This window comes from Calonectris borealis, unplaced genomic scaffold (assembly GCF_964195595.1).
Source record: "Calonectris borealis unplaced genomic scaffold, bCalBor7.hap1.2 HAP1_SCAFFOLD_65, whole genome shotgun sequence".
In the NCBI taxonomy this organism is placed as follows: domain Eukaryota; kingdom Metazoa; phylum Chordata; class Aves; order Procellariiformes; family Procellariidae; genus Calonectris; species Calonectris borealis.
In genome coordinates, this window is record NW_027441470.1 from 318,664 (window position 1) to 450,007 (window position 131,344).

The following is a 131,344-nucleotide window of genomic DNA, read 5'->3' on the forward strand; positions in this document are numbered from 1 at the left end:
TCTGGTTTTCTTCCTCGGCCTCTGCTTTTCTTCCTCTGCCGCTGCTTTTGTTTCTCGGGCTCTGGTTTTCTTCCTCGAGCTCTGGTTTTGTTCCTCGGCCTCTGCTTTCGTTCCTATACCCCTGCTTTTTTTTCTCGGGCTCTGGTTTTGTTCCTCGGCCTCTGGTTTAGTTCCACGGGCTCTGGTTTTGTTCCTCGGGCTCTGGTTTAGTTCTTCGGGATCTGATTCTGTTCCTCGGGCTATGGTTTAATTCCTCGGGCTCTGGTTTTCTTCGTCCAGCTCTGTTTTTTTTCCTCGGGCTCTGGTACTGTTCCACGGGCTCTGGTTTTGTTCCTCGGGCTCTGACTTTCTTCCTCGGGCTCTGGTTTTGTTCCTCGGGCTCTGGTTTTATTCCTTGAGCTCTGGTTTTGTTCCTCGGCCTCTGCTTTTGTTCCTCTGCCCCTGCTTATTTTTCTCGGGATCTGGTTTTATTCCTCGGGCTCTGGTTTATTTCCACGGGCTCTGGTTTTGTTCCTCGTGCTCTGGTTTAGTTCCACGGGCTCTGGTTTTGTTCCTCTGACTCTGGTTTAATTCCTCGGGCTCTGCTTTTGTTCCGCGGGCTCTGGTTTTGTTCCTCGGGCTCTAGTTTTATTCCTTGGGCTCTGGTTTTGTTCCTCGGGCTCTGGTTTTGTTCCTCGGCCTCTGCTTTTCTTCCTCTACCCCTGCTTTTTTTTCTCGGGCTCTCGTTTTCTTCCTCGAGCTCTGGTTTTCTTCCTCGGCCTCTGCTTTTCTTTCTCTGCCCCTGCTTTTGTTTCTCGGGCTCTGGTTTTCTTCCTCGAGCTCTGGTTTTGTTCCTCGGCCACTGGTTTAGTTCCACGGGCTCTGGTTCTGTTCCACGGGCGCTGGTTTTCTTCATCGGGCTCTGGGTTAGTTCCACGGGCTCTGGTTTTCTTCCTCGGGCTCTGGTTTTCTTTCTCGCGCTCTGGTTTTCTTCCTCGGGCTCTGGTTTTGTTCCTCGGGCTCTAGTTCAATTCCTTGGGCTCTGGTTTTGTTCCTTGGGTTCTGGTGTTGTTCCTCGGGCTCTGATTTTCTTCTTCCAGCTCTGTTTTTTTTCCTCGGGCTCTGGTACTGTTCCATGGGCTCTGGTTTTGTTCCTCATGCTCCAGCTTTCTTCCTCAGGCTCTACTTTTGTTCCTCAGGCTCTGGTTTTATTCCTCGGGCTCTGGTTTTGTTCCTCGGCCTCTGCTTTTCTTCCTCTGCCCCTGCTTTTGTTTCTGGGGTTCTGGTTTTCTTCCTCGAGCTCTGGTTTTGTTCCTCGGCCTCTGCTTTTGTTCCTCTGCCCCTGCTTATTTTTCTCGGGCTCTGGTTTTATTCCTCGGGCTCTGGTTTATTTCCACGCCTCTGGTTTTATTCCGCGGGCTCTGGCTTTTTTCCTCGGGCTCTGGTTTTGTTCCTCGGGCTCTGTTTATATTCCTTGGGCTCTGGTTTTGTTCCTCGGCCTCTGCTTTTCTTCCTCTGCCCCTGCTTTTGTTTCTCGGGCTCTGGTTTTCTTCCTCGAGCTCTGGTTTTGTTCTTCGGCCTCTGCTTTCATTCCTATACCCATGCTTTTTTTTCTCGGGCTCTGGTTTTATTCCTTGGGCTCTGGTTTAGTTCCACGGGCTCTGGTTCTGTTCCTCGGGCTCTGCTTTTCTTCCTCGGGCTCTGGTTTAGTTCCACGGGCTCTGGTTTTGTTCCTCCAGCTCTGGTTTTTCTACTCGGGCTCTGGTACTGTTCCACGGGCTCTGGCTTTCTTCCTCGGTCTCTCGTTTTTTTCCTCGGACTGTGGTTTTCTTTCTCGGCCTCTGGTTTTCTTCCTTGGGCTCTGGTTTTGTTCCTCGGGCTCTGGTTTAATTCCTTGGGCTCTGGTTTTCTTCCTCGGCTCTGGTGTTGTTCCTCGGGCTCTGGTGTTTTTCCTAGGGCTCTGGTGTTCTTCCTCCAGCTCTGTTTTTTTTCCTCGGGCTCTGGTTTAGTTCCACTGGCTCTGCTTCTGTTCCTCGAGCTCTGTTTAGTTCCACGGGCTCTGGTTTTGTTCCTCGGGCTCTGGTTTAGTTCTTCGGGATCTGATTCTGTTCCTCGGGCTCTGGTTTAATTCCTCGGGCTCTAGTTTTCTTCCTCCAGCTCTGTTTTTTTTCCTCGGGCTCTGATACTGTTCCACGGGCTCTGGTTTTGTTCCTATGGCTCTGGTTTTATTCCTTGAGCTCTGGTTTTGTTCCTCGGCCTCTGCTTTTGTTCCTCTGCCCCTGCTTATTTTTCTCGGGATCTGGTTTTGTTCCTCGGGCTCTAGTTTAATTCCTTGGGCTCTGGTTTTGTTCCTCGGGCTCTGGTTTTGTTCCTCGGCCTCTGCTTTTCTTCCTCTACCCCTGCTTTTTTTTCTCGGGCTCTCGTTTTCTTCCTCGAGCTCTGGTTTTCTTCCTCGGCCTCTGCTTTTCTTCCTCTGCCGCTGCTTTTGTTTCTCGGGCTCTGGTTTTCTTCCTCGAGCTCTGGTTTTGTTCCTCGGCCTCTGCTTTCGTTCCTATACCCCTGCTTTTTTTTCTCGGGCTCTGGTTTTGTTCCTCGGCCTCTGGTTTAGTTCCACGGGCTCTGGTTTTGTTCCTCGGGCTCTGGTTTAGTTCTTCGGGATCTGATTCTGTTCCTCGGGCTATGGTTTAATTCCTCGGGCTCTGGTTTTCTTCGTCCAGCTCTGTTTTTTTTCCTCGGGCTCTGGTACTGTTCCACGGGCTCTGGTTTTGTTCCTCGGGCTCTGACTTTCTTCCTCGGGCTCTGGTTTTGTTCCTCGGGCTCTGGTTTTATTCCTTGAGCTCTGGTTTTGTTCCTCGGCCTCTGCTTTTGTTCCTCTGCCCCTGCTTATTTTTCTCGGGATCTGGTTTTATTCCTCGGGCTCTGGTTTATTTCCACGGGCTCTGGTTTTGTTCCTCGGGCTCTGGTTTAGTTCCACGGGCTCTGGTTTTGTTCCTCTGACTCTGGTTTAATTCCTCGGGCTCTGCTTTTGTTCCGCGGGCTCTGGTTTTGTTCCTCGGGCTCTAGTTTTATTCCTTGGGCTCTGGTTTTGTTCCTCGGGCTCTGGTTTTGTTCCTCGGCCTCTGCTTTTCTTCCTCTACCCCTGCTTTTTTTTCTCGGGCTCTCGTTTTCTTCCTCGAGCTCTGGTTTTCTTCCTCGGCCTCTGCTTTTCTTTCTCTGCCCCTGCTTTTGTTTCTCGGGCTCTGGTTTTCTTCCTCGAGCTCTGGTTTTGTTCCTCGGCCTCTGCTTTCGTTCCTATACCCCTGCTTTTTTTTCTCGGGCTCTGGTTTTGTTCCTCGGCCTCTGGTTTAGTTCCACGGGCTCTGGTTCTGTTCCTCGGGCTCTGCTTTTCTTCCTCGGGCTCTGGTTTAGTTCCACGGGCTCTGGTTTTGTTCCTCCAGCTCTGGTTTTTCTACTTGGGCTCTGGTTTTGTTCCATGGGCTCTGCTTTTTTTCCTCGTACACTCCTATTTTTCCTCGGTCTCTGGTTTTGTTCCTCGGCCTCTGCTTTTGTTCCTCTGCCGCTGCTTTTTTTTCTCGAGCTCTGGTTTTGTTCCTCGGCCACTGGTATTGTTCCGCGGGCTCTGCTTCTCTTCCTCGGGCTCTGGTTTTGTTCCTCGGACTCTAGTTTAGTTCCTTGGGCTCTGTTTTTGTTCCTCGGGCTCTGGCTTTGTTCCTCGGGCTCTGGTTTTGTTCCTCGGCCTCTGCTTTTCTTCCTCTGCCCCTGCTTTTGTTTCTCGGGCTCTGGTTTTCTTCCTCGAGCTCTGGTTTTCTTCCTCGGGCTCTGCTTTTCTTCCTCGAGGGCTGGTTTTGTTCCCCGGGCTCTGTTTTTGTTCTTCCAGCTCTGCTTTAGCTCCTCGGGCTCTGGTTTGGGTCCACGGGTCTCATTTTGTTCCTCGGGCCCACCGTTTCTTCCTCGGGTTCTGGTTTTCTTCCTCGGGCTCTGGTTTAATTTCTCGGGCTCTGGTATTGTTCCTCGACCTCTTTTTTTGTTCCTCTGCCCGTGTTTTTTTTTCTCATCCTCTGGTTTTGTTCCCCGGGCTCTGGTTTAGTTTCACGGGCTCTGCTTTTGTTCCTCAGGCTCTGGTTTTTTTCCTCGGGCTCTGGTTTTTTTCCTCGGACTCTAGTATAATTCCACGGGCTCTGGTTTTTTTCCTCGGGCTCTCTTTTTGTTCTTCGGGATCTGGTTTTGTTCCTCGGGATCTGGTTTCGTTCCTCAGGCTCTGGTTTCTTTCCTCGGGCTCTGTTTTAGTTCCATTGGCTCTGGTTTTCTTCCTCAGGCTCTGGTTTTTTTCCTCGGGCTCTGGTTTTCTTCCTCGAGGGCTGGTTTTGTTCCCCGGGCTCTGGTTTTGTTCTTCCAGCTCTGCTTTAGCTCCTCGGGCTCTGGTTTGGGTCCAACGGTCTCGTTTTATTCCTCAGGCCCACCATTTCTTCCTCCGTCTCTGGTTTTGTTCCTCGGGTTCTGGTTTTCTTCCTCGGGCTCTGGTTTAATTTCTCGGGTTCTGGTTTTGTTCCTCGGGTTCTGGTTTTGTTCCTCGAGCACTGGTTTAGTTCCATTGGCTCTGGTTTTGTTCCTCAGGCTCTGGTTTTTTTCCTCGGGCTCTGGTTTTGTTCCTCGGACTCTAGTATAATTCCACGGGCTCTGGTTTTGTTCCTTGGGGCCTCCTTTTGTTCTTCGCGATCTGATTTTGTTCCTCGGGCTCTTTTTTCTTTCCTCGGTCTCTGGTTTTGTTCCTCGAGCTGTGGTTTTGCTCCTCTAGCTCTGGTTGTCGTCCTTGGGCTCTGGTTTTCTTCCTCGGGCTCTGCTTTTTTCTTCCTCGACGGCTGGTTTTGTTCCCCGGGCTCTGGTTTTGTACTTCCAGCTCTGCGTTAGCTCCTCGGGCTCTGGTTTGGGTCCACGGGTCTCGTTTTGTTCCTCGGGCCCACCATTTCTTCCTCGGTCTCTGTTTTTGTTCCTCGGGCTCTGGTTTTCTTCCTCGGGCTCTGGTATTGTTCCTCGTCCTCTTTTTTTGTTCCTCTGCCCCTGCTTTTTTTTCTCGGCCTCTGGTTTTGTTCCCCAGGCTCTGGTTTAGTTCCACGGTCTCTGCTTTTGTTCCTCAGGCTTTGGTTTTTTTCCTCGGGCTCTGGTTTTGTTCCTCGGACTCTAGTATAATTCCGCGGGCTCTGGTTTTGTTCCTTGGGGCCTCCTTTTGTTCTTCGCGATCTGGTTTTGCTCCTCGGGATCTGGTTTTGTTCCTCGGGCTCTGGTTTCTTTCCTCGGGAGCTCGTTTTGTTCCTCGAGCTGTGGTTTTGTTCCTCTAGCTCTCCTTGTCTTCCTCGGGCTCTGGTTTTCTTCCTCGGGCTCTGCTTTTCTTCCTCGAGGGCTCGTTTTGTTCCTCGGGGTCTTGTTTTATTCCTCGGGCCCTCCTTTTCTTCTTCGGGATCTGGTTTTGTTCCTCGGGATCTGGTTTTGTTCCTCGGGCTCTGGTTTCTTTCCTCGGGAGCTCGTTTTATTCCTCGAGTTGTGGTTTTGCTCCTCTAGCTCTGGTTGTCTTCCTCGGGCTCTGCTTTTCTTCCTCGGGCTCTGCTTTTCTTCCTCGAGGGCTAGTTTTGTTCCTCGGGGTCTCCTTTTATTCCTCGGGCCCTCCTTTTGTTCTTCGGGATCTGGTTTTGCTCCTCGGGCTCTGGTTTTGTTCCTCGGGCTCTGGTTTCTTTCCTCGGGCCCTCCTTTTGTTCTTCAGGATCTGGTTTTGTTCCTCGGGCTCTGGTTTTGTTCCTCGAGCTGTGGTTTTGCTCCTCTAGCTCTGGTTGTCTTCCTCAGGCTCTGGTATTATTCCTCGAGGGCTAGTTTTGTTCCTCGGGGTCTCGTTTTATTCCTTGGACCCTCCTTTTGTTCTTCGGGACCTGTTTTTATTCCTTGGGCTCCGGTTTCTTTCCTTGGGCTCTGGTTTTGTTCCTCGAGCTGTGGTTTTGCTCCTCTAGCTCTCGTTGTCTTCCTCGGGCTCTGGTTTTCTTTCTCGAGGGCTGGTTTTGTTGCCCAGGATCTGGTTTTGTTCTTCCAGCTCTGCTTTAGCTCCTCGGGCTCTGGTTTGGGTCCATGGGTCTCATTTTGTTCCTCGGCCCCACCATTTGTTCCTCCGTCTCTGGTTTTGTTCCTCGGGTTCTGGTGTTCTTCCTCGGGCTCTGGTTTAATTTCTCGGGTTCTGGTTTTGTTCCTCGAGCTCTGCTTTAGTTCCATTGGCTCTGGTTTTGTTCCTCAGGCTCTGTTTTTTTTCCTCGAACTCTGGTTTTGTTCCTCGGACTCTAGTATAATTCCACGGGCTCTGGTTTTGTTCCTTGGGGCCTCCTTTTGTTCTTCGCGATCTGGTTTTGCTCCGCGGGATCGGGTTTTCTTCCCCGGGCTCTGGTTTCTTTCCTCGGGCTCTGGTTTTGTTCCTCGAGCTGTGGTTTTGCTCCTCTAGCTCTGGTTGTCTTCCTCGGGCTCTGGTTTTTTTCCTCGGGCTCTGGTTTTGTTCCTCGGACTCTAGTATAATTCCACGGGCTCTGGTTTTGTTCCTTGGGTCCTCCTTTTGTTCTTCGCGATCTGGTTTTGTTCCTCGGGCTCTGGTTTTGTTCCTCGGGCTCTGGTTTCTTTCCTCGGGAGCTCGTTTTGTTCCTCGAGCTGTGGTTTTGCTCCTCTAGCTCTGGTTGTCTTCCTCGGGCTCTGCTTTTCTTCCTCGGGCTCTGCTTTTCTTCCTCGAGGGCTAGTTTTGTTCCTTGGGGTCTGGTTTTATTCCTCGGGCCCTCCTTTTGTTCTTCGGGATCTGGTTTTGTTCCTCGGGCTCTGTTTTTTTTCCTCGGTCTCTGGTTTTGTTCCTCGGACTCTAGTATAATTCCACGGGCTCTGGTTTTGTTCCTCGGGGCCTCCTTTTATTCTTCGCGATCTGGTTTTGTTCCTCGGGCTCTGGTTTCTTTCCTCGGGAGCTCGTTTTGTTCCGCGAGCTGTGGTTTTGCTCCTCTAGCTCTCGTTGTCTTCCTCGGGCTCTGGTTTTCTTCCTCGGGCTCTGCTTTTCTTCCTCGAGGGCTAGTTTTGTTCCTCGTGGTCCTGTTTTATTCCTTGGGCCCTCCTTTTCTTCTTCGGGATCTGGTTTTGTTCCTCGGGATCTGGTTTTTTCCCTCGGGCTCTGGTTTCTTTCCTCGGGAGCTCGTTTTGTTCCTCGAGCTGTGGTTTTGCTCCTCTAGCTCTTGTTGTCTTCCTCGGGCTCTGGTTCTCTTCCTCGGGCTCTGCTTTTTTTCCTCGAGGGCTAGTTTTGTTCCTCGGGGTCTCCTTTTATTCCTCGGGCCCTCCTTTTGTTCTTCAGTATCTGGTTTTGTTCCTCGGGCTCTGGTTTTCTTCCTCGGGCTCTGGTTTCTTTCCTCGGGCTCTGGTTTTGTTCCTCGAGCTGTGGTTTTGCTCCTCTAGCTCTGGTTGTCTTCCTCGGGCTCTGCTTTTCTTCCTCGAGGGCTAGTTTTGTTCCTCGGGGTCTCGTTTTCTTCCTCGGACCCTCCTTTTGTTCTTCGGGACCTGTTTTTGTTCCTTGGGCTCTGGTTTCTTTCCTCGGGCTCTGGTTTTCTTCCTCGAGCTGTGGTTTTGCTTCTCTAGCTCTGGTTGTCTTCCTCGGGCTCTGGTTTTCTTCCTCAGGCTCTGGTTTTCTTCCTCGAGGGCTGGTTTTGTTCCCCGGGCTCTGGTTTTGTTCTTCCAGCTCTGCTTTAGCTCCTCGGGCTCTGGTTTGGGTCCACGGGTCTCGTTTTGTTCCTCGGGCCCACTATTTCTTCCTCACTCTCTGGTTTTCTTCCTCGGGTTCTGGTTTTCTTCCTAGGGCTCTGGTTTAATTTCTCGGGTTCTGGTTTTGTTCCTCGAGCTCTGGTTTAGTTCCATTGGCTCTGGTTTTGTTCCTCAGGCTCTGGTTTTTTTCCTCGGGCTCTAGTTTTCTTCCTCGGACTCTAGTATAATTCCACGGGCTCTGGTTTTGTTCCTTGGGGCCTCCTTTTGTTCTTCGCGATCTGGTTTTGTTCCTCGGGATCTGGTTTTGTTCCTAGGGCTCTGGTTTCTTTCCTCGGGAGCTCGCTTTGTTCCTCGAGCTGTGGTTTTGCTCCTCTAGCTCTGGTTGTCTTCCTCGGGCTCTGGTATTATTCCTCGAGGGATAGTTTTGTTCCTCGGGGTCTCGTTTTATTCCTCGGACCCTCCTTTTGTTCTTCGGGACCTGTTTTTGTTCCTTGGGCTCCGGTTTCTTTCCTCGGGCTCTGGTTTTGTTCCTCGAGCTGTGGTTTTGCTCCTCTAGCTCTGGTTGTCTTCCTCGGGCTCTGGTTTTCTTCCTCGAGGGCTAGTTTTGTTCCTCGGGGTCTCGTTTTTTTCCTCGGGCCCTCTTTTTGTTCTTCGGGATCTGGTTTTGTTCCTCGGGATCTGGTTTCGTTCCTCAGGCTCTGGTTTCTTTCCTCGGGCTCTGGTTTTGTTCCTCGAGCTGTGGTTTTGCTCCTCTAGCTCTGGTTGTCGTCCTCGGGCTCTGGTTTTCTTCCTCGGGCTCTGCTTTTCTGCCTCGAGAGCTGGTTTTGTTGCCCGAGCTCTGGTTTTGTTCTTCCAGCTCTGCTTTAGCTCCTCGGGCTCTGGTTTGGGTCCAATGGTCTCGTTTTGTTCCTCGGGCCCACCATTTCTTCCTCCGTCTCTGGTTTTGTTCCTCGGGTTCTGGTTTTCTTCCTCGGACTCTGGTTTAATTTCTCGGGTTCTGGTTTTGTTCCTCGAGCTCTGTTTTAGTTCCATTGGCTCTGGTTTCGTTCCTCAGGCTCTGGTTTCTTTCCTTGGGCTCTGGTTTTGTTCCTCGAGCTGTGGTTTTGCTTCTCTAGCTCTGATTGTCTTCCGCGGCCTCTGGTTTTCTTCCTCGGGCTCTGCTTTTCTTCCTCGAGGGCTGGTTTTGTTCCCCGGGCTCTGGTTTTGTTCTTCCAGCTCTGCTTTAGCTCCTCGGGCTCTGGTTTGGGTCCACGGGTCTCGTTTTGTTCCTCGGGCCCACCATTTGTTCCTCGGTCTCTGGTTTTGTTCCTCGGGTTCTGGTTTTATTCCTCGGGCTCTGGTTTAATTTCTCGGTTTCTGGTTTTGTTCCTCGAGCTCTGGTTTAGTTCCATTGGCTCTGGTTTTGTTCCTCAGGCTCTGGTTTTTTTCCTCGGGCTCTGGTTTTGTTCCTTGGACTCTAGTATAATTCCACGGGCTCTGGTTTTGTTCCTTGGGGCCTCCTTTTGTTTTTCGCAATCTGGTTTTGTTCCTCGGATTCTGGTTTTGTTCCTCGGGCTCTGGTTTCGTTCCTTGGGCTCTGGTTTCTTTCCTCGGGCTCTGGTTTTGTTCCTCGAGCTGTGGTTTTGCTCCTCTAGCTCTGGTTGTCTTCCTCGGGCTCTGGTTTCCTTCCTCGGGCTCTGGTTTTCTTCCTCGAGCTCTGTTTTAGTTCCATTGGCTCTTGTTTTGTTCCTTAGGCTCTGATATTTTTCCTCGGGCTCTGGTTTTGTTCCTCGGACTCTAGTATAATTCCACGGGCTCTGGTTTTGTTCCTCGGGGCCTCCTGTTTTTCTTCGCGATCTGGTTTTGTTTGTTGGTATCTGGTTTTGTTCCTCAGGCTCTGTTTTCTTTCCTCGGGCTCTGGTTTTGTTCCTCGAGCTGTGGTTTTGCTCCTCTAGATCTAGTTGTCTTCCTCGGGCTCTGGTTGTCTTCCTCGGGCTCTGGTTTAATTTCTCGGGTTCTAGTTTTGTTCCTCGAGCTCTGGTTTAGTTCCATTGGCTCTGGTTTTGTTCCTCAGGCTCTGTTTTTTTTCCTCGGGCTCTGGTTTTGTTCCTCGGATTCTAGTATAATTCCACGGGCTCTGGTTTTGCTCCTCTGGTTGCCTCCTTTTCTACTTCGCGATCTGGTTTTATTCCTTGGGATCTGGTTTTGTTCCTCGGGCTCTGGTTTCTTTCCTCGGGAGCTCTTTTTGTTCCTCGAGCTGTGGTTTTGCTCCTCTAGCTCTCGTTGTCTTCCTCGGGCTCTGGTTTTGTTCCTCGGGCTCTGGTTTTCTTCCTCGAGGGCTAGTTTTGTTCCTCGGGGTCTGGTTTTATTCCTCGGGCCCTCCTTTTGTTCTTCGGGATCTGGTTTTGTTCCTCGGGATCTGGTTTTCTTCCTCGGGCTCTGGTTTCTTTCCCTGGGAGCTCGTTTTGTTCCTCGAGCTGTGGTTTTGCTCCTCTAGCTCTCGTTGTCTTCCTCGGGCTCTGGTTTTCTTCCTCGAGGGCTGGTTTTGTTCCCCGGGCTCTGGTTTTGTTCTTCCAGCTCTGCTTTATCTCCTCGGGCTCTGGTTTGGGTCCACGGGTCTCGTTTTGTTCCTCAGGCCCACCATTTGTTCCTCCGTCTCTGTTTTGTTCCTCAGGCTCTGGTTTTTTTCCTTGGGCTCTGGTTTTGTTCCTCGGACTCTAGTATAATTCCACGGGCTCTGGTTTTGTTCCTCGGGGCCTCCTTTTGTTCTTCGCGATCTGGTTTTGTTCATCGGGCTCTGGTTTCGGTCCTCGGGCTCTGGTTTCTTTCCTCGGGCTCTGGTTTTGTTCCTCGAGCTGTGGTTTTGCTCCTCTAGCTCTGGTTGTCTTCCTCGGGCTCTGGTTTTCTTCCTCGGGCTCTGGTTTTCTTCCTCGAGGGCTGGTTTTGTTCCCCGGGCTCTGCTTTTGTTCTTCCAGCTCTGCTTTAGCTCCTCGGGCTCTAGTTTGGGTCCACGGGTCTCGTTTTGTTCCTCGGGCCCACCATTTCTTCCTCGGTCTCTGGTTTTGTTCCTCGGGTTCTGGTTTTCTTCCTCGGGCTCTGGTTTAATTTCTCGGGTTCTGGTTTTGTTCCTCGAGCTCTGGTTTAGTTCCATTGGCTCTGGCTTTGTTCCTCGGACTCTAGTATAATTCCATGGGCCCTGGTTTTGTTCCTCGGGGCCTCCTTTTGTTCTTCGCGATCTGGTTTTTTTCCTCAGGCTCTGGTTTCGTTCCTCGGGCTGTGGTTTTGCTCCTCTAGCCCTGGTTGTCTTCCTCGAGCTGTGGTTTTGCTCCTCTAGCTCTGGTTGTCTTCCTCGCGCTCTGGTTTTCTTCCTCGAGGGCTGGTTTTGTTCCCCGGGCTCTGGTTTTGTTCTTCCAGCTCTGCTTTAGCTCCTCGGGCTCTGGTTTGGGTCCAAAGGTCTCGTTTTGTTCCTCGGGCCCACCATTTCTTCCTCCGTCTCTGGTTTTGTTCCTCGGGTTCTAGTTTTCTTCCTCGGACTCTGGTTTAATTTCTCGGGTTCTGGTTTTGTTCCTCGAGCTCTGTTTTAGTTCCATTGGCTCTCGTTGTCTTCCTCGGGCTCTGTTTTTTTTCCTCGGGCTCTGGTTTTGTTCCTCGGACTCTAGTATAATTCCACGGTCTCTGGTTTTGTTCCCTGGGGTCTCCTTTTGTTCTTCGGGTTCTGGTTTTGTTCCTCGAGCTGTGGTTTTGCTCCTCTAGCTCTGGTTGTCTTCCTCGGGCTCCGGTTTTCTTCCTCGGGCTCTGGTTTTCTTCCTCGAGGGCTGGTTTTGTTCCCCGGGCTCTGGTTTTGTTCTTCCAGCTCTGCGTTAGCTCCTCGGGCTCTGGTTTGGGTCCACGGGTCTCGTTTTGTTCCTCGGGCCCACCATTTCTTCCTCGGTCTCTGGTTTTGTTCCTCGGTCTCTGGTTTTGTTCCTCGGGCTCTGGTTTTCTTCCTCGGGCTCTGGTATTGTTACTCGGCCTCTTTTTTTGTTCCTCTGCCCCTGCTTTTTTTTCTTGGCCTCTGGTTTTGTTCCCCGGGCTCTGGCTTAGTTCCACGGGCTCTGCTTTTGTTCCTCAGGCTCTGGTTTTTTTCCTCGGGCTCTGGTTTTGTTCCTCGGAGTCTAGTATAATTCCACGGGCTCTGGTTTTGTTCCTTGGGGCCTCCTTTTGTTCTTCGCGATCTGGTTTTGCTCCTCGGGATCTGGTTTTGTTCCTCGGGCTCTGGTTTCTTTCCTCGGGAGCTCGTTTTGTTCCTCGAGCTGTGGTTTTGCTCCTCTAGCTCTGGTTGTCTTCCTCAGGCTCTGTTATTATTCCTCAAGGGATAGTTGTATTCCTCGGGGTCTCGTTTTATTCCTCGGACCCTCCTTTTGTTCTTCGGGACCTGTTTTTGTTCCTTGGGCTCCGGTTTCTTTCCTCGGGCTCTGGTTTTGTTCCTCGAGCTGTGGTTTTGCTCCTCTAGCTCTGGTTGTCTTCCTCGGGCTCTGGTTTTCTTCCTCGAGGGCTAGTTTTGTTTCTCGGGCTCTGGTTTTATTCCTCGGGCCCTCCTTTTGTTCTTCGCGATCTGGTTTTGTTCCTCGGGATCTGGTTTCGTTCCTCAGGCTCTGGTTTCTTTCCTCGGGCTCTGGTTTTGTTCCTCTAGCTGTGGTTTTGCTCCTCTAGCTCTCGTTGTCTTCCTCGGGCTCTGGTTTCCTTCCCCGGGCTCTGGTTTTCATCCTCGAAGGCTCGTTTTGTTGCCCAGGATCTGGTTTTGTTCTTCCAGCTCTGCTTTAGCTCCTCGGGCTCTGGTTTGGGTCCATGGGTCTCGTTTTGTTCCTCAGGCCCACCATTTCTTCCTCCGTCTCTGGTTTTGTTCCTCGGGTTCTGGTTTTATTCCTCGGGCTCTGGTTTAATTTCTCGGGTTCTGGTTTTGTTCCTCGAGCTCTGTTTTAGTTCCATTGGCTCTGGTTTTGTTCCTCAGGCTCTGGTTTTTTTCCTTCGGCTCTGGTTTTGTTCCTCGGACTCTAGTATAATTCCGCGGGCTCTGGTTTTGTTCCTCGGGGCCTCCATTTATTCTTCGCGATCTGGTTTTGTTTCTCGGGCTCTGGTTTCTTTCCTCGGGAGCTCGTTTTGTTCCGCGAGCTGTGGTTTTGCTCCTCTAGCTCTCGTTGTCTTCCTCGGGCTCTGGTTTTCTTCCTCGGGCTCTGCTTTTCTTCCTCGAGGGCTAGTTTTGTTCCTCGTGGTCCTGTTTTATTCCTCGGGCCCTCCTTTTCTTCTTCGGGATCTGGTTTTGTTCCTCGGGATCTGGTTTTTTTCGTCGGGCTCTGGTTTCTTTCCTCTGGAGCTCGTTTTGTTCCTCGAGCTGTGGTTTTGCTCCTCTAGCTCTTGTTGTCTTCCTTGGGCTCTGGTTCTCTTCCTCGGGCTCTGCTTTTTTTCCTCGAGGGCTAGTTTTGTTCCTCGGGGTCTCCTTTTATTCCTCGGGTCCTCCTTTTGTTCTTCAGTATCTGGTTTTGTTCCTCGGGCTCTGGTTTTCTTCCTCGGGCTCTGGTTTCTTTCCTCGGGCTCTGGTTTTGTTCCTCGAGCTGTGGTTTTGCTCCCCTAGCTCTGGTTGTCTTCCTCGGGCTCTGCTTTTCTTCCTCGAGGGCTAGTTTTGTTCTTCGGGGTCTCGTTTTCTTCCTCGGACCCTCCTTTTGTTCTTCGGGACCTGTTTTTGTTCCTTGGGCTCTGGTTTCTTTCCTCGGGCTCTGGTTTTCTTCCTCGAGCTGTGGTTTTGCTCCTCTAGCGCTGGTTGTCTTCCTCGGGCTCTGGTTTTCTTCCTCGGGCTCTGGTTTTCTTCCTCGAGGGCTGGTTTTGTTCCCCGGGCTCTGGTTTTGTTCTTCCAGCTCTGCTTTAGCTCCTCGGGCTCTGGTTTGGGTCCACGGGTCTCGTTTTGTTCCTCGGGCCCACTATTTCTTCCTCAGTCTCTGGTTTTGTTCCTCGGGTTCTGGTTTTCTTCCTCGGGCTCTGGTTTAATTTCTCGGGTTCTGGTTTTGTTCCTCGAGCTCTGGTTTAGTTCCATTGGCTCTGGTTTTGTTCCTCAGGCTCTGGTTTTTTTCCACGGGCTCTGGTTTTGTTCCTTGGGGCCTCCTTTTGTTCTTCGCGATATGGTTTTGCTCCTCGGGATCTGGTTTTGTTCCTCGGGCTCTGGTTTCTTTCCTCGGGAGCTCGTTTTGTTCCTCGAGCTGTGGTTTTGCTCCTCTAGCTCTGGTTGTCTTCCTCGGGCTCTGGTATTATTCCTCGAGGGATAGTTTTTTTCCTCGGGGTCTCGTTTTATTCCTCGGACCCTCCTTTTGTTCTTCGGGACCTGTTTTTGCTCCTTGGGCTCTGGTTTCTTTCCTCGGGCTCTGATTTTGTTCCTCGAGCTGTGGTTTTGCTCCTCTAGCTCTGGTTGTCTTCCTCGGGCTCTGGTTTTCTTCCTCGAGGGCTAGTTTTGTTCCTCGGGGTCTCGTTTTTTTCCTCGGGCCCTCTTTTTGTTCTTCGGGATCTGGTTTTGTTCCTCGGGATCTGGTTTCGTTCCTCAGGCTCTGGTTTCTTTCCTCGGGCTCTGGTTTTGTTCCTCGAGCTGTGGTTTTGCTCCTCTAGCTCTGGTTGTCGTCCTCGGGCTCTGGTTTTCTTCCTCGGGCTCTGCTTTTCTTCCTCGAGAGCTGGTTTTGTTGCCCGGGCTCTGGTTTTGTTCTTCCAGCTCTGCTTTAGCTCCTCGGGCTCTGGTTTGGGTCCAATGGTCTCGTTTTGTTCCTCGGGCCCACCATTTCTTCCTCCGTCTCTGGTTTTGTTCCTCGGGTTCTGGTTTTCTTTCTCGGGCTCTGGTTTATTTTCTCGGGTTCTGGTTTTGTTCCTCGAGCTCTGTTTTAGTTCCATTGGCTCTGGTTTTGTTCCTCAGGCTCTGTTTTTTTTCCTCGGGCTCTGGTTTTGTTCCTCGGACTCTAGTATAATTCCACGGGCTCTGGTTTTGTTCCTCTGGGCCTCCTTTTGTTGTTCGCGATGTGATTTTGTTCCTCGGGCTCTGGTTTCTTTCCTCGGGCTCTGGTTTTGTTCCTCGAACTGGGGTTTTGCTCCTCTAGCTCTCGTTGTCTTCCTCGGGCTCTGGTTTTCTTCCTCGGGCTCTGCTTTTCTTCCTCGAGGGCTAGTTTTGTTCCTCAGGGTCTCGTTTTATTCCTCAGACCCTCCTTTTGTTCTTCGGGACCTGTTTTTGTTCCTTGGGCTGTGGTTTCTTTCCTCGGGCTCTGGTTTTGTTCCTCGAGCTGTGGTTTTGCTCCTCTAGCTCTGGTTGTCTTCCTCGGGCTCTGGTTTTCTTCCTCGGGCTCTGGTTTTCTTCCTCGAGGGCTGGTTTTGTTGCCCGGGCTCTGGTTTTGTTCTTCCAGCTCTGCTTTAGCTCCTCGGGCTCTAGTTTGGGTCCACGGGTCTCGTTTTGTTCCTCGGGCCCACCATTTCTTCCTCGGTCTCTGGTTTTGTTCCTCGGGTTCTGTTTTTCTTCCTCGGGCTCTGGTTTAATTTCTCGGGTTCTGGTTTTGTTCCTCGAGCTCTGGTTTAGTTCCATTGGCTCTGGCTTTGTTCCTCGGACTCTAGTATAATTCCATGGGCCCTGGTTTTGTTCCTCGGGGCCTCCTTTTGTTCTTCACGATCTGGTTTTTTTCCTCAGGCTCTGGTTTCATTCCTCGGGCTGTGGTTTTGCTCCTCTAGCCCTGGTTGTCTTCCTCGAGCTGTGGTTTTGCTCCTCTAGCTCTGGTTGTCTTCCTCGGGCTCTGGTTTTCTTCCTCGAGGGCTGGTTTTGTTCCCCGGGCTCTGGTTTTGTTCTTCCAGCTCTGCTTTAGCTCCTCGGGCTCTGGTTTGGGTCCACGGGTCTCGTTTTGTTCCTCAGGCCCACCATTTGTTCCTCCGTCTCTGGTTTTGTTCCTCAGGCTCTGGTTTTTTTCCTTGGGCTCTGGTTTTGTTCCTCGGACTCTAGTATAATTCCACGGGCTCTGGTTTTGTTCCTCGGGGCCTCCTTTTGTTCTTCGCGATCTGGTTTTGTTCATCGGGCTCTGGTTTCGGTCCTCGGGCTCTGGTTTCTTTCCTCGGGCTCTGGTTTTGTTCCTCGAGCTGTGGTTTTGCTCCTCTAGCTCTGGTTGTCTTCCTCGGGCTCTGGTTTTCTTCCTCGGGCTCTGGTTTTCTTCCTCGAGATCTGGTTTTGTTGCCCGGGCTCTGGTTTTGTTCTTCCAGCTCTGCTTTAGCTCCTCGGGCTCTAGTTTGGGTCCACGGGTCTCGTTTTGTTCCTCGGGCCCACCATTTCTTCCTCGGTCTCTGGTTTTGTTCCTCGGGTTCTGTTTTTCTTCCTCGGGCTCTGGTTTAATTTCTCGGGTTCTGGTTTTGTTCGTCGAGCTCTGGTTTAGTTCCATTGGCTCTGGCTTTGTTCCTCGGACTCTAGTATAATTCCATGGGCCCTGGTTTTGTTCCTCGGGGCCTCCTTTTGTTCTTCACGATCTGGTTTTTTTCCTCAGGCTCTGGTTTCATTCCTCGGGCTGTGGTTTTGCTCCTCTAGCCCTGGTTGTCTTCCTCGAGCTGTGGTTTTGCTCCTCTAGCTCTGGTTGTCTTCCTCGCACTCTGGTTTTCTTCCTCGAGGGCTGGTTTTGTTCCCCGGGCTCTGGTTTTGTTCTTCCAGCTCTGCTTTAGCTCCTTGGGCTCTGGTTTGGGTCCACGGGTCTCGTTTTGTTCCTCGGGCCCACCATTTGTTCCTCCATCTCTGGTTTTGTTCCTCGGGTTCTGCTGTTCTTCCTCGGGCTCTGGTTTAATTTCTCGGGTTCTGGTTTTGTTCCTCGAGCTCTGGTTTAGTTCCATTGGCTCTGGTTTTGTTCCTCAGGCTCTGGTATTTTTCCTCGGGCTCTGGTTTTGTTCCTCGGACTCTAGTATAGTTCCACGGGCTCTGGTTTTGTTCCTTGGGGCCTCCTTTTGTTCTTCGCGATCTGCTTTTGTTCTTCGCGATCTGCTTTTGTTCCTCGGGCTCTGGTTTCTTTCCTTGGGAGCTCGTTTTGTTCCTCGAGCTGTGGTTTTTCTCCTCTAGCTCTCATTGTTTTCCTCGGGCTCTGGTTTTTTTCCTCAGGCTCTTGCTTTTCTTCCTCGAGGGCTAGTTTTGTTTCTCGGGGTCTCGTTTTATTCCTCGGGCCCTCCTTTTGTTCTTCTGGACCTGTTTCTGTTCCTTGGGCTCTGGTTTCCTTCCTCGGGCTCTGGTTTTGTTCCTAGAGCTGTGGTTTTGCTCCTCTAGCTCTGGTTGTCTTCCTCGGGCTCTGGTTTTCTTCCTCGGGCTCTGGTTTTCTTCCTCGAGGGCTGGTTTTGTTCCCCGGGCTCTTGTTTTGTTCTTCCAGCTCTGCTTTATCTCCTCGGGCTCTGGTTTGGGTCCACGGGTCTCGTTTTTTTCCTCGGGCTCACCATTTCTTCCTCGATTTCTGGTTTTGTTCCTCGGGTTCTGGTTTTCTTCCTCGGGCTCTGGTTTAATTTCTCGAGTTCTGGTTTTGTTCCTCGAGCTCTGGTTTAGTTCCATTGGCTCTGGTTTTGTTCCTCAGGCTCTGGTTTTTTTCCTCGGGCTCTGGTTTTGTTCCTCGGACTCTAGTATAATTCCACGGTCTCTGGTTTTGTTCCTTGGGGCCTCCTTTTTTTCTTCGCAATCTGGTTTTGTTCCTCGGGATCTGGTTTTGTTCCTCGGGCTCTGGTTTCTTTCCTCGGGCTCTGGTTTTATTCCTCGAGCTGTGGTTTTGCTCCTCTAGCTCTGGTTGTCTTCCTCAGGCTCTGGTATTATTTCTTGAGGGCTAGTTTTGTTCCTCGGGGTCTCATTTTATTCGTAGGACCCTCCTTTTGTTCTTCCGGACCTGTTTTTGTTCCTCGGGCTCTGGTTTCTTTCCTCGGGCTCTGGTTTCCTTCCTCGAGGGCTAGTTTTGTTCCTCGGGCTCTGTTTTTTTTCCTCGGGCCCTCCTTTTGTTCTTCGCGATCTGGTTTTGTTCCTCGGGACCTGCTTTTGTTCCTTGGGCTCTGGTTTCTTTCCTCGGGCTCTGGTTTTGTTCCTCGAGCTGTGGTTTTGCTCCTCTAGCTCTGGTTGTCTTCCTCGGGCTCTGCTTTTCTTCCTCGGGCTCTGCTTTTCTTCCTCGAGGGCTGGTTTTGTTGCCCGGGCTCTGGTTTTGTTCTTCCAGCTCTGCTTTAGCTCCTCGGGCTCTGGTTTGGGTCCACGGGTCTCGTTTTGTTCCTCGGGCCCACCATTTGTTCCTCCATCTCTGGTTTTGTTCCTTGGGTTCTGGTGTTCTTCCTCGGGCTCTGGTTTAATTTCTCGGGTTCTGGTTTTGTTCCTCGAGCTCTGGTTTAGTTCCATTGGCTCTGGTTTTGTTCCTCAGGCTCTGGTTTTTTTCCTCGGGCTCTGGTTTTGTTCCTCGGACTCTAGTATAATTCCACGGGCTCTGGTTTTGTTCCCTGGGGCCTCCTTTTGTTCTTCACGATCTGGTTTTGCTCCTCGGGATCTGGTTTTGTTCCTCGGGCTCTGGTTTCTTGCCTCGGGAGCTCGTTTTGTTCCTCAAGCTGTGGTTTTGCTCCTCTAGCTCTGGTTGTCTTCCTCGGGCTCTGGTTTTCTTCCTCGCGCTCTGCTTTTCTTCCTCAAGGGCTAGTTTTGTTTCTTGGGGTCTGGTTTTATTCCTCGGGTCCTCCTTTTGTTCTTCGGGATCTGGTTTTGTTCCTTGGGCTCTGGTTTTCTTCCTCGGGCTCTGGTTTAATTTCTCGGGTTCTGGTTTTGTTCCTCGAGCTCTGGTTTAGTTCCATTGGCTCTGGTTTTGTTTCTCAGGCTCTGTTTTTTTTCCTCGGGCTCTGGTTTTGTTCCTCGGACTCTAGTATAATTCCACGGGCTCTGGTTTTGTTCCTTGGGGCCTCCTTTTGTTCTTCGCGATCTGGTTTTGTTCCTCGGGATCCGGTTTTGTTCCTCGGGCTCTGGTTTTTTCCTCGTGAGCTCGTTTTGTTCCTCGAGCTGTGATTTTGCTCATCTAGCTCTCGTTGTCTTCCTCGGGCTCTGGTTTTCTTCCTCGGGCTCTGCTTTTCTTCCTCGAGGGCTAGTTTTGTTTCTTGGGGTCTGGTTTTATTCCTCGGGCCCTCCTTTTGTTCTTCGGGATCTGGTTTTGTTCCTTGGGCTCTGGTTTTCTTCCTCGGGCTCTGGTTTCTTTCCTCGGGCTCTGGTTTTGTTCCTCGAGCTGTGGTTTTGCTCCTCTAGCTCTGGTTGTCTTCCTCGGGCTCTGCTTTTCTTCCTCGGGCTCTGTTTTTTTTCCTCGAGGGCTGGTTTTGTTCCCCGGGCTCTGGTTTTGTTCTTCCATCTCTGCTTTAGCTCCTCGGGCTCTGGTTTGGGTCCACGGGTCTTGTTTTGTTCCTCGGGCCCACCATTTCTTCCTCGGTCTCTGGTTTGGTTCCTCGGGTTCTGGTTTTCTTCCTCGGGCTCTGGTTTAATTTCTCGGGTTCTGGTTTTGTTCCTCGAGCTCTGGTTTAGTTCCATTGGCTCTGGTTTTGTTCCTCAGGCTCTGTTTTTTTTCCTCGGGCTCTGGTTTTGTTCCTCGGACTCTAGTATAATTCCACGGGCTCTGGTTTTGTTCCTTGAGGCCTCCTTTTTTTCTTCGCAATCTGGTTTTCTGCCTTGGGATCTGGTTTTGTTCCTCGGGCTCTGGTTTCTTTCCTCGGGAGCTCGTTTTGTTCCTCGAGCTGTGGTTTTGCTCCTCTAGCTCTGGTTGTCTTCCTCGGGCTCTGGTTGTCTTCCTCGGGCTCTGGTATTCTTCCTCGAGTGCTAGTTTTGTTCGTCGGGGTCTCGTTTTATTCCTCGGGCCCTCCTTTTGTTCTTCGGGATCTGGTTTTGTTCCTTGGGCTCTGGTTTTCTTCCTCGGGCTCTGGTTTAATTTCTCGGGTTCTGGTTTTTTTCCTCGAGCTCTGGTTTAGTTCCATTGGCTCTGGTTTTGTTCCTCAGGCTCTGTTTTTTTTCCTCGGGCTCTGGTTTTGTTCCTCCGACTCTAGTATAATTCCACGGGCTCTGGTTTTGTTCCTTGGGGCCTCCTTTTGTTCTTCGCGATCTGGTTTTGTTCCTCGGGATCTGGTTTTGTTCCTCGGGATCTGGTTTCTTTCCTCGGGAGCTCGTTTTGTTCCTCGAGCTGTGATTTTGCTCATCTAGCTCTCGTTGTCTGCCTCGGGCTCTGGTTTTCTTCCTCGGGCTCTGCTTTTCTTCCTCGAGGGCTAGTTTTGTTTCTTGGGGTCTGGTTTTATTCCTCGGGCCCTCCTTTTGTTCTTCGGGATCCGGTTTTGTTCCTTGGGCTCTGGTTTTTTTCCTCGGGCTCTGGTTTCTTTCCTCGCGCTCTGGTTGTCTTCCTCGAGCTGTGGTTTTGCTCCTCTAGCTCTGGTTGTCTTCCTCGGGCTCTGCTTTTCTTCCTCAGGCTCTGGTTTTCTTCCTCGAGGGCTGGTTTTGTTCCTCGGGCTCTGCTTTTGTTCTTCCAGCTCTGCTTTAACTCCTCAGGCTTTGGTTTGGGTCCACGGGTCTCGTTTTGTTCCTCAGGCCCACCATTTGTTCCTCCGTCTCAGGTTTTTTTCCTCGGGTTCTGGTTTTCTTCCTCGGGCTCTGGTTTAATTTCTCGGGTTCTGGTTTTGTTCCTCGAGCTCTGGTTTAGTTCCATTGGCTCTGGTTTTGTTCCTCAGGCTCTGGTTTTTTTCCTCGGGCTCTGGTTTTGTTCCTCGGACTCTAGTATAATTCCACGGGCTCTGGTTTTGTTCCTTGGGGCCTCCTTTTGTTCTTCGCAATCTGGTTTTTTTCCTCGGGATCTGGTTTTGTTCCTCGGGCTCTGGTTTCTTTCCTCGGGAGCTCGTTTTGTTCCTCGAGCTGTGGTTTTGCTCCTCTAGCTCTCGTTGTCTTCCTCGGGCTCTGGTTTTCTTCCTCGGGCTCTGCTTTTCTTCCTCGAGGGCTAGTTTTGTTCCTCGGGGTCTCGTTTTATTCCTCGGACCCTCCTTTTGTTCTTCGGGACCTATTTTTGTTCCTTGGGCTCTGGTTTCTTTCCTCGGGCTCTGGTTTTGTTCCTCGTGCTGTGGTTTTGCTCCTCTAGCTCTGGTTTTCTTCCTCGGGCTCTGGTTTTCTTCCTCGGGCTCTGGTTTTCTTCCTCGAGGGCTGGTTTTGTTCCCCGGGCTCTGGTTTTGTTCTTCCAGCTCTGCTTTAGCTCCTCGGGCTCTGGTTTGGGTCCATGGGTCTCGTTTTGTTCCTCGGGCCCACCATTTGTTCCTCGGTCTCTGGTTTTGTTCCTCGGGTTCTGGTTTTCTTCCTCGGGCTCTGGTTTAATTTCTCGGGTTCTGGTTTTGTTCCTCGAGCTCTGTTTTAGTTCCATTGGCTCTGGTTTTGTTCCTCAGGCTCTGGTTTTTTTCCTCGGGCTCTGGTTTTGTTCCTTGGACTCTAGTATAATTCCACGGGCTCTGGTTTTGTTCCTTGGGGCCTCCTTTTGTTCTTCGCAATCTGGTTTTTTTCCTCGGGATCTGGTTTTGTTCCTCGGGCTCTGGTTTCTTTCCTCGGGAGCTCGTTTTGTTCCTCGAGCTGTGGTTTTGCTCCTCTAGCTCTCGTTGTCTTCCTCGGGCTCTGGTTTTCTTCCTCGGGATCTGCTTTTCTTCCTCGAGGGCTAGTTTTTTTCCTTGGGCTCTGGTTTTCTTCCTCGGGCTCTGGTTTCTTTCATCGGGAGCTCGTTTTGTTCCTCGAGCTGTGGTTTTGCTCCTCTAGCTCTGGTTGTATTCCTCGGGCTCTTGTATTCTTCCTAGAGGGCTAGTTTTGTTCCTTGGGGTCTCGTTTTATTCCTCGGACCCTCCTTTTGTTCTTCGGGCTCTGGTTTTTGTTTCTTGGGCTCTGGTTTCTTATTCGGGCTCTGGTTTTGTTCCTCGAGCTGTGGTTTTGCTCCTCTAGCTCTGGTTTTCTTCCTCGGGCTCTGGTTTTCTTCCTCGGGCTCTGGTTTTCTTCCTCGAGGGCTGGTTTTGTTGCCCGGGCTCTGGTTTTGTTCTTCCAGCTCTGCTTTAGCTCCTCGGGCTCTGGTTTGGGTCCACGGGTCTCGTTTTGTTCCTCGGGCCCACCATTTGTTCCTCGGTCTCTGGTTTTGTTCCTCGGGTTCTGGTTTTCTTCCTCGGGCTCTGGTTTAATTTCTCGGGTTCTGGTTTTGTTCCTCGAGCTCTGGTTTAGTTCCATTGGCTCTGGTTTTGTTCCTCAGGCTCTGGTTTTTTTCCTCGGGCTCTGGTTTTGTTCCTTGGACTCTAGTATAATTCCACGGGCTCTGGTTTTGTTCCTTGGGGCCTCCTTTTGTTCTTCGCAATCTGGTTTTGTTCCTCGGGATCTGGTTTTGTTCCTCGGGCTCTGGTTTCTTTCCTCGGGAGCTCGTTTTGTTCCTCGAGCTGTGGTTTTGCTCCTCTAGCTCTCGTTGTCTTCCTCGGGCTCTGGTTTTCTTCCTCGGGATCTGCTTTTCTTCCTCAAAGGCTAGTTTTGTTCCTTGGGGTCTGGTTTTATTCCTCGGACCCTCCTTTTGTTCTTTGGGATCTGGTTTTGTTCCTTGGGCTCCGGTTTCTTTCCTCGGGCTCTGGTTTTGTTCCTCGAGCTGTGGTTTTGCTCCTCTAGCTCTGGTTGTCTTCCTCGGGCTCTGGTTTTCTTCCTCGAGGGCTAGTTCTGTTCCTCGGGGTCTGGTTTTATTCCTCGGGCCCTGCTTTTGTTCTTCGGGATCTGGTTTTTTTCCTCGGGATCTGGTTTCGTTCCTCAGGCTCTGGTTTTTTTCCTCGGGCTCTGGTTTTGTTACTTGGACTCTAGTATAATTCCACGGGCTCTGGTTTTGTTCCTTGGGGCCTCCTTTTGTTCTTCGCAATCTGGTTTTTTTCCTCGGGATCTGGTTTTGTTCCTCGGGCTCTGGTTTCTTTCCTCGGGAGCTCGTTTTGTTCCTCGAGCTGTGGTTTTGCTCCTCTAGCTCTCGTTGTCTTCCTCGGGCTCTGGTTTTCTTCCTCGGGATCTGCTTTTCTTCCTCAAAGGCTAGTTTTGTTCCTTGGGGTCTGGTTTTATTCCTCGGACCCTCCTTTTGTTCTTTGGGATCTGGTTTTGTTCCTTGGGCTCCGGTTTCTTTCCTCGGGCTCTGGTTTTGTTCCTCGAGCTGTGGTTTTGCTCCTCTAGCTCTGGTTGTCTTCCTCGGGCTCTGGTTTTCTTCCTCGAGGGCTAGTTCTGTTCCTCGGGGTCTGGTTTTATTCCTCGGGCCCTCCTTTTGTTCTTCGGGATCTGGTTTTTTTCCTCGGGATCTGGTTTCGTTCCTCAGGCTCTGGTTTCTTTCCTCGGGCTCTGGTTTTGTTCCTCGAGCTGTGGTTTTGCTCCTCTAGCTCTGGTTTTGTTCCTCGGGCTCTGGTTTTCTTCCTCGGGCTCTGCTTTTCTTCCTCGAGGGCTGGTTTTGTTGCCCGGGCTCTGGTTTTTTTCTTCCAGCTCTGCTTTAGCTCCTCGGGCTCTGGTTTTCTTCCTCGGGCTCTGGTATTGTTCCTCGGCCTCTTTTTTTGTTCCTCTGCCCCTGCTTTTTTTTCTCGGCTTCTGATTTTGTTCCCCGGGCTCTGGTTTAGTTCCACGGGCTCTGCTTTTGTTCCTCAGGCTCTGTTTTTTTTCCTCGGGCTCTGGTTTTGTTCCTCTGACTCTAGTATAACTCCACGGGCTCTGGTTTTGTTCCTTGGGGCCTCCTTTTGTTCTTCGCAATCTGGTTTTTTTCCTCGGGATCTGGTTTTGTTCCTCGGGCTCTGGTTTCTTTCCTCGGGAGCTCGTTTTGTTCCTCGAGCTGTGGTTTTGCTCCTCTAGCTCTCGTTGTCTTCCTCGGGCTCTGGTTTTCTTCCTCGGGCTCTGCTTTTTTTCCTCGAGGGCTAGTTTTGTTCCTCGGGGTCTCGTTTTATTCCTCGGACCCTCCTTTTGTTCTTCGGGACCTGTTTTTGTTCCTTGGGCTCTGGTTTCTTTCCTCGGGCTCTGGTTTTGTTCCTCGAGCTGTGGTTTTGCTCCTCTAGCTCTGGTTTTCTTCCTCGGGCTCTGCTTTTCTTCCTCGGGCTCTGCTTTTCTTCCTCGAGGGCTGGTTTTGTTGCCCGGGCTCTGGTTTTGTTCTTCCAGCTCTGCTTTAGCTCCTCGGGCTCTGGTTTGGGTCCAATGGTCTCGTTTTGTTCCTCAGGCCCACCATTTCTTCCTCGGTCTCTGGTTTTGTTCCTCGGGTTCTGGTTTTCTTCCTCGGGCTCTGGTTTAATTTCTCGGGTTCTGGTTTTGTTCCTCGAGCTCTTGTTTAGTTCCATTGGCTCTGGTTTTGTTCCTCAGGCTCTGGTTTTTTTCCTCGGGCTCTGGTGTTGTTCCTCGGACTCTAGTATAATTCCATGAGCTCTGGTTTTGTTCCTTGGGGCCTCCTTTTGTTCTTCGCGATCTGGTTTTGTTCCTCGGGAGCTCGTTTTGTTCCTCGGGCTCTGGTTTCTTTCCTCGGGAGCTCGTTTTGTTCCTGGAGCTGTGGTTTTGCTCCTCTAGCTCTGGTTGTCTTCCTCAGGCTCTGGTATTCTTCCTCGAGGGCTAGTTTTGTTCCTCGGGCTCTGGTTTTATTCCTCGGACCCTCCTTTTGTTCTTCGGGACCTGTTTTTGCTCCTTGGGCTCCGGTTTCTTTCCTCGGGCTCTGGTTTTGTTCCTCGAGCTGTGGTTTTGCTCCTCTAGCTCTGGTTGTCTTCCTTGGGGTCTAGTTTTCTTCCTCGAGGGCTGGTTTTGTTCCCCGGGCTCTGCTATTGTTCTTCCAGCTCTGCTTTAGCTCCTCGGGCTCTGGTTTGGGTCCATGGGTCTCGTTTTGTTCCTCGGGCCCACCATTTCTTCCTCCGTCTCTGGTTTTGTTCCTCGGGTTCTAGTTTTCTTCCTCGGGCTCTGGTTTAATTTCTCGGGTTCTGGTTTTGTTCCTCGAGCTCTGGTTTAGTTCCATTGGCTCTGGTTTTGTTCCTCAGGCTCTGGTTTTTTTCCTCAGGCTCTGGTTTTGTTCCTCGGACTCTAGTATAATTCCACGGGCTCTGGTTTTGTTCCTCGGGGCCTCCTTTTATTCTTCGCGATCTGGATTCGTTCCTCAGGCACTGGTTTCTTTCCTCGGGCTCTGGTTTTGTTCCTCGAGCTGTGGTTTTGCTCCTCTAGCTCTGGTTTTCTTCCTCGGGCTCTGGTTTTCTTCCTCGGGCTCTGGTTTTCTTCCTCGAGGGCTAGTTTTGTTCCTCGTGGTCTTGTTTTATTCCTTGGGCCCTCCTTTTCTTCTTCGGGATCTGGTTTTGTTCCTCGGGATCTGGTTTTGTTCCTCGGGCTCTGGTTTCTTTCCTCGGGAGCTCGTTTTGTTCCTCGAGCTGTGGTTTTGCTCCTCTAGCTCTCCTTGTCTTCCTCGGGCTCTGCTTTTCTTCCTCGGGCTCTGCTTTTTTTCCTCGAGGGCTAGTTTTGTTCCTTGGGGTCTGGTTTTATTCCTCGGGCCCTCCTTTTGTTCTTCAGGATCTGGTTTTGTTCCTCGGGCTCTGGTTTTCTTCCTCGGGCTCTGGTTTCTTTCCTCGGGCTCTGGTTTTGTTCCTCGAGCTGTGGTTTTGCTCCTCTAGCTCTGGTTGTCTTCCTTGGGCTCTGGTATTATTCCTCGAGGGATAGTTTTGTTCCTCGGGGTCTCGTTTTATTCCTCGGGCCCTCTTTTTGTTCTTCGGGATCTGGTTTTGTTCCTGGGGATCTGGTTTCGTTCCTCAGGCTCTGGTTTCTTTCCTCAGGCTCTGGTTTTGTTCCTCGAGCTGTGGTTTTGCTCCTCTAGCTCTGGTTGTCATCCTCGGGCTCTGCTTTTCTTCCTCGGGCTCTGCTTTTCTTCCTCGAGGGCTGGTTTTGTTGCCCGGGCTCTGGTTTTGTTCTTCCAGCTCTGCTTTATCTCCTCGGGCTCTGGTTTGGGTCCACGGGTCTCGTTTTGTTTTTCGGGCCCACCATTTGTTCCTCGGTCTCTGGTTTTGTTCCTCGGGTTCTGGTGTTCTTCCTCGGGCTCTGGTTTAATTTCTCGGGTTCTGGTTTTGTTCCTCGAGCTCTGTTTTTTTTCCTCGGGCTCTGGTTTTGTTCCTCGGACTCTAGTATAATTCCATGGGCTCTGGTTTTGTTCCTTGAGGCCTCCTTTTTTTCTTCGCTATCTGGTTTTCTGCCTTGGGATCTGGTTTTCTTCCTCGCGCTCTGCTTTTCTTCCTCAAGGGCTAGTTTTGTTTCTTGGGGTCTGGTTTTATTCCTCGGGCCCTCCTTTTGTTCTTCGGGATCTGGTTTTGTTCCTTGGGCTCTGGTTTTCTTCCTCGGGCTCTGGTTTAATTTCTCGGGTTCTGGTTTTGTTCCTCGAGCTCTGGTTTAGTTCCATTGGCTCTGGTTTTGTTTCTCAGGCTCTGTTTTTTTTCCTCGGGCTCTGGTTTTGTTCCTCGGACTCTAGTATAATTCCACGGGCTCTGGTTTTGTTCCTTGGGGCCTCCTTTTGTTCTTCGCGATCTGGTTTTGTTCCTCGGGATCCGGTTTTGTTCCTCGGGCTCTGGTTTCTTTCCTCGGGAGCTCGTTTTGTTCCTCGAGCTGTGATTTTGCTCCTCTAGCTCTCGTTGTCTTCCTCGGGCTCTGGTTTTCTTCCTCGGGCTCTGCTTTTCTTCCTCGAGGGCTAGTTTTGTTTCTTGGGGTCTGGTTTTATTCCTCGGGCCCTCCTTTTGTTCTTCGGGATCTGGTTTTGTTCCTTGGGCTCTGGTTTTCTTCCTCGGGCTCTGGTTTCTTTCCTCGGGCTCTGGTTTTGTTCCTCGAGCTGTGGTTTTGCTCCTCTAGCTCTGGTTGTCTTCCTCGGGCTCTGCTTTTCTTCCTCGGGCTCTGTTTTTTTTCCTCGAGGGCTGGTTTTGTTCCCCGGGCTCTGGTTTTGTTCTTCCATCTCTGCTTTAGCTCCTCGGGCTCTGGTTTGGGTCCACGGGTCTTGTTTTGTTCCTCGGGCCCACCATTTCTTCCTCGGTCTCTGGTTTGGTTCCTCGGGTTCTGGTTTTCTTCCTCGGGCTCTGGTTTAATTTCTCGGGTTCTGGTTTTGTTCCTCGAGCTCTGGTTTAGTTCCATTGGCTCTGGTTTTGTTCCTCAGGCTCTGGTTTTTTTCCTCGGGCTCTGGTTTTGTTCCTCGGACTCTAGTATAATTCCACGGGCTCTGGTTTTGTTCCTTGAGGCCTCCTTTTTTTCTTCGCAATCTGGTTTTCTGCCTTGGGATCTGGTTTTGTTCCTCGGGCTCTGGTTTCTTTCCTCGGGAGCTCGTTTTGTTCCTCGAGCTGTGGTTTTGCTCCTCTAGCTCTGGTTGTCTTCCTCGGGCTCTGGTTGTCTTCCTCGGGCTCTGGTATTCTTCCTCGAGTGCTAGTTTTGTTCGTCGGGGTCTCGTTTTATTCCTCGGGCCCTCCTTTTGTTCTTCGGGATCTGGTTTTGTTCCTTGGGCTCTGGTTTTCTTCCTCGGGCTCTGGTTTAATTTCTCGGGTTCTGGTTTTGTTCCTCGAGCTCTGGTTTAGTTCCATTGGCTCTGGTTTTGTTCCTCAGGCTCTGTTTTTTTTCCTCGGGCTCTGGTTTTGTTCCTCGGACTCTAGTATAATTCCACGGGCTCTGGTTTTGTTCCTTGGGGCCTCCTTTTGTTCTTCGCGATCTGGTTTTGTTCCTCGGGATCTGGTTTTGTTCCTCGGGATCTGGTTTCTTTCCTCGGGAGCTCGTTTTGTTCCTCGAGCTGTGATTTTGCTCATCTAGCTCTCGTTGTCTGCCTCGGGCTCTGGTTTTCTTCCTCGGGCTCTGCTTTTCTTCCTCGAGGGCTAGTTTTGTTTCTTGGGGTCTGGTTTTATTCCTCGGGCCCTCCTTTTGTTCTTCGGGATCCGGTTTTGTTCCTTGGGCTCTGGTTTTTTTCCTCGGGCTCTGGTTTCTTTCCTCGCGCTCTGGTTGTCTTCCTCGAGCTGTGGTTTTGCTCCTCTAGCTCTGGTTGTCTTCCTCGGGCTCTGCTTTTCTTCCTCAGGCTCTGGTTTTCTTCCTCGAAGGCTGGTTTTGTTCCCCGGGCTCTGCTTTTGTTCTTCCAGCTCTGCTTTAACTCCTCAGGCTTTGGTTTGGGTCCACGGGTCTCGTTTTGTTCCTCAGGCCCACCATTTGTTCCTCCGTCTCAGGTTTTTTTCCTCGGGTTCTGGTTTTCTTCCTCGGGCTCTGGTTTAATTTCTCGGGTTCTGGTTTTGTTCCTCGAGCTCTGGTTTTGTTCCATTGGCTCTGGTTTTGTTCCTCAGGCTCTGGTTTTTTTCCTCGGGCTCTGGTTTTGTTCCTCGGACTCTAGTATAATTCCACGGGCTCTGGTTTTGTTCCTTGGGGCCTCCTTTTGTTCTTCGCAATCTGGTTTTTTTCCTCGGGATCTGGTTTTGTTCCTCGGGCTCTGGTTTCTTTCCTCGGGAGCTCGTTTTGTTCCTCGAGCTGTGGTTTTGCTCCTCTAGCTCTCGTTGTCTTCCTCGGGCTCTGGTTTTCTTCCTCGGGCTCTGCTTTTCTTCCTCGAGGGCTAGTTTTGTTCCTCGGGGTCTCGTTTTATTCCTCGGACCCTCCTTTTGTTCTTCGGGACCTATTTTTGTTCCTTGGGCTCTGGTTTCTTTCCTCGGGCTCTGGTTTTGTTCCTCGAGCTGGGGTTTTGCTCCTCTAGCTCTGGTTTTCTTCCTCGGGCTCTGGTTTTCTTCCTCGGGCTCTGGTTTTCTTCCTCGAGGGCTGGTTTTGTTCCCCGGGCTCTGGTTTTGTTCTTCCAGCTCTGCTTTAGCTCCTCGGGCTCTGGTTTGGGTCCATGGGTCTCGCTTTGTTCCTCGGGCCCACCATTTGTTCCTCGGTCTCTGGTTTGGTTCCTCAGGTTCTGGTTTTCTTCCTCGGGCTCTGGTTTAATTTCTCGGGTTCTGGTTTTGTTCCTCGAGCTCTGTTTTAGTTCCATTGGCTCTGGTTTTGTTCCTCAGGCTCTGGTTTTTTTCCTCGGGCTCTGGTTTTGTTCCTTGGACTCTAGTATAATTCCACGGGCTCTGGTTTTGTTCCTTGGGGCCTCCTTTTGTTCTTCGCAATCTGGTTTTTTTCCTTGGGATCTGGTTTTGTTCCTCGGGCTCTGGTTTCTTTCCTCGGGAGCTCGTTTTGTTCCTCGAGCTGTGGTTTTGCTCCTCTAGCTCTCGTTGTCTTCCTCGGGCTCTGGTTTTCTTCCTCGGGATCTGCTTTTCTTCCTCGAGGGCTAGTTTTTTTCCTTGGGCTCTGGTTTTCTTCCTCGGGCTCTGGTTTCTTTCCTCGGGAGCTCGTTTTGTTCCTCGAGCTGTGGTTTTGCTCCTCTAGCTCTGGTTGTATTCCTCGGGCTCTGGTATTCTTCCTAGAGGGCTAGTTTTGTTCCTTGGGGTCTCGTTTTATTCCTCGGACCCTCCTTTTGTTCTTCGGGCTCTGGTTTTTGTTTCTTGGGCTCTGGTTTCTTATTCGGGCTCTGGTTTTGTTCCTCGAGCTGTGGTTTTGCTCCTCTAGCTCTGGTTTTCTTCCTCGGGCTCTGGTTTTCTTCCTCGACGGCTGGTTTTGTTCCCCGGGCTCTGGTTTTGTTCTTCCAGCTCTGCTTTAGCTCCTCGGGCTCTGGTTTGGGTCCACGGGTCTCGTTTTGTTCCTCGGGCCCACCATTTGTTCCTCGGTCTCTGGTTTTGTTCCTCGGGTTCTGGTTTTCTTCCTCGGGCTCTGGTTTAATTTCTCGGGTTCTGGTTTTGTTCCTCGAGCTCTGGTTTAGTTCCATTGGCTCTGGTTTTGTTCCTCAGGCTCTGGTTTTTTTCCTCGGGCTCTGGTGTTGTTCCTTGGACTCTAGTATAATTCCACGGGCTCTGGTTTTGTTCCTTGGGGCATCCTTTTGTTCTTCGCAATCTGGTTTTGTTCCTCGGGATCTGGTTTTGTTCCTCGGGCTCTGGTTTCTTTCCTCGGGAGCTCGTTTTGTTCCTCGAGCTGTGGTTTTGCTCCTCTAGCTCTCGTTGTCTTCCTCGGGCTCTGGTTTTCTTCCTCGGGATCTGCTTTTCTTCCTCAAAGGCTAGTTTTGTTCCTTGGGGTCTGGTTTTATTCCTCGGACCCTCCTTTTGTTCTTTGGGATCTGGTTTTGTTCCTTGGGCTCCGGTTTCTTTCCTCGGGCTCTGGTTTTGTTCCTCGAGCTGTGGTTTTGCTCCTCTAGCTCTGGTTGTCTTCCTCGGGCTCTGGTTTTCTTCCTTGAGGGCTAGTTCTGTTCCTCGGGGTCTGGTTTTATTCCTCGGGCCCTCCTTTTGTTCTTCGGGATCTGGTTTTTTTCCTTGGGATCTGGTTTCGTTCCTCAGGCTCTGGTTTTTTTCCTCGGACTCTGGTTTTGTTCCTTGGACTCTAGTATAATTCCACGGGCTCTGGTTTTGTTCCTTGGGGCCTCCTTTTGTTCTTCGCAATCTGGTTTTTTTCCTCGGGATCTGGTTTTGTTCCTCGGGCTCTGGTTTCTTTCCTCGGGAGCTCGTTTTGTTCCTCGAGCTGTGGTTTTGCTCCTCTAGCTCTCGTTGTCTTCCTCGGGCTCTGGTTTTCTTCCTCGGGCTCTGCTTTTCTTCCTCGAGGGCTAGTTTTTTTCCTTGGGCTCTGGTTTTCTTCCTCGGGCTCTGGTTTCTTTCCTCGGGAGCTCGTTTTGTTCCTCGAGCTGTGGTTTTGCTCCTCTAGCTCTGGTTGTATTCCTCGGGCTCTGGTATTCTTCCTAGAGGGCTAGTTTTGTTCCTTGGGGTCTCGTTTTATTCCTCGGACCCTCCTTTTGTTCTTCGGGCTCTGGTTTTTGTTTCTTGGGCTCTGGTTTCTTATTCGGGCTCTGGTTTTGTTCCTCGAGCTGTGGTTTTGCTCCTCTAGCTCTGGTTTTCTTCCTCGGGCTCTGGTTTTCTTCCTCGGGCTCTGGTTTTCTTCCTCGACGGCTGGTTTTGTTCCCCGGGCTCTGGTTTTGTTCTTCCAGCTCTGCTTTAGCTTCTCGGGCTCTGGTTTGGGTCCACGGGTCTCGTTTTGTTCCTCGGGCCCACCATTTGTTCCTCGGTCTCTGGTTTTGTTCCTCGGGTTCTGGTGTTCTTCCTCGGGCTCTGGTTTAATTTCTCGGGTTCTGGTTTTGTTCCTCGAGCTCTGTTTTTTTTCCTCGGTCTCTGGTTTTGTTCCTCGGACTCTAGTATAATTCCATGGGCTCTGGTTTTGTTCCTTGAGGCCTCCTTTTTTTCTTCGCTATCTGGTTTTCTGCCTTGGGATCTGGTTTTCTTCCTCGCGCTCTGCTTTTCTTCCTCAAGGGCTAGTTTTGTTTCTTGGGGTCTGGTTTTATTCCTCGGGCCCTCCTTTTGTTCTTCGGGATCTGGTTTTGTTCCTTGGGCTCTGGTTTTCTTCCTCGGGCTCTGGTTTCTTTCCTCGGGCTCTGGTTTTGTTCCTCGAGCTGTGGTTTTGCTCCTCTAGCTCTGGTTGTCTTCCTCGGGCTCTGCTTTTCTTCCTCGGGCTCTGTTTTTTTTCCTCGAGGGCTGGTTTTGTTCCCCGGGCTCTGGTTTTGTTCTTCCATCTCTGCTTTAGCTCCTCGGGCTCTGGTTTGGGTCCACGGGTCTTGTTTTGTTCCTCGGGCCCACCATTTCTTCCTCGGTCTCTGGTTTGGTTCCTCGGGTTCTGGTTTTCTTCCTCGGGCTCTGGTTTAATTTCTCGGGTTCTGGTTTTGTTCCTCGAGCTCTGGTTTAGTTCCATTGGCTCTGGTTTTGTTCCTCAGGCTCTGTTTTTTTTCCTCGGGCTCTGGTTTTGTTCCTCGGACTCTAGTATAATTCCACGGGCTCTGGTTTTGTTCCTTGAGGCCTCCTTTTTTTCTTCGCAATCTGGTTTTCTGCCTTGGGATCTGGTTTTGTTCCTCGGGCTCTGCTTTCTTTCCTCGGGAGCTCGTTTTGTTCCTCGAGCTGTGGTTTTGCTCCTCTAGCTCTGGTTGTCTTCCTCGGGCTCTGGTTGTCTTCCTCGGGCTCTGGTATTCTTCCTCGAGTGCTAGTTTTGTTCGTCGGGGTCTCGTTTTATTCCTCGGGCCCTCCTTTTGTTCTTCGGGATCTGGTTTTGTTCCTTGGGCTCTGGTTTTCTTCCTCGGGCTCTGGTTTAATTTCTCGGGTTCTGGTTTTGTTCCTCGAGCTCTGGTTTAGTTCCATTGGCTCTGGTTTTGTTCCTCAGGCTCTGTTTTTTTTCCTCGGGCTCTGGTTTTGTTCCTCGGACTCTAGTATAATTCCACGGGCTCTGGTTTTGTTCCTTGGGGCCTCCTTTTGTTCTTCGCGATCTGGTTTTGTTCGTTGGTATCTGGTTTTGTTCCTCGGGATCTGGTTTCTTTCCTCGGGAGCTCGTTTTGTTCCTCGAGCTGTGATTTTGCTCATCTAGCTCTTGTTGTCTTCCTCGGGCTCTGGTTTTCTTCCTCGGGCTCTGCTTTTCTTCCTCGAGGGCTAGTTTTGTTTCTTGGGGTCTGGTTTTATTCCTCGGGCCCTCCTTTTGTTCTTCGGGATCCGGTTTTGTTCCTTGGGCTCTGGTTTTTTTCCTCGGGCTCTGGTTTCTTTCCTCACGCTCTGGTTGTCTTCCTCGAGCTGTGGTTTTGCTCCTCTAGCGCTGGTTGTCTTCCTCGGGCTCTGCTTTTCTTCCTCAGGCTCTGGTTTTCTTCCTCGAGGGCTGGTTTTGTTCCCCGGGCTCTGCTTTTGTTCTTCCAGCTCTGCTTTAACTCCTCAGGCTTTGGTTTGGGTCCACGGGTCTCGTTTTGTTCCTCAGGCCCACCATTTGTTCCTCCGTCTCAGGTTTTTTTCCTCGGGTTCTGGTTTTCTTCCTCGGGCTCTGGTTTAATTTCTCGGGTTCTGGTTTTGTTCCTCGAGCTCTGGTTTAGTTCCATTGGCTCTGGTTTTGTTCCTCAGGCTCTGGTTTTTTTCCTCGGGCTCTGGTTTTGTTCCTCGGACTCTAGTATAATTCCACGGGCTCTGGTTTTGTTCCTTGGGGCCTCCTTTTGTTCTTCGCAATCTGGTTTTTTTCCTCGGGATCTGGTTTTGTTCCTCGGGCTCTGGTTTCTTTCCTCGGGAGCTCGTTTTGTTCCTCGAGCTGTGGTTTTGCTCCTCTAGCTCTCGTTGTCTTCCTCGGGCTCTGGTTTTCTTCCTCGGGCTCTGCTTTTCTTCCTCGAGGGCTAGTTTTGTTCCTCGGGGTCTCGTTTTATTCCTCGGACCCTCCTTTTGTTCTTCGGGACCTATTTTTGTTCCTTGGGCTCTGGTTTCTTTCCTCGGGCTCTGGTTTTGTTCCTCGTGCTGTGGTTTTGCTCCTCTAGCTCTGGTTTTCTTCCTCGGGCTCTGGTTTTCTTCCTCGGGCTCTGGTTTTCTTCCTCGAGGGCTGGTTTTGTTCCCCGGGCTCTGGTTTTGTTCTTCCAGCTCTGCTTTAGCTCCTCGGGCTCTGGTTTGGGTCCATGGGTCTCGTTTTGTTCCTCGGGCCCACCATTTCTTCCTCCGTCTCTGGTTTGGTTCCTCGGGTTCTGGTTTTCTTCCTCGGGCTCTGGTTTAATTTCTCGGGTTCTGGTTTTGTTCCTCGAGCTCTGTTTTAGTTCCATTGGCTCTGGTTTTGTTCCTCAGGCTCTGGTTTTTTTCCTCGGGCTCTGGTTTTGTTCCTTGGACTCTAGTATAATTCCACGGGCTCTGGTTTTGTTCCTTGGGGCCTCCTTTTGTTCTTCGCAATCTGGTTTTTTTCCTCGGGATCTGGTTTTGTTCCTCGGGCTCTGGTTTCTTTCCTCGGGAGCTCGTTTTGTTCCTCGAGCTGTGGTTTTGCTCCTCTAGCTCTCGTTGTCTTCCTCGGGCTCTGGTTTTCTTCCTCGGGATCTGCTTTTCTTCCTCGAGGGCTAGTTTTTTTCCTTGGGCTCTGGTTTTCTTCCTCGGGCTCTGGTTTCTTTCCTCGGGAGCTCGTTTTGTTCCTCGAGCTGTGGTTTTGCTCCTCTAGCTCTGGTTGTATTCCTCGGGCTCTGGTATTCTTCCTAGAGGGCTAGTTTTGTTCCTTGGGGTCTCGTTTTATTCCTCGGACCCTCCTTTTGTTCTTCGGGCTCTGGTTTTTGTTTCTTGGGCTCTGGTTTCTTATTCAGGCTCTGGTTTTGTTCCTCGAGCTGTGGTTTTGCTCCTCTAGCTCTGGTTTTCTTCCTCGGGCTCTGGTTTTCTTCCTCGGGCTCTGGTTTTCTTCCTCGACGGCTGGTTTTGTTCCCCGGGCTCTGGTTTTGTTCTTCCAGCTCTGCTTTAGCTCCTCGGGCTCTGGTTTGGGTCCACGGGTCTCGTTTTGTTCCTCGGGCCCACCATTTGTTCCTCGGTCTCTGGTTTTGTTCCTCGGGTTCTGGTTTTCTTCCTCGGGCTCTGGTTTAATTTCTCGGGTTCTGGTTTTGTTCCTCGAGCTCTGGTTTAGTTCCATTGGCTCTGGTTTTGTTCCTCAGGCTCTGGTTTTTTTCCTCGGGCTCTGGTGTTGTTCCTTGGACTCTAGTATAATTCCACGGTCTCTGGTTTTGTTCCTCGAGCTGTGGTTTTGCTCCTCTAGCTCTGGTTGTCTTCCTCGGGCTCTGGTTTTCTTCCTCGAGGGCTAGTTCTGTTCCTCGGGGTCTGGTTTTATTCCTCGGGCCCTCCTTTTGTTCTTCGGGATCTGGTTTTTTTCCTCGGGATCTGGTTTCGTTCCTCAGGCTCTGGTTTTTTTCCTCGGACTCTGGTTTTGTTCCTTGGACTCTAGTATAATTCCACGGGCTCTGGTTTTGTTCCTTGGGGCCTCCTTTTGTTCTTCGCAATCTGGTTTTTTTCCTCGGTCTCTGGTTTTCTTCCTCGGGCTCTGGTTTCTTTCCTCGGGAGCTCGTTTTGTTCCTCGAGCTGTGGTTTTGCTCCTCTAGCTCTGGTTGTATTTCTCGGGCTCTGGTATTCTTCCTAGAGGGCTAGTTTTGTTCCTTGGGGTCTCGTTTTATTCCTCAGACCCTCCTTTTGTTCTTCGGGCTCTGGTTTTTGTTTCTTGGGCTCTGGTTTCTTATTCGGGCTCTGGTTTTGTTCCTCGAGCTGTGGTTTTGCTCCTCTAGCTCTGGTTTTCTTCCTCGGGCTCTGGTTTTCTTCCTCGGGCTCTGGTTTTCTTCCTCGACGGCTGGTTTTGTTCCCCGGGCTCTGGTTTTGTTCTTCCAGCTCTGCTTTAGCTTCTTGGCCTCTGGTTTGGGTCCACGGGTCTCGTTTTGTTCCTCGGGCCCACCATTTGTTCCTCGGTCTCTGTTTTTGTTCCTCGGGTTCTGGTTTTCTTCCTCGGGCTCTGGTTTAATTTCTCGGGTTCTGGTTTTGTTCCTCGAGCTCTGTTTTAGTTCCATTGGCTCTGGTTTTGTTCCTCAGGCTCTGGTTTTTTTCCTCGGGCTCTGGTGTTGTTCCTTGGACTCTAGTATAATTCCACGGGCTCTGGTTTTGTTCCTTGGGGCATCCTTTTGTTCTTCGCAATCTGGTTTTGTTCCTCGGGATCTGGTTTTGTTCCTCGGGCTCTGGTTTCTTTCCTCGGGAGCTCGTTTTGTTCCTCGAGCTGTGGTTTTGCTCCTCTAGCTCTCGTTGTCTTCCTCGGGCTCTGGTTTTCTTCCTCGGGATCTGCTTTTCTTCCTCAAAGGCTAGTTTTGTTCCTTGGGGTCTGGTTTTATTCCTCGGACCCTCCTTTTTTTCTTTGGGATCTGGTTTTGTTCCTTGGGCTCCGGTTTCTTTCCTCGGGCTCTGGTTTTGTTCCTCGAGCTGTGGTTTTGCTCCTCTAGCTCTGGTTGTCTTCCTCGGGCTCTGGTTTTCTTCCTCGAGGGCTAGTTCTGTTCCTCGGGGTCTGGTTTTATTCCTCGGGCCCTCCTTTTGTTCTTCGGGATCTGGTTTTTTTCCTCGGGATTTGGTTTCGTTCCTCAGGCTCTGGTTTCTTTCCTCGGGCTCTGGTTCTGTTCCTCGAGCTGTGGTTTTGCTCCTCTCGCTCTGGTTGTCTTCCTCGGGCTCTGGTTTTCTTCCTCGGGCTCTGCTTTTCTTCCTCGAGGGCTGGTTTTGTTGCCCGGGCTCTGGTTTTTTTCTTCCAGCTCTGCTTTAGCTCCTCGGGCTCTGGTTTTCTTCCTCGGGCTCTGGTATTGTTCCTCGGCCTCTTTTTTTGTTCCTCTGCCCCTGCTTTTTTTTCTCGGCTTCTGATTTTTTTCCTCGGGCTCTGGTTTTGTTCCTCGGACTCTAGTATAATTCCACGGGCACTTGTTTTGTTCCTTGGGGCCTCCTTTTGTTCTTCGCAATCTGGTTTTTTTCCTCGGGATCTGGTTTTGTTCCTCGGGCTCTGGTTTCTTTCCTCGGGAGCTCGTTTTGTTCCTCGAGCTGTGGTTTTGCTCCTCTAGCTCTCGTTGTCTTCCTCGGGCTCTGGTTTTCTTCCTCGGGCTCTGCTTTTTTTCCTCGAGGGCTAGTTTTGTTCCTCGGGGTCTCGTTTTATTCCTCGGACCCTCCTTTTGTTCTTCGGGACCTGTTTTTGTTCCTTGGGCTCTGGTTTCTTTCCTCGGGCTCTGGTTTTGTTCCTCGAGCTGTGGTTTTGCTCCTCTAGCTCTGGTTTTCTTCCTCGGGCTCTGCTTTTCTTCCTCGGGCTCTGCTTTTCTTCCTCGAGGGCTGGTTTTGTTGCCCGGGCTCTGGTTTTGTTCTTCCAGCTCTGCTTTAGCTCCTCGGGCTCTGGTTTGGGTCCACGGGTCTCGTTTTGTTCCTCAGGCCCACCATTTCTTCCTCGGTCTCTGGTTTTGTTCCTCGGGTTCTGGTTTTCTTCCTCGGGCTCTGGTTTAATTTCTCGGGTTCTGGTTTTGTTCCTCGAGCTCTGTTTTAGTTCCATTGGCTCTGGTTTTGTTCCTCAGGCTCTGGTTTTTTTCCTCGGGCTCTGGTGTTGTTCCTCGGACTCTAGTATAATTCCATGAGCTCTGGTTTTGTTCCTTGGGGCCTCCTTTTGTTCTTCGCGATCTGGTTTTGTTCCTCGGGAGCTCGTTTTGTTCCTCGGGCTCTGGTTTCTTTCCTCGGGAGCTCGTTTTTTTCCTGGAGCTGTGGTTTTGCTCCTCTAGCTCTGGTTGTCTTCCTCAGGCTCTGGTATTCTTCCTCGAGGGCTAGTTTTGTTCCTCGGGCTCTGGTTTTATTCCTCGGACCCTCCTTTTGTTCTTCGGGAGCTGTTTTTGCTCCTTGGGCTCCGGTTTCTTTCCTCGGGCTCTGGTTTTGTTCCTCGAGCTGTGGTTTTGCTCCTCTAGCTCTGGTTGTCTTCCTCGGGGTCTAGTTTTCTTCCTCGAGGGCTGGTTTTGTTCCTCGGGGTCTCGTTTTATTCCTCGGGCCCTCTTTTTGTTCTTCGGGATCTGGTTTTGTTCCTCGGGCTCTGGTTTTCTTCCTCGGGCTCTGGTTTCTTTCCTCGGTCTCTGGTTTTGTTCCTCGAGCTGTGGTTTTGCTCCTCTAGCTCTGGTTGTCTTCCTTGGGCTCTGGTATTATTCCTCGAGGGATAGTTTTGTTCCTCGGGGTCTCGTTTTATTCCTCGGGCCCTCTTTTTGTTCTTCGGGATCTGGTTTTGTTCCTGGGGATCTGGTTTCGTTCCTCAGGCTCTGGTTTCTTTCCTCGGGCTCTGGTTTTGTTCCTTGGACTCTAGTATAATTCCACGGGCTCTGGTTTTGTTCCTTGGGGCCTCCTTTTGTTCTTCGCAATCTGGTTTTTTTCCTCGGGATCTGGTTTTGTTCCTCGGGCTCTGGTTTCTTTCCTCGGGAGCTCGTTTTGTTCCTCGAGCTGTGGTTTTGCTCCTCTAGCTCTCGTTGTCTTCCTCGGGCTCTGGTTTTCTTCCTCGGGATCTGCTTTTCTTCCTCGAGGGCTAGTTTTTTTCCTTGGGCTCTGGTTTTCTTCCTCGGGCTCTGGTTTCTTTCCTCGGGAGCTCGTTTTGTTCCTCGAGCTGTGGTTTTGCTCCTCTAGCTCTGGTTGTATTCCTCGGGCTCTGGTATTCTTCCTAGAGGGCTAGTTTTGTTCCTTGGGGTCTCGTTTTATTCCTCGGACCCTCCTTTTGTTCTTCGGGCTCTGGTTTTTGTTTCTTGGGCTCTGGTTTCTTATTCAGGCTCTGGTTTTGTTCCTCGAGCTGTGGTTTTGCTCCTCTAGCTCTGGTTTTCTTCCTCGGGCTCTGGTTTTCTTCCTCGGGCTCTGGTTTTCTTCCTCGACGGCTGGTTTTGTTCCCCGGGCTCTGGTTTTGTTCTTCCAGCTCTGCTTTAGCTCCTCGGGCTCTGGTTTGGGTCCACGGGTCTCGTTTTGTTCCTCGGGCCCACCATTTGTTCCTCGGTCTCTGGTTTTGTTCCTCGGGTTCTGGTTTTCTTCCTCGGGCTCTGGTTTAATTTCTCGGGTTCTGGTTTTGTTCCTCGAGCTCTGGTTTAGTTCCATTGGCTCTGGTTTTGTTCCTCAGGCTCTGGTTTTTTTCCTCGGGCTCTGGTGTTGTTCCTTGGACTCTAGTATAATTCCACGGTCTCTGGTTTTGTTCCTCGAGCTGTGGTTTTGCTCCTCTAGCTCTGGTTGTCTTCCTCGGGCTCTGGTTTTCTTCCTCGAGGGCTAGTTCTGTTCCTCGGGGTCTGGTTTTATTCCTCGGGCCCTCCTTTTGTTCTTCGGGATCTGGTTTTTTTCCTCGGGATCTGGTTTCGTTCCTCAGGCTCTGGTTTTTTTCCTCGGACTCTGGTTTTGTTCCTTGGACTCTAGTATAATTCCACGGGCTCTGGTTTTGTTCCTTGGGGCCTCCTTTTGTTCTTCGCAATCTGGTTTTTTTCCTCGGTCTCTGGTTTTCTTCCTCGGGCTCTGGTTTCTTTCCTCGGGAGCTCGTTTTGTTCCTCGAGCTGTGGTTTTGCTCCTCTAGCTCTGGTTGTATTTCTCGGGCTCTGGTATTCTTCCTAGAGGGCTAGTTTTGTTCCTTGGGGTCTCGTTTTATTCCTCAGACCCTCCTTTTGTTCTTCGGGCTCTGGTTTTTGTTTCTTGGGCTCTGGTTTCTTATTCGGGCTCTGGTTTTGTTCCTCGAGCTGTGGTTTTGCTCCTCTAGCTCTGGTTTTCTTCCTCGGGCTCTGGTTTTCTTCCTCGGGCTCTGGTTTTCTTCCTCGACGGCTGGTTTTGTTCCCCGGGCTCTGGTTTTGTTCTTCCAGCTCTGCTTTAGCTTCTTGGCCTCTGGTTTGGGTCCACGGGTCTCGTTTTGTTCCTCGGGCCCACCATTTGTTCCTCGGTCTCTGTTTTTGTTCCTCGGGTTCTGGTTTTCTTCCTCGGGCTCTGGTTTAATTTCTCGGGTTCTGGTTTTGTTCCTCGAGCTCTGTTTTAGTTCCATTGGCTCTGGTTTTGTTCCTCAGGCTCTGGTTTTTTTCCTCGGGCTCTGGTGTTGTTCCTTGGACTCTAGTATAATTCCACGGGCTCTGGTTTTGTTCCTTGGGGCATCCTTTTGTTCTTCGCAATCTGGTTTTGTTCCTCGGGATCTGGTTTTGTTCCTCGGGCTCTGGTTTCTTTCCTCGGGAGCTCGTTTTGTTCCTCGAGCTGTGGTTTTGCTCCTCTAGCTCTCGTTGTCTTCCTCGGGCTCTGGTTTTCTTCCTCGGGATCTGCTTTTCTTCCTCAAAGGCTAGTTTTGTTCCTTGGGGTCTGGTTTTATTCCTCGGACCCTCCTTTTTTTCTTTGGGATCTGGTTTTGTTCCTTGGGCTCCGGTTTCTTTCCTCGGGCTCTGGTTTTGTTCCTCGAGCTGTGGTTTTGCTCCTCTAGCTCTGGTTGTCTTCCTCGGGCTCTGGTTTTCTTCCTCGAGGGCTAGTTCTGTTCCTCGGGGTCTGGTTTTATTCCTCGGGCCCTCCTTTTGTTCTTCGGGATCTGGTTTTTTTCCTCGGGATCTGGTTTCGTTCCTCAGGCTCTGGTTTCTTTCCTCGGGCTCTGGTTCTGTTCCTCGAGCTGTGGTTTTGCTCCTCTCGCTCTGGTTGTCTTCCTCGGGCTCTGGTTTTCTTCCTCGGGCTCTGCTTTTCTTCCTCGAGGGCTGGTTTTGTTGCCCGGGCTCTGGTTTTTTTCTTCCAGCTCTGCTTTAGCTCCTCGGGCTCTGGTTTTCTTCCTCGGGCTCTGGTATTGTTCCTCGGCCTCTTTTTTTGTTCCTCTGCCCCTGCTTTTTTTTCTCGGCTTCTGATTTTTTTCCTCGGGCTCTGGTTTTGTTCCTCGGACTCTAGTATAATTCCACGGGCACTGGTTTTGTTCCTTGGGGCCTCCTTTTGTTCTTCGCAATCTGGTTTTTTTCCTCGGGATCTGGTTTTGTTCCTCGGGCTCTGGTTTCTTTCCTCGGGAGCTCGTTTTGTTCCTCGAGCTGTGGTTTTGCTCCTCTAGCTCTCGTTGTCTTCCTCGGGCTCTGGTTTTCTTCCTCGGGCTCTGCTTTTTTTCCTCGAGGGCTAGTTTTGTTCCTCGGGGTCTCGTTTTATTCCTCGGACCCTCCTTTTGTTCTTCGGGACCTGTTTTTGTTCCTTGGGCTCTGGTTTCTTTCCTCGGGCTCTGGTTTTGTTCCTCGAGCTGTGGTTTTGCTCCTCTAGCTCTGGTTTTCTTCCTCGGGCTCTGCTTTTCTTCCTCGGGCTCTGCTTTTCTTCCTCGAGGGCTGGTTTTGTTGCCCGGGCTCTGGTTTTGTTCTTCCAGCTCTGCTTTAGCTCCTCGGGCTCTGGTTTGGGTCCACGGGTCTCGTTTTGTTCCTCAGGCCCACCATTTCTTCCTCGGTCTCTGGTTTTGTTCCTCGGGTTCTGGTTTTCTTCCTCGGGCTCTGGTTTAATTTCTCGGGTTCTGGTTTTGTTCCTCGAGCTCTGTTTTAGTTCCATTGGCTCTGGTTTTGTTCCTCAGGCTCTGGTTTTTTTCCTCGGGCTCTGGTGTTGTTCCTCGGACTCTAGTATAATTCCATGAGCTCTGGTTTTGTTCCTTGGGGCCTCCTTTTGTTCTTCGCGATCTGGTTTTGTTCCTCGGGAGCTCGTTTTGTTCCTCGGGCTCTGGTTTCTTTCCTCGGGAGCTCGTTTTTTTCCTGGAGCTGTGGTTTTGCTCCTCTAGCTCTGGTTGTCTTCCTCAGGCTCTGGTATTCTTCCTCGAGGGCTAGTTTTGTTCCTCGGGCTCTGGTTTTATTCCTCGGACCCTCCTTTTGTTCTTCGGGAGCTGTTTTTGCTCCTTGGGCTCCGGTTTCTTTCCTCGGGCTCTGGTTTTGTTCCTCGAGCTGTGGTTTTGCTCCTCTAGCTCTGGTTGTCTTCCTCGGGGTCTAGTTTTCTTCCTCGAGGGCTGGTTTTGTTCCTCGGGGTCTCGTTTTATTCCTCGGGCCCTCTTTTTGTTCTTCGGGATCTGGTTTTGTTCCTCGGGCTCTGGTTTTCTTCCTCGGGCTCTGGTTTCTTTCCTCGGTCTCTGGTTTTGTTCCTCGAGCTGTGGTTTTGCTCCTCTAGCTCTGGTTGTCATCCTCGGGCTCTGCTTTTCTTCCTCGGGCTCTGCTTTTCTTCCTCGAGGGCTGGTTTTGTTGCCCGGGCTCTGGTTTTGTTCTTCCAGCTCTGCTTTATCTCCTCAGGCTCTGGTTTGGGTCCATGGGTCTCGTTTTGTTCCTCGGGCCCACCATTTCTTCCTCCGTCTCTGGTTTTGTTCCTCGGGTTCTAGTTTTCTTCCTCGGGCTCTAGTTTAATTTCTCGGGTTCTGGTTTTGTTCCTCGAGCTCTGGTTTAGTTTCGTTGGCTCTGGTTTTGTTCCTCAGGCTCTGGTTTTTTTCCTCGGGCTCTGGTTTTGTTCCTCGGACTCTAGTATAATTCCACGGGCTCTGGTTTTGTTCCTCGGGGCCTCCTTTTATTCTTCGCGATCTGGTTTTGTTCCTCGGGCTCTGGTTTCTTTGCTCGGGAGCTCGTTTTGTTCCTCGAGCTGTGGTTTTGCTCCTCTAGCTCTGGTTTTCTTCCTCGGGCTCTGGTTTTCTTCCTCGGTCTCTGGTTTTCTTCCTCGAGGGCTAGTTTTGTTCCTCGTGGTCTTGTTTTATTCCTTGGGCCCTCCTTTTCTTCTTCGGGATCTGGTTTTGTTCCTCGGGATCTGGTTTTTTTCCTCGGGCTCTGGTTTCTTTCCTCGGGAGCTCGTTTTGTTCCTTGAGCTGTGGTTTTGCTCCTCTAGCTCTCCTTGTCTTCCTCGGGCTCTGCTTTTCTTCCTCGGGCTCTGCTTTTTTTCCTCGAGGGCTAGTTTTGTTCCTTGGGGTCTGGTTTTATTCCTCGGGCCCTCCTTTTGTTCTTCAGGATCTGGTTTTGTTCCTCGGGCTCTGGTTTTCTTCCTCGGGCTCTGGTTTCTTTCCTCGGGCTCTGGTTTTGTTCCTCGAGCTGTGGTTTTGCTCCTCTAGCTCTGGTTGTCTTCCTTGGGCTCTGGTATTATTCCTCGAGGGATAGTTTTGTTCCTCGGGGTCTCGTTTTATTCCTCGGGCCCTCTTTTTGTTCTTCGGGATCTGGTTTTGTTCCTGGGGATCTGGTTTCGTTCCTCAGGCTCTGGTTTCTTTCCTCAGGCTCTGGTTTTGTTCCTCGAGCTGTGGTTTTGCTCCTCTAGCTCTGGTTGTCTTCCTTGGGCTCTGGTTTTCTTCCTCGGGCTCTGCTTTTCTTCCTCGAGAGCTGGTTTTGTTGCCCGGGCTCTGGTTTTGTTCTTCCAGCTCTGCTTTAGCTCCTCGGGCTCTGGTTTGGGTCTAATGGTCTCGTTTTGTTCCTCGGGCCCACCATTTCTTCCTCCGTCTCTGGTTTTGTTCCTCGGGTTCTGTTTTTCTTCCTTGGGCTCTGGTTTTCTTCCTCGAGGGCTGGTCTTGTCCCCCGGGCTCTGGTTTTGTTCTTCCAGCTCTGCTTTAGCTCCTCGGGCTCTGGTTTGGGTCCGTGGGTCTCGTTTTGTTCCTCGGGCCCACCATTTCTTCCTCGGTCTCTGGTTTTGTTCCTCGGGCTCTGGTTTTCTTCCTCGGGCTCTGGTATTGTTCCTCGGCCTCTTTTTTTGTTCCTCTGCCCCTGCTTTTTTTTCTTGTCCTCTGGTTTTTTTCCCCGGGCTCTGGTTTAGTTCCACGGGCTCTGCTTTTGTTCCTCAGGCTCTGGTTTTTTTCCTCGGGCTCTGGTTTTCTTCCTCGGACTCTAGTATAATTCCACGGGCTCTGGTTTTGTTCCTTGGGGCCTCCTTTTGTTCTTCGCGATATGGTTTTACTCCTCAGGATCTGGTTTTGTTCCTAGGGCTCTGGTTTCTTTCCTCGGGAGCTCGTTTTGTTCCTCGAGCTGTGGTTTTGCTCCTCTAGCTCTCGTTGTCTTCCTCGGGCTCTGGTATTATTCCTCGAGGGATAGTTTTGTTCCTCGGGGTCTCGTTTATTCCTCGGACCCTCCTTTTGTTCTTCGGGACCTGTTTTTGTTCCTTGGGCTCCGGTTTCTTTCCTCGGGCTCTGGTTTTGTTCCTCGAGCTGTGGTTTTGCTCCTTTAGCTCTGGTTGTCTTCCTCGGGCTCTGGTTTTCTTCCTCGAGGGCTAGTTTTGTTCCTCGGGGTCTCGTTTTTTTCCTCGGGCCCTCTTTTTGTTCTTCGGGATCTGGTTTTGTTCCTCGGGATCTGGTTTCGTTCCTCAGGCTCTGGTTTCTTTCCTCGGGCTCTGGTTTTGTTCCTCGAGCTGTGGTTTTGCTCCTCTAGCTCTGGTTGTCGTCCTCGGGCTCTGGTTTTCTTCCTCGGGCTCTGCTTTTCTTCCTCGAGAGCTGGTTTTGTTGCCCGGGCTCTGGTTTTGTTCTTCCAGCTCTGCTTTAGCTCCTCGGGCTCTGGTTTGGGTCCAATGGTCTCGTTTTGTTCCTCGGGCCCACCATTTCTTCCTCCGTCTCTGGTTTTGTTCCTCGGGTTCTGGTTTTCTTCCTCGGGCTCTGGTTTAATTTCTCGGGTTCTGGTTTTGTTCCTCGAGCTCTGTTTTAGTTCCATTGGCTCTGGTTTCGTTCCTCAGGCTCTGGTTTCTTTCCTTGGGCTCTGGTTTTGTTCCTCGAGCTGTGGTTTTGCTTCTCTAGCTCTGATTGTCTTCCGCGGCCTCTGGTTTTCTTCCTCGGGCTCTGGTTTTCTTCCTCGAGGGCTGGTTTTGTTCCCTGGGCTCTGGTTTTGTTCTTCCAGGTCTGCTTTAACTCCTCGGGCTCTGGTTTGGGTCCACGGGTCTCGTTTTGTTCCTCGGGCCCACCATTTGTTCCTCCGTCTCTGGTTTTCTTCCTCGGGCTCTGGTGTTCTTCCTCGGGCTCTGGTTTAATTTCTCGGGTTCTGGTTTTCTTCCTCGGGCTCTGGTTTAATTTCTCGGGTTCTGGTTTTGTTCCTCGAGCTCTGTTTTAGTTCCACTGGCTCTGGTTTTGTTCCTCAGGCTCTGTTTTTTTTCCTTCGGCTCTGGTTTTGTTCCTCGGACTCTAGTATAATTCCACGGGCTTTGGTTTTGTTCCTTGGGGCCTCCTTTTATTCTTCGCGATCTGGTTTTGTTCCTCGGGCTCTGGTTTCTTTCCTCGGGCTCTGGTTTTGTTCCTCGAGCTGTGGTTTTGCTCCTCTAGCTCTGGTTGTCTTCCTCGGGCTCTGGTATTCTTCCTCGAGGGCTAGTTTTGTTCCTCGGGGTCTCGTTTTATTCCTCGGACCCTCCTTTTATTCTTCGGGACCTGTTTCTGTTCCTTGGGCTGTGGTTTCTTTCCTCGGGCTCTGGTTTTGTTCCTCGAGCTGTGGTTTTGCTCCTCTAGCTCTGGTTGTCTTCCTCGGGCTCTGCTTTTCTTCCTCGAGGGCTGGTTTTGTTCCCCGGGCTCTGGTTTTTTTCTTCCAGCTCTGCTTTATCTCCTCGTGCTCTGGTTTGGGTCCACGGGTCTCGTTTTGTTCCTCGGGCCCACCATTTGTTCCTCGGTCTCTGGTTTTGTTCCTCGGGTTCTGGTTTTCTTCCTCGGGCTCTGGTTTAATTTCTCGGGTTCTGGTTTTGTTCCTCGAGCTCTGGTTTAGTTCCATTGGCTCTGCTTTTGTTCCTCAGGCTCTGTTTTTTTTCCTCGGGCTCTGGTTTTGTTCCTCGGACTCTAGTATAATTCCACGGGCTCTGGTTTTGTTCCTTGGGGCCTCCTTTTGTTCTTCGCAATCTGGTTTTGTTCCTCGGATTCTGGTTTTGTTCCTCGGGCTCTGGTTTCGTTCCTTGGGCTCTGGTTTCTTTCCTCGGGCTCTGGTTTTGTTCCTCGAGCTGTGGTTTTGCTCCTCTAGCTCTGGTTGTCTTCCTCGGGCTCTGGTTTCCTTCCTCGGGCTCTGGTGTTCTTCCTCGAGCTCTGTTTTAGTTCCATTGGCTCTTGTTTTGTTCCTTAGGCTCTGGTATTTTTCCTCGGGCTCTGGTTTTGTTCCTCGGACTCTAGTATAATTCCACGGGCTCTGGTTTTGTTCCTCGGGGCCTCCTGTTTTTCTTCCCGATCTGGTTTTGTTCGTTGGTATCTGGTTTTGTTCCTCGGGCTCTGGTTTCTTTCCTCGGGCTCTGGTTTTGTTCCTCGAGCTGTGGTTTTGCTCCTCTAGATCTAGTTATCTTCCTCGGGCTCTGGTTGTCTTCCTCGGGCTCTGGTTTTCTTCCTCGAGGGCTGGTTTTGTTCCCCGGGCTCTGCTATTGTTCTTCCACCTCTGCTTTAGCTCCTCGGGCTCTGGTTTGGGTCCACGGGTCTCGTTTTGTTCCTCGGGCCCACCATTTCTTCCTCGGTCTCTGGTTTTGTTCCTCGGGTTCTGGTGTTCTTCCTCGGGCTCTGGTTCAATTTCTCGGGTTCTAGTTTTGTTCCTCGAGCTCTGGTTTAGTTCCATTGGCTCTGGTTTTGTTCCTCAGGCTCTGTTTTTTTTCCTCGGGCTCTGGTTTTGTTCCTCGGATTCTAGTATAATTCCACGGGCTCTGGTTTTGCTCCTCTGGTTGCCTCCTTTTGTTCTTCGCGATCTGGTTTTATTCCTTGGGATCTGGTTTTGTTCCTCGGGCTCTGGTTTTGTTCCTCGGGTTCTCGTTTTCTTCCTCGGGCTCTGGTTTAATTTCTCGGGTTCTGGTTTTGTTCCTCGGGCTCTGGTTTCTTTCCTCGGGAACTCGTTTTGTTCCTCGAGCTGTGGTTTTGCTCCTCTAGCTCTGGTTGTCTTCCTCGGGCTCTGCTTTTCTTCCTCGGGCTCTGCTTTTCTTCCTCGAGGGCTAGTTTTGTTCATCGGGCTCTGGTTTTATTCCTCGGGCCCTCCTTTTGTTCTTCGGGATCTGGTTTTGTTCCTCGGGCTCTGGTTTTCTTCCTCGGGCTCTGGTTTAATTTCTCGGGTTCTGGTTTTGTTCCTCGAGCTCTGGTTTAGTTCCATTGCCTCTGGTTTTGTTCCTCAGGCTCTGGTTTTTTTCCTCGGGCTCTGGTTTTGTTCCTCGTGCTCTGGTTTTTTTCCTCGGACTCTAGTATAATTCCACGGGCTCTGGTTTTGTTCCTTGGGGCCTCCTTTTGTTCTTCGCAATCTGGTTTTGATCCTCGGGATCTGGTTTTGTTCCTCGGGCTCTGGTTTCTTTCCTCGGGAGCTCGTTTTGTTCCTCGAGCTGTGGTTTTGCTCCTCTAGCTCTGGTTGTCTTCCTCGGGCTCTGGCTTTCTTCCTCGAGGGCTAGTTTTGTTCCTCGGGGTCTCGTTTTATTCCTCGGACCCTCCTTCTGTTCTTCGGGACCTGTTTTTGTTCCTTGGGCTCCGGTTTCTTTCCTCGGGCTCTGGTTTTGTTCCTCGAGCTGTGGTTTTGCTCCTCTAGCTCTGGTTGTCTTCCTCGTGCTCTGGTTTTCTTCCTCGAGAGCTAGTTTTGTTCCTTGGGGTCTCGTTTTATTCCTCGGTCCCTCCTTTTGTTCTTCGCGATCTGGTTTTTTTCCTCGGGATCTGGTTTTGTTCCTCGGGATCTGGTTTCGTTCCTCAGGCTCTGGTTTCTTTCCTCGGGCTCTGATTTTGTTCCTCGAGCTGTGGTTTTGCTCCTCTAGCTCTGGTTGTCTTCCTCGGGCTCTGGTTTTCTTCCTCAGGCTCTCGTTTTCTTCCTCGAGGGCTTGTTTTGTTCCCCGGGCTCTGGTTTTGTTCTTCCAGCTCTGCTTTAACTCCTCGGGCTCTGGTTTGGGTCCACGGGTCTCGTTTTGTTCCTCAGGCCCACCATTTGTTCCTCGGTCTCTGGTTTTGTTCCTCGGGTTCTGGTTTTCTTCCTCGGGCTCTGGTTTAATTTCTCGAGTTCTGTTTTTTTTCCTCGAGCTCTGTTTTAGTTCCATTGGCTCTGGTTTTCTTCCTCAGGCTCTGGTTTTTTTCCTCGGGCTCTGGTTTTGTTCCTCGGGGCCTCCTTTTGTTCTTCGCGATCTGATTTTATTCCTCGGGCTCTGGTTTCCTTCCTCGGGCTCTGCTTTCTTTCCTCGGGCTCTGGTTTTATTCCTCGGCCTTTGCTTTTCTTCCTCGAGGGCTAGTTTTGTTCCTTGGGGTCTGGTTTTATTCCTCGGGCCCTCCTTTTGTTCTTCGCGATCTGGTTATGTTCCTCAGGCTCTGGTTTTCTTACTCGGGCTCTGGTTTCTTTCCTCGGGAGCTCGTTTTGTTCCTCGAGCTGTGGTTTTGCTTCTCTAGCTCTGGTTGTCTTCCTCGGGCTCTGGTTTTCTTCCTCGGGCTCTGCTTTTCTTCCTCGAGGGCTAGTTCTGTTCCTCGGGGTCTCGTTTTATTCCTCGCGCCCTCCTTTTGTTCTTCGGTATCTGGTTTTGTTCCTCGGGATCTGGTTTTCTTTCTCGGGCTGTGGTTTTTTTCCTCGGGCTCTGGTTTTGTTCCTCGAGCTGTGGTTTTGCTCCTCTAGCTCTGGTTGTCTTCCTCGGGCTATGGTTTTCTTCCTCGAGGGCTGGTTTTGTTCCCCGGGCTCTGGTTTTGTTCTTCCAGCTCTGCTTTAGCTCCTCGGGCTCTGGTTTGGGTCCATGGGTCTCGTTTTGTTCCTCGGGCCCACCATTTCTTCCTCGGTCTCTGGTTTTTTTCCTTGGGTTCTGGTTTTCTTCCTCGGGCTCTGGTTTTGTTCCTCGGACTCTAGTATAATTCCGCGGGCTCTGGTTTTTTTCCTTGGGGCCTCCTTTTGTTCTTCGCGATCTGGTTTTTTTCCTCAGGATCTATTTTTGTTCCTCGGGCTCTGGTTTCTTTCCTCGGGAGGTCGTTTTGTTCCTCGAGCTGTGGTTTTGCTCCTCTAGCTCTGGTTGTCTTCCTCGGGCTCTGGTTTTCTTCCTCGGGCTCTGCTTTTCTTCCTCGAGGGCTAGTTTTGTTCCTTGGGGTCTGGTTTTATTCCTCGGGCCCTCCTTTTGTTCTTTGGGATCTGGTTTTGTTCTTCGGGACCTGTTTTTGTTCCTTGGGCTCTGGTTTCTTTCCTCGGGCTCTGGTTTTGTTCCTCGAGCTGTGGTTTTGCTCCTCTAGCTCTGGTTGTCTTCCTCGGGCTCTGGTTTTCTTCCTCGGGCTCTGCTTTTCTTCCTCGAGGGCTGGTTTTATTCCCCGGGCTCTGGTTTTGTTCTTCCAGCTCTGCTTTATCTCCTCGGGCTCTGGTTTGGGTCCATGGGTCTCGTTTTGTTCCTCGGGCCCACCATTTCTTCCTCGGTCTCTGGTTTTTTTCCTCGGGCTCTGGTTTTATTCCTCGGACCCTCCTTTTGTTCTTCGGGACCTGTTTTTGTTCCTTGGGCTCCGGTTTCTTTCCTCGGACTCTGGTTTTGTTCCTCGAGCTGTGGTGTTGCTCCTCTAGCTCTGGTTGTCTTCCTCGGGCTCTGGTTTTCTTCCTAGAGGGCTAATTCTGTTCCTCGGGCTCTGTTTTTTATTCCTCGGGCCCTCCTTCTGTTCTTCGGGAGCTGGTTTTTTTCCTCGGGATCTGGTTTCGTTCCTCAGGCTCTGGTTTCTTTCCTCGGGCTCTGGTTTTCTTCCTCGAGCTGTGGTTTTGCTCCTCTAGATCTGGTTGTCTTCCTCGGGCTCTGGTTTTCTTCCTCAGGCTCTGGTTTTCTTCCTCGACGGCTGGTTTTGTTGCCCGGGCTCTGGTTTTGTTCTTCCAGCTCTGCTTTAACTCCTCGGGCTCTGGTTTGGGTCCACGGGTCTCGTTTTGTTCCTCAGGCCCACCATTTGTTCCTCGGTCTCTGGTTTTGTTCCTCGGGTTCTGGTGTTCTTCCTCGGGCTCTGGTTTAATTTCTCGGGTTCTGGTTTTGTTCCTCGAGCTCTGGTTTAGTTCCATTGGCTCTGGTTTTGTTCCTCAGGCTCTGGTTTTTTTCCTCGGGCTCTGGTTTTGTTCCTCGGACTCTAGTATAATTCCACGGGCTCTGGTTTTGTTCCTTGGGGCCTCCTTTTGTTCTTCGCAATCTGATTTTGTTCCTCGGGCTCTGGTTTCGTTCCTCGGGCTCTGGTTTCTTTCCTCGCGCTCTGGTTTTGTTCCTCGAGCTGTGGTTTTGCTCCTCTAGCTCTGGTTGTCTTCCTCGGGCTCTGGTTTTCTTCCTCGGGCTCTGCTTTTCTTCCTCGAGGGCTAGTTTTGTTCCTCGGTGTCTCGTTTTATTCCTCGGGCCCTCCTTTTATTCTTCGGGATCTGGTTTTGTTCCTCGGGCTCTGGTTTCGTTCCTCGGGCTCTGGTTTTGCTCCTCTAGCTCTGGTTGTCTTCCTCGAGCTGTGGTTTTGCTCCTCTAGCTCTCATTGTCTTCCTCGGGCTCTGGTTTTCTTCCTCCAGGGCTGGTTTTGATCCCCGGGCTCTGCTTTTGTTCTTCCAGCTCTGCTTTAGCTCCTCGGGCTCTGGTTTGGTCCACGGGTCTCGTTTTGTTCCTCGGGCCCACCATTTGTTCCTCCGTCTCTGGTTTTGTTCCTCGGGTTCTGGTGTTCTTCCTCGGGCTCTGGTTTAATTTCTCGGGTTCTGGTTTTGTTCCTCGAGCTCTGTTTTAGTTGCATTGGCTCTGGTTTTCTTCCTCAGACTCTGTTATTTTTCCTCGGGCTCTGGTGTTGTTCCTCGGACTCTAGTATAATTCCACGGGCTCTCGTTTTGTTCCTTGGGGCCTCCTTTTGTTCTTCGCGATCTGGTTTTGTTCCTCGGGATCTGGTTTTGTTCCTCGGGCTCTGGTTTCTTTCCTCGGGAGCGCGTTTTGTTCCTCGAGCTGTGGTTTTGCTCCTCTAGCTCTGGTTTTGTTCCTCGGGATCTGGTTTTCTTCCTCGAGCTCTGCTTTTCTTCCTCGAGGGCTAGTTTTGTTCCTCGGGGTCTCGTTTTATTCCTCGGGCCCTCCTTTTGTTCTTCGGGATCTGGTTTTGTTCCTCGGGCTCTGGTTTCGTTCCTCGGGCTCTGGTTTCTTTCCTCGGGCTCTGGTTTTGTTCCTCGAGCTGTGGTTTTGCTCCTCTAGATCTGGTTGTCTTCCTCAGGCTCTGGTTTTCTTCCTCAGGCTCTGGTTTTCTTCCTCGAGGGCTGGTTTTGATCCCCGGGCTCTGCTTTTGTTCTTCCAGCTCTGCTTTAGCTCCTCGGGCTCTGGTTTGGGTCCACGGGTCTCGTTTTGTTCCTCGGGCCCACCATTTGTTCCTCCGTCTCTGGTTTTGTTCCTCGGGTTCTGGTGTTCTTCCTCGGGCTCTGGTTTAATTTCTCGGGTTCTGGTTTTGTTCCTCGGGCTCTGGTTTCGTTCCTCGGGCTCTGGTTTCTTTCCTCGGGCTCTGGTTTTGTTCCTCAAGCTGTGGTTTTGCTCCTCTAGCTCTGGTTGTCTTCCTCGGGCTCTGGTTTTCTTCCTCGAGGGCTAGTTTTATTCCTCGGGGTCTCGTTTTTTTCCTCGGGCCCTCCTTTTGTTCTTCGGGATCTGGTTTTGTTCCTCGGTCTCTGGTTTCGTTCCTCGGGATCTGGTTTCTTTCCTCGGGCTCTGGTTTTGTTCCTCGAGCTGTGGTTTTGCTCCTCTAGCTCTGGTTGTCTTCCTCGGGCTCTGCTTTTCTTCCTCGGGCTCTGGTTTTCTTCCTCGACGGCTGGTTTTGTTCCCCGGGTTCTGGTTTTGTTCTTCCAGCTCTGCTTTAGCTCCTCGGGCTCTGGTTTGGGTCCACGGGTCTCGTTTTGTTCCTCAGGCCCACCATTTCTTCCTCGGTCTCTGGTTTTGTTCCTCGGGCTCTGGTTTTCTTCCTCGGGCTCTGCTATTGTTCCTCGGCCTCTTTTTTTGTTCCTCTGCCCCTGCTTTTTTTTCTCGGCCTCTAGTTTTGTTCCCCGGGCTCTGGTTTAATTCCACGGGCTCTGCTTTTGTTCCTCAGGCTCTGTTTTTTTTCCTCGGGCTCTGGTTTTGTTCCTCGGACTCTAGTATAATTCCAAGGGCTCTGGTTTTGTTCCTTGGGGCCTCCTTTTGTTCTTCGCGATCTGGTTTTGTTCCTCGGGATCTGGTTTTGTTCCTCGGGCTCTGGTTTCTTTCCTCGGGAGCTCGTTTTGTTCCTCGAGCTGTGGTTTTGCTCCTCTAGCTCTGGTTGTCTTCCTCGGGCTCTGGTTTTCTTCCTCGGGCTCTGCTTTTCTTCCTCGGGGGCTAGTTTTTTTCCTCGGGCTCTGCTTTTATTCCTCGGGCCCTCCTTTTGTTCTTCGAGATCTGGTTTTGTTCCTCGGGCTCTGGTTTCGTTCCTCGGGCTCTGGTTTTGTTCCTCGAGCTGTGGTTTTGCTCCTCTAGCTCTCGTTGTCTTCCTCGGGCTCTGGTTTTCTTCCTCGAGGGCTAATTCTGTTCGTCGGGCTCTGTTTTTTATTCCTCGGGCCCTCCTTTTGTTCTTCGGGAGCTGGTTTTGTTCCTCGGGATCTGGTTTCGTTCTCAGGCTCTGGTTTCTTTCCTCGGGCTCTGGTTTTGTTCCTCGAGCTGTGGTTTTGCTCCTCTAGATCTGGTTGTCTTCTTCAGGCTCTGGTTTTCTTCCTCAGGCTCTGGTTTTCTTCCTCGACGGCTGGTTTTGTTCCCCGGGCTCTGGTTTTGTTCTTCCAGCTCTGCTTTAACTCCTCGGGCTCTGGTTTGGGTCCACGGGTCTCGTTTTGTTCCTCAGGCCCACCATTTGTTCCTCGGTCTCTGGTTTTGTGCCTCGGGTTCTGGTGTTCTTCCTCGGGCTCTGGTTTAATTTCTCGGGGTCTGGTTTTGTTCCTCGAGCTCTGTTTTAGTTGCATTGGCTCTGGTTTTGTTCCTCAGGCTCTGGTTTTTTTCCTCGGGCTCTGGTTTTGTTCCTCGGACTCTAGTATAATTCCACGGGCTCTGGTTTTGTTCCTTGGGGCCTCCTTTTGTTCTTCGCGATCTGGTTTTGTTCCTCGGGCTCTGGTATTGTTCCTCGGCCTCTTTTTTTGTTCTTCTGCCCCTGCTTTTTTTTCTCGGCCTCTGGTTTTGTTCCCCGTGCTCTGGTTTAGTTCCATGGGCTCTGCTTTTGTTCCTCAGGCTCTGGTTGTTTTCCTCGGGCTCTGGTTTTGTTCCTCGGACTCTAGTGTAATTCCACGGGCTCTGGTTTTGTTCCTTGGGGCCTCCTTTTGTTCTTCGCGATCTGGTTTTGTTCCTCGGGATCTGGTTTTGTTCCTCGGGCTCTGGTTTCTTTCCTCGGGAGCTCCTTTTGTTCCTTGAGCTGTGGTTTTGCTCCTCTAGCTCTCGTTGTCTTCCTCGGGCTCTGGTTTTCTTCCTCGGGCTCTGCTTTTCTTCCTCGAGGGCTAGTTTTTTTCCTCGGGCTCTGCTTTTATTCCTCGGGCCCTCCTTTTGTTCTTCGGGATCTGGTTTTGTTCCTCGGGCTCTGGTTTTCTTCCTCGGGCTCTTGTTTTGCTCCTCTACCTCTGGTTGTCTTCCTCGAGCTGTGGTTTTGCTCGTCTAGCTCTGGTTGTCTTACTCGGGCTCTGGTTTTCTTCCTCGGGCTCTGCTTTTCTTCCTCGAGGGCTAGTTTTGTTCCTCGGGGTCTCGTTTTATTCCTCGGGCCCTCCTTTTGTTCTTCGGGATCTGGTTTTGTTCCTCGGGCTCTGGTTTCGTTCCTCGGGCTCTGGTTTCTTTCCTCGGGCTCTGGTTTTGTTCCTCGAGCTGTGGTTTTGCTCCTCTAGCTCTGGTTGTCTTCCTCGGGCTCTGGTTTTCTTCCTCGAGGGCTGGTTTTGATCCCCGGGCTCTGCTTTTGTTCTTCCAGCTCTGCTTTAGCTCCCCGGGCTCTGGTTTGGGTCCACGGGTCTCGTTTTGTTCCTCGGGCCCACCATTTGTTCCTCCGTCTCTGGTTTTGTTCCTCGGGTTCTGGTGTTCTTCCTCGGGCTCTGGTTTAATTTCTCGGGTTCTGGTTTTGTTCCTCGAGCTCTGTTTTAGTTCCATTGGCTCTGGTTTTGTTCCTCAGGCTCTGGTTTTTTCCCTCGGGCTCTGGTTTTGTTCCTCGGACTCTAGTATAATTCCACGGGCTCTGGTTTTGTTCCTTGGGGCCTCCTTTTGTTCTTCGCGATCTGGTTTTGTTCCTCGGGATCTGGTTTTGTTCCTCGGGCTCTGGTTTCTTTCCTCGTGAGCTCGTTTTGTTCCTCGAGCTGTGGTTTTGCTCCTCTAGCTCTCGTTGTCTTCCTCGGGCTCTGGTTTTCTTCCTCGGGCTCTGCTTTTCTTCCTCGAGGGCTAGTTTTGTTCCTCGGGGTCTGGTTTTATTCCTCGGGCCCTCCTTTTGTTCTTCAGGATCTGGTTTTGTTCCTCGGGCTCTGGTTTTCTTTCTCGGGCTCTGGTTTCTTTCCTCGGGCTCTGGTTTTGTTCCTCAAGCTGTGGTTTTGCTCCTCTAGCTCTGGTTGTCTTCCTCGGGCTCTGGTTTTCTTCCTCGAGGGCTAGTTTTATTCCTCGGGGTCTCGTTTTTTTCCTCAGGCCCTCCTTTTGTTCTTCGGGATCTGGTTTTGTTCCTCGGGCTCTGGTTTCGTTCCTCGGGCTCTGGTTTCTTTCCTCGGGCTCTGGTTTTGTTCCTCGAGCTGTGGTTTTGCTCCTCTAGCTCTGGTTGTCTTCCTCGGGCTCTGCTTTTATTCCTCGGGCTCTGGTTTTCTTCCTCGACGGCTGGTTTTGTTCCCCGGGTTCTGGTTTTGTTCTTCCAGCTCTGCTTTAACTCCTCGGGCTCTGGTTTGGGTCCACGGGTCTCGTTTTGTTCCTCAGGCCCACCATTTCTTCCTCGGTCTCTGGTTTTGTTCCTCGGGCTCTGGTTTTCTTCCTCGGGCTCTGGTATTGTTCCTCGGCCTCTTTTTTTGTTCCTCTGCCCCTGCTTTTTTTTCCTCGGCCTCTAGTTTTGTTCCCCGGGCTCTGGTTTAATTCCACGGGCTCTGCTTTTGTTCCTCAGGCTCTGTTTTTTTTCCTCGGGCTCTGGTTTTGTTCCTCGGACTCTAGTATAATTCCACGGGCTCTGGTTTTGTTCCTTGGGGCCTCCTTTTGTTCTTCGCGATCTGGTTTTGTTCCTCGGGATCTGGTTTTGTTCCTCGGGCTCTGGTTTCTTTCCTCGGGAGCTCGTTTTGTTCCTCGAGCTGGGGTTTTGCTCCTCTAGCTCTGGTTGTCTTCCTCGGGCTCTGGTTTTCTTCCTCGGGCTCTGCTTTTCTTCCTCGACGCCTGGTTTTTTTCCTCGGGCTCTGCTTTTATTCCTCGGGCCCTCCTTTTGTTCTTCGGGATCTGGTTTTGTTCCTCGGGCTCTGGTTTTCTTCCTCGAGCTCTTGTTTTGCTCCTCTACCTCTGGTTGTCTTCCTCGAGCTGTGGTTTTGCTCCTCTAGCTCTGGTTGTCTTCCTCGGGCTCTGGTTTTCTTCCTCGGGCTCTGCTTTTCTTCCTCGAGGGCTAGTTTTGTTCCTCGGGGTCTCGTTTTATTCCTCGGGCCCTCCTTTTGTTCTTCGGGATCTGGTTTTGTTCCTCGGGCTCTGGTTTCGTTCCTCGGGCTCTGGTTTTTTTCCTCGGGCTCTGGTTTTGTTCCTCGAGCTGTGGTTTTGCTCCTCTAGCTCTGGTTGTCTTCCTCGGGCTCTGGTTTTCTTCCTCGAGGGCTGGTTTTGATCCCCGGGCTCTGCTTTTGTTCTTCCAGCTCTGCTTTAGCTCCTCGGGCTCTGGTTTGGGTCCACGGGTCTCGTTTTGTTCCTCGGGCCCACCATTTGTTCCTCCGTCTCTGGTTTAGTTCCTCGGGTTCTGGTGTTCTTCCTCGGGCTCTGGTTTAATTTCTCGGGTTCTGGTTTTGTTCCTCGAGCTCTGGTTTAGTTCCATTGGCTCTGGTTTTGTTCCTGAGGCACTGGTTTTTTTCCTCGGGCTCTGGTTTTGTTCCTCGGACTCTAGTATAATTCCACGGGCTCTGGTTTTGTTCCTTGGGGCCTCCTTTTGTTCTTCGCGATCTGGTTTTGTTCCTCGGGATCTGGTTTTGTTCCTCGGGCTCTGGTTTCTTTCCTCGGGAGCTCGTTTTGTTCCTCGAGCTGTGGTTTTGCTCCTCTAGCTCTGGTTTTGTTCCTCGGGATGTGGTTTTCTTCCTCGGGCTCTGCTTTTCTTCCTCGAGGGCTAGTTTTGTTCCTCGGGCTCTGCTTTTATTCCTCGGGCCCTCCTTTTGTTCTTCAGGATCTGGTTTTGTTCCTCGGGATCTGGTTTTCTTTCTCGGGCTCTGGTTTTTTTCCTCGGGCTCTGGTTTTGTTCCTCAAGCTGTGGTTTTGCTCCTCTAGCTCTGGTTGTCTTCCTCGGGCTCTGGTTTTCTTCCTCGAGGGCTAGTTTTATTCCTCGGGGTCTCGTTTTTTTCCTCGGGCCCTCCTTTTGTTCTTCGGGATCTGGTTTTGTTCCTCGGGCTCTGGTTTCGTTCCTCGGGCTCTGGTTTCTTTCCTCGGGCTCTGGTTTTGTTCCTCGAGCTGTGGTTTTGCTCCTCTAGATCTGGTTGTCTTCCTCAGGCTCTGGTTTTCTTCCTCAGGCTCTGGTTTTCTTCCTCGACGGCTGGTTTTGTTCCCCGGGCTCTGGTTTTGTTCTTCCAGCTCTGCTTTAACTCCTCGGGCTCTGGTTTGGGTCCACGGGTCTCGTTTTGTTCCTCAGGCCCACCATTTGTTCCTCGGTCTCTGGTTTTGTGCCTCGGGTTCTGGTGTTCTTCCTCGGGCTCTGGTTTAATTTCTCGGGTTCTGGTTTTGTTCCTCGAGCTCTGGTTTAGTTCCATTGGCTCTGGTTTTGTTCCTCAGGCTCTGGTTTTTTTCCTCGGGCTCTGGTTTTGTTCCTCGGACTCTAGTATAATTCCACGGGCTCTGGTTTTGTTCCTTGGGTCCTCCTTTTGTTCTTCGCGATCTGGTTTTGTTCCTCGGGCTCTGGTATTGTTCCTCGGCCTCTTTTTTTGTTGCTCTGCCCCTGCTTTTTTTTCTCGGCCTCTGGTTTTGTTCCCCGTGCTCTGGTTTAGTTCCATGGGCTCTGCTTTTGTTCCTCAGGCTCTGGTTGTTTTCCTCGGGCTCTGGTTTTGTTCCTCGGACTCTAGTATAATTCCACGGGCTCTGGTTTTGTTCCTTGGGGCCTCCTTTTGTTCTTCGCGATCTGGTTTTGTTCCTCGGGATCTGGTTTTGTTCCTCGGGCTCTGGTTTCTTTCCTCGGGAGCTCGTTTTGTTCCTCGAGCTGTGGTTTTCCTCCTCTAGCTCTGGTTGTCTTCCTCGGGCTCTGGTTTTCTTCCTCGGGCTCTGCTTTTCTTCCTCGAGGGCTAGTTTTGTTCCTCGGGGTCTGGTTTTATTCCTCGGGCCCTCCTTTTGTTCTTCAGGATCTGGTTTTGTTCCTCGGGCTCTGGTTTTCTTTCTCGGGCTCTGGTTTTTTTCCTCGGGCTCTGGTTTTGTTCCTCAAGCTGTGGTTTTGCTCCTCTAGCTCTGGTTGTCTTCCTCGGGCTCTGGTTTTCTTCCTCGAGGGCTAGTTTTATTCCTCGGGGTCTCGTTTTTTTCCTCGGGCCCTCCTTTTGTTCTTCGGGATCTGGTTTTGTTCCTCGGGCTCTGGTTTCGTTCCTCGGGCTCTGGTTTCTTTCCTCGGGCTCTGGTTTTGTTCCTCGAGCTGTGGTTTTGCTCCTCTAGATCTGGTTGTCTTCCTCAGGCTCTGGTTTTCTTCCTCAGGCTCTGGTTTTCTTCCTCGACGGCTGGTTTTGTTCCCCGGGCTCTGGTTTTGTTCTTCCAGCTCTGCTTTAACTCCTCGGGCTCTGGTTTGGGTCCACGGGTCTCGTTTTGTTCCTCAGGCCCACCATTTGTTCCTCGGTCTCTGGTTTTGTGCCTCGGGTTCTGGTGTTCTTCCTCGGGCTCTGGTTTAATTTCTCGGGTTCTGGTTTTGTTCCTCGAGCTCTGGTTTAGTTCCATTGGCTCTGGTTTTGTTCCTCAGGCTCTGGTTTTGTTCCTCGGGCTCTGGTATTGTTCCTCGGCCTCTTTTTTTGTTGCTCTGCCCCTGCTTTTTTTTCTCGGCCTCTGGTTTTGTTCCCCGTGCTCTGGTTTAGTTCCATGGGCTCTGCTTTTGTTCCTCAGGCTCTGGTTGTTTTCCTCGGGCTCTGGTTTTGTTCCTCGGACTCTAGTATAATTCCACGGGCTCTGGTTTTGTTCCTTGGGGCCTCCTTTTGTTCTTCGCGATCTGGTTTTGTTCCTCGGGATCTGGTTTTGTTCCTCGGGCTCTGGTTTCTTTCCTCGGGAGCTCCTTTTGTTCCTCGAGCTGGGGTTTTGCTCCTCTAGCTCTCGTGGTCTTCCTCGGGCTCTGGTTTTCTTCCTCGGGCTCTGCTTTTCTTCCTCGAGGGCTAGTTTTTTTCCTCGGGCTCTGCTTTTATTCCTCGGGCCCTCCTTTTGTTCTTCGGGATCTGGTTTTGTTCCTCGGGCTCTGGTTTTCTTCCTCGGGCTCTTGTTTTGCTCCTCTACCTCTGGTTGTCTTCCTCGAGCTGTGGTTTTGCTCCTCTAGCTCTGGTTGTCTTCCTCGGGCTCTGGTTTTCTTCCTCGGGCTCTGCTTTTCTTCCTCGAGGGCTAGTTTTGTTCCTCGGGGTCTCGTTTTATTCCTCGGGCCCTCCTTTTGTTCTTCGGGATCTGGTTTTGTTCCTCGGGCTCTGGTTTCGTTCCTCGGGCTCTGGTTTTTTTCCTCGGGCTCTGGTTTTGTTCCTCGAGCTGTGGTTTTGCTCCTCTAGCTCTGGTTGTCTTCCTCGGGCTCTGGTTTTCTTCCTCGAGGGCTGGTTTTGATCCCCGGGCTCTGCTTTTGTTCTTCCAGCTCTGCTTTAGCTCCTCGGGCTCTGGTTTGGGTCCACGGGTCTCGTTTTGTTCCTCGGGCCCACCATTTGTTCCTCCGTCTCTGGTTTTGTTCCTCGGGTTCTGGTGTTCTTCCTCGGGCTCTGGTTTAATTTCTCGGGTTCTGGTTTTGTTCCTCGAGCTCTGGTTTAGTTCCATTGGCTCTGGTTTTGTTCCTCAGGCACTGGTTTTTTTCCTCGGGCTCTGGTTTTGTTCCTCGGACTCTAGTATAATTCCACGGGCTCTGGTTTTGTTCCTTGGGGCCTCCTTTTGTTCTTCGCAATCTGGTTTTGTTCCTCGGGATCTGGTTTTGTTCCTCGGGCTCTGGTTTCTTTCCTCGGGAGCTCGTTTTGTTCCTCGAGCTGTGGTTTTGCTCCTCTAGCTCTGGTTGTCTTCCTCGGGCTCTGGTTTTCTTCCTCGAGGGCTAGTTTTATTCCTCGGGGTCTCGTTTTTTTCCTCGGGCCCTCCTTTTGTTCTTCGCGATCTGGTTTTGTTCCTCGGGCTCTGGTATTGTTCCTCGGCCTCTTTTTTTGTTCCTCTGCCGCTGCTTTTTTTTCTCGGCCTCTGGTTTTTTTCCCCGTGCTCTGGTTTAGTTCCATGGGCTCTGCTTTTGTTCCTCAGGCTCTGGTTGTTTTCCTCGGGCTCTGGTTTTGTTCCTCGGACTCTAGTATAATTCCACGGGCTCTGGTTTTGTTCCTTGGGGCCTCCTTTTGTTCTTCGCGATCTGGTTTTGTTCCTCGGGCTCTGGTTTCATTCCTCGGGCTCTGGTTTCTTTCCTCGGGCTCTGGTTTTGTTCCTCGAGCTGTGGTTTTGCTCCTCTAGCTCTGGTTGTATTCCTCGGGCTCTGGTTTTCTTCCTCGGGCTCTGCTTTTCTTCCTCGAGGGCTAGTTTTGTTCCTCGGGGTCTCGTTTTATTCCTCGGGCCCTCCTTTTGTTCTTCGGGATCTGGTTTTTTTCCTCGGGCTCTGGTTTTGTTCCTCGGACTCTAGTATAATTCCACGGGCTCTGGTTTTGTTCCTTGGGACCTCCTTTTGTTCTTCGCGATCTGGTTTTGTTCCTCGGGATCTGGTTTTGTTCCTCGGGCTCTGGTTTCTTTCCTCGGGAGCTCGTTTTGTTCCTCGAGCTGTGGTTTTGCTCCTCTAGCTCTGGTTTTGTTCCTCGGGCTCTGGTTTTCTTCCTCGGGCTCTGCTTTTCTTCCTCGAGGGCTAGTTTTGTTCCTCGGGGTCTGGTTTTATTCCTCGGGCCCTCCTTTTGTTCTTCAGGATCTGGTTTTGTTCCTCGGGCTCTGGTTTTCTTTCTCGGGCTCTGTTTTTTTTCCTCGGGCTCTGGTTTTGTTCCTCAAGCTGTGGTTTTGCTCCTCTAGCTCTGGTTGTCTTCCTCGGGCTCTGGTTTTCTTCCTCGAGGGCTAGTTTTATTCCTCGGGGTCTCGTTTTTTTCCTCGGGCCCTCCTTTTGTTCTTCGGGATCTGGTTTTGTTCCTCGGGCTCTGGTTTCGTTCCTCGGGCTCTGGTTTCTTTCCTCGGGCTCTGGTTTTGTTCCTCGAGCTGTGGTTTTGCTCCTCTAGCTCTGGTTGTCTTCCTCGGGATCTGCTTTTCTTCCTCGGGCTCTGGTTTTCTTCCTCGACGGCTGGTTTTGTTCCCCGGGTTCTGGTTTTGTTCTTCCAGCTCTGCTTTAGCTCCTCGGGCTCTGGTTTGGGTCCACGGGTCTCTTTTTGTTCCTCAGGCCCACCATTTCTTCCTCGGTCTCTGGTTTTGTTCCTCGGGCTCTGGTTTTGTTCCTCGGGCTCTGGTATTGTTCCTCGGCCTCTTTTTTTGTTCCTCTGCCCCTGCTTTTTTTTCTCGGCCTCTAGTTTTGTTCCCCGGGCTCTGGTTTAATTCCACGGGCTCTGCTTTTGTTCCTCAGGCTCTGGTTTTTTTCCTCGGGCTCTGGTTTTGTTCCTCGGACTCTAGTATAATTCCACGGGCTCTGGTTTTGTTCCTTGGGGCCTCCTTTTGTTCTTCGCGATCTGGTTTTGTTCCTCGGGATCTGGTTTTGTTCCTCGGGCTCTGGTTTCTTTCCTCGGGAGCTCGTTTTGTTCATCGAGCTGTGGTTTTGTTCCTCTAGCTCTGGTTGTCTTCCTCGGGCTCTGGTTTTCTTCCTCGGACTCTGCTTTTCTTCCTCGAGGGCTAGTTTTTTTCCTCGGGCTCTGCTTTTATTCCTCGGGCCCTCCTTTTGTTCTTCGCGATCTGGTTTTGTTCCTCGGGCTCTGGTTTCGTTCCTCGGGCTCTGGTTTTGTTCCTCGAGCTGTGGTTTTGCTCCTCTAGCTCTCGTTGTCTTCCTCGTGCTCTGGTTTTCTTCCTCGAGGGCTAATTCTGTTCCTCGGGCTCTGTTTTTTATTCCTCGGGCCCTCCTTTTGTTCTTCGGGAGCTGGTTTTGTTCCTCGGGATCTGGTTTCGTTCCTCAGGCTCTGGTTTCTTTCCTCGGGCTCTGGTTTTGTTCCTCGAGCTGTGGTTTTGCTCCTCTAGATCTGGTTGTCTTCCTCAGGCTCTGGTTTTCTTCCTCAGGCTCTGGTTTTCTTCCTCGACGGCTGGTTTTGTTCCCCGGGCTCTGGTTTTGTTCTTCCAGCTCTGCTTTAACTCCTCGGGCTCTGGTTTGGGTCCACGGGTCTCGTTTTGTTCCTCAGGCCCACCATTTGTTCCTCGGTCTCTGGTTTTGTGCCTCGGGTTCTGGTGTTCTTCCTCGGGCTCTGGTTTAATTTCTCGGGTTCTGGTTTTGTTCCTCGAGCTCTGGTTTAGTTCCATTGGCTCTGGTTTTGTTCCTCAGGCTCTGGTTTTTTTCCTCGGGCTCTGGTTTTGTTCCTCGGACTCTAGTATAATTCCACGGGCTCTGGTTTTGTTCCTTGGGTCCTCCTTTTGTTCTTCGCGATCTGGTTTTGTTCCTCGGGCTCTGGTATTGTTCCTCGGCCTCTTTTTTTGTTCCTCTGCCCCTGTTTTTTTTTCTCGGCCTCTGGTTTTGTTCCCCGTGCTCTGGTTTAGTTCCATGGGCTCTGCTTTTGTTCCTCAGGCTCTGCTTGTTTTCCTCGGGCTCTGGTTTTGTTCCTCGGACTCTAGTATAATTCCACGGGCTCTGGTTTTGTTCCTTGGGGCCTCCTTTTGTTCTTCGCGATCTGGTTTTGTTCCTCGGGATCTGGTTTTGTTCCTCGGGCTCTGGTTTCTTTCCTCGGGAGCTCGTTTTGTTCCTCGAGCTGGGGTTTTGCTCCTCTAGCTCTGGTTGTCTTCCTCGGGCTCTGGTTTTCTTCCTCGGGCTCTGCTTTTCTTCCTCGACGCCTGGTTTTTTTCCTCGGGCTCTGCTTTTATTCCTCGGGCCCTCCTTTTGTTCTTCGGGATCTGGTTTTGTTCCTCGGGCTCTGGTTTTCTTTCTCGGGCTCTTGTTTTGCTCCTCTACCTCTGGTTGTCTTCCTCGAGCTGTGGTTTTGCTCCTCTAGCTCTGGTTGTCTTCCTCGGGCTCTGGTTTTCTTCCTCGGGCTCTGCTTTTCTTCCTTGAGGGCTAGTTTTGTTCCTCGGGGTCTCGTTTTATTCCTCGGGCCCTCCTTTTGTTCTTCGGGATCTGGTTTTGTTCCTCGGGCTCTGGTATTGTTCCTCGGCCTCTTTTTTTGTTCCTCTGCCCCTGCTTTTTTTTCTCGGCCTCTGGTTTTGTTCCCCGTGCTCTGGTTTAGTTCCATGGGCTCTACTTTTGTTCCTCAGGCTCTGGTTGTTTTCCTCGGGCTCTGGTTTCGTTCCTCGGGCTCAGGTTTCTTTCCTCGGGCTCTGGTTTTGTTCCTCGGACTCTAGTATAATTCCACGGGCTCTGGTTTTGTTCCTTGGGGCCTCCTTTTGTTCTTCGCGATCTGGTTTTGTTCCTCGGGATCTGGTTTTGTTCCTCGGGCTCTGGTTTCTTTCCTCGGGAGCTCGTTTTGTTCCTCGAGCTGTGGTTTTGCTCCTCTAGCTCTGGTTGTCTTCCTCGGGCTCTGGTTTTCTTCCTCGGGCTCTGCTTTTCTTCCTCGAGGGCTAGTTTTGTTCCTCGGGCTCTGCTTTTATTCCTCGGGCCCTCCTTTTGTTCTTCGGGATCTGGTTTTGTTCCTCGGGCTCTGGTTTTCTTCCTCGGGCTCTTGTTTTGCTCCTCTAGCTCTGGTTGTCTTCCTCGAGCTGTGGTTTTGCTCCTCTAGATCTGGTTGTCTTCCTCGGGCTCTGGTTTTCTTCCTCGGACTCTGCTTTTCTTCCTCGAGGGCTAGTTTTGTTCCTCGGGGTCTCGTTTTATTCCTCGGGCCCTCCTTTTGTTCTTCGGGATCTGGTTTTGTTCCTCGGGCTCTGGTTTTCTTTCTCGGGCTCTGGTTTTTTTCCTCGGGCTCTGGTTTTGTTCCTCGAGCTGTGGTTTTCCTCCTCTAGCTCTGGTTGTCTTCCTCGGCCTCTGGTTTTCTTCCTCGAGGGCTAGTTTTATTCCTCGGGGTCTCGTTTTTTTCTCGGGCCCTCCTTTTGTTCTTCGGGATCTGGTTTTGTTCCTCGGGCTCTGGTTTCGTTCCTCGGGCTCTGCTTTCTTTCCTCGGGCTCTGGTTTTGTTCCTCGAGCTGTGGTTTTGCTCCTCTAGCTCTGGTTTTCTTCCTCGGGCTCTGGTTTTCTTCCTCGGGATCTGCTTTTCTTCCTCGAGGGCTAGTTTTTTTCCTCGGGGTCTCGTTTTATTCCTCGGGCCCTCCTTTTGTTCCTCGGGCTCTGGTTTTGTTCCTCGGGCTCTGGTTTCGTTCCTCGGGCTCTGGTTTCTTTCCTCGGGCTCTGGTTTTGTTCCTCGAGCTGTGGTTTTGCTCCTCTAGCTCTGGTTGTCTTCCTCGGGCTCTGCTTTTCTTCCTCGGGCTCTGGTTTTCTTCCTCGACGGCTGGTTTTGTTCCCCGGGTTCTGGTTTTGTTCTTCCAGCTCTGCTTTAACTCCTCGGGCTCTGGTTTTGGTCCACGGGTCTCGTTTTGTTCCTCAGGCCCACCATTTGTTCCTCGGTCTCTGGGTTTGTTCCTCGGGCTCTGGTTTTCTTCCTCGGGCTCTGGTATTGTTCCTCGGCCCCTTTTTATTTTTCCTCTGCCCCTGCTTTTTTTTCTCGGGTTCTGGTTTTGTTCCTCGAGCTCTGGTTTAGTTCCATTGGCTCTGGTTTTGTTCCTCAGGCTCTGGTTTTTTTCCTCGGGCTCTGGTTTTGTTCCTCGGACTCTAGTATAATTCCACGGGCTCTGGTTTTGTTCCTTGGGGCCTCCTTTTGTTCTTCGCGATCTGGTTTTGCTCCTCGGGATCTGGTTTTGTTCCTCGGGCTCTGGTTTCTTTCCTCGGGAGCTCGTTTTGTTCCTTGAGCTGTGGTTTTGCTACTCTAGCTCTCGTTGTCTTCCTCGGGATCTGGTTTTGTTCCTCGGGCTCTGGTTTCTTTCCTCAGGAGCTCGTTTTGTTCCTCGAGCTGGGGTTTTGCTGCTCTAGCTCTGGTTGTCTTCCTCGGGCTCTGGTTTTCTTCCTCCGGTTCTGCTTTTCTTCCTCGAGGGCTAGTTTTGTTCCTCGGGGTCTCGTTTTATTCCTCGGACCCTCCTTTTGTTCTTTGGGACCTGTTTTTGTTCCTCGGGCTCTGGTTTCTTTCCTCGGGCTCTGGTTTTGTTCCTCGAGCTGTGGTTTTGCTCCTCTAGCTCTGGTTGTCTTCCTCGGGCTCTGGTTTTCTTCCTCGGGCTCTGGTTTTCTTCCTCGAGGGCTGGTTTTGTTCCCCGGGCTCTGGTTTGTTCTTCCAGCTCTGCTTTAGCTCCTCGGGCTCTGGTTTGGGTCCATGGGTCTCGTTTTGTTACTCGGGCCCACCATTTCTTCCTCGGTCTCTGGTTTTGTTCCTCGGGTTCTGGTGTTCTTCCTCGGGCTCTGGTTCAATTTCTCGGGTTCTGGTTTTGTTCCTCGAGCTCTGGTTTAGTTCCATTGGCTCTGGTTTTGTTCCTCAGGCTCTGGTTTTTTTCCTCGCGCTCTGGTTTTGTTCCTCGGACTCTAGTATAATTCCACGGGCTCTGGTTTTGTTCCTTGGGGCCTCCTTTTGTTCTTCGCGATCTGGTTTTGTTCCTCGGGATCTGGTTTTGTTCCTCGGGCTCTGGTTTCTTTCCTCGGGAGCTCGTTTTGTTCCTCGAGCTGTGGTTTTGCTCCTCTAGCTCTGGTTGTCTTCCTCGGGCTCTGGTTTTCTTCCTCGGGCTCTGCTTTTCTTCCTCGAGGGCTAGTTTTGTTCCTCGGGGTCTCGTTTTATTCCTCGGGCCCTCCTTTTGTTCCTCGGGATCTGGTTTTGTTCCTCGGGCTCTGGTTTCTTTCCTCGGGAGCTCGTTTTGTTCCTCGAGCTGGGGTTTTGCTCCTCTAGCTCTGGTTTTCTTCCTCGGGCTCTGCTTTTCTTCCTCGAGGGCTAGTTTTGTTCCTCGGGGTCTCGTTTTATTCCTCGGGCCCTCCTTTTGTTCTTCGGGATCTGGTTTTGTTCCTCGGGCTCTGGTTTCGTTCCTCGGGCTCTGGTTTTGCTCCTCTAGCTCTGGTTGTCTTCCTCGAGCTGTGGTTTTGCTCCTCTAGCTCTCATTGTCTTCCTCGGGCTCTGGTTTTCTTCCTCGAGGGCTGGTTTTGATCCCCGGGCTCTGGTTTTGTTCTTCCAGCTCTGCTTTAGCTCCTCGGGCTCTGGTTTGGGTCCACGGGTCTCGTTTTGTTCCTCGGGCCCACCATTTGTTCCTCCGTCTCTGGTTTTGTGCCTCGGGTTCTGGTGTTCTTCCTCGGGCTCTGGTTTAATTTCTCGGGTTCTGGTTTTGTTCTCGAGCTCTGGTTTAGTTCCATTGGCTCTGGTTTTGTTCCTCGGGCTCTGGTTTTCTTCCTCGGGCTCTGCTTTTCTTCCTTGAGGGCTAGTTTTGTTCCTCGGGCTCTGCTTTTATTCCTCGGGCCCTCCTTTTGTTCTTCGGGACCTGGTTTTGTTCCTCGGGCTCTGGTTTTCTTCCTCAGGCTCTTGTTTTGCTCCTCTAGCTCTGGTTGTCTTCCTCGAGCTGTGGTTTTGCTCCTCTAGCTCTGGTTGTCTTCCTCGGGCTCTGGTTTTCTTCCTCGGGCTCTGCTTTTCTTCCTCGAGGGCTAGTTTTGTTCCTCGGGGTCTCGTTTTATTCCTCGGGCCCTCCTTTTGTTCTTCGCGATCTGGTTTTGTTCCTCGGGCTCTGGTTTCGTTCCTCGGGCTCTGGTTTTGCTCCTCTAGCTCTCGTTGTCTTCCTCGAGCTGTGGTTTTGCTCCTCTAGCTCTGGTTGTCTTCCTCGGGCTCTGGTTTTCTTCCTCGAGGGCTGGTTTTGATCCCCGGGCTCTGCTTTTGTTCTTCCAGCTCTGCTTTAGCTCCTCGGGCTCTGGTTTGGGTCCATGGGTCTCGTTTTGTTCCTCGGGCCCACCATTTCTTCCTCGGTCTCTGGTTTTGTTCCTCGGGTTCTGGTGTTCTTCCTCGGGCTCTGGTTTAATTTCTCGGGTTCTGGTTTTGTTCCTCGACCTCTGGTTTAGTTCCATTGGCTGTGGTTTTGTTCCTCAGGCTCTGGTTTTTTTCCTCGGGCTCTGGTTTTGTTCCTCGGACTCTAGTATAATTCCAGGGGCTCTGGTTTTGTTCCTTGGGGCCTCCTTTTGTTCTTCGCGATCTGGTTTTGTTCCTCGGGATCTGGTTTTGTTCCTCGGGCTCTGGTTTCTTTCCTCGGGAGCTCGTTTTGTTCCTCGAGCTGGGGTTTTGCTCCTCTAGCTCTCGTTTTCTTCCTCGGGCTCTGGTTTTCTTCCTCGGGTTCTGCTTTTCTTCCTCGAGGACTAGTTTTGTTCCTCGGGGTCTCGTTTTAGTCCTCGGACCCTCCTTTTGTTCTTTGGGACCTGTTTTTGTTCCTCGGGCTCTGGTTTCTTTCCTCGGGCTGTGGTTTTGTTCCTCGAGCTGTGGTTTTGCTCCTCTAGCTCTGGTTGTCTTCCTCGGGCTCTGGTTTTCTTCCTCGGGCTCTGCTTTTCTTCCTCGAGGGCTGGTTTAGTTCCCCGGGCTCTGGTTTTGTTCTTCCAGCTCTGCTTTAGCTCCTCGTGCTCTGGTTTGGGTCCATGGGTCTCGTTTTGTTCCTCGGGCCCACCATTTCTTCCTCGGTCTCTGGTTTTGTTCCTCGGGTTCTGGTGTTCTTCCTCGGGCTCTGGTTTAATTTCTCGGGTTCTGGTTTTGTTCCTCGAGCTCTGGTTTAGTTCCATTGGCTCTGGTTTTGTTCCTCAGGCTCTGGTTTTTTTCCTCGCGCTCTGGTTTTGTTCCTCGGACTCTAGTATAATTCCACGGGCTCTGGTTTTGTTCCTTGGGGCCTCCTTTTGTTCTTCGCGATCTGGTTTTGTTCCTCGGGATCTGGTTTTGTTCCTCGGGCTCTGGTTTCTTTCCTCGGGAGCTCGTTTTGTTCCTCGAGCTGGGGTTTTGCTCCTCTAGCTCTGGTTTTCTTCCTCGAGCTCTGCTTTTCTTCCTCGAGGGCTAGTTTTGTTCCTCGGGCTCTGCTTTTATTCCTCGGGCCCTCCTTTTGTTCTTCGGGATCTGGTTTTGTTCCTCGGGCTCTGGTTTTCTTCCTCAGGCTCTTGTTTTGCTCCTCTAGCTCTGGTTGTCTTCCTCAAGCTGTGGTTTTGCTCCTCTAGCTCTGGTTGTCTTCCTCGGGCTCTGGTTTTCTTCCTCGGGCTCTGCTTTTCTTCCTCGAGGGCTAGTTTTGTTCCTCGGGGTCTCGTTTTATTCCTCGGGCCCTCCTTTTGTTCTTCGCGATCTGGTTTTGTTCCTCGGGCTCTGGTTTCTTTCCTCGGGCTCTGGTTTTGCTCCTCTAGCTCTGGTTGTCTTCCTCGAGCTGTGGTTTTGCTCCTCTAGCTCTCGTTGTCTTCCTCGGGCTCTGGTTTTCTTCCTCGAGGGCTGGTTTTGTTCCCCGGGCTCTGGTTTTGTTCTTCCAGCTCTGCTTTAGCTCCTCGTGCTCTGGTTTGGGTCCATGGGTCTCGTTTTGTTCCTCGGGCCCACCATTTCTTCCTCGGTCTCTGGTTTTGTTCCTCGGGTTCTGGTGTTCTTCCTCGGGCTCTGGTTGAATTTCTCGGGTTCTGGTTTTGTTCCTCGAGCTCTGGTTTAGTTCCATTGGCTCTGGTTTTGTTCCTCAGGCTCTGGTTTTTTTCCTCGCGCTCTGGTTTTGTTCCTCGGACTCTAGTATAATTCCACGGGCTCTGGTTTTGTTCCTTGGGGCCTCCTTTTGTTCTTCGCGATCTGGTTTTGTTCCTCGGGATCTGGTTTTGTTCCTCGGGATCTGGTTTCTTTCCTCGGGAGCTCGTTTTGTTCCTCGAGCTGGGGTTTTGCTCCTCTAGCTCTGGTTGTCTTCCTCGGGCTCTGGTTTTCTTCCTCGGGCTCTGCTTTTCTTCCTCGAGGGCTAGTTTTGTTCCTCGGGGTCTCGTTTTATTCCTCGGGCCCTCCTTTTGTTCTTCGGGATCTGGTTTTGTTCCTCGGGCTCTGGTTTCGTTCCTCGGGCTCTGGTTTTGCTCCTCTAGCTCTGGTTGTCTTCCTCGAGCTGTGGTTTTGCTCCTCTAGCTCTCATTGTCTTCCTCGGGCTCTGGTTTTCTTCCTCGAGGGCTGGTTTTAATCCCCGAGCTCTGCTTTTGTTCTTCCAGCTCTGCTTTAGCTCCTCGGGCTCTGGTTTGTGTCCACGGGTCTCGTTTTGTTCCTCGGGCCCACCATTTGTACCTCCGTCTCTGGTTTTGTGCCTCGGGTTCTGGTGTTCTTCCTCGGGCTCTGGTTTAATTTCTCGAGTTCTGGTTTTGTTCCTCGAGCTCTGGTTTAGTTCCATTGGCTCTGGTTTTGTTCCTCAGGCTCTGGTTTTTTTCCTCGCGCTCTGGTTTTGTTCCTCGGACTCTAGTATAATTCCACGGGCTCTGGTTTTGTTCCTTGGGGCCTCCTTTTGTTCTTCGCGATCTGGTTTTGTTCCTCGGGATCTGGTTTTGTTCCTCGGGCTCTGGTTTCTTTCCTCGGGAGCTCGTTTTGTTCCTCGAGCTGTGGTTTTGCTCCTCTAGCTCTGGTTGTCTTCCTCGGGCTCTGGTTTTCTTCCTCGGGCTCTGGTTTTCTTCCTCGAGGGCTGGTTTTGTTCCCCGGGCTCTGGTTTTGTTCTTCCAGCTCTGCTTTAGCTCCTCGTGCTCTGGTTTGGGTCCATGGGTCTCGTTTTGTTCCTCGGGCCCACCATTTCTTCCTCGCTCTCTGGTTTTGTTCCTCGGGCTCTGGTTTTCTTCCTCGGGCTCTGGTATTGTTCCTCGGCCTCTTTTTTTGTTCCTCTGCCCCTGCTTTTTTTTTTCGGCCTCTAGTTTTGTTCCCCGGGCTCTGGTTTAGTTCCACGGGCTCTGCTTTTGTTCCTCAGGCTCTGGTTTTTTTCCTCGGGCTCTGGTTTTGTTCCTCGGACTCTAGTATAATTCCACGGGCTCTGCTTTTATTCCTCGGGCCCTCCTTTTGTTCTTCGCGATCTGGTTTTGTTCCTCGGGATCTGGTTTTGTTCCTCGGGCTCTGGTTTCTTTCCTCGGGAGCTCGTTTTATTCCTCGAGCTGTGGTTTTGCTCCTCTAGCTCTGGTTGTCTTCCTCGGGCTCTGGTTTTCTTCCTCGGGCTCTGCTTTTCTTCCTCGAGGGCTAGTTTTTTTCCTCGGGCTCTGCTTTTATTCCTCGGGCCCTCCTTTTGTTCTTCGGGATCTGGTTTTGTTCCTCGGGCTCTGGTTTCGTTCCTCGGGCTCTGGTTTCTTTCCTCGGGCTCTGGTTTTGTTCCTCGAGCTGTGGTTTTGCTCCTCTAGCTCTGGTTCTGTTCCTCGGGCTCTGGTTTTCTTCCTCGGGCTCTGGTTTTCTTCCTCGAGGGCTAGTTTTATTCCTCGGGGTCTCGTTTTTTTCCTTGGGCCCTCCTTTTGTTCTTCGGGATCTGGTTTTGTTCCTCGGGCTCTGGTTTCGTTCCTCGGGATCTGGTTTCTTTCCTCGGGAGCTCGTTTTGTTCCTCGAGCTGTGGTTTTGCTCCTCTAGCTCTGGTTGTCTTCCTCGGGCTCTGGTTTTCTTCCTCGGGCTCTGCTTTTCTTCCTCGAGGGCTAGTTTTGTTCCTTGGGGTCTGGTTTTATTCCTCGGGCCCTCCTTTTGTTCTTCGGGATCTGGTTTTGTTCCTCGGGATCTGGTTTTCTTCCTCGGGCTCTTTTTTTGCTCCTCTAGCTCTGGTTGTCTTCCTCGAGCTGTAGTTTTGCTCCTCTAGCTCTGGTTGTCTTCCTCGGACTCTGGTTTTCTTCCTCGGGCTCTGCTTTTCTTCCTCGAGGGCTAGTTTTGTTCCTCGGGGTCTGGTTTTATTCCTCGGGCCCTCCTTTTGTTCTTCAGGATCTGGTTTTGTTCCTCGGGCTCTGGTTTTCTTCCTCGGGCTCTGGTTTTCTTCCTCGGGCTCTGGTTTTCTTCCTCGAGCTGTGGTTTTGCTCCTCTAGCTCTGGTTGTCTTCCTCGGGCTCTGGTTTTCTTCCTCGAGGGCTAGTTTTATTCCTCGGGGTCTCGTTTTCTTCCTCGGGCCCTCCTTTTGTTCTTCGGGATCTGGTTTTGTTCCTCGGGCTCTGGTTTCTTTCCTCGGGCTCTGGTTTTGTTCCTCGAGCTGTGGTTTTGCTCCTCTAGCTCTGGTTGTCTTCCTCGGGATCTGGTTTTCTTCCTCGGGCTCTGCTTTTCTTCCTCGAGGGCTGGTTTTGTTCCCCGGGTTCTGGTTTTGTTCTTGCAGCTCTGCTTTAGCTCCTCGGGCTCTGGTTTGGGTCCACGGGTCTCGTTTTGTTCCTCAGGCCCACCATTTCTTCCTCGGTCTCTGGTTTTGTTCCTCGGGCTCTGGTTTTCTTCCTCGGGCTCTGGTATTGTTCCTCGGCCTCTTTTTTTGTTCCTCTGCCCCTGCTTTTTTTTCTCGGCCTCTGGTTTTGTTCCCCGGGCTCTGGTTTAATTCCACGGGCTCTGCTTTTGTTCCTCAGGCTCTGTTTTTTTTCCTCGGGCTCTGGTTTTGTTCCTTGGACTCTAGTATAATTCCACGGGCTCTGGTTTTGTTCCTTGGGGCCTCCTTTTGTTCTTCGCGATCTGGTTTTGTTCCTCGGGATCTGGTTTTGTTACTCAGGCTCTGGTTTCTTTCCTCGGGAGCTCGTTTTGTTCCTCGAGCTGTTGTTTTGCTCCTCTAGCTCTGGTTGTCTTCCTCGGGCTCTGGTTTTCTTCCTCGGGCTCTGCTTTTCTTCCTCGAGGGCTAGTTTTTTTCCTCGGGCTCTGCTTTTATTCCTCGGGCCCTCCTTTTGTTCTTCGGGATCTGGTTTTGTTCCTCGGGCTCTGGTTTTCTTCCTCGGGCTCTTGTTTTGCTCCTCTACCTCTGGTTGTCTTCCTCGAGCTGTGGTTTTGCTCCGCTAGCTCTGGTTGTCTTCCTCGGGCTCTGGTTTTGTTCCTCGGGCTCTGGTTTTCTTCCTCGGGCTCTGGTTTCTTCCTCGAGGGCTAGTTTTATTCCTCGGGGTCTCGTTTTTTTCCTCGGGCCCTCCTTTTGTTCTTCGGGATCTGGTTTTGTTCCTCGGGCTCTGGTTTCGTTTCTCGGGCTCTGGTTTCTTTCCTCGGGCTCTGGTTTTGTTCCTCGAGCTGTGGTTTTGCTCCTCTAGCTCTGGTTGTCTTCCTCGGGCTCTGGTTTTCTTCCTCGGGCTCTGGTTTTCTTCCTCGACGGCTGGTTTTGTTCCCCGGGCTCTGGTTTTGTTCTTCCAGCTCTGCTTTAGCTCCTCGGGCTCTGGTTTGGGTCCACGGGTCTCGTTTTGTTCCTCAGGCCCACCATTTCTTCCTCGGTCTCTGGTTTTGTTCCTCGGGCTCTGGTTTTCTTCCTCGGGCTCTGGTATTGTTCCTCGGCCTCTTTTTTTGTTCCTCTGCCCCTGCTTTTTTTTCTCGGCCTCTGGTTTTGTTCCCCGGGCTCTGGTTTAATTCCACGGGCTCTGCTTTTGTTCCTCAGGCTCTGTTTTTTTTCCTCGGGCTCTGGTTTTGTTCCTTGGACTCTAGTATAATTCCACGGGCTCTGGTTTTGTTCCTTGGGGCCTCCTTTTGTTCTTCGCGATCTGGTTTTGTTCCTCGGGATCTGGTTTTGTTACTCAGGCTCTGGTTTCTTTCCTCGGGAGCTCGTTTTGTTCCTCGAGCTGTTGTTTTGCTCCTCTAGCTCTGGTTGTCTTCCTCGGGCTCTGGTTTTCTTCCTCGGGCTCTGCTTTTCTTCCTCGAGGGCTAGTTTTTTTCCTCGGGCTCTGCTTTTATTCCTCGGGCCCTCCTTTTGTTCTTCGGGATCTGGTTTTGTTCCTCGGGCTCTGGTTTTCTTCCTCGGGCTCTTGTTTTGCTCCTCTACCTCTGGTTGTCTTCCTCGAGCTGTGGTTTTGCTCCGCTAGCTCTGGTTGTCTTCCTCGGGCTCTGGTTTTGTTCCTCGGGCTCTGGTTTTCTTCCTCGGGCTCTGGTTTCTTCCTCGAGGGCTAGTTTTATTCCTCGGGGTCTCGTTTTTTTCCTCGGGCCCTCCTTTTGTTCTTCGGGATCTGGTTTTGTTCCTCGGGCTCTGGTTTCGTTTCTCGGGCTCTGGTTTCTTTCCTCGGGCTCTGGTTTTGTTCCTCGAGCTGTGGTTTTGCTCCTCTAGCTCTGGTTGTCTTCCTCGGGCTCTGGTTTTCTTCCTCGGGCTCTGGTTTTCTTCCTCGACGGCTGGTTTTGTTCCCCGGGCTCTGGTTTTGTTCTTCCAGCTCTGCTTTAGCTCCTCGGGCTCTGGTTTGGGTCCACGGGTCTCGTTTTGTTCCTCAGGCCCACCATTTCTTCCTCGGTCTCTGGTTTTGTTCCTCGGGCTCTGGTTTTCTTCCTCGGGCTCTGGTATTGTTCCTCGGCCTCTTTTTTTGTTCCTCTGCCCCTGCTTTTTTTTCTCGGCCTCTGGTTTTGTTCCCCGGGCTCTGGTTTAGTTCCACGGGCTCTGCTTTTGTTCCTCAGGCTCTGGTTGTTTTCCGCGGGCTCTGGTTTTGTTCCTTGGACTCTAGTATAATTCCACGGGCTCTGGTTTTGTTCCTTGGGGCCTCCTTTTGTTCTTCGCGATCTGGTTTTGTTCCTCGGGATCTGGTTTTGTTACTCAGGCTCTGGTTTCTTTCCTCGGGAGCTCGTTTTGTTCCTCGAGCTGTTGTTTTGCTCCTCTAGCTCTGGTTGTCTTCCTCGGGCTCTGGTTTTCTTCCTCGGGCTCTGCTTTTCTTCCTCGAGGGCTAGTTTTTTTCCTCGGGCTCTGCTTTTATTCCTCGGGCCCTCCTTTTGTTCTTCGGGATCTGGTTTTGTTCCTCGGGCTCTGGTTTTCTTCCTCGGGCTCTTGTTTTGCTCCTCTACCTCTGGTTGTCTTCCTCGAGCTGTGGTTTTGCTCCTCTAGCTCTGGTTGTCTTCCTCGGGCTCTGGTTTTGTTCCTCGGGCTCTGGTTTTCTTCCTCGGGCTCTGGTTTCTTCCTCGAGGGCTAGTTTTATTCCTCGGGGTCTCGTTTTTTTCCTCGGGCCCTCCTTTTGTTCTTCGGGATCTGGTTTTGTTCCTCGGGCTCTGGTTTCGTTTCTCGGGCTCTGGTTTCTTTCCTCGGGCTCTGGTTTTGTTCCTCGAGCTGTGGTTTTGCTCCTCTAGCTCTGGTTGTCTTCCTCGGGCTCTGGTTTTCTTCCTCGGGCTCTGGTTTTCTTCCTCGACGGCTGGTTTTGTTCCCCGGGCTCTGGTTTTGTTCTTCCAGCTCTGCTTTAGCTCCTCGGGCTCTGGTTTGGGTCCACGGGTCTCGTTTTGTTCCTCAGGCCCACCATTTCTTCCTCGGTCTCTGGTTTTGTTCCTTGGGCTCTGGTTTTCTTCCTCGGGCTCTGGTATTGTTCCTCGGCCTCTTTTTTTGTTCCTCTGCCCCTGCTTTTTTTTCTCGGCCTCTGGTTTTGTTCCCCGGGCTCTGGTTTAGTTCCACGGGCTCTGCTTTTGTTCCTCAGGCTCTGGTTGTTTTCCGCGGGCTCTGGTTTTGTTCCTCGGACTCTAGTATAATTCCACGGTCTCTGGTTTTGTTCCTTGGGGCCTCCTTTTGTTCTTCGCGATCTGGTTTTGTTCCTCGGGATCTGGTTTTGTTCCTCGGGCTCTGGTTTCTTTCCTCGGGAGCTCGTTTTGTTCCTCGAGCTGTGGTTTTGCTCCTCTAGCTCTCGTTGTCTTCCTCGGGCTCTGGTTTTCTTCCTCGTGGGCTAGTTTTGTTCCTTGGGCTCTGGTTTTATTCCTCGGGCCCTCCTTTTGTTCTTCGGGATCTGGTTTTGTTCCTCGGGCTCTGGTTTTCTTCCTCGGGCTCTGGTTTCTTTCCTCGGTCTCTGGTTTTGTTCCTCGAGCTGTGGTTTTGCTCCTCTAGCTCTGGTTGTCTTCCTCGGGCTCTGGTATTATTCCTCGAGGGATAGTTTTGTTCCTCGGGGTCTCGTTTTATTCCTCGGACCCTCCTTTTGTTCTTCGGGACCTGTTTTTGTTCCTTGGGCTCCGGTTTCTTTCCTCGGGCTCTGGTTTTCTTCCTCGAGGGCTAGTTTTGTTCCTTGGGGTCTGGTTTTATTCTTCGGGCCCTCTTTTTGTTCTTCGGGATCTGGTTTTGTTCCTCGGGATCTGGTTTCATTCCTCAGGCTCTGGTTTCTTTCCTCGGGCTCTGGTTTTGTTCCTCGAGCTGTGGTTTTGCTCCTCTAGCTCTGGTTGTCTTCCTCGGGCTCTGGTTTTCTTCCTCGGGCTCTGCTTTTCTTCCTCGAGGGCTGGTTTTGTTCCCCGGGCTCTGGTTTTGTTCTTCCAGCTCTGCTTTAGCTCCTCGGGCTCTGGTTTGGGTCCAATGGTCTCGTTTTGTTCCTCGGGCCCACCATTTGTTCCTCCGTCTCTGGTTTTGTTCCTCGGGTTCTGGTTTTCTTCCTCGGGCTCTGGTTTAATTTCTCGGGTTCTGGTTTTGTTCCTCGAGCTCTGTTTTAGTTCCATTGGCTCTGGTTTTGTTCCTCAGGCTCTGGTTTTTTTCCTCGGGCTCTGGTTTTGTTCCTCGGACTCTAGTATAATTCCACGGGCTCTGGTTTTGTTCCTCTGGGCCTCCTTTTGTTCTTCGCGATGTGCTTTTGTTCCTCGGGCTCTGGTTTCTTTCCTCGGGCTCTGGTTTTGTTCCTCGAGCTGGGGTTTTGCTCCTCTAGCTCTGGTTGTCTGCCTCGGGCTCTGGTTTTCCTCCTCGGGCTCTGCTTTTCTTCCTCGAGGGCTAGTTTTGTTCCTCGGGGTCTCGTTTTATTCCTCGGACCCTCCTTTTGTTCTTCGGGACCTGTTTTTGTTCCTTGGGCTCTGGTTTCTTTCCTCGGGCTCTGGTTTTCTTCCTCGAGCTGTGCTTTTGCTCCTCTAGCTCTGGTTGTCTTCCTCGGGCTCTGGTTTTCTTCCTCGGGCTCTGCTTTTCTTCCTCGAGGGCTGGTTTTGTTCCCCGGGCTCTGGTTTTATTCTTCCAGCTCTGCTTTAGCTCCTCGGGCTCTGGTTTGGGTCCACGGGTCTCGTTTTGTTCCTCGGGCCCACCATTTGTTCCTCCGTCTCTGGTTTTCTTCCTCGGCTTCTGGTGTTCTTCCTCGGGCTCTGGTTTAATTTCTCGGGTTCTGGTTTTGTTCCTCGAGCTCTGGTTTAGTTCCATTGGCTCTGGTTTTGTTCCTCAGGCTCTGGTTTTTTTCCTCGGGCTCTATTATAATTCCACGGGCTCTGGTTTTGTTCCTTGGGGCCTCCTTTTGTTCTTCACGATCTGGTTTTGTTCCTCGGGCTCTGGTTTCGTTCCTCGGGCTCTGGTTTCTTTCCTCGGGAGCTCGTTTTGTTCCTCGAGCTGTGGTTTTGCTCCTCTAGCTCTGGTTGTCTTCCTCGGGCTCTGGTTTTCTTCCTCGGGCTCTGCTTTTCTTCCTCGAGGGCTAGTTTTGTTCCTCGGGGTCTCGTTTTATTCCTCGGGCCCTCCTTTTGTTCTTCAGGATCTGGTTTTGTTCCTCGGGCTCTGGTTTTCTTCCTCGGGCTCTGGTTTTCTTCCTCGAGGGCTAGTTTTATTCCTCGGGGTCTTGTTTTTTTCCTCAGGCCCTCCTTTTGTTCTTCGGGATCTTGTTTTGTTCCTCGGGCTCTGGTTTCGTTCCTCGGGCTCTGGTTTCTTTCCTCGGGCTCTGGTTTTCTTCCTCGAGCTGTGGTTTTGCTCCTCTAGCTCTGGTTGTCTTCCTCGGGCTCTGGTTTTCTTCCTCGGGCTCTGGTTTTCTTCCTCAACGGCTGGTTTTGTTGCCCGGGCTCTGGTTTTGTTCTTCCAGCTCTGCTTTAGCTCCTCGGGCTCTGGTTTGGGTCCACGGGTCTCGTTTTGTTCCTCAGGCCCACCATTTCTTCCTCGGTCTCTGGTTTTGTTCCTTGGGCTCTGGTTTTCTTCCTCGGGCTCTGGTATTGTTCCTCGGCCTCTTTTTTTGTTCCTCTCCCCCTGCTTTTTTTTCTCGGCCTCTGGTTTTGTTCCCCGGGCTCTGGTTTAGTTCCACGGGCTCTGCTTTTGTTCCTCAGGCTCTGGTTGTTTTCCGCGGGCTCTGGTTTTGTTCCTCGGACTCTAGTATAATTCCACGGTCTCTGGTTTTGTTCCTTGGGGCCTCCTTTTGTTCTTCGCGATCTGGTTTTGTTCCTCGGGATCTGGTTTTGTTCCTCGGGCTCTGGTTTCTTTCCTCGGGAGCTCGTTTTGTTCCTCGAGCTGTGGTTTTGCTCCTCTAGCTCTCGTTGTCTTCCTCGGGCTCTGGTTTTCTTCCTCGAGGGCTAGTTTTGTTCCTTGGGGTCTGGTTTTATTCCTCGGGCCCTCCTTTTGTTCTTCGGGATCTGGTTTTGTTCCTCGGGCTCTGGTTTTCTTCCTCGGGCTCTGGTTTCTTTCCTCGGGCTCTGGTTTTGTTCCTCGAGCTGGGGTTTTGCTCCTCTAGCTCTGGTTGTCTTCCTCGGGCTCTGGTATTATTCCTCGAGGGATAGTTTTGTTCCTCGGGGTCTCATTTTATTCCTCGGACCCTCCTTTTGTTCTTCGGGACCTGTTTTTGTTCCTTGGGCTCTGGTTTCTTTCCTCGGGCTCTCGTTTTCTTCCTCGAGGGCTAGTTTTGTTCCTCGGGCTCTGGTTTTTTTCCTCGGGCCCTCTTTTTGTTCTTCGGGATCTGGTTTTGTTCCTCGGGATCTGGTTTCGTTCCTCAGGCTCTGGTTTTGTTCTTCCAGCTCTGCTTTAGCTCCTCGGGCTCTGGTTTGGGTCCAATGGTCTCGTTTTGTTCCTCGTGCCCACCATTTGTTCCTCGGTCTCTGGTTTTGTTCCTCGGGTTCTGGTGTTCTTCCTCGGGCTCTGGTTTAATTTCTCGGGTTCTTGTTTTGTTCCTCGAGCTCTGTTTTAGTTCCATTGGCTCTGGTTTTGTTCCTCAGGCTCTGGTTTTTTTCCTCGGGCTCTGGTTTGGTTCCTCAGACTCTAGTATAATTCCACGGGCTCTGGTTTTGTTCCTCTGGGCCTCCTTTTGTTCTTCGCGATGTGCTTTTGTTCCTCGGGCTCTGGTTTCTTTCCTCGGGCTCTGGTTTTGTTCCTCGAGCTGGGGTTTTGCTCCTCTAGCTCTCGTTGTCTTCCTCGGGCTCTGGTTTTCTTCCTCGGGCTCTGCTTTTCTTCCTCGAGGGCTAGTTTTGTTCCTCGGGGTCTCGTTTTATTCCTCGGACCCTCCTTTTGTTCTTCGGGACCTGTTTTTCTTCCTTGGGCTCTGGTTTCTTTCCTCGGGCTCTGGTTTTGTTCCTCGAGCTGTGGTTTTGCTCCTCTAGCTCTGGTTGTCTTCCTCGGGCTCTGGTTTTTTTCCTCGGGCTCTGGTTTTTTTCCTTGGACTCTAGTATAATTCCACGGGCTCTGGTTTTGTTCCTTGGGGCCTCCTTTTATTCTTCACGATCTGGTTTTGTTCCTCGGGATCTGGTTTTCTTCCTCGGGCTCTGGTTTCTTTCCTCGGGAGCTCGTTTTGTTCCTCGAGCTGTGGTTTTGCTGCTCTAGCTCTGGTTGTCTTCCTCGGGAGCTCGTATTCTTCCTCGGGCTATGGTTTTCTTCCTCGAGGGCTAGTTCTGTTCCTCGGGGTCTTCTTTTATTCCTCGGGCCCTCCTTTTGTTCTTCGGGATCTGGTTTTGTTCCTAGGGCTCTGGTTTTCTTCCTCGGGCTCTGGTTTCTTTCCTCGGGCTCTGGTTTTGTTCCTCGAGCTGTGGTTTTGCTCCTCTAGCTCTGGTTGTCTTCCTCGGGCTCTGGTTTTCTTCCTTGAGGGCTAGTTTTGTTCCTCGGGGTCTCGTTTTCTTCCTTGGACTCTCCTTTTGTTCTTCGGGACCTGTTTTTGTTCCTCGGGTTCTGGTTTCTTTCCTTGGGCTCTGGTTTTGTTCCTCGAGCTGTGGTTTTGCTCCTCTAGCTCTCGTTGTCTTCCTCGGGCTCTGATTTTCTTCCTCGGGCTCTGGTTTTCTTCCTCGGGCTCTGGTTTTCTTCCTCGAGGGCTGGTTTTGTTCCCCGGGCTCTGGTTTTGTTCTTCCAGCTCTGCTTTAGCTCCTCGGGCTCTGGTTTGGCTCCATGGGTCTCGTTTTCTTCCTCGGGCCCACCATTTCTTCCTCGGTCTCTGGTTTTGTTCCTCGGGTTCTGGTTTTCTTCCTCGAGCTCTGGTTTAGTTCCATTGGCTCTGGTTTTGTTCCTCAGGCTCTGGTTTTTTTCCTCGGGCTCTGGTTTTCTTCCTCGGACTCTAGTATAATTCCACGAGCACTGGTTTTGTTCCTTGGGGCCTCCTTTTGTTCTTCGCGATCTGGTTTTGCTCCTCGGGATCTGGTTTTGTTCCTCGGGCTCTGGTTTCTTTCCTTGGGAGCTCGTTTTGTTCCTCGAGCTGTGGTTTTGCTCCTCTAGCTCTCGTTGTCTTCCTCGGGCTCTGGTTTTCTTCCTCGAGGGCTAGTTTTGTTCCTTGGGGTCTGGTTTTATTCCTCGGGCCCTCCTTTTGTTCTTCGGGATCTGGTTTTGTTCCTCGGGCTCTGGTTTTCTTCCTCGGGCTCTGGTTTCTTTCCTCGGGCTCTGGTTTTGTTCCTCGAGCTGGGGTTTTGCTCCTCTAGCTCTGGTTGTCTTCCTCGGGCTCTCGTTTTCTTCCTCGAGGGCTAGTTTTGTTCCTCGGGCTCTGGTTTTTTTCCTCGGGCCCTCTTTTTGTTCTTCGGGATCTGGTATTGTTCCTCGGGATCTGGTTTCGTTCCTCAGGCTCTGGTTTTGTTCTTCCAGCTCTGCTTTAGCTCCTCGGGCTCTGGTTTGGGTCCAATGGTCTCGTTTTGTTCCTCGGGCCCACCATATGTTCCTCGGTCTCTGGTTTTGTTCCTCGGGTTCTGGTGTTCTTCCTCGGGCTCTGGTTTAATTTCTCGGGTTCTTGTTTTGTTCCTCGAGCTCTGTTTTAGTTCCATTGGCTCTGGTTTTGTTCCTCAGGCTCTGGTTTTTTTCCTCGGGCTCTGGTTTTGTTCCTCAGACTCTAGTATAATTCCACGGGCTCTGGTTTTGTTCCTCTGGGCCTCCTTTTGTTCTTCGCGATGTGCTTTTGTTCCTCGGGCTCTGGTTTCTTTCCTCGGGCTCTGGTTTTGTTCCTCGAGCTGGGGTTTTGCTCCTCTAGCTCTCGTTGTCTTCCTCGGGCTCTGGTTTTCTTCCTCGGGCTCTGCTTTTCTTCCTCGAGGGCTAGTTTTGTTCCTCGGGGTCTCGTTTTATTCCTCGGACCCTCCTTTTGTTCTTCGGGACCTGTTTTTCTTCCTTGGGCTCTGGTTTCTTTCCTCGGGCTCTGGTTTTGTTCCTCGAGCTGTGGTTTTGCTCCTCTAGCTCTGGTTGTCTTCCTCGGGCTCTGGTTTTTTTCCTCGGGCTCTGGTTTTTTTCCTTGGACTCTAGTATAATTCCACGGGCTCTGGTTTTGTTCCTTGGGGCCTCCTTTTATTCTTCACGATCTGGTTTTGTTCCTCGGGATCTGGTTTTGTTCCTCGGGCTCTGGTTTCTTTCCTCGGGAGCTCGTTTTGTTCCTCGAGCTGTGGTTTTGCTCCTCTAGCTCTCGTTGTCTTCCTCGGGCTCTGGTTTTCTTCCTCGAGGGCTAGTTTTGTTCCTTGGGGTCTGGTTTTATTCCTCGGGCCCTCCTTTTGTTCTTCGGGATCTGGTTTTGTTCCTCGGGCTCTGGTTTTCTTCCTCGGGCTCTGGTTTCTTTCCTCGGGCTCTGGTTTTGTTCCTCGAGCTGTGGTTTTGCTCCTCTAGCTCTGGTTGTCTTCCTCGGGCTCTGGTATTCTTCCTCGAGGGCTAGTTTTATTCCTCGGGGTCTCGTTTTCTTCCTTGGACTCTCCTTTTGTTCTTCGGGACCTGTTTTTGTTCCTCGGGCTCTAGTTTCTTTCCTTGGGCTCTGGTTTTGTTCCTCGAGCTGTGGTTTTGCTCCTCTAGCTCTCGTTGTCTTCCTCGGGCTCTAGTTTTCTTCCTCGGGCTCTGGTTTTCTTCCTCGGGCTCTGGTTTTCTTCCTCGAGGGCTGGTTTTGTTCCCCGGGCTCTGGTTTTGTTCTTCCAGCTCTGCTTTAGCTCCTCGGGCTCTGGTTTGGGTCCATGGGTCTCGTTTTCTTCCTCGGGCCCACCATTTCTTCCTCGGTCTCTGGTTTTGTTCCTCGGGTTCTGGTTTTCTTCCTCGAGCTCTGGTTTAGTTCCATTGGCTCTGGTTTTGTTCCTCAGGCTCTGGTTTTTTTCCTCGGGCTCTGGTTTTGTTCCTCGGACTCTAGTATAATTCCACGAGCACTGGTTTTGTTCCTTGGGGCCTCCTTTTGTTCTTCGCGATCTGGTTTTGCTCCTCGGGATCTGGTTTTGTTCCTCGGGCTCTGGTTTCTTTCCTCGGGAGCTCGTTTTGTTCCTTGAGCTGTGGTTTTGCTCCTCTAGCTCTCGTTGTCTTCCTCGGGCTCTGGTTTTCTTCCTCGAGGGCTAGTTTTGTTCCTTGGGGTCTGGTTTTATTCCTCAGGCCCTCCTTTTGTTCTTCGGGATCTGGTTTTGTTCCTCGGGCTCTGGTTTTCTTCCTCGGGCTCTGGTTTCTTTCCTCGGGCTCTGGTTTTGTTCCTCGAGCTGTGGTTTTGCTCCTCTAGCTCTGGTTGTCTTCCTCGGGCTCTGGTATTATTCCTCGAGGGATAGTTTTGTTCCTCGGGGTCTCGTTTTATTCCTCGGACCCTCCTTTTGTTCTTCGGGACCTGTTTTTGTTCCTTGGGCTCCGGTTTCTTTCCTCGGGCTCTCGTTTTCTTCCTCGAGGGCTAGTTTTGTTCCTCGGGCTCTGGTTTTTTTCCTCGGGCCCTCTTTTTGTTCTTCGGGATCTGGTTTTGTTCCTCGGGATCTGGTTTCATTCCTCAGGCTCTGATTTCTTTTCTCGGGCTCTGGTTTTTTTCCTCGAGCTGTGGTTTTGCTCCTCTAGCTCTCGTTGTCTTCCTCGGGCTCTGGTTTTCTTCCTCGGGCTCTGGTTTTCTTCCTCGAGATCTGGTTTTGTTGCCCGGGCTCTGGTTTTGTTCTTCCAGCTCTGCTTTAGCTCCTCGGGCTCTGGTTTGGGTCCAATGGTCTCGTTTTGTTCCTCGGGCCCACCATTTCTTCCTCGGTCTCTGGTTTTGTTCCTCGGGTTCTGGTTTTCTTCCTCGAGCTCTGGTTTAGTTCCATTGGCTCTGGTTTTGTTCCTCAGGCTCTGGTTTCTTTCCTCGGGAGCTCGTTTTGTTCCTCGAGCTGTGGTTTTGCTGCTCTAGCTCTCATTGTCTTCCTCGGGAGCTCGTTTTCTTCCTCGGGCTCTGGTTTTCTTCCTCGAGGGCTAGTTCTGTTCCTCGGGGTCTTCTTTTATTCCTCGGGCCCTCCTGTTGTTCTTCGGGATCTGGTTTTGTTCCTAGGGCTCTGGTTTTCTTCCTCGGGCTCTGGTTTCTTTCCTCGGGCTCTGGTTTTGTTCCTCGAGCTGTGGTTTTGCTCCTCTAGCTCTGGTTGTCTTCCTCGGGCTCTGGTATTCTTCCTCGAGGGCTAGTTTTGTTCCTCGGGGTCTCGTTTTCTTCCTTGGACTCTCCTTTTGTTCTTCGGGACCTGTTTTTGTTCCTTGGGCTCTGCTTTCTTTCCTTGGGCTCTGGTTTTGTTCCTCGAGCTGTGGTTTTGCTCCTCTAGCTCTCGTTGTCTTCCTCGGGCTCTGGTTTCCTTCCTCGGGCTCTGGTTTTCTTCCTCGGGCTCTGGTTTTCTTCCTCGGGCTCTGGTTTTCTTCCTCGAGGGCTGGTTTTGTTCCCCGGGCTCTGGTTTTGTTCTTCCAGCTCTGCTTTAGCTCCTCGGGCTCTGGTTTGGGTCCATGGGTCTCGTTTTCTTCCTCGGGCCCACCATTTCTTCCTCGGTCTCTGGTTTTGTTTCTCGGGTTCTGGTTTTCTTCCTCGAGCTCTGGTTTAGTTCCATTGGCTCTGGTTTTGTTCCTCAGGCTCTGGTTTTTTTCCTCGGGCTCTGGTTTTGTTCCTCGGACTCTAGTATAATTCCACGGGCACTGGTTTTGTTCCTTGGGGCCTCCTTTTGTTCTTCGCGATCTGGTTTTGCTCCTCGGGCTCTGGTTTTCTTCCTCGAGATCTGGTTTTGTTGCCCGGGCTCTGGTTTTGTTCTTCCAGCTCTGCTTTAGCTCCTCGGGCTCTGGTTTGGGTCCAATGGTCTCGTTTTGTTCCTCGGGCCCACCATTTGTTCCTCCGTCTTTGGTTTTGTTCCTCGGGTTCTGGTTTTCTTCCTCGGGCTCTGGTTTAATTTCTCGGGTTCTGGTTTTGTTCCTCGAGCTCTGGTTTAGTTCCATTGGCTCTGGTTTTGTTCCTCAAGCTCTGGTTTTTTTCCTCGGGCTCTGGTTTTGTTCCTCGGACTCTAGTATAATTCCATGGGCTCTGGTTTTGTTCCTCTGGGCCTCCTTTTGTTCTTCGCGATGTGCTTTTCTTCCTCGGGATCTGGTTTCGTTCCTCAGGCTCTGGTTTTGTTCTTCCAGCTCTGCTTTAGCTCCTCGGGCTCTGGTTTGGGTCCAATTGTCTCGTTTTGTTCCTCGGGCCCACCATTTGTTCCTCGGTCTCTGGTTTTGTTCCTCGGGTTCTGGTGTTCTTCCTCGGGCTCTGGTTTAATTTCTCGGGTTCTGGTTTTGTTCCTCGAGCTCTGTTTTAGTTCCATTGGCTCTGGTTTTGTTCCTCAGGCTCTGGTTTTTTTCCTCGGGCTCTGGTTTTGTTCCTCAGACTCTAGTATAATTCCACGGGCTCTGGTTTTGTTCCTCTGGGCCTCCTTTTGTTCTTCGCGATGTGCTTTTGTTCCTTGGGCTCTGGTTTCTTTCCTCGGGCTCTGGTTTTGTTCCTCGAGCTGTGGTTTTGCTCCTCTAGCTCTGGTTGTCTTCCTCGGGCTCTGGTTTTTTTCCTCGGGCTCTGGTTTTTTTCCTTGGACTCTAGTATAATTCCACGGGCTCTGGTTTTGTTCCTTGGGGCCTCCTTTTATTCTTCACGATCTGGTTTTGTTCCTCGGGATCTGGTTTTGTTCCTCGGGCTCTGGTTTCTTTCCTCGGGAGCTCGTTTTGTTCCTCGAGCTGTGGTTTTGCTCCTCTAGCTCTCGTTGTCTTCCTCGGGCTCTGGTTTTCTTCCTCGAGGGCTAGTTTTGTTCCTTGGGGTCTGGTTTTATTCCTCGGGCCCTCCTTTTGTTCTTCGGGATCTGGTTTTGTTCCTCGGGCTCTGGTTTTCTTCCTCGGGCTCTGGTTTCTTTCCTCGGGCTCTGGTTTTGTTCCTCGAGCTGTGGTTTTGCTCCTCTAGCTCTGGTTGTCTTCCTCGGGCTCTGGTATTCTTCCTCGAGGGCTAGTTTTATTCCTCGGGGTCTCGTTTTCTTCCTTGGACTCTCCTTTTGTTCTTCGGGACCTGTTTTTGTTCCTCGGGCTCTAGTTTCTTTCCTTGGGCTCTGGTTTTGTTCCTCGAGCTGTGGTTTTGCTCCTCTAGCTCTCGTTGTCTTCCTCGGGCTCTAGTTTTCTTCCTCGGGCTCTGGTTTTCTTCCTCGGGCTCTGGTTTTCTTCCTCGAGGGCTGGTTTTGTTCCCCGGGCTCTGGTTTTGTTCTTCCAGCTCTGCTTTAGCTCCTCGGGCTCTGGTTTGGGTCCATGGGTCTCGTTTTCTTCCTCGGGCCCACCATTTCTTCCTCGGTCTCTGGTTTTGTTCCTCGGGTTCTGGTTTTCTTCCTCGAGCTCTGGTTTAGTTCCATTGGCTCTGGTTTTGTTCCTCAGGCTCTGGTTTTTTTCCTCGGGCTCTGGTTTTGTTCCTCGGACTCTAGTATAATTCCACGAGCACTGGTTTTGTTCCTTGGGGCCTCCTTTTGTTCTTCGCGATCTGGTTTTGCTCCTCGGGATCTGGTTTTGTTCCTCGGGCTCTGGTTTCTTTCCTCGGGAGCTCGTTTTGTTCCTTGAGCTGTGGTTTTGCTCCTCTAGCTCTCGTTGTCTTCCTCGGGCTCTGGTTTTCTTCCTCGAGGGCTAGTTTTGTTCCTTGGGGTCTGGTTTTATTCCTCAGGCCCTCCTTTTGTTCTTCGGGATCTGGTTTTGTTCCTCGGGCTCTGGTTTTCTTCCTCGGGCTCTGGTTTCTTTCCTCGGGCTCTGGTTTTGTTCCTCGACCTGTGGTTTTGCTCCTCTAGCTCTGGTTGTCTTCCTCGGGCTCTGGTATTATTCCTCGAGGGATAGTTTTGTTCCTCGGGGTCTCGTTTTATTCCTCGGACCCTCCTTTTGTTCTTCGGGACCTGTTTTTGTTCCTTGGGCTCCGGTTTCTTTCCTCGGGCTCTCGTTTTCTTCCTCGAGGGCTAGTTTTGTTCCTCGGGCTCTGGTTTTTTTCCTCGGGCCCTCTTTTTGTTCTTCGGGATCTGGTTTTGTTCCTCGGGATCTGGTTTCATTCCTCAGGCTCTGATTTCTTTTCTCGGGCTCTGGTTTTTTTCCTCGAGCTGTGGTTTTGCTCCTCTAGCTCTCGTTGTCTTCCTCGGGCTCTGGTTTTCTTCCTCGGGCTCTGGTTTTCTTCCTCGAGATCTGGTTTTGTTGCCCGGGCTCTGGTTTTGTTCTTCCAGCTCTGCTTTAGCTCCTCGGGCTCTGGTTTGGGTCCAATGGTCTCGTTTTGTTCCTCGGGCCCACCATTTCTTCCTCGGTCTCTGGTTTTGTTCCTCGGGTTCTGGTTTTCTTCCTCGAGCTCTGGTTTAGTTCCATTGGCTCTGGTTTTGTTCCTCAGGCTCTGGTTTCTTTCCTCGGGAGCTCGTTTTGTTCCTCGAGCTGTGGTTTTGCTGCTCTAGCTCTCATTGTCTTCCTCGGGAGCTCGTTTTCTTCCTCGGGCTCTGGTTTTCTTCCTCGAGGGCTAGTTCTGTTCCTCGGGGTCTTCTTTTATTCCTCGGGCCCTCCTGTTGTTCTTCGGGATCTGGTTTTGTTCCTAGGGCTCTGGTTTTCTTCCTCGGGCTCTGGTTTCTTTCCTCGGGCTCTGGTTTTGTTCCTCGAGCTGTGGTTTTGCTCCTCTAGCTCTGGTTGTCTTCCTCGGGCTCTGGTATTCTTCCTCGAGGGCTAGTTTTGTTCCTCGGGGTCTCGTTTTCTTCCTTGGACTCTCCTTTTGTTCTTCGGGACCTGTTTTTGTTCCTTGGGCTCTGCTTTCTTTCCTTGGGCTCTGGTTTTGTTCCTCGAGCTGTGGTTTTGCTCCTCTAGCTCTCGTTGTCTTCCTCGGGCTCTGGTTTCCTTCCTCGGGCTCTGGTTTTCTTCCTCGGGCTCTGGTTTTCTTCCTCGGGCTCTGGTTTTCTTCCTCGAGGGCTGGTTTTGTTCCCCGGGCTCTGGTTTTGTTCTTCCAGCTCTGCTTTAGCTCCTCGGGCTCTGGTTTGGGTCCATGGGTCTCGTTTTCTTCCTCGGGCCCACCATTTCTTCCTCGGTCTCTGGTTTTGTTTCTCGGGTTCTGGTTTTCTTCCTCGAGCTCTGGTTTAGTTCCATTGGCTCTGGTTTTGTTCCTCAGGCTCTGGTTTTTTTCCTCGGGCTCTGGTTTTGTTCCTCGGACTCTAGTATAATTCCACGGGCACTGGTTTTGTTCCTTGGGGCCTCCTTTTGTTCTTCGCGATCTGGTTTTGCTCCTCGGGCTCTGGTTTTCTTCCTCGAGATCTGGTTTTGTTGCCCGGGCTCTGGTTTTGTTCTTCCAGCTCTGCTTTAGCTCCTCGGGCTCTGGTTTGGGTCCAATGGTCTCGTTTTGTTCCTCGGGCCCACCATTTGTTCCTCCGTCTTTGGTTTTGTTCCTCGGGTTCTGGTTTTCTTCCTCGGGCTCTGGTTTAATTTCTCGGGTTCTGGTTTTGTTCCTCGAGCTCTGGTTTAGTTCCATTGGCTCTGGTTTTGTTCCTCAAGCTCTGGTTTTTTTCCTCGGGCTCTGGTTTTGTTCCTCGGACTCTAGTATAATTCCATGGGCTCTGGTTTTGTTCCTCTGGGCCTCCTTTTGTTCTTCGCGATGTGCTTTTCTTCCTCGGGATCTGGTTTCGTTCCTCAGGCTCTGGTTTTGTTCTTCCAGCTCTGCTTTAGCTCCTCGGGCTCTGGTTTGGGTCCAATTGTCTCGTTTTGTTCCTCGGGCCCACCATTTGTTCCTCGGTCTCTGGTTTTGTTCCTCGGGTTCTGGTGTTCTTCCTCGGGCTCTGGTTTAATTTCTCGGGTTCTGGTTTTGTTCCTCGAGCTCTGTTTTAGTTCCATTGGCTCTGGTTTTGTTCCTCAGGCTCTGGTTTTTTTCCTCGGGCTCTGGTTTTGTTCCTCAGACTCTAGTATAATTCCACGGGCTCTGGTTTTGTTCCTCTGGGCCTCCTTTTGTTCTTCGCGATGTGCTTTTGTTCCTTGGGCTCTGGTTTCTTTCCTCGGGCTCTGGTTTTGTTCCTCGAGCTGGGGTTTTGCTCCTCTAGCTCTCGTTGTCTTCCTCGGGCTCTGGTTTTCTTTCTCGGGCTCTGCTTTTCTTCCTCGAGGGCTAGTTTTGTTCCTCGGGGTCTCGTTTTATTCCTCGGACCCTCCTTTTGTTCTTCGGGACCTGTTTTTCTTCCTTGGGCTCTGGTTTCTTTCCTCGGGCTCTGGTTTTGTTCCTCGAGCTGGGGTTTTTTCTCCTCTAGCTCTGGTTGTCGTCCTCGGGCTCTGGTTTTCTTCCTTGGGCTCTGGTTTTCTTCCTCGAGATCTGGTTTTGTTGCCCAGGCTCTGGTTTTGTTCTTCCAGCTCTGCTTTAGCTCCTCGGGCTCTGGTTTGGGTCCAATGGTCTCGTTTTGTTCCTCGGGCCCACCATTTGTTCCTCCGTCTCTGGTTTTGTTCCTCGGGTTCTGGTTTTCTTCCTCAGGCTCTGGTTTTTTTCCTCGGGCTCTGGTTTTGTTCCTCGGACTCTAGTATAATTCCACGGGCTCTGGTTTTGTTCCTCTGGGCCTCCTTTTGTTCTTCGCGATGTGCTTTTGTTCCTCGGGCTCTGGTTTCTTTCCTCGGGCTCTGGTTTTGTTCCTTGGACTCTAGTATAATTCCACGGGCTCTGGTTTTTTTCCTTGGGGCCTCCTTTTATTCTTCGCGATCTGGTTTTGTTCCTCGGGATCTGGTTTTGTTCCTCGGGCTCTGGTTTCTTTCCTCGGGAGCTCGTTTTGTTCCTCGAGCTGTGGTTTTGCTGCTCTAGCTCTCATTGTCTTCCTCGGGAGCTCGTTTTCTTCCTCGGGCTCTGGTTTTCTTCCTCGAGGGCTAGTTCTGTTCCTCGGGGTCTTCTTTTATTCCTCGGGCCCTCCTTTTGTTCTTCGGGATCTGGTTTTGTTCCTAGGGCTCTGGTTTTCTTCCTCGGGCTCTGGTTTCTTTCCTCGGGCTCTGGTTTTGTTCCTCGAGCTGTGGTTTTGCTCCTCTAGCTCTGGTTGTCTTCCTCGGGCTCTGGTATTCTTCCTCGAGGGCTAGTTTTGTTCCTCGGGGTCTCGTTTTCTTCCTTGGACTCTCCTTTTGTTCTTCGGGACCTGTTTTTGTTCCTCGGGCTCTGGTTTCTTTCCTTGGGCTCTGGTTTTGTTCCTCGAGCTGTGGTTTTGCTCCTCTAGCTCTCGTTGTCTTCCTCGGGCTCTGGTTTTCTTCCTCGGGCTCTGGTTTTCTTCCTCGGGCTCTGGTTTTCTTCCTCGAGGGCTGGTTTTGTTCCCCGGGCTCTGGTTTTGTTCTTCCAGCTCTGCTTTAGCTCCTCGGGCTCTGGTTTGGGTCCATGGGTCTCGTTTTCTTCCTCGGGCCCACCATTTCTTCCTCGGTCTCTGGTTTTGTTCCTCGGGTTCTGGTTTTCTTCCTCGAGCTCTGGTTTAGTTCCATTGGCTCTGGTTTTGTTCCTCAGGCTCTGGTTTTTTTCCTCGGGCTCTGGTTTTGTTCCTCGGACTCTAGTATAATTCCACGAGCACTGGTTTTGTTCCTTGGGGCCTCCTTTTGTTCTTCGCGATCTGGTTTTGCTCCTCGGGCTCTGGTTTTCTTCCTCGAGATCTGGTTTTGTTGCCCGGGCTCTGGTTTTGTTCTTCCAGCTCTGCTTTAGCTCCTCGGGCTCTGGTTTGGGTCCAATGGTCTCGTTTTGTTCCTCGGGCCCACCATTTGTTCCTCCGTCTCTGGTTTTGTTCCTCGGGTTCTGGTTTTCTTCCTCGGGCTCTGGTTTAATTTCTCGGGTTCTGGTTTTGTTCCTCGAGCTCTGGTTTAGTTCCATTGGCTCTGGTTTTGTTCCTCAGGCTCTGGCTTTTTCCTCGGGCTCTGGTTTTGTTCCTCGGACTCTAGTATAATTCCATGGGCTCTGGTTTTGTTCCTCTGGGCCTCCTTTTGTTCTTCGCGATGTGCTTTTGTTCCTCGGGCTCTGGTTTCTTTCCTCGGGCTCTGGTTTTGTTCCTCGAGCTGGGGTTTTGTTCCTCTAGCTCTCGTTGTCTTCCTCGGGCTCTGGTTTTCTTCCTCGGGCTCTGCTTTTCTTCCTCGAGGGCTAGTTTTGTTCCTCGGGGTCTCGTTTTATTCCTCGGACCCTCCTTTTGTTCTTCGGGACCTGTTTTTCTTCCTTGGGCTCTGGTTTCTTTCCTCGGGCTCTGGTTTTGTTCCTCGAGCTGTGGTTTTGCTCCTCTAGCTCTGGTTGTCTTCCTCCGGCTCTGGTTTTTTTCCTCGGGCTCTGGTTTTGTTCCTCGGACTCTAGTATAATTCCACGGGATCTGGTTTTGTTCCTTGGGGCCTCCTTTTATTCTTCGTGATCTGGTTTTGTTCCTCGGGATCTGGTTTTGTTCCTCGGGCTCTGGTTTCTTTCCTCGGGAGCTCGTTTTGTTCCTCGAGCTGTGGTTTTGCTGCTCTAGCTCTCATTGTCTTCCTCGGGAGCTCGTTTTCTTCCTCGGGCTATGGTTTTCTTCCTCGAGGGCTAGTTCTGTTCCTCGGGGTCTCGTTTTATTCCTCGGGCCCTCCTTTTGTTCTTCGGGATCTGGTTTTGTTCCTCGGGCTCTGGTTTTCTTCCTCGGGCTCTGGTTTCTTTCCTCGGGCTCTGGTTTTGTTCCTCGAGCTGGGGTTTTGCTCCTCTAGCTCTGGTTGTCTTCCTCGGGCTCTGGTATTCTTCCTCGAGGGCTAGTTTTGTTCCTCGGGGTTTCGTTTTCTTCCTTGGACTCTCCTTTTGTTCTTCGGGACCTGTTTTTGTTCCTCGGGCTCTGGTTTCTTTCCTTGGGCTCTGGTTTTGTTCCTCGAGCTGTGGTTTTGCTCCTCTAGCTCTCGTTGTCTTCCTCGGGCTCTGGTTTTCTTCCTCGGGCTCTGGTTTTCTTCCTCGGGCTCTGGTTTTCTTCCTCGAGGGCTGGTTTTGTTCCCCGGGCTCTGGTTTTGTTCTTCCAGCTCTGCTTTAGCTCCTCGGGCTCTGGTTTGGGTCCATGGGTCTCGTTTTCTTCCTCGGGCCCACCATTTCTTCCTCGGTCTCTGGTTTTGTTCCTCGGGTTCTGGTTTTCTTCCTCGAGCTCTGGTTTAGTTCCATTGGCTCTGGTTTTGTTCCTCAGGCTCTGTTTTTTTTCCTCGGGCTCTGGTTTTGTTCCTCGGACTCTAGTATAATTCCACGGGCACTGCTTTTTGTTCCTTGGGGCCTCCTTTTGTTCTTCGCGATCTGGTTTTGCTCCTCGGGATCTGGTTTTGTTCCTCGGGCTCTGGTTTCTTTCCTTGGGAGCTCGTTTTGTTCCTCGAGCTGTGGTTTTGCTCCTCTAGCTCTCGTTGTCTTCCTCGGGCTCTGGTTTTCTTCCTCGAGGGCTAGTTTTGTTCCTTGGGGTCTGGTTTTATTCCTCGGGCCCTCCTTTTGTTCTTCGGGATCTGGTTTTGTTCCTCGGGCTCTGGTTTTCTTCCTCGGGCTCTGGTTTCTTTCCTCGGGCTCTGGTTTTGTTCCTCGAGCTGGGGTTTTGCTCCTCTAGCTCTGGTTGTCTTCCTCGGGCTCTGGTATTATTCCTCGAGGGATAGTTTTGTTCCTCGGGGTCTCGTTTTATTCCTCGGACCCTCCTTTTGTTCTTCGGGACCTGTTTTTGTTCCTTGGGCTCTGGTTTCTTTCCTCGGGCTCTCGTTTTCTTCCTCGAGGGCTAGTTTTGTTCCTCGGGCTCTGGTTTTTTTCCTCGGGCCCTCTTTTTGTTCTTCGGGATCTGGTTTTGTTCCTCGGGATCTGGTTTCGTTCCTCAGGCTCTGGTTTTGTTCTTCCAGCTCTGCTTTAGCTCCTCGGGCTCTGGTTTGGGTCCAATGGTCTCGTTTTGTTCCTCGTGCCCACCATTTGTTCCTCGGTCTCTGGTTTTGTTCCTCGGGTTCTGGTGTTCTTCCTCGGGCTCTGGTTTAATTTCTCGGGTTCTTGTTTTGTTCCTCGAGCTCTGTTTTAGTTCCATTGGTTCTGGTTTTGTTCCTCAGGCTCTGGTTTTTTTCCTCGGGCTCTGGTTTGGTTCCTCAGACTCTAGTATAATTCCACGGGCTCTGGTTTTGTTCCTCTGGGCCTCCTTTTGTTCTTCGCGATGTGCTTTTGTTCCTCGGGCTCTGGTTTCTTTCCTCGGGCTCTGGTTTTGTTCCTCGAGCTGGGGTTTTGCTCCTCTAGCTCTCGTTGTCTTCCTCGGGCTCTGGTTTTCTTCCTCGGGCTCTGCTTTTCTTCCTCGAGGGCTAGTTTTGTTCCTCGGGGTCTCGTTTTATTCCTCGGACCCTCCTTTTGTTCTTCGGGACCTGTTTTTCTTCCTTGGGCTCTGGTTTCTTTCCTCGGGCTCTGGTTTTGTTCCTCGAGCTGTGGTTTTGCTCCTCTAGCTCTGGTTGTCTTCCTCGGGCTCTGGTTTTTTTCCTCGGGCTCTGGTTTTTTTCCTTGGACTCTAGTATAATTCCACGGGCTCTGGTTTTGTTCCTTGGGGCCTCCTTTTATTCTTCACGATCTGGTTTTGTTCCTCGGGATCTGGTTTTGTTCCTCGGGCTCTGGTTTCTTTCCTCGGGAGCTCGTTTTGTTCCTCGAGCTGTGGTTTTGCTGCTCTAGCTCTCATTGTCTTCCTCGGGAGCTCGTTTTCTTCCTCGGGCTCTGGTTTTCTTCCTCGAGGGCTAGTTCTGTTCCTCGGGGTCTTCTTTTATTCCTCGGGCCCTCCTTTTGTTCTTCGGGATCTGGTTTTGTTCCTCGGGCTCTGGTTTTCTTCCTCGGGCTCTGGTTTCTTTCCTCGGGCTCTGGTTTTGTTCCTCGAGCTGTGGTTTTGCTCCTCTAGCTCTGGTTGTCTTCCTCGGGCTCTGGTATTCTTCCTCGAGGGCTAGTTTTGTTCCTCGGGGTCTCGTTTTCTTCCTTGGACTCTCCTTTTGTTCTTCGGGACCTGTTTTTGTTCCTCGGGCTCTGGTTTCTTTCCTTGGGCTCTGGTTTTGTTCCTCGAGCTGTGGTTTTGCTCCTCTAGCTCTCGTTGTCTTCCTCGGGCTCTGGTTTTCTTCCTCGGGCTCTGGTTTTCTTCCTCGGGCTCTGGTTTTCTTCCTCGAGGGCTGGTTTTGTTCCCCGGGCTCTGGTTTTGTTCTTCCAGCTCTGCTTTAGCTCCTCGGGCTCTGGTTTGGGTCCATGGGTCTCGTTTTCTTCCTCGGGCCCACCATTTCTTCCTCGGTCTCTGGTTTTGTTCCTCGGGTTCTGGTTTTCTTCCTCGAGCTCTGGTTTAGTTCCATTGGCTCTGGTTTTGTTCCTCAGGCTCTGGTTTTTTTCCTCGGGCTCTGGTTTTCTTCCTCGGACTCTAGTATAATTCCACGAGCACTGGTTTTGTTCCTTGGGGCCTCCTTTTGTTCTTCGCGATCTGGTTTTGCTCCTCGGGATCTGGTTTTGTTCCTCGGGCTCTGGTTTCTTTCCTCGGGAGCTCGTTTTGTTCCTTGAGCTGTGGTTTTGCTCCTCTAGCTCTCGTTGTCTTCCTCGGGCTCTGGTTTTCTTCCTCGAGGGCTAGTTTTGTTCCTTGCGGTCTGGTTTTATTCCTCGGGCCCTCCTTTTGTTCTTCGGGATCTGGTTTTGTTCCTCGGGCTCTGGTTTTCTTCCTCGGGCTCTGGTTTCTTTCCTCGGGCTCTGGTTTTGTTCCTCGAGCTGTGGTTTTGCTCCTCTAGCTCTGGTTGTCTTCCTCGGGCTCTGGTTTTCTTCCTCGGGCTCTGCTTTTCTTCCTCGAGATCTGGTTTTGTTGCCCGGGCTCTGGTTTTGTTCTTCCAGCTCTGCTTTAGCTCCTCGGGCTCTGGTTTGGGTCCAATGGTCTCGTTTTGTTCCTCGGGCCCACCATTTGTTCCTCCGTCTCTGGTTTTGTTCCTCGGGTTCTGGTTTTCTTCCTCGGGCTCTGGTTTAATTTCTCGGGTTCTGGTTTTGTTCCTCGAGCTCTGGTTTAGTTCCATTGGCTCTGGTTTTGTTCCTCAGGCTCTGGTTTTTTTCCTCGGGCTCTGGTTTTGTTCCTCGGACTCTAGTATAATTCCACGGGCTCTGGTTTTGTTCCTCTGGGCCTCCTTTTGTTCTTCGCGATCTGGTTTTGTTCCTCGGGCTCTGGTTTCTTTCCTCGGGCTCTGCTTTTCTTCCTCGAGGGCTAGTTTTGTTCCTCGGGGTCTGGTTTTGTTCCTCGGACCCTCCTTTTGTTCTTCGGGATCTGTTTTTCTTCCTTGGGCTCTGGTTTCTTTCCTCGGGCTCTGGTTTTGTTCCTCGAGCTGTGGTTTTGCTCCTCTAGCTCTGGTTGTCTTCCTCGGGCTCTGGTTTTTTTCCTCGGGCTCTGGTTTTGTTCCTCGGACTCTAGTATAATTCCACGGGCTCTGGTTTTGTTCCTTGGGGCATCCTTTTATTCTTCGCGATCTGGTTTTGTTCCTCGGGATCTGGTTTTGTTCCTCGGGCTCTGGTTTCTTTCCTCGGGAGCTCGTTTTGTTCCTCGAGCTGTGGTTTTGCTGCTCTAGCTCTCATTGTCTTCCTCGGGAGCTCGTTTTCTTCCTCGGGCTATGGTTTTCTTCCTCGAGGGCTAGTTCTGTTCCTCGGGGTCTCGTTTTATTCCTCGGGCCCACCATTTCTTCCTCGGTCTCTGGTTTTGTTCCTCGGGTTCTGGTTTTCTTCCTCGAGCTCTGGTTTAGTTCCATTGGCTCTGGTTTTGTTCCTCAGGCTCTGGTTTTTTTCCTCGGGCTCTGGTTTTGTTCCTCGGACTCTAGTATAATTCCACAGGCACTGGTTTTGTTCCTTGGGGCCTCCTTTTGTTCTTCGCGATCTGGTTTTGCTCCTCAGGATCTGGTTTTGTTCCTCGGGCTCTGGTTTCTTTCCTCGGGAGCTCGTTTTGTTCCTCGAGCTGTGGTTTTGCTCCTCTAGCTCTCGTTGTCTTCCTCGGGCTCTGGTTTTCTTCCTCGAGGGCTAGTTTTTTTCCTTGGGGTCTGGTTTTATTCCTCGGGCCCTCCTTTTGTTCTTCGGGATCTGGTTTTGTTCCTCGGGCTCTGGTTTTCTTCCTCGGGCTCTGGTTTCTTTCCTCGGGCTCTGGTTTTGTTCCTCGAGCTGGGGTTTTGCTCCTCTAGCTCTGGTTGTCTTCCTCGGGCTCTGGTATTATTCCTCGAGGGATAGTTTTGTTCCTCGGGGTCTCGTTTTATTCCTTGGACTCTCCTTTTGTTCTTCGGGACCTGTTTTTGTTCCTTGGGCTCCGGTTTCTTTCCTCGGGCTCTGGTTTTGTTCCTCGAGCTGTGGTTTTGCTCCTCTAGCTCTGGTTGTCTTCCTCGGGCTCTGGTTTTCTTCCTCGAGGGCTAGTTTTGTTCCTCGGGCGCTGGTTTTTTTCCTCGGGCCCTCTTTTTGTTCTTCGGGATCTGGTTTTGTTCCTCGGGATCTGGTTTCGTTCCTCAGGCTCTGGTTTCTTTCCTCGGGCTCTGGTTTTGTTCCTCGAGCTGTGGTTTTGCTCCTCTAGCTCTGGTTGTCTTCCTCGGGCTCTGGTTTTCTTCCTCGGGCTCTGGTTTTCTTCCTCGAGATCTGGTTTTGTTGCCCGGGCTCTGGTTTTGTTCTTCCAGCTCTGCTTTAGCTCCTCGGGCTCTGGTTTGGGTCCAATGGTCTCGTTTTGTTCCTCGGGCCCACCATTTGTTCCTCCGTCTCTGGTTTTGTTCCTCGGGTTCTGGTTTTCTTCCTCGGGCTCTGGTTTAATTTCTCGGGTTCTGGTTTTGTTCCTCGAGCTCTGGTTTAGTTCCATTGGCTCTGGTTTTGTTCCTCAGGCTCTGGTTTTTTTCCTCGGGCTCTGGTTTTGTTCCTCGGACTCTAGTATAATTCCACGGGCTCTGGTTTTGTTCCTCTGGGCCTCCTTTTGTTCTTCGCGATCTGGTTTTGTTCCTCGGGATCTGGTTTCTTTCCTCGGGAGCTCGTTTTGTTCCTCGAGCTGGGGTTTTGCTCCTCTAGCTCTCGTTGTCTTCCTCGGGCTCTGGTTTTCTTCCTCGGGCTCTGCTTTTCTTCCTCGAGGGCTAGTTTTGTTCCTCGGGGTCTCGTTTTATTCCTCGGACCCTCCTTTTGTTCTTCGGGACCTGTTTTTCTTCCTTGGGCTCTGGTTTCTTTCCTCGGGCTCTGGTTTTGTTCCTCGAGCTGTGGTTTTGCTCCTCTAGCTCTGGTTTTCTTCCTCGGGCTCTGGTTTTCTTCCTCGCGCTCTGGTTTTCTTCCTCGAGGGCTGGTTTTGTTGCCCGGGCTCTGGTTTTGTTCTTCCAGCTCTGCTTTAGCTCCTCGGGCTCTGGTTTGGGTCCAACGGTCTCGTTTTGTTCCTCGGGCCCACCATTTGTTCCTCCGTCTCTGGTTTTGTTCCTCGGGTTCTGGTTTTCTTCCTCGGGCTCTGGTTTCGTTCCATTGGCTCTGGTTTTGTTCCTCAGGCTCTGGTTTTTTTCCTCGGGCTCTGGTTTTGTTCCTTGGACTCTAGTATAATTCCACGGGCTCTGGTTTTGTTCCTTGGGGCATCCTTTTGTTCTTCACAATCTGGTTTTGTTCCTCGGGCTCTGGTTTTGTTCCTCGGGCTCTGGTTTCTTTCCTCGGGAGCTCGTTTTGTTCCTCGAGCTGTGGTTTTGCTCCTCTAGCTCTGGTTGTCTTCCTCGGGCTCTGGTTTTCTTCCTCGAGGGCTAGTTTTGTTCCTCGGGCGCTGGTTTTTTTCCTCGGGCCCTCTTTTTGTTCTTCGGGATCTGGTTTTCTTCCTCGGGCTCTGGTTTTCTTCCTCGAGGGCTGGTTTTGTTCCCCGGGCTCTGGTTTTGTTCTTCCAGCTCTGCTTTAGCTCCTCGGGCTCTGGTTTGGGTCCATGGGTCTCGTTTTCTTCCTCGGGCCCACCATTTCTTCCTCGGTCTCTGGTTTTGTTCCTCGGGTTCTGGTTTTCTTCCTCGAGCTCTGCTTTAGTTCCATTGGCTCTGGTTTTGTTCCTCAGGCTCTGGTTTTGTTCCTCGGGCTCTGGTTTTCTTCCTCGGACTCTAGTATAATTCCACGAGCACTGGTTTTGTTCCTTGGGGCCTCCTTTTGTTCTTCGCGATCTGGTTTTGCTCCTCGGGATCTGGTTTTGTTCCTCGGGCTCTGGTTTCTTTCCTCGGGAGCTCGTTTTGTTCCTTGAGCTGTGGTTTTGCTCCTCTAGCTCTCGTTGTCTTCCTCGGGCTCTGGTTTTCTTCCTCGAGGGCTAGTTTTGTTCCTTGGGGTCTGGTTTTATTCCTCGGGCCCTCCTTTTGTTCTTCGGGATCTGGTTTTGTTCCTCGGGCTCTGGTTTTCTTCCTCGGGCTCTGGTTTCTTTCCTCGGGCTCTGGTTTTGTTCCTCGAGCTGTGGTTTTGCTCCTCTAGCTCTGGTTGTCTTCCTCGGGCTCTGGTTTTCTTCCTCGGGCTCTGCTTTTCGTCCTCGAGATCTGGTTTTGTTGCCCGGGCTCTGGTTTTGTTCTTCCAGCTCTGCTTTAGCTCCTCGGGCTCTGGTTTGGGTCCAATGGTCTCGTTTTGTTCCTCGGGCCCACCATTTGTTCCTCCGTCTCTGGTTTTGTTCCTCGGGTTCTGGTTTTCTTCCTCGGGCTCTGGTTTAATTTCTCGGGTTCTGGTTTTGTTCCTCGAGCTCTGGTTTAGTTCCATTGGCTCTGGTTTTGTTCCTCAGGCTCTGGTTTTTTTCCTCGGGCTCTGGTTTTGTTCCTCGGACTCTAGTATAATTCCACGGGCTCTGGTTTTGTTCCTCTGGGCCTCCTTTTGTTCTTCGCGATCTGGTTTTGTTCCTCGGGCTCTGGTTTCTTTCCTCGGGCTCTGCTTTTCTTCCTCGAGGGCTAGTTTTGTTCCTCGGGGTCTGGTTTTGTTCCTCGGACCCTCCTTTTGTTCTTCGGGATCTGTTTTTCTTCCTTGGGCTCTGGTTTCTTTCCTCGGGCTCTGGTTTTGTTCCTCGAGCTGTGGTTTTGCTCCTCTAGCTCTGGTTGTCTTCCTCGGGCTCTGGTTTTTTTCCTCGGGCTCTGGTTTTGTTCCTCGGACTCTAGTATAATTCCACGGGCTCTGGTTTTGTTCCTTGGGGCCTCCTTTTATTCTTCGCGATCTGGTTTTGTTCCTCGGGATCTGGTTTTGTTCCTCGGGCTCTGGTTTCTTTCCTCGGGAGCTCGTTTTGTTCCTCGAGCTGTGGTTTTGCTGCTCTAGCTCTCATTGTCTTCCTCGGGAGCTCGTTTTCTTCCTCGGGCTCTGGTTTTCTTCCTCGAGGGCTAGTTCTGTTCCTCGGGGTCTCGTTTTATTCCTCGGGCCCACCATTTCTTCCTCGGTCTCTGGTTTTGTTCCTCGGGTTCTGGTTTTCTTCCTCGAGCTCTGGTTTAGTTCCATTGGCTCTGGTTTTGTTCCTCAGGCTCTGGTTTTTTTCCTCGGGCTCTGGTTTTGTTCCTCGGACTCTAGTATAATTCCACAGGCACTGGTTTTGTTCCTTGGGGCCTCCTTTTGTTCTTCGCGATCTGGTTTTGCTCCTCAGGATCTGGTTTTGTTCCTCGGGCTCTGGTTTCTTTCCTCGGGAGCTCGTTTTGTTCCTCGAGCTGTGGTTTTGCTCCTCTAGCTCTCGTTGTCTTCCTCGGGCTCTGGTTTTCTTCCTCGAGGGCTAGTTTTTTTCCTTGGGGTCTGGTTTTATTCCTCGGGCCCTCCTTTTGTTCTTCGGGATCTGGTTTTGTTCCTCGGGCTCTGGTTTTCTTCCTCGGGCTCTGGTTTCTTTCCTCGGGCTCTGGTTTTGTTCCTCGAGCTGTGGTTTTGCTCCTCTAGCTCTGGTTGTCTTCCTCGGGCTCTGGTATTCTTCCTCGAGGGCTAGTTTTGTTCCTCGGGGTCTCGTTTTCTTCCTTGGACTCTCCTTTTGTTCTTCGGGACCTGTTTTTGTTCCTCGGGCTCTGGTTTCTTTCCTTGGGCTCTGGTTTTGTTCCTCGAGCTGTGGTTTTGCTCCTCTAGCTCTCGTTGTCTTCCTCGGGCTCTGGTTTTCTTCCTCGGGCTCTGGTTTTCTTCCTCGGGCTCTGGTTTTCTTCCTCGAGGGCTGGTTTTGTTCCCCGGGCTCTGGTTTTGTTCTTCCAGCTCTGCTTTAGCTCCTCGGGCTCTGGTTTGGGTCCATGGGTCTCGTTTTCTTCCTCGGGCCCACCATTTCTTCCTCGGTCTCTGGTTTTGTTCCTCGGGTTCTGGTTTTCTTCCTCGAGCTCTGGTTTAGTTCCATTGGCTCTGGTTTTGTTCCTCAGGCTCTGGTTTTTTTCCTCGGGCTCTGGTTTTCTTCCTCGGACTCTAGTATAATTCCACGAGCACTGGTTTTGTTCCTTGGGGCCTCCTTTTGTTCTTCGCGATCTGGTTTTGCTCCTCGGGATCTGGTTTTGTTCCTCGGGCTCTGGTTTCTTTCCTCGGGAGCTCGTTTTGTTCCTTGAGCTGTGGTTTTGCTCCTCTAGCTCTCGTTGTCTTCCTCGGGCTCTGGTTTTCTTCCTCGAGGGCTAGTTTTGTTCCTTGGGGTCTGGTTTTATTCCTCGGGCCCTCCTTTTGTTCTTCGGGATCTGGTTTTGTTCCTCGGGCTCTGGTTTTCTTCCTCGGGCTCTGGTTTCTTTCCTCGGGCTCTGGTTTTGTTCCTCGAGCTGTGGTTTTGCTCCTCTAGCTCTGGTTGTCTTCCTCGGGCTCTGGTTTTCTTCCTCGGGCTCTGCTTTTCTTCCTCGAGATCTGGTTTTGTTGCCCGGGCTCTGGTTTTGTTCTTCCAGCTCTGCTTTAGCTCCTCGGGCTCTGGTTTGGGTCCAATGGTCTCGTTTTGTTCCTCGGGCCCACCATTTGTTCCTCCGTCTCTGGTTTTGTTCCTCGGGTTCTGGTTTTCTTCCTCGGGCTCTGGTTTAATTTCTCGGGTTCTGGTTTTGTTCCTCGAGCTCTGGTTTAGTTCCATTGGCTCTGGTTTTGTTCCTCAGGCTCTGGTTTTTTTCCTCGGGCTCTGGTTTTGTTCCTCGGACTCTAGTATAATTCCACGGGCTCTGGTTTTGTTCCTCTGGGCCTCCTTTTGTTCTTCGCGATCTGGTTTTGTTCCTCGGGCTCTGGTTTCTTTCCTCGGGCTCTGCTTTTCTTCCTCGAGGGCTAGTTTTGTTCCTCGGGGTCTGGTTTTGTTCCTCGGACCCTCGTTTTGTTCTTCGGGATCTGTTTTTCTTCCTTGGGCTCTGGTTTCTTTCCTCGGGCTCTGGTTTTGTTCCTCGAGCTGTGGTTTTGCTCCTCTAGCTCTGGTTGTCTTCCTCGGGCTCTGGTTTTTTTCCTCGGGCTCTGGTTTTGTTCCTCGGACTCTAGTATAATTCCACGGGCTCTGGTTTTGTTCCTTGGGGCATCCTTTTATTCTTCGCGATCTGGTTTTGTTCCTCGGGATCTGGTTTTGTTCCTCGGGCTCTGGTTTCTTTCCTCGGGAGCTCGTTTTGTTCCTCGAGCTGTGGTTTTGCTGCTCTAGCTCTCATTGTCTTCCTCGGGAGCTCGTTTTCTTCCTCGGGCTATGGTTTTCTTCCTCGAGGGCTAGTTCTGTTCCTCGGGGTCTCGTTTTATTCCTCGGGCCCACCATTTCTTCCTCGGTCTCTGGTTTTGTTCCTCGGGTTCTGGTTTTCTTCCTCGAGCTCTGGTTTAGTTCCATTGGCTCTGGTTTTGTTCCTCAGGCTCTGGTTTTTTTCCTCGGGCTCTGGTTTTGTTCCTCGGACTCTAGTATAATTCCACAGGCACTGGTTTTGTTCCTTGGGGCCTCCTTTTGTTCTTCGCGATCTGGTTTTGCTCCTCAGGATCTGGTTTTGTTCCTCGGGCTCTGGTTTCTTTCCTCGGGAGCTCGTTTTGTTCCTCGAGCTGTGGTTTTGCTCCTCTAGCTCTCGTTGTCTTCCTCGGGCTCTGGTTTTCTTCCTCGAGGGCTAGTTTTTTTCCTTGGGGTCTGGTTTTATTCCTCGGGCCCTCCTTTTGTTCTTCGGGATCTGGTTTTGTTCCTCGGGCTCTGGTTTTCTTCCTCGGGCTCTGGTTTCTTTCCTCGGGCTCTGGTTTTGTTCCTCGAGCTGGGGTTTTGCTCCTCTAGCTCTGGTTGTCTTCCTCGGGCTCTGGTATTATTCCTCGAGGGATAGTTTTGTTCCTCGGGGTCTCGTTTTATTCCTTGGACTCTCCTTTTGTTCTTCGGGACCTGTTTTTGTTCCTTGGGCTCCGGTTTCTTTCCTCGGGCTCTGGTTTTGTTCCTCGAGCTGTGGTTTTGCTCCTCTAGCTCTGGTTGTCTTCCTCGGGCTCTGGTTTTCTTCCTCGAGGGCTAGTTTTGTTCCTCGGGCGCTGGTTTTTTTCCTCGGGCCCTCTTTTTGTTCTTCGGGATCTGGTTTTGTTCCTCGGGATCTGGTTTCGTTCCTCAGGCTCTGGTTTCTTTCCTCGGGCTCTGGTTTTGTTCCTCGAGCTGTGGTTTTGCTCCTCTAGCTCTGGTTGTCGTCCTCGGGCTCTGGTTTTCTTCCTCGGGCTCTGGTTTTCTTCCTCGAGATCTGGTTTTGTTGCCCGGGCTCTGGTTTTGTTCTTCCAGCTCTGCTTTAGCTCCTCGGGCTCTGGTTTGGGTCCAATGGTCTCGTTTTGTTCCTCGGGCCCACCATTTGTTCCTCCGTCTCTGGTTTTGTTCCTCGGGTTCTGGTTTTCTTCCTCGGGCTCTGGTTTAATTTCTCGGGTTCTGGTTTTGTTCCTCGAGCTCTGGTTTAGTTCCATTGGCTCTGGTTTTGTTCCTCAGGCTCTGGTTTTTTTCCTCGGGCTCTGGTTTTGTTCCTCGGACTCTAGTATAATTCCACGGGCTCTGGTTTTGTTCCTCTGGGCCTCCTTTTGTTCTTCGCGATCTGGTTTTGTTCCTCGGGATCTGGTTTCTTTCCTCGGGAGCTCGTTTTGTTCCTCGAGCTGGGGTTTTGCTCCTCTAGCTCTCGTTGTCTTCCTCGGGCTCTGGTTTTCTTCCTCGGGCTCTGCTTTTCTTCCTCGAGGGCTAGTTTTGTTCCTCGGGGTCTCGTTTTATTCCTCGGACCCTCCTTTTGTTCTTCGGGACCTGTTTTTCTTCCTTGGGCTCTGGTTTCTTTCCTCGGGCTCTGGTTTTGTTCCTCGAGCTGTGGTTTTGCTCCTCTAGCTCTGGTTTTCTTCCTCGGGCTCTGGTTTTCTTCCTCGCGCTCTGGTTTTCTTCCTCGAGGGCTGGTTTTGTTGCCCGGGCTCTGGTTTTGTTCTTCCAGCTCTGCTTTAGCTCCTCGGGCTCTGGTTTGGGTCCAACGGTCTCGTTTTGTTCCTCGGGCCCACCATTTGTTCCTCCGTCTCTGGTTTTGTTCCTCGGGTTCTGGTTTTCTTCCTCGGGCTCTGGTTTCGTTCCATTGGCTCTGGTTTTGTTCCTCAGGCTCTGGTTTTTTTCCTCGGGCTCTGGTTTTGTTCCTTGGACTCTAGTATAATTCCACGGGCTCTGGTTTTGTTCCTTGGGGCATCCTTTTGTTCTTCACAATCTGGTTTTGTTCCTCGGGCTCTGGTTTTGTTCCTCGGGCTCTGGTTTCTTTCCTCGGGAGCTCGTTTTGTTCCTCGAGCTGTGGTTTTGCTCCTCTAGCTCTGGTTGTCTTCCTCGGGCTCTGGTTTTCTTCCTCGAGGGCTAGTTTTGTTCCTCGGGCGCTGGTTTTTTTCCTCGGGCCCTCTTTTTGTTCTTCGGGATCTGGTTTTCTTCCTCGGGCTCTGGTTTTCTTCCTCGAGGGCTGGTTTTGTTCCCCGGGCTCTGGTTTTGTTCTTCCAGCTCTGCTTTAGCTCCTCGGGCTCTGGTTTGGGTCCATGGGTCTCGTTTTCTTCCTCGGGCCCACCATTTCTTCCTCGGTCTCTGGTTTTGTTCCTCGGGTTCTGGTTTTCTTCCTCGAGCTCTGCTTTAGTTCCATTGGCTCTGGTTTTGTTCCTCAGGCTCTGGTTTTTTTCCTCGGGCTCTGGTTTTGTTCCTCGGACTCTAGTATAATTCCACAGGCACTGGTTTTGTTCCTTGGGGCCTCCTTTTGTTCTTCGCGATCTGGTTTTGCTCCTCAGGATCTGGTTTTGTTCCTCGGGCTCTGGTTTCTTTCCTCGGGAGCTCGTTTTGTTCCTCGAGCTGTGGTTTTGCTCCTCTAGCTCTCGTTGTCTTCCTCGGGCTCTGGTTTTCTTCCTCGAGGGCTAGTTTTTTTCCTTGGGGTCTGGTTTTATTCCTCGGGCCCTCCTTTTGTTCTTCGGGATCTGGTTTTGTTCCTCGGGCTCTGGTTTTCTTCCTCGGGCTCTGGTTTCTTTCCTCGGGCTCTGGTTTTGTTCCTCGAGCTGGGGTTTTGCTCCTCTAGCTCTGGTTGTCTTCCTCGGGCTCTGGTATTATTCCTCGAGGGATAGTTTTGTTCCTCGGGGTCTCGTTTTATTCCTTGGACTCTCCTTTTGTTCTTCGGGACCTGTTTTTGTTCCTTGGGCTCCGGTTTCTTTCCTCGGGCTCTGGTTTTGTTCCTCGAGCTGTGGTTTTGCTCCTCTAGCTCTGGTTGTCTTCCTCGGGCTCTGGTTTTCTTCCTCGAGGGCTAGTTTTGTTCCTCGGGCGCTGGTTTTTTTCCTCGGGCCCTCTTTTTGTTCTTCGGGATCTGGTTTTGTTCCTCGGGATCTGGTTTCGTTCCTCAGGCTCTGGTTTCTTTCCTCGGGCTCTGGTTTTGTTCCTCGAGCTGTGGTTTTGCTCCTCTAGCTCTGGTTGTCGTCCTCGGGCTCTGGTTTTCTTCCTCGGGCTCTGGTTTTCTTCCTCGAGATCTGGTTTTGTTGCCCGGGCTCTGGTTTTGTTCTTCCAGCTCTGCTTTAGCTCCTCGGGCTCTGGTTTGGGTCCAATGGTCTCGTTTTGTTCCTCGGGCCCACCATTTGTTCCTCCGTCTCTGGTTTTGTTCCTCGGGTTCTGGTTTTCTTCCTCGGGCTCTGGTTTAATTTCTCGGGTTCTGGTTTTGTTCCTCGAGCTCTGGTTTAGTTCCATTGGCTCTGGTTTTGTTCCTCAGGCTCTGGTTTTTTTCCTCGGGCTCTGGTTTTGTTCCTCGGACTCTAGTATAATTCCACGGGCTCTGGTTTTGTTCCTCTGGGCCTCCTTTTGTTCTTCGCGATCTGGTTTTGTTCCTCGGGATCTGGTTTCTTTCCTCGGGAGCTCGTTTTGTTCCTCGAGCTGGGGTTTTGCTCCTCTAGCTCTCGTTGTCTTCCTCGGGCTCTGGTTTTCTTCCTCGGGCTCTGCTTTTCTTCCTCGAGGGCTAGTTTTGTTCCTCGGGGTCTCGTTTTATTCCTCGGACCCTCCTTTTGTTCTTCGGGACCTGTTTTTCTTCCTTGGGCTCTGGTTTCTTTCCTCGGGCTCTGGTTTTGTTCCTCGAGCTGTGGTTTTGCTCCTCTAGCTCTGGTTTTCTTCCTCGGGCTCTGGTTTTCTTCCTCGCGCTCTGGTTTTCTTCCTCGAGGGCTGGTTTTGTTGCCCGGGCTCTGGTTTTGTTCTTCCAGCTCTGCTTTAGCTCCTCGGGCTCTGGTTTGGGTCCAACGGTCTCGTTTTGTTCCTCGGGCCCACCATTTGTTCCTCCGTCTCTGGTTTTGTTCCTCGGGTTCTGGTTTTCTTCCTCGGGCTCTGGTTTCGTTCCATTGGCTCTGGTTTTGTTCCTCAGGCTCTGGTTTTTTTCCTCGGGCTCTGGTTTTGTTCCTTGGACTCTAGTATAATTCCACGGGCTCTGGTTTTGTTCCTTGGGGCATCCTTTTGTTCTTCACAATCTGGTTTTGTTCCTCGGGCTCTGGTTTTGTTCCTCGGGCTCTGGTTTCTTTCCTCGGGAGCTCGTTTTGTTCCTCGAGCTGTGGTTTTGCTCCTCTAGCTCTGGTTGTCTTCCTCGGGCTCTGGTTTTCTTCCTCGAGGGCTAGTTTTGTTCCTCGGGCGCTGGTTTTTTTCCTCGGGCCCTCTTTTTGTTCTTCGGGATCTGGTTTTCTTCCTCGGGCTCTGGTTTTCTTCCTCGAGGGCTGGTTTTGTTCCCCGGGCTCTGGTTTTGTTCTTCCAGCTCTGCTTTAGCTCCTCGGGCTCTGGTTTGGGTCCATGGGTCTCGTTTTCTTCCTCGGGCCCACCATTTCTTCCTCGGTCTCTGGTTTTGTTCCTCGGGTTCTGGTTTTCTTCCTCGAGCTCTGCTTTAGTTCCATTGGCTCTGGTTTTGTTCCTCAGGCTCTGGTTTTTTTCCTCGGGCTCTGGTTTTCTTCCTCGGACTCTAGTATAATTCCACGAGCACTGGTTTTGTTCCTTGGGGCCTCCTTTTGTTCTTCGCGATCTGGTTTTGCTCCTCGGGATCTGGTTTTGTTCCTCGGGCTCTGGTTTCTTTCCTCGGGAGCTCGTTTTGTTCCTTGAGCTGTGGTTTTGCTCCTCTAGCTCTCGTTGTCTTCCTCGGGCTCTGGTTTTCTTCCTCGAGGGCTAGTTTTGTTCCTTGGGGTCTGGTTTTATTCCTCGGGCCCTCCTTTTGTTCTTCGGGATCTGGTTTTGTTCCTCGGGCTCTGGTTTTCTTCCTCGGGCTCTGGTTTCTTTCCTCGGGCTCTGGTTTTGTTCCTCGAGCTGTGGTTTTGCTCCTCTAGCTCTGGTTGTCTTCCTCGGGCTCTGGTTTTCTTCCTCGGGCTCTGCTTTTCTTCCTCGAGATCTGGTTTTGTTGCCCGGGCTCTGGTTTTGTTCTTCCAGCTCTGCTTTAGCTCCTCGGGCTCTGGTTTGGGTCCAATGGTCTCGTTTTGTTCCTCGGGCCCACCATTTGTTCCTCCGTCTCTGGTTTTGTTCCTCGGGTTCTGGTTTTCTTCCTCGGGCTCTGGTTTAATTTCTCGGGTTCTGGTTTTGTTCCTCGAGCTCTGGTTTAGTTCCATTGGCTCTGGTTTTGTTCCTCAGGCTCTGGTTTTTTTCCTCGGGCTCTGGTTTTGTTCCTCGGACTCTAGTATAATTCCACGGGCTCTGGTTTTGTTCCTCTGGGCCTCCTTTTGTTCTTCGCGATCTGGTTTTGTTCCTCGGGCTCTGGTTTCTTTCCTCGGGCTCTGCTTTTCTTCCTCGAGGGCTAGTTTTGTTCCTCGGGGTCTGGTTTTGTTCCTCGGACCCTCCTTTTGTTCTTCGGGATCTGTTTTTCTTCCTTGGGCTCTGGTTTCTTTCCTCGGGCTCTGGTTTTGTTCCTCGAGCTGTGGTTTTGCTCCTCTAGCTCTGGTTGTCTTCCTCGGGCTCTGGTTTTTTTCCTCGGGCTCTGGTTTTGTTCCTCGGACTCTAGTATAATTCCACGGGCTCTGGTTTTGTTCCTTGGGGCCTCCTTTTATTCTTCGCGATCTGGTTTTGTTCCTCGGGATCTGGTTTTGTTCCTCGGGCTCTGGTTTCTTTCCTCGGGAGCTCGTTTTGTTCCTCGAGCTGTGGTTTTGCTGCTCTAGCTCTCATTGTCTTCCTCGGGAGCTCGTTTTCTTCCTCGGGCTATGGTTTTCTTCCTCGAGGGCTAGTTCTGTTCCTCGGGGTCTCGTTTTATTCCTCGGGCCCACCATTTCTTCCTCGGTCTCTGGTTTTGTTCCTCGGGTTCTGGTTTTCTTCCTCGAGCTCTGGTTTAGTTCCATTGGCTCTGGTTTTGTTCCTCAGGCTCTGGTTTTTTTCCTCGGGCTCTGGTTTTGTTCCTCGGACTCTAGTATAATTCCACAGGCACTGGTTTTGTTCCTTGGGGCCTCCTTTTGTTCTTCGCGATCTGGTTTTGCTCCTCAGGATCTGGTTTTGTTCCTCGGGCTCTGGTTTCTTTCCTCGGGAGCTCGTTTTGTTCCTCGAGCTGTGGTTTTGCTCCTCTAGCTCTCGTTGTCTTCCTCGGGCTCTGGTTTTCTTCCTCGAGGGCTAGTTTTTTTCCTTGGGGTCTGGTTTTATTCCTCGGGCCCTCCTTTTGTTCTTCGGGATCTGGTTTTGTTCCTCGGGCTCTGGTTTTCTTCCTCGGGCTCTGGTTTCTTTCCTCGGGCTCTGGTTTTGTTCCTCGAGCTGTGGTTTTGCTCCTCTAGCTCTGGTTGTCTTCCTCGGGCTCTGGTATTCTTCCTCGAGGGCTAGTTTTGTTCCTCGGGGTCTCGTTTTCTTCCTTGGACTCTCCTTTTGTTCTTCGGGACCTGTTTTTGTTCCTCGGGCTCTGGTTTCTTTCCTTGGGCTCTGGTTTTGTTCCTCGAGCTGTGGTTTTGCTCCTCTAGCTCTCGTTGTCTTCCTCGGGCTCTGGTTTTCTTCCTCGGGCTCTGGTTTTCTTCCTCGGGCTCTGGTTTTCTTCCTCGAGGGCTGGTTTTGTTCCCCGGGCTCTGGTTTTGTTCTTCCAGCTCTGCTTTAGCTCCTCGGGCTCTGGTTTGGGTCCATGGGTCTCGTTTTCTTCCTCGGGCCCACCATTTCTTCCTCGGTCTCTGGTTTTGTTCCTCGGGTTCTGGTTTTCTTCCTCGAGCTCTGGTTTAGTTCCATTGGCTCTGGTTTTGTTCCTCAGGCTCTGGTTTTTTTCCTCGGGCTCTGGTTTTCTTCCTCGGACTCTAGTATAATTCCACGAGCACTGGTTTTGTTCCTTGGGGCCTCCTTTTGTTCTTCGCGATCTGGTTTTGCTCCTCGGGATCTGGTTTTGTTCCTCGGGCTCTGGTTTCTTTCCTCGGGAGCTCGTTTTGTTCCTTGAGCTGTGGTTTTGCTCCTCTAGCTCTCGTTGTCTTCCTCGGGCTCTGGTTTTCTTCCTCGAGGCCTAGTTTTGTTCCTTGGGGTCTGGTTTTATTCCTCGGGCCCTCCTTTTGTTCTTCGGGATCTGGTTTTGTTCCTCGGGCTCTGGTTTTCTTCCTCGGGCTCTGGTTTCTTTCCTCGGGCTCTGGTTTTGTTCCTCGAGCTGTGGTTTTGCTCCTCTAGCTCTGGTTGTCTTCCTCGGGCTCTGGTTTTCTTCCTCGGGCTCTGCTTTTCTTCCTCGAGATCTGGTTTTGTTGCCCGGGCTCTGGTTTTGTTCTTCCAGCTCTGCTTTAGCTCCTCGGGCTCTGGTTTGGGTCCAATGGTCTCGTTTTGTTCCTCGGGCCCACCATTTGTTCCTCCGTCTCTGGTTTTGTTCCTCGGGTTCTGGTTTTCTTCCTCGGGCTCTGGTTTAATTTCTCGGGTTCTGGTTTTGTTCCTCGAGCTCTGGTTTAGTTCCATTGGCTCTGGTTTTGTTCCTCAGGCTCTGGTTTTTTTCCTCGGGCTCTGGTTTTGTTCCTCGGACTCTAGTATAATTCCACGGGCTCTGGTTTTGTTCCTCTGGGCCTCCTTTTGTTCTTCGCGATCTGGTTTTGTTCCTCGGGCTCTGGTTTCTTTCCTCGGGCTCTGCTTTTCTTCCTCGAGGGCTAGTTTTGTTCCTCGGGGTCTGGTTTTGTTCCTCGGACCCTCCTTTTGTTCTTCGGGATCTGTTTTTCTTCCTTGGGCTCTGGTTTCTTTCCTCGGGCTCTGGTTTTGTTCCTCGAGCTGTGGTTTTGCTCCTCTAGCTCTGGTTGTCTTCCTCGGGCTCTGGTTTTTTTCCTCGGGCTCTGGTTTTGTTCCTCGGACTCTAGTATAATTCCACGGGCTCTGGTTTTGTTCCTTGGGGCCTCCTTTTATTCTTCGCGATCTGGTTTTGTTCCTCGGGATCTGGTTTTGTTCCTCGGGCTCTGGTTTCTTTCCTCGGGAGCTCGTTTTGTTCCTCGAGCTGTGGTTTTGCTGCTCTAGCTCTCATTGTCTTCCTCGGGAGCTCGTTTTCTTCCTCGGGCTATGGTTTTCTTCCTCGAGGGCTAGTTCTGTTCCTCGGGGTCTCGTTTTATTCCTCGGGCCCACCATTTCTTCCTCGGTCTCTGGTTTTGTTCCTCGGGTTCTGGTTTTCTTCCTCGAGCTCTGGTTTAGTTCCATTGGCTCTGGTTTTGTTCCTCAGGCTCTGGTTTTTTTCCTCGGGCTCTGGTTTTGTTCCTCGGACTCTAGTATAATTCCACAGGCACTGGTTTTGTTCCTTGGGGCCTCCTTTTGTTCTTCGCGATCTGGTTTTGCTCCTCAGGATCTGGTTTTGTTCCTCGGGCTCTGGTTTCTTTCCTCGGGAGCTCGTTTTGTTCCTCGAGCTGTGGTTTTGCTCCTCTAGCTCTCGTTGTCTTCCTCGGGCTCTGGTTTTCTTCCTCGAGGGCTAGTTTTTTTCCTTGGGGTCTGGTTTTATTCCTCGGGCCCTCCTTTTGTTCTTCGGGATCTGGTTTTGTTCCTCGGGCTCTGGTTTTCTTCCTCGGGCTCTGGTTTCTTTCCTCGGGCTCTGGTTTTGTTCCTCGAGCTGGGGTTTTGCTCCTCTAGCTCTGGTTGTCTTCCTCGGGCTCTGGTATTATTCCTCGAGGGATAGTTTTGTTCCTCGGGGTCTCGTTTTATTCCTTGGACTCTCCTTTTGTTCTTCGGGACCTGTTTTTGTTCCTTGGGCTCCGGTTTCTTTCCTCGGGCTCTGGTTTTGTTCCTCGAGCTGTGGTTTTGCTCCTCTAGCTCTGGTTGTCTTCCTCGGGCTCTGGTTTTCTTCCTCGAGGGCTAGTTTTGTTCCTCGGGCGCTGGTTTTTTTCCTCGGGCCCTCTTTTTGTTCTTCGGGATCTGGTTTTGTTCCTCGGGATCTGGTTTCGTTCCTCAGGCTCTGGTTTCTTTCCTCGGGCTCTGGTTTTGTTCCTCGAGCTGTGGTTTTGCTCCTCTAGCTCTGGTTGTCGTCCTCGGGCTCTGGTTTTCTTCCTCGGGCTCTGGTTTTCTTCCTCGAGATCTGGTTTTGTTGCCCGGGCTCTGGTTTTGTTCTTCCAGCTCTGCTTTAGCTCCTCGGGCTCTGGTTTGGGTCCAATGGTCTCGTTTTGTTCCTCGGGCCCACCATTTGTTCCTCCGTCTCTGGTTTTGTTCCTCGGGTTCTGGTTTTCTTCCTCGGGCTCTGGTTTAATTTCTCGGGTTCTGGTTTTGTTCCTCGAGCTCTGGTTTAGTTCCATTGGCTCTGGTTTTGTTCCTCAGGCTCTGGTTTTTTTCCTCGGGCTCTGGTTTTGTTCCTCGGACTCTAGTATAATTCCACGGGCTCTGGTTTTGTTCCTCTGGGCCTCCTTTTGTTCTTCGCGATCTGGTTTTGTTCCTCGGGCTCTGGTTTCTTTCCTCGGGAGCTCGTTTTGTTCCTCGAGCTGGGGTTTTGCTCCTCTAGCTCTCGTTGTCTTCCTCGGGCTCTGGTTTTCTTCCTCGGGCTCTGCTTTTCTTCCTCGAGGGCTAGTTTTGTTCCTCGGGGTCTCGTTTTATTCCTCGGACCCTCCTTTTGTTCTTCGGGACCTGTTTTTCTTCCTTGGGCTCTGGTTTCTTTCCTCGGGCTCTGGTTTTGTTCCTCGAGCTGTGGTTTTGCTCCTCTAGCTCTGGTTTTCTTCCTCGGGCTCTGGTTTTCTTCCTCGCGCTCTGGTTTTCTTCCTCGAGGGCTGGTTTTGTTGCCCGGGCTCTGGTTTTGTTCTTCCAGCTCTGCTTTAGCTCCTCGGGCTCTGGTTTGGGTCCAACGGTCTCGTTTTGTTCCTCGGGCCCACCATTTGTTCCTCCGTCTCTGGTTTTGTTCCTCGGGTTCTGGTTTTCTTCCTCGGGCTCTGGTTTCGTTCCATTGGCTCTGGTTTTGTTCCTCAGGCTCTGGTTTTTTTCCTCGGGCTCTGGTTTTGTTCCTTGGACTCTAGTATAATTCCACGGGCTCTGGTTTTGTTCCTTGGGGCATCCTTTTGTTCTTCACAATCTGGTTTTGTTCCTCGGGATCTGGTTTTGTTCCTCGGGCTCTGGTTTCTTTCCTCGGGAGCTCGTTTTGTTCCTCGAGCTGTGGTTTTGCTCCTCTAGCTCTGGTTGTCTTCCTCGGGCTCTGGTTTTCTTCCTCGAGGGCTAGTTTTGTTCCTCGGGCGCTGGTTTTTTTCCTCGGGCCCTCTTTTTGTTCTTCGGGATCTGGTTTTGTTCCTCGGGATCTGGTTTCATTCCTCAGGCTCTGGTTTCTTTCCTCGGGCTCTGGTTTTGTTCCTCGAGCTGTGGTTTTGCTCCTCTAGCTCTGGTTGTCGTCCTCGGGCTCTGGTTTTCTTCCTCGGGCTCTGGTTTTCTTCCTCGAGATCTGGTTTTGTTGCCCGGGCTCTGGTTTTGTTCTTCCAGCTCTGCTTTAGCTCCTCGGGCTCTGGTTTGGGTCCAATGGTCTCGTTTTGTTCCTCGGGCCCACCATTTGTTCCTCCGTCTCTGGTTTTGTTCCTCGGGTTCTGGTTTTCTTCCTCGGGCTCTGGTTTAATTTCTCGGGTTCTGGTTTTGTTCCTCGAGCTCTGGTTTAGTTCCATTGGCTCTGGTTTTGTTCCTCAGGCTCTGGTTTTTTTCCTCGGGCTCTGGTTTTGTTCCTCGGACTCTAGTATAATTCCACGGGCTCTGGTTTTGTTCCTCTGGGCCTCCTTTTGTTCTTCGCGATCTGGTTTTGTTCCTCGGGCTCTGGTTTCTTTCCTCGGGAGCTCGTTTTGTTCCTCGAGCTGGGGTTTTGCTCCTCTAGCTCTCGTTGTCTTCCTCGGGCTCTGGTTTTCTTCCTCGGGCTCTGCTTTTCTTCCTCGAGGGCTAGTTTTGTTCCTCGGGGTCTCGTTTTATTCCTCGGACCCTCCTTTTGTTCTTCGGGACCTGTTTTTCTTCCTTGGGCTCTGGTTTCTTTCCTCGGGCTCTGGTTTTGTTCCTCGAGCTGTGGTTTTGCTCCTCTAGCTCTGGTTGTCTTCCTCGGGCTCTGGTTTTTTTCCTCGGGCTCTGGTTTTGTTCCTCGGACTCTAGTATAATTCCACGGGCTCTGGTTTTATTCCTTGGGGCCTCCTTTTGTTCTTCGCGATCTGGTTTTCTTCCTCGGGATCTGTTTTTTTTCCTCGGGCTCTGGTTTCTTTCCTCGGGAGCTCGTTTTGTTCCTCGAGCTGTGGTTTTGCTGCTCTAGCTCTCATTGTCTTCCTCGGGAGCTCGTTTTCTTCCTCGGGCTATGGTTTTCTTCCTCGAGGGCTAGTTCTGTTCCTCGGGGTCTCGTTTTGTTCCTCGGGCCCACCATTTCTTCCTAGGGCTCTGCTTTTGTTCCTCAGGCTCTGTTTTTTTTCCTCGGGCTCTGGTTTTGTTCCTCGGACTCTAGTATAATTCCACGGGCTCTGGTTTTGTTCCTTGGGGCCTCCTTTTGTTCTTCGCGATCTGGTTTTGTTCCTCGGGATCTGGATTTGTTCCTCGGGCTCTGGTTTCTTTCCTCGGGAGCTCGTTTTGTTCCTCGAGCTGTGGTTTTGCTCCTCTAGCTCTCGTTGTCTTCCTTGGGCTCTGGTTTTCTTCCTCGGGCTCTGCTTTTCTTCCTCGAGGGCTAGTTTTGTTCCTCGGGGTCTCGTTTTATTCCTCGGACCCTCCTTTTATTCTTCGGGACCTGTTTTTGTTCCTTGGGCTCCGGTTTCTTTCCTCGGGCTCTGGTTTTGTTCCTCGAGCTGTGGTTTTGCTCCTCTAGCTCTGGTTGTCTTCCTCGGGCTCTGGTTTTCTTCCTCGAGGGCTGGTTTTCTTCCCCGGGCTCTGGTTTTGTTCTTCCAGCTCTGCTTTAGCTCCTCGGGCTCTGGTTTGGGTCCATGGGTCTCGTTTTCTTCCTCGGGCCCACCATTTCTTCCTCGGTCTCTGGTTTTGTTCCTCGGGTTCTGGTTTTCTTCCTCGAGCTCTGGTTTAGTTCCATTGGCTCTGGTTTTGTTCCTCAGGCTCTGGTTTTTTTCCTCGGGCTCTGGTTTTGTTCCTCGGACTCTAGTATAATTCCACAGGCACTGGTTTTGTTCCTTGGGGCCTCCTTTTGTTCTTCGCGATCTGGTTTTGCTCCTCAGGATCTGGTTTTGTTCCTCGGGCTCTGGTTTCTTTCCTCGGGAGCTCGTTTTGTTCCTCGAGCTGTGGTTTTGCTCCTCTAGCTCTCGTTGTCTTCCTCGGGCTCTGGTTTTCTTCCTCGAGGGCTAGTTTTTTTCCTTGGGGTCTGGTTTTATTCCTCGGGCCCTCCTTTTGTTCTTCGGGATCTGGTTTTGTTCCTCGGGCTCTGGTTTTCTTCCTCGGGCTCTGGTTTCTTTCCTCGGGCTCTGGTTTTGTTCCTCGAGCTGGGGTTTTGCTCCTCTAGCTCTGGTTGTCTTCCTCGGGCTCTGGTATTATTCCTCGAGGGATAGTTTTGTTCCTCGGGGTCTCGTTTTATTCCTTGGACTCTCCTTTTGTTCTTCGGGACCTGTTTTTGTTCCTTGGGCTCCGGTTTCTTTCCTCGGGCTCTGGTTTTGTTCCTCGAGCTGTGGTTTTGCTCCTCTAGCTCTGGTTGTCTTCCTCGGGCTCTGGTTTTCTTCCTCGAGGGCTAGTTTTGTTCCTCGGGCGCTGGTTTTTTTCCTCGGGCCCTCTTTTTGTTCTTCGGGATCTGGTTTTGTTCCTCGGGATCTGGTTTCGTTCCTCAGGCTCTGGTTTCTTTCCTCGGGCTCTGGTTTTGTTCCTCGAGCTGTGGTTTTGCTCCTCTAGCTCTGGTTGTCGTCCTCGGGCTCTGGTTTTCTTCCTCGGGCTCTGGTTTTCTTCCTCGAGATCTGGTTTTGTTGCCCGGGCTCTGGTTTTGTTCTTCCAGCTCTGCTTTAGCTCCTCGGGCTCTGGTTTGGGTCCAATGGTCTCGTTTTGTTCCTCGGGCCCACCATTTGTTCCTCCGTCTCTGGTTTTGTTCCTCGGGTTCTGGTTTTCTTCCTCGGGCTCTGGTTTAATTTCTCGGGTTCTGGTTTTGTTCCTCGAGCTCTGGTTTAGTTCCATTGGCTCTGGTTTTGTTCCTCAGGCTCTGGTTTTTTTCCTCGGGCTCTGGTTTTGTTCCTCGGACTCTAGTATAATTCCACGGGCTCTGGTTTTGTTCCTCTGGGCCTCCTTTTGTTCTTCGCGATCTGGTTTTGTTCCTCGGGCTCTGGTTTCTTTCCTCGGGAGCTCGTTTTGTTCCTCGAGCTGGGGTTTTGCTCCTCTAGCTCTCGTTGTCTTCCTCGGGCTCTGGTTTTCTTCCTCGGGCTCTGCTTTTCTTCCTCGAGGGCTAGTTTTGTTCCTCGGGGTCTCGTTTTATTCCTCGGACCCTCCTTTTGTTCTTCGGGACCTGTTTTTCTTCCTTGGGCTCTGGTTTCTTTCCTCGGGCTCTGGTTTTGTTCCTCGAGCTGTGGTTTTGCTCCTCTAGCTCTGGTTGTCTTCCTCGGGCTCTGGTTTTTTCCTCGGGCTCTGGTTTTGTTCCTCGGACTCTAGTATAATTCCACGGGCTCTGGTTTTATTCCTTGGGGCCTCTTTTTGTTCTTCGCGATCTGGTTTTCTTCCTCGGGATCTGGTTTTTTTCCTCGGGCTCTGGTTTCTTTCCTCGGGAGCTCGTTTTGTTCCTCGAGCTGTGGTTTTGCTGCTCTAGCTCTCATTGTCTTCCTCGGGAGCTCGTTTTCTTCCTCGGGCTATGGTTTTCTTCCTCGAGGGCTAGTTCTGTTCCTCGGGGTCTCGTTTTGTTCCTCGGGCCCACCATTTCTTCCTAGGGCTCTGCTTTTGTTCCTCAGGCTCTGTTTTTTTTCCTCGGGCTCTGGTTTTGTTCCTCGGACTCTAGTATAATTCCACGGGCTCTGGTTTTGTTCCTTGGGGCCTCCTTTTGTTCTTCGCGATCTGGTTTTGTTCCTCGGGATCTGGATTTGTTCCTCGGGCTCTGGTTTCTTTCCTCGGGAGCTCGTTTTGTTCCTCGAGCTGTGGTTTTGCTCCTCTAGCTCTCGTTGTCTTCCTTGGGCTCTGGTTTTCTTCCTCGGGCTCTGCTTTTCTTCCTCGAGGGCTAGTTTTGTTCCTCGGGGTCTCGTTTTATTCCTCGGACCCTCCTTTTATTCTTCGGGATCTGGTTTTGTTCCTTGGGCTCCGGTTTCTTTCCTCGGGCTCTGGTTTTGTTCCTCGAGCTGTGGTTTTGCTCCTCTAGCTCTGGTTGTCTTCCTCGGGCTCTGGTTTTCTTCCTCGAGGGCTGGTTTTCTTCCCCGGGCTCTGGTTTTGTTCTTCCAGCTCTGCTTTAGCTCCTCGGGCTCTGGTTTGGGTCCATGGGTCTCGTTTTCTTCCTCGGGCCCACCATTTCTTCCTCGGTCTCTGGTTTTGTTCCTCGGGTTCTGGTTTTCTTCCTCGAGCTCTGGTTTAGTTCCATTGGCTCTGGTTTTGTTCCTCAGGCTCTGGTTTTTTTCCTTGGGCTCTGGTTTTGTTCCTCGGACTCTAGTATAATTCCACGGGCACTGGTTTTGTTCCTTGGGGCCTCCTTTTGTTCTTCGCGATCTGGTTTTGCTCCTCGGGATCTGGTTTTCTTTCTCGGGCTCTGGTTTCTTTCCTCGTGAGCTCGTTTTGTTCCTCGAGCTGTGGTTTTGCTCCTCTAGCTCTCGTTGTCTTCCTCGGGCTCTGGTTTTCTTCCTCGAGGGCTAGTTTTGTTCCTTGGGGTCTGGTTTTATTCCTCGGGCCCTCCTTTTGTTCTTCGGGATCTGGTTTTGTTCCTCGGGCTCTGGTTTTCTTCCTCGGGCTCTGGTTTCTTTCCTCGGGCTCTGGTTTTGTTCCTCGAGCTGTGGTTTTGCTCCTCTAGCTCTGGTTGTCTTCCTCGGGCTCTGGTATTATTCCTCGAGGGATAGTTTTGTTCCTCGGGGTCTCGTTTTATTCCTTGGACTCTCCTTTTGTTCTTCGGGACCTGTTTTTGTTCCTTGGGCTCCGGTTTCTTTCCTTGGGCTCTGGTTTTGTTCCTCGAGCTGTGGTTTTGCTCCTCTAGCTCTGGTTGTCTTCCTCGGGCTCTGGTTTTCTTCCTCGAGGGCTAGTTTTGTTCCTCGGGCGCTGGTTTTTTTCCTCGGGCCCTCTTTTTGTTCTTCGGGATCTGGTTTTGTTCCTCGGGATCTGGTTTCATTCCTCAGGCTCTGGTTTCTTTCCTCGGGCTCTGGTTTTGTTCCTCGAGCTGTGGTTTTGCTCCTCTAGCTCTGGTTGTCGTCCTCGGGCTCTGGTTTTCTTCCTCGGGCTCTGGTTTTCTTCCTCGAGATATGGTTTTGTTGCCCGGGCTCTGGTTTTGTTCTTCCAGCTCTGCTTTAGCTCCTCGGGCTCTGGTTTGGGTCCAATGGTCTCGTTTTGTTCCTCGGGCCCACCATTTGTTCCTCCGTCTCTGGTTTTGTTCCTCGGGTTCTGGTTTTCTTCCTCGGGCTCTGGTTTAGTTCCATTGGCTCTGGTTTTGTTCCTCAGGCTCTGGTTTTTTTCCTTGGGCTCTGGTTTTGTTCCTTGGACTCTAGTATAATTCCACGGGCTCTGGTTTTGTTCCTTGGGGCATCCTTTTGTTCTTCGTGGTCTGGTTTTGTTCCTCGGGCTCTGGTTTTGTTCCTCGGGCTCTGGTTTCTTTCCTCGGGAGCTCGTTTTGTTCCTCGAGCTGTGGTTTTACTCCTCTAGCTCTCGTTGTCTTCCTCGAGCTCTGGTTTTCTTCCTCGGGATCTGCTTTTCTTCCTCAATGGCTAGTTTTGTTCCTTGGGGTCTGGTTTTATTCCTCGGACCCTCCTTTTGTTCTTTGGGATCTGGTTTTGTTCCTTGGGTTCTGGTTTTCTTCCTTGGGCTCTGGTTTCTTTCCTCGACCTCTGTTTTTTTTCCTCGAGCTGTGGTTTTGCTCCTCTAGCTCTGGTTGTCTTCCTCGGGCTCTGCTTTTCTTCCTCGAGGGCTGGTTTTCTTCCCCGGGCTCTGGTTTTGTTCTTCCAGCTCTGCTTTATCTCCTCGTGCTCTGGTTTGGGTCCACGAGTCTCGTTTTATTCCTCGGGCCCACCATTTGTTCCTCGGTCTCTGGTTTTGTTCCTCGGGTTCTGGTTTTCTTCCTGGGGCTCTGGTTTTGTTCCTCGGACTCTAGTATAATTCCACGGGCTCTGGTTTTGTTCCTTGGGGCCTCCTTTTGTTCTTCGCAATCTGGTTTTGTTCCTCGGATTCTGGTTTTGTTCCTCGGGCTCTGGTTTCGTTCCTTGGGCTCTGGTTTCTTTCCTCGGGATCTGGTTTTGTTCCTCGGGCTCTGGTTTCTTTCCTCGGGAGCTCGTTTTATTCCTCGAGCTGTGGTTTTGCTCCTCTAGCTCTGGTTGTCTTCCTCGGGCTCTGGTATTCTTCCTCGAGGGCTAGTTTTGTTCCTCGGGGTCTGGTTTTATTCCTCGGACCCTCCTTTTGTTCTTCGGGACCTGTTTTTGTTCCTTGGGCTCCGGTTTCTTTCCTCGGGCTCTGGTTTTGTTCCTCGATCTGTGGTTTTGCTCCTCTAGCTCTGGTTGTCTTCCTCGGGGTCTGGTTTTCTTCCTCGAGGGCTAGTTTTGTTCCTCGGGCTCTGTTTTTTTTCCTCGGGCCCTCCTTTTGTTCTTCGGGATCTGGTTTTGTTCCTCGGGATCTGGTTTCGTTCCTCAGGCTCTGGTTTCTTTCCTCGGGCTCTGGTTTTGTTCCTCGAGCTGTGGTTTTGCTCCTCTAGCTCTCTTTGTCTTCCTCGGGCTCTGGTTTTCTTCCTCGGGCTCTTCTTTTCTTCCTCGAGGGCTAGTTTTGTTCCTCGGGGTCTCGTTTTATTCCTCGGACCCTCCTTTTTTTCTTCGGGACTTATTTTTGTTCCTTGGGCTCTGGTTTCTTTCCTCGGGCTCTGGTTTTGTTCCTCGAGCTGTGGTTTTGCTCCTCTAGCTCTGGTTTTCTTCCTCGGGCTCTGGTTTTCTTCCTCGCGCTCTGGTTTTCTTCCTCGAGGGCTGGTTTTGTTGCCCGGGCTCTGGTTTTGTTCTTCCAGCTCTGCTTTATCTCCTCGGGCTCTGGTTTGGGTCCAATGGTCTCGTTTTGTTCCTCGGGCCCACCATTTGTTCCTCCGTCTCTGGTTTTGTTCCTCGGGTTCTGGTTTTCTTCCTCGGGCTCTGGTTTAATTTCTCGGGTTCTGGTTTTGTTCCTCGAGCTCTGGTTTAGTTCCATTGGCTCTGGTTTTGTTCCTCAGGCTCTGGTTTTTTTCCTCGGGCTCTGGTTTTGTTCGTCGGACTCTAGTATAATTCCACGGGCTCTGGTTTTGTTCCTCTGGGCCTCCTTTTGTTCTTCGCGATCTGGTTTTGTTCCTCGGGCTCTGGTTTCTTTCCTCGGGAGCTCGTTTTGTTCCTCGAGCTGGGGTTTTGCTCCTCTAGCTCTCGTTGTCTTCCTCGGGCTCTGGTTTTCTTCCTCGGGCTCTGCTTTTCTTCCTCGAGGGCTAGTTTTGTTCCTCGGGGTCTCGTTTTATTCCTCGGACCCTCCTTTTGTTCTTCGGGACCTGTTTTTCTTCCTTGGGCTCTGGTTTCTTTCCTCGGGCTCTGGTTTTGTTCCTCGAGCTGTGGTTTTGCTCCTCTAGCTCTGGTTGTCTTCCTCGGGCTCTGGTTTTTTTCCATTGGCTCTGGTTTTGTTCCTCGGACTCTAGTATAATTCCACGGGCTCTGGTTTTATTCCTTGGGGCCTCCTTTTGTTCTTCGCGATCTGGTTTTCTTCCTCGGGATCTGGTTTTTTTCCTCGGGCTCTGGTTTCTTTCCTCGGGAGCTCGTTTTGTTCCTCGAGCTGTGGTTTTGCTGCTCTAGCTCTCATTGTCTTCCTCGGGAGCTCGTTTTCTTCCTCGGGCTATGGTTTTCTTCCTCGAGGGCTAGTTCTGTTCCTCCGGGTCTCGTTTTGTTCCTCGGGCCCACGATTTCTTCCTAGGGCTCTGCTTTTGTTCCTCAGGCTCTGTTTTTTTTCCTCGGGCTCTGGTTTTGTTCCTCGGACTCTAGTATAATTCCACGGGCTCTGGTTTTGTTCCTTGGGGCCTCCTTTTGTTCTTCGCGATCTGGTTTTGTTCCTCGGGATCTGGATTTGTTCCTCGGGCTCTGGTTTCTTTCCTCGGGAGCTCGTTTTGTTCCTCGAGCTGTGGTTTTGCTCCTCTAGCTCTCGTTGTCTTCCTTGGGCTCTGGTTTTCTTCCTCGGGCTCTGGTATTCTTCCTCGAGGGCTAGTTTTGTTCCTCGGGGTCTCGTTTTATTCCTCGGACCCTCCTTTTGTTCTTCGGGACCTGTTTTTCTTCCTTGGGCTCTGGTTTCTTTCCTCGGGGTCTGGTTTTGTTCCTCGATCTGTGGTTTTGCTCCTCTAGCTCTGGTTGTCTTCCTCGGGCTCTGGTTTTTTTCCTCGGGCTCTGGTTTTGTTCCTCGGACTCTAGTATAATTCCACGGGCTCTGGTTTTATTCCTTGGGGCCTCCTTTTGTTCTTCGCGATCTCGTTTTCTTCCTCGGGATCTGGTTTTGTTCCTCGGGCTCTGGTTTCTTTCCTCGGGAGCTCGTTTTGTTCCTCGAGCTGTGGTTTTGCTGCTCTAACTCTCATTGTCTTCCTCGGGAGCTCGTTTTCTTCCTCGGGCTATGGTTTTCTTCCTAGAGGGCTAGTTCTGTTCCTCGGGGTCTCGTTTTGTTCCTCGGGCCCACCATTTCTTCCTAGGGCTCTGCTTTTGTTCCTCAGGCTCTGGTTTTTTTCCTCGGACTCTGGTTTTGTTCCTTGGACTCTAGTATAATTCCACGGGCTCTGGTTTTGTTCCTTGGGGCCTCCTTTTGTTCTTCGCGATCTGGTTTTGTTCCTCGGGATCTGGTTTTGTTCCTCGGGCTCTGGTTTCTTTCCTCGGGAGCTCGTTTTTTTCCTCGAGCTGTGGTTTTGCTCCTCTAGCTCTCGTTGTCTTCCTTGGGCTCTGGTTTTCTTCCTCGGGCTCTGCTTTTCTTCCTCGATGGCTAGTTTTGTTCCTCGGGGTCTCGTTTTATTCCTCGGACCCTCCTTTTATTCTTCGGGACCTGTTTTTGTTCCTTGGGCTCCGGTTTCTTTCCTCGGGCTCTGGTTTTGTTCCTCGAGCTGTGGTTTTGCTCCTCTAGCTCTGGTTGTCTTCCTCAGGCTCTGCTTTTCTTCCTCGAGGGCTGGTTTTCTTCCCCGGGCTCTGGTTTTGTTCTTCCAGCTCTGCTTTATCTCCTCGTGCTCTGGTTTGGGTCCACGGGTCTCGTTTTATTCCTCGGGCCCACCATTTGTTCCTCGGTCTCTGGTTTTGTTCCTCGGGTTCTGGTTTTCTTCCTGGGGCTCTGGTTTTGTTCCTCGGACTCTAGTATATTTCCACGGGCTCTGGTTTTGTTCCTAGGGGCCTCCTTTTGTTCTTCGCAATCTGGTTTTGTTCCTCGGATTCTGGTTTTGTTCCTCGGGCTCTGGTTTCGTTCCTTGGGCTCTGGTTTCTTTCCTCGGGATCTGGTTTTGTTCGTCGGGCTCTGGTTTCTTTCCTCGGGAGCTCGTTTTATTCCTCGAGCTGTGGTTTTGCTCCTCTAGCTCTGGTTGTCTTCCTCGGGCTCTGGTATTCTTCCTCGAGGGCTAGTTTTGTTCCTCGGTGTCTGGTTTTATTCCTCGGACCCTCCTTTTGTTCTTCGGGACCTGTTTTTGTTCCTTGGGCTCCGGTTTCTTTCCTCGGGCTCTGGTTTTGTTCCTCGAGCTGTGGTTTTGCTCCTCTAGCTCTGGTTGTCTTCCTCGGGCTCTGGTTTTCTTCCTCGCGCTCTCGTTTTCTTCCTCGAGGGCTGGTTTTGTTCCCCGGGCTCTGGTTTTGTTCTTCCAGCTCTGCTTTAGCTCCTCGGGCTCTGGTTTGGGTCCAACGGTCTCGTTTTGTTCCTCGGGCCCACCATTTTTCCTCCGTCTCTGGTTTTGTTCCTCGGGTTCTGGTTTTCTTCCTCGGGCTCTGGTTTAGTTCCATTGGCTCTGGTTTTGTTCCTCAGGCTCTGGTTTTTTTCCTTGGGCTCTGGTTTTGTTCCTTGGACTCTAGTATAATTCCACGGGCTCTGGTTTTGCTCCTTGGGGCATCCTTTTGTTCTTCGCAATCTGGTTTTGTTCCTCGGGCTCTGGTTTTGTTCCTCGGGCTCTGGTTTCTTTCCTCGGGAGCTCGTTTTGTTCCTCGAGCTGTGGTTTTACTCCTCTAGCTCTCGTTGTCTTCCTCGGGCTCTGGTTTTCTTCCTCGGGATCTGCTTTTCTTCCTCAATGGCTAGTTTTGTTCCTTGGGGTCTGGTTTTATTCCTCGGACCCTCCTTTTGTTCTTTGGGATCTGCTTTTGTTCCTTGGGTTCTGGTTTTCTTCCTTGGGCTCTGGTTTCTTTCCTCGGGCTCTGGTTTTGTTCCTCGAGCTGTGGTTTTGCTCCTCTAGCTCTGGTTGTCTTCCTCGGGCTCTGCTTTTCTTCCTCGAGGGTTGGTTTTCTTCCCCGGGCTCTGGTTTTGATCTTCCAGCTCTGCTTTATCTCCTCGTGCTCTGGTTTGGGTCCACGGGTCTCGTTTTATTCCTCGGGCCCACCATTTGTTCCTCGGTCTCTGGTTTTGTTCCTCGGGTTCTGGTTTTCTTCCTGGGGCTCTGGTTTTGTTCCTCGGACTCTAGTATAATTCCACGGGCTCTGGTTTTGTTCCTTGGGGCCTCCTTTTGTTCTTCGCAATCTGGTTTTGTTCCTCGGTTTCTGGTTTTGTTCCTCGGGCTCTGGTTTCGTTCCTTGGGCTCTGGTTTCTTTCCTCGGGATCTGGTTTTGTTCCTCGGGCTCTGGTTTCTTTCCTCGGGAGCTCGTTTTATTCCTCGAGCTGTGGTTTTGCTCCTCTAGCTCTGGTTGTCTTCCTCGGGCTCTGGTATTCTTCCTCGAGGGCTAGTTTTGTTCCTCGGGGTCTCGTTTTATTCCTCGGACCCTCCTTTTGTTCTTCGGGACCTGTTTTTGTTCCTTGGGCTCCGGTTTCTTTCCTCGGGGTCTGGTTTTGTTCCTCGATCTGTGGTTTTGCTCCTCTAGCTCTGGTTGTCTTCCTCGGGGTCTGGTTTTCTTCCTCGAGGGCTAGTTTTGTTCCTCGGGCTCTGGTTTTGCTCCTCTAGCTCTGGTTGTCTTCCTCGGGGTCTGGTTTTCTTCCTCGAGGGCTAGTTTTGTTCCTCGGGCTCTGGTTTTTTTCCTCGGGCTCTGGTTTTGTTCCTCGAGCTGTGGTTTTGCTCCTCTAGCTCTGGTTTTCTTCCTCGGGCTCTGGTTTTCTTCCTCGCGCTCTGGTTTTCTTCCTCGAGGGCTGGTTTTGTTCCCCGGGCTCTGGTTTTGTTCTTCCAGCTCTGCTTTAGCTCCTCGGGCTCTGGTTTGGGTCCACGGGTCTCGTTTTGTTCCTCGGGCCCACCATTTGTTCCTCCATCTCTGGTTTTTTTCCTCGGGTTCTGGTGTTCTTCCTCGGGCTCTGGTTTAATTTCTCGGGTTCTGGTTTTGTTCCTCGAGCTCTGGTTTAGTTCCATTGGCTCTGGTTTTGTTCCTCAGGCTCTGGTTTTTTTCCTCGGGCTCTGGTTTTGTTCCTCGGACTCTAGTATAATTCCACGGGCTCTGGTTTTGTTCCTTGGGGCCTCCTTTTGTTCTTCGCGATCTGGTTTTGTTCCTCGGGATCTGGTTTTGTTCCTCGGGCTCTGGTTTCTTTCCTCGGGAGCTCGTTTTTTTCCTCCAGCTGTGGTTTTGCTCCTCTAGCTCTCGTTGTCTTCCTCGGGCTGTGGTTTTCTTCCTCAGGCTAGCTTTTCTTCCTCGAGGGCTAGTTTTGTTCCTCGGGGTCTCCTTTTATTCCTCGGGCCCTCTTTTTGTTCTTCAGGATCTGGTTTTGTTCCTCGGGCTCTGGTTTTCTTCCTCGGGCGCTGGTTTCTTTCCTCGGCCTCTGGTTTTGTTCCTCGAGCTGTGGTTTTGCTCCTCTAGCTCTGGTTGTCTTCCTCGGGCTCTGCTTTTCTTCCTCGATGGCTAGTTTTGTTCCTCGGGCTCTGTTTTTTTTCCTCGGGGCCTCCTTTTGTTCTTCGGGCTCTGGTTTTGTTCTTCCAGCTCTGCTTTAGCTCCTCGGGCTCTGGTTTGGGTCCACGGGTCTCGTTTTGTTCCTCGGGCCCACCATTTGTTCCTCCATCTCTGGTTTTGTTTCTCAGGTTCTGGTGTTCTTCCTCGGGCTCTGGTTTAATTTCTCGGGTTCTGGTTTTGTTCCTCGAGCTCTGGTTTCGTTCCATTGGCTCTGGTTTTGTTCCTCAGGCTCTGGTTTTTTTCCTCGGGCTCTGGTTTTGTTCCTCGGACTCTAGTATAATTCCACGGGCTCTGGTTTTGTTCCTTGGGGCCTCCTTTTGTTCTTCGCGATCTGGTTTTGTTCCTCGGGATCTGGTTTTGTTCCTCGGGCTCTGGTTTCTTTCCTCGGGAGCTCGTTTTGTTCCTCGAGCTGCGGGTTTGCTCCTCTAGCTCTCGTTGTCTTCCTCGGGCTCTGGTTTTCTTCCTCGGGCTCTGGTTTTCTTCCTAGAGGGCTAGTTCTGTTCCTCGGGCTCTGGTTTTATTCCTCGGGCCCTCCTTTTGTTCTTCGGTATCTGGTTTTGTTCCTCGGGATCTGGTTTTCTTCCTCGGGCTCCGGTTTATTTCCTCGGGCTCTGGTTTTGTTCCTCGAGCTGCGGTTTTGCTCCTCTAGCTCTGGTTGTCTTCCTCGGGCTCTGGTATTATTCCTCGAGGGCTAGTTTTGTTCCTCGGGCTCTGGTTTTATTCCTCGGACCCTCCTTTTGTTCTTCGGGACCTTCTTTTGTTCCTTGGGCTCTGGTTTCTTTCCTCGGGCTCTGGTTTTGTTCCTCGAGCTGTGGTTTTGCTCCTCTAGCTCTGGTTGTCTTCCTCGGGCTCTGCTTTTCTTCCTCGAGGGCTAGTTTTGTTCCTCGGGCTCTGGTTTTTTTCCTCGGGCCCTCCTTTTGTTCTTCGGGATCTGGTTTTGTTCCTCGGGATCTGGATTCGTTCCTCAGGCACTGGTTTCTTTCCTCGGGCTCTGGTTTTGTTCCTCGAGCTGTGGTTTTGCTCCTCTAGCTCTGGTTGTCTTCCTCGGGCTCTGGTTTTCTTCCTTAGGCTCTGGTTTTCTTCCTCGAGGCCTGGTTTTGTTCCCCGGGCTCTGGTTTTGTTCTTCCAGCTCTGCTTTAACTCCTCGGGCTCTGGTTTGGGTCCACGGGTCTCGTTTTGTTCCTCAGGCCCACCATTTGTTCCTCCGTCTCTGGTTTTGTTCCTCGGGTTCTGGTTTAGTTCCTCGGGCTCTGGTTTAATTTCTCGGGTTCTGGTTTTGTTCCTCGAGCTCTGTTTTAGTTCCATTGGCTCTGGTTTTGTTCCTCAGGCTCTGGTTTTTTTCCTCGGGCTCTGCTTTTCTTCCTCGAGGGCTGGTTTTGTTCCTCGGGGCCTCGTTTTATTCCTCGGACCCTCCTTTTTTTCTTCGGGACCTATTTTTGTTCCTTGGGCTCTGGTTTCTTTCCTCGGGCTCTGGTTTTGTTCCTCGAGCTGTGGTTTTGTTCCTTGGACTCTAGTATAATTCCACGGGCTCTGGTTTTGTTCTTGGGGCATCCTTTTGTTCTTCGCAATCTGGTTTTGTTCCTCGGGATCTGGTTTTGTTCCTCGGTTTCTGGTTTCTTTCCTCGGGAGCTCGTTTTGTTCCTCGAGCTGTGGTTTTGCTCCTCTAGCTCTCGTTGTCTTCCTCGGGCTCTGGTTTTCTTCCTCGGGATCTGCTTTTCTTCCTCAAAGGCTAGTTTGGTTCCTTGGGGTCTGGTTTTATTCCTCGGGCCCTCCTTTTGTTCTTTGGGATCTGGTTTTGTTCCTTGGGCTCTGGTTTTCTTCCTCGGGCTCTGGTTTCTTTCCTCGGGAGCTCGTTTTGTTCCTCGAGCTGTGGTTTTGCTCCTCTAGCTCTGGTTGTCTTCCTCGGGCTCTGGTGTTCTTCCTCGAGGACTAGTTTTGTTCCTCGGGGTCTCGTTTTATTCCTCGGACCCTCCTTTTGTTCTTCGGGACCTGTTTTTGTTCCTTGGGCTCCGGTTTCTTTCCTCGGGCTCTGGTTTTGTACCTCGAGCTGTGTTTTTGCTCCTCTAGCTCTGGTTGTCTTCCTCGGGCTCTGGTTTTCTTGCTCGGGCTCTGGTTTTCTTCCTCGAGGGCTAGTTTTGTTCCCCGGGCTCTGGTTTTGTTCTTCCAGCTCTGCTTTAGCTCCTCGGGCTCTGGTTTGGGTCCATGGGTCTCGTTTTGTTCCTCGGGCCCACCATTTCTTTCTCGGTCTCTGGTTTTGTTCCGCGGGTTCTGGTTTTCTTCCTCGGGCTCTGGTTTAATTTCTCGGGTTCTGGTTTTGTTCCTCGAGCTCTGGTTTAGTTCCATTGGCTCTGGTTTTGTTCCTCAGGCTCTGGTTTTTTTCCTCGGGCTCTGGTTTTGTTCCTCGGACTCTAGTATAATTCCACGGGCTCTGGTTTTGTTCCTTGGGGCCTCCTTTTGTTCTTCGCAATCTGGTTTTTTTCCTCGAGCTCTGGTTTCGTTCCTCGGGCTGTGGTTTTGCTCCTCTAGCCCTGGTTGTCTTCCTCGAGCTGTGGTTTTGCTCCTCTAGCTATGGTTGTCTTCCTCGCGCTCTGGTTTTTTTCCTCGAGGGCTGGTTTTGTTCCCCGGGCTCTGGTTTTGTTCTTCCAGCTCTGCTTTAGCTCCTCGGGCTCTGGTTTGGGTCCATGGGTCTCGCTTTGTTCCTCGGGCCCACCATTTCTTCCTCGGTCTCTGGTTTTGTTCCTTGGGTTCTGGTTTTCTTCCTCGGGCTCTGGTTTAATTTCTCGGGTTCTGGTTTTGTTCCTCGAGCTCTGGTTTAGTTCCATTGGCTCTGGTTTTTATTCCTCAGGCTCTGTTTTTTTTCCTCGGGCTCTGGTTTTGTTCCTCGGACTCTAGTATAATTCCACGGGCTCTGGTTTTGTTCCTTGGGGCCTCCTTTTGTTCTTCGCGATTTGGTTTTGTTCCTCGGGATCTGGTTTTGTTCCTCGGGCTCTGGTTTCTTTCCTCGGGAGCTCGTTTTGTTCCTCGAGCTGTGGTTTTACTCCTCTAGCTCTCGTTGTCTTCCTCGGGCTCTGGTTTTCTTCCTCGGGATCTGCTTTTCTTCCTCAATGGCTAGTTTTGTTCCTTGGGGTCTGGTTTTATTCCTCGGACCCTCCTTTTGTTCTTTGGGATCTGCTTTTGTTCCTTGGGTTCTGGTTTTCTTCCTTGGGCTCTGGTTTCTTTCCTCGGGCTCTGGTTTTGTTCCTCGAGCTGTGGTTTTGCTCCTCTAGCTCTGGTTGTCTTCCTCGGGCTCTGCTTTTCTTCCTCGAGGGCTGGTTTTCTTCCCCGGGCTCTGGTTTTGATCTTCCAGCTCTGCTTTATCTCCTCGTGCTCTGGTTTGGGTCCACGGGTCTCGTTTTATTCCTCGGGCCCACCATTTGTTCCTCGGTCTCTGGTTTTGTTCCTCGGGTTCTGGTTTTCTTCCTGGGGCTCTGGTTTTGTTCCTCGGACTCTAGTATAATTCCACGGGCTCTGGTTTTGTTCCTTGGGGCCTCCTTTTGTTCTTCGCAATCTGGTTTTGTTCCTCGTTTTCTGGTTTTCTTCCTCGGGCTCTGGTTTCGTTCCTTGGGCTCTGGTTTCTTTCTTCGGGATCTGGTTTTGTTCCTCGGGCTCTGGTTTCTTTCCTCGGGAGCTCGTTTTATTCCTCGAGCTGTGGTTTTGCTCCTCTAGCTCTGGTTGTCTTCCTCGGGCTCTGGTATTCTTCCTCGAGGGCTAGTTTTGTTCCTCGGGGTCTCGTTTTATTCCTCGGACCCTCCTTTTGTTCTTCGGGACCTGTTTTTGTTCCTTGGGCTCCGGTTTCTTTCCTCGGGGTCTGGTTTTGTTCCTCGATCTGTGGTTTTGCTCCTCTAGCTCTGGTTGTCTTCCTCGGGGTCTGGTTTTCTTCCTCGAGGGCTAGTTTTGTTCCTCGGGCTCTGGTTTTGCTCCTCTAGCTCTGGTTGTCTTCCTCGGGGTCTGGTTTTCTTCCTCGAGGGCCAGTTTTGTTCCTCGGGCTCTGGTTTTTTTCCTCGGACCCTCCTTTTGTTCTTTGGGACCTGCTTTTGTTCCTTGGGCTCTGGTTTCTTTCCTCGGGCTCTGGTTTTGTTCCTCGAGCTGTGGTTTTGCTCCTCTAGCTCTGGTTTTCTTCCTCGGGCTCTGGTTTTCTTCCTCGCGCTCTGGTTTTCTTCCTCGAGGGCTGGTTTTGTTCCCCGGGCTCTGGTTTTGTTCTTCCAGCTCTGCTTTAGCTCCTCGGGCTCTGGTTTGGGTCCATGGGTCTCGTTTTGTTCCTCGGGCCCACCATTTCTTCCTCGGTCTCTGGTTTTGTTCCTCGGGTTCTGGTTTTCTTCCTCGGGCTCTGGTTTAATTTCTCGGGTTCTGGTTTTGTTCCTCGAGCTCTGGTTTAGTTCCATTGGCTCTGGTTTTGTTCCTCAGGCTCTGGTTTTTTTCCTCGGGCTCTGGTTTTGTTCCTCGGACTCTAGTATAATTCCACGGGCTCTGGTTTTGTTCCTTGGGGCCTCCTTTTGTTCTTCGCGATCTGGTTTTTTTCCTCGAGCTCTGGTTTCGTTCCTCGGGCTGTGGTTTTGCTCCTCTAGCCCTGGTTGTCTTCCTCGAGCTGTGGTTTTGCTCCTCTAGCTCTGGTTGTCTTCCTCGCGCTCTGGTTTTTTTCCTCGAGGGCTGGTTTTGTTCCCCGGGCTCTGGTTTTGTTCTTCCAGCTCTGCTTTAGCTCCTCGGGCTCTGGTTTGGGTCCATGGGTCTCGCTTTGTTCCTCGGGCCCACCATTTCTTCCTCTGTCTCTGGTTTTGTTCCTCGGGTTCTGGTTTTCTTCCTCGGGCTCTGGTTTAATTTCTCGGGTTCTGGTTTTATTCCTCGAGCTCTGGTTTAGTTCCATTGGCTCTGGTTTTTATTCCTCAGGCTCTGTTTTTTTTCCTCGGGCTCTGGTTTTGTTCCTCGGACTCTAGTATAATTCCACGGGCTCTGGTTTTGTTCCTTGGGGCCTCCTTTTGTTCTTCGCGATCTGGTTTTGTTCCTCGGGATCTGGTTTTGTTCCTCGGGCTCTGGTTTCTTTCCTCGGGAGCTCGTTTTGTTCCTCGAGCTGGGGTTTTGCTCCTCTAGCTCTCGTTGTCTTCCTCGGGCTGTGGTTTTCTTCCTCAGGCTAGCTTTTCTTCCTCGAGGGCTAGTTTTGTTCCTCGGGGTCTCCTTTTATTCCTCGGGCCCTCTTTTTGTTCTTCGGGATCTGGTTTTGTTCCTCGGGCTCTGGTTTTCTTCCTCGGGTGCTGGTTTCTTTCCTCGGCCTCTGGTTTTGTTCCTCGAGCTGTGGTTTTGCTCCTCTAGCTCTGGTTGTCTTCCTCGGGCTCTGCTTTTCTTCCTCGATGGCTAGTTTTGTTCCTCGGGCTCTGGTTTTTTTCCTCGGGGCCTCCTTTTGTTCTTCGGGCTCTGGTTTTGTTCTTCCAGCTCTGCTTTAGCTCCTCGGGCTCTGGTTTGGGTCCACGGGTCTCGTTTTGTTCCTCGGGCCCACCATTTGTTCCTCCATCTCTGGTTTTGTTTCTCAGGTTCTGGTGTTCTTCCTCGGGCTCTGGTTTAATTTCTCGGGTTCTGGTTTTGTTCCTCGAGCTCTGGTTTAGTTCCATTGGCTCTGGTTTTGTTCCTCAGGCTCTGGTTTTTTTCCTCGGGCTCTGGTTTTGTTCCTCGGACTCTAGTATAATTCCACGGGCTCTGGTTTTGTTCCTTGGGGCCTCCTTTTGTTCTTCGCGATCTGGTTTTCTTCCTCGGGATCTGGTTTTGTTCCTCGGGCTCTGGTTTCTTTCCTCGGGAGCTGGTTTTGTTCCTCGAGCTGCGGGTTTGCTCCTCTAGCTCTCGTTGTCTTCCTCGGGCTCTGGTTTTCTTCCTCGGGCTCTGGTTTTCTTCCTAGAGGGCTAGTTCTGTTCCTCGGGCTCTGGTTTTATTCCTCGGGCCCTCCTTTTGTTCTTCGGTATCTGGTTTTGTTCCTCGGGATCTGGTTTTCTTCCTCGGGCTCCGGTTTATTTCCTCGGGCTCTGGTTTTGTTCCTCGAGCTGCGGTTTTGCTCCTCTAGCTCTGGTTGTCTTCCTCGGGCTCTGGTATTATTCCTCGAGGGCTAGTTTTGTTCCTCGGGCTCTGGTTTTATTCCTCGGACCCTCCTTTTGTTCTTCGGGACCTTCTTTTGTTCCTTGGGCTCTGGTTTCTTTCCTCGGGCTCTGGTTTTGTTCCTCGAGCTGTGGTTTTGCTCCTCTAGCTCTGGTTGTCTTCCTCGGGCTCTGCTTTTCTTCCTCGAGGGCTAGTTTTGTTCCTCGGGCTCTGGTTTTTTTCCTCGGGCCCTCCTTTTGTTCTTCGGGATCTGGTTTTGTTCCTCGGGATCTGGATTCGTTCCTCAGGCACTGGTTTCTTTCCTCGGGCTCTGGTTTTGTTCCTCGAGCTGTGGTTTTGCTCCTCTAGCTCTGGTTGTCTTCCTCGGGCTCTGGTTTTCTTCCTTAGGCTCTGGTTTTCTTCCTCGAGGCCTGGTTTTGTTCCCCGGGCTCTGGTTTTGTTCTTCCAGCTCTGCTTTAACTCCTCGGGCTCTGGTTTGGGTCCACGGGTCTCGTTTTGTTCCTCAGGCCCACCATTTGTTCCTCCGTCTCTGGTTTTGTTCCTCGGGTTCTGGTTTAGTTCCTCGGGCTCTGGTTTAATTTCTCGGGTTCTGGTTTTGTTCCTCGAGCTCTGTTTTAGTTCCATTGGCTCTGGTTTTGTTCCTCAGGCTCTGGTTTTTTTCCTCGGGCTCTGCTTTTCTTCCTCGAGGGCTGGTTTTGTTCCTCGGGGCCTCGTTTTATTCCTCGGACCCTCCTTTTTTTCTTCGGGACCTATTTTTGTTCCTTGGGCTCTGGTTTCTTTCCTCGGGCTCTGGTTTTGTTCCTCGAGCTGTGGTTTTGTTCCTTGGACTCTAGTATAATTCCACGGGCTCTGGTTTTGTTCTTGGGGCATCCTTTTGTTCTTCGCAATCTGGTTTTGTTCCTCGGGATCTGGTTTTGTTCCTCGGTTTCTGGTTTCTTTCCTCGGGAGCTCGTTTTGTTCCTCGAGCTGTGGTTTTGCTCCTCTAGCTCTCGTTGTCTTCCTCGGGCTCTGGTTTTCTTCCTCGGGATCTGCTTTTCTTCCTCAAAGGCTAGTTTGGTTCCTTGGGGTCTGGTTTTATTCCTCGGGCCCTCCTTTTGTTCTTTGGGATCTGGTTTTGTTCCTTGGGCTCTGGTTTTCTTCCTCGGGCTCTGGTTTCTTTCCTCGGGAGCTCGTTTTGTTCCTCGAGCTGTGGTTTTGCTCCTCTAGCTCTGGTTGTCTTCCTCGGGTTCTGGTGTTCTTCCTCGAGGACTAGTTTTGTTCCTCGGGGTCTCGTTTTATTCCTCGGACCCTCCTTTTGTTCTTCGGGACCTGTTTTTGTTCCTTGGGCTCCGGTTTCTTTCCTCGGGCTCTGGTTTTGTACCTCGAGCTGTGTTTTTGCTCCTCTAGCTCTGGTTGTCTTCCTCGGGCTCTGGTTTTCTTGCTCGGGCTCTGGTTTTCTTCCTCGAGGGCTAGTTTTGTTCCCCGGGCTCTGGTTTTGTTCTTCCAGCTCTGCTTTAGCTCCTCGGGCTCTGGTTTGGGTCCATGGGTCTCGTTTTGTTCCTCGGGCCCACCATTTCTTTCTCGGTCTCTGGTTTTGTTCCGCGGGTTCTGGTTTTCTTCCTCGGGCTCTGGTTTAATTTCTCGGGTTCTGGTTTTGTTCCTCGAGCTCTGGTTTAGTTCCATTGGCTCTGGTTTTGTTCCTCAGGCTCTGGTTTTTTTCCTCGGGCTCTGGTTTTGTTCCTCGGACTCTAGTATAATTCCACGGGCTCTGGTTTTGTTCCTTGGGGCCTCCTTTTGTTCTTCGCAATCTGGTTTTTTTCCTCGAGCTCTGGTTTCGTTCCTCGGGCTGTGGTTTTGCTCCTCTAGCCCTGGTTGTCTTCCTCGAGCTGTGGTTTTGCTCCTCTAGCTATGGTTGTCTTCCTCGCGCTCTGGTTTTTTTCCTCGAGGGCTGGTTTTGTTCCCCGGGCTCTGGTTTTGTTCTTCCAGCTCTGCTTTAGCTCCTCGGGCTCTGGTTTGGGTCCATGGGTCTCGCTTTGTTCCTCGGGCCCACCATTTCTTCCTCGGTCTCTGGTTTTGTTCCTTGGGTTCTGGTTTTCTTCCTCGGGCTCTGGTTTAATTTCTCGGGTTCTGGTTTTGTTCCTCGAGCTCTGGTTTAGTTCCATTGGCTCTGGTTTTTATTCCTCAGGCTCTGTTTTTTTTCCTCGGGCTCTGGTTTTGTTCCTCGGACTCTAGTATAATTCCACGGGCTCTGGTTTTGTTCCTTGGGGCCTCCTTTTGTTCTTCGCGATTTGGTTTTGTTCCTCGGGATCTGGTTTTGTTCCTCGGGCTCTGGTTTCTTTCCTCGGGAGCTCGTTTTGTTCCTCGAGCTGTGGTTTTACTCCTCTAGCTCTCGTTGTCTTCCTCGGGCTCTGGTTTTCTTCCTCGGGATCTGCTTTTCTTCCTCAATGGCTAGTTTTGTTCCTTGGGGTCTGGTTTTATTCCTCGGACCCTCCTTTTGTTCTTTGGGATCTGCTTTTGTTCCTTGGGTTCTGGTTTTCTTCCTTGGGCTCTGGTTTCTTTCCTCGGGCTCTGGTTTTGTTCCTCGAGCTGTGGTTTTGCTCCTCTAGCTCTGGTTGTCTTCCTCGGGCTCTGCTTTTCTTCCTCGAGGGCTGGTTTTCTTCCCCGGGCTCTGGTTTTGATCTTCCAGCTCTGCTTTATCTCCTCGTGCTCTGGTTTGGGTCCACGGGTCTCGTTTTATTCCCCGGGCCCACCATTTGTTCCTCGGTCTCTGGTTTTGTTCCTCGGGTTCTGGTTTTCTTCCTGGGGCTCTGGTTTTGTTCCTCGGACTCTAGTATAATTCCACGGGCTCTGGTTTTGTTCCTTGGGGCCTCCTTTTGTTCTTCGCAATCTGGTTTTGTTCCTCGTTTTCTGGTTTTCTTCCTCGGGCTCTGGTTTCGTTCCTTGGGCTCTGGTTTCTTTCTTCGGGATCTGGTTTTGTTCCTCGGGCTCTGGTTTCTTTCCTCGGGAGCTCGTTTTATTCCTCGAGCTGTGGTTTTGCTCCTCTAGCTCTGGTTGTCTTCCTCGGGCTCTGGTATTCTTCCTCGAGGGCTAGTTTTGTTCCTCGGGGTCTCGTTTTATTCCTCGGACCCTCCTTTTGTTCTTCGGGACCTGTTTTTCTTCCTTGGGCTCCGGTTTCTTTCCTCGGGGTCTGGTTTTGTTCCTCGATCTGTGGTTTTGCTCCTCTAGCTCTGGTTGTCTTCCTCGGGGTCTGGTTTTCTTCCTCGAGGGCTAGTTTTGTTCCTCGGGCTCTGGTTTTGCTCCTCTAGCTCTGGTTGTCTTCCTCGGGGTCTGGTTTTCTTCCTCGAGGGCCAGTTTTGTTCCTCGGGCTCTGGTTTTTTTCCTCGGACCCTCCTTTTGTTCTTTGGGACCTGCTTTTGTTCCTTGGGCTCTGGTTTCTTTCCTCGGGCTCTGGTTTTGTTCCTCGAGCTGTGGTTTTGCTCCTCTAGCTCTGGTTTTCTTCCTCGGGCTCTGGTTTTCTTCCTCGCGCTCTGGTTTTCTTCCTCGAGGGCTGGTTTTGTTCCCCGGGCTCTGGTTTTGTTCTTCCAGCTCTGCTTTAGCTCCTCGGGCTCTGGTTTGGGTCCACGGGTCTCGTTTTGTTCCTCGGGCCCACCATTTGTTCCTCCATCTCTGGTTTTTTTCCTCGGGTTCTGGTGTTCTTCCTCGGGCTCTGGTTTAATTTCTCGGGTTCTGGTTTTGTTCCTCGAGCTCTGGTTTAGTTCCATTGGCTCTGGTTTTGTTCCTCAGGCTCTGGTTTTTTTTCTCGGGCTCTGGTTTTGTTCCTCGGACTCTAGTATAATTCCACGGGCTCTGGTTTTGTTCCTTGGGGCCTCCTTTTGTTCTTCGCGATCTGGTTTTGTTCCTCGGGATCTGGTTTTGTTCCTCGGGCTCTGGTTTCTTTCCTCGGGAGCTCGTTTTGTTCCTCCAGCTGTGGTTTTGCTCCTCTAGCTCTCGTTGTCTTCCTCGGGCTGTGGTTTTCTTCCTCAGGCTAGCTTTTCTTCCTCGAGGGCTAGTTTTGTTCCTCGGGGTCTCCTTTTATTCCTCGGGCCCTCTTTTTGTTCTTCGGGATCTGGTTTTGTTCCTCGGGCTCTGGTTTTCTTCCTCGGGTGCTGGTTTCTTTCCTCGGCCTCTGGTTTTGTTCCTCGAGCTGTGGTTTTGCTCCTCTAGCTCTGGTTGTCTTCCTCGGGCTCTGGTTTTCTTCCTCGATGGCTAGTTTTGTTCCTCGGGCTCTGTTTTTTTTCCTCGGGGCCTCCTTTTGTTCTTCGGGCTCTGGTTTTGTTCTTCCAGCTCTGCTTTAGCTCCTCGGGCTCTGGTTTGGGTCCACGGGTCTCGTTTTGTTCCTCGGGCCCACCATTTGTTCCTCCATCTCTGGTTTTGTTTCTCAGGTTCTGGTGTTCTTCCTCGGGCTCTGGTTTAATTTCTCGGGTTCTGGTTTTGTTCCTCGAGCTCTGGTTTAGTTCCATTGGCTCTGGTTTTGTTCCTCAGGCTCTGGTTTTTTTCCTCGGGCTCTGGTTTTGTTCCTCGGACTCTAGTGTAATTCCACGGGCTCTGGTTTTGTTCCTTGGGGCCTCCTTTTGTTCTTCGCGATCTGGTTTTGTTCCTCGGGATCTGGTTTTGTTCCTCGGGCTCTGGTTTCTTTCCTCGGGAGCTCGTTTTGTTCCTCGAGTTGCGGGTTTGCTCCTCTAGCTCTCGTTGTCTTCCTCGGGCTCTGGTTTTCTTCCTCGAGCTCTGGTTTTCTTCCTAGAGGGCTAGTTCTGTTCCTCGGGCTCTGGTTTTATTCCTCGGGCCCTCCTTTTGTTCTTCGGTATCTGGTTTTG